The 124,624-nt window shown below is 37.1% G+C and overlaps 3 protein-coding genes, 6 long non-coding RNA genes, 69 other non-coding genes and 1 pseudogene across 86 annotated transcripts; 74 read left to right on the forward strand and 5 right to left on the reverse strand.

The window, feature by feature from the left end:
• Positions 1–12,547: 12,547 nt before the first annotated feature.
• On the forward strand, positions 12,548–13,095 carry LOC114540275 (annotated as a pseudogene).
• A 4,244-nt stretch (positions 13,096–17,339) lies between these two features.
• LOC114540269 lies at positions 17,340–19,461 on the forward strand. Its single transcript, XR_003689031.1, has 4 exons — positions 17,340–17,425; positions 18,646–18,702; positions 18,806–18,873; positions 18,997–19,461. It is a non-coding gene; the product is annotated as an uncharacterized LOC114540269 (long non-coding RNA).
• A 25,420-nt stretch (positions 19,462–44,881) lies between these two features.
• On the forward strand, positions 44,882–46,006 carry LOC114540276. Its single transcript, XM_028560548.1, has one exon. The coding sequence runs from the start codon at positions 44,882–44,884 to the stop codon at positions 46,004–46,006; it is 1,125 nt and encodes a 374-aa protein (XP_028416349.1).
• Positions 46,007–59,230: 13,224 nt separating this feature from the next.
• Positions 59,231–59,303, forward strand: Trnak-uuu. Its single transcript has one exon. It is a non-coding gene; the product is annotated as a tRNA-Lys (tRNA).
• Positions 59,304–59,606: 303 nt separating this feature from the next.
• Positions 59,607–66,483, reverse strand: LOC114540258. Of its 5 annotated transcripts, XR_003689017.1 has the most exons (10): positions 66,443–66,483; positions 65,678–65,745; positions 64,913–65,361; positions 62,679–62,746; positions 62,296–62,363; positions 61,530–61,597; positions 61,147–61,213; positions 60,748–60,854; positions 60,501–60,568; positions 59,607–59,800 (listed from the first exon to the last, which is right to left on the reverse strand). It is a non-coding gene; the product is annotated as an uncharacterized LOC114540258 (long non-coding RNA). The 5 variants fall into 5 exon arrangements; XR_003689016.1 differs by lacking the exon at positions 66,443–66,483 and having other exon boundaries at positions 65,678–65,787; XR_003689018.1 differs by lacking the exons at positions 60,748–60,854; positions 61,147–61,213; positions 66,443–66,483 and having other exon boundaries at positions 65,678–65,787.
• Trnak-uuu lies at positions 59,609–59,681 on the forward strand. The gene has a single exon. It is a non-coding gene; the product is annotated as a tRNA-Lys (tRNA).
• Trnak-uuu lies at positions 60,377–60,449 on the forward strand. The gene has a single exon. It is a non-coding gene; the product is annotated as a tRNA-Lys (tRNA).
• Trnak-uuu lies at positions 61,024–61,096 on the forward strand. The gene has a single exon. It is a non-coding gene; the product is annotated as a tRNA-Lys (tRNA).
• Positions 61,406–61,478, forward strand: Trnak-uuu. The gene has a single exon. It is a non-coding gene; the product is annotated as a tRNA-Lys (tRNA).
• Positions 61,789–61,861, forward strand: Trnak-uuu. The gene has a single exon. It is a non-coding gene; the product is annotated as a tRNA-Lys (tRNA).
• Trnak-uuu lies at positions 62,172–62,244 on the forward strand. Its single transcript has one exon. It is a non-coding gene; the product is annotated as a tRNA-Lys (tRNA).
• Trnak-uuu lies at positions 62,555–62,627 on the forward strand. Its single transcript has one exon. It is a non-coding gene; the product is annotated as a tRNA-Lys (tRNA).
• Trnak-uuu lies at positions 64,789–64,861 on the forward strand. Its single transcript has one exon. It is a non-coding gene; the product is annotated as a tRNA-Lys (tRNA).
• On the forward strand, positions 65,172–65,244 carry Trnak-uuu. Its single transcript has one exon. It is a non-coding gene; the product is annotated as a tRNA-Lys (tRNA).
• On the forward strand, positions 65,554–65,626 carry Trnak-uuu. The gene has a single exon. It is a non-coding gene; the product is annotated as a tRNA-Lys (tRNA).
• Positions 65,937–66,009, forward strand: Trnak-uuu. The gene has a single exon. It is a non-coding gene; the product is annotated as a tRNA-Lys (tRNA).
• Positions 66,319–66,391, forward strand: Trnak-uuu. Its single transcript has one exon. It is a non-coding gene; the product is annotated as a tRNA-Lys (tRNA).
• A 217-nt stretch (positions 66,484–66,700) lies between the features above and the next one.
• Positions 66,701–66,773, forward strand: Trnak-uuu. Its single transcript has one exon. It is a non-coding gene; the product is annotated as a tRNA-Lys (tRNA).
• A 243-nt stretch (positions 66,774–67,016) lies between these two features.
• LOC114540260 lies at positions 67,017–78,572 on the reverse strand. Of its 5 annotated transcripts, XR_003689023.1 has the most exons (12): positions 76,315–76,360; positions 75,558–75,625; positions 74,808–74,875; positions 74,050–74,117; positions 73,292–73,359; positions 72,873–72,977; positions 72,530–72,597; positions 71,018–71,085; positions 69,493–69,560; positions 68,728–68,795; positions 67,967–68,034; positions 67,017–67,273 (listed from the first exon to the last, which is right to left on the reverse strand). It is a non-coding gene; the product is annotated as an uncharacterized LOC114540260 (long non-coding RNA). The 5 variants fall into 5 exon arrangements; XR_003689025.1 differs by lacking the exons at positions 72,873–72,977; positions 76,315–76,360 and adding an exon at positions 78,557–78,572; XR_003689024.1 differs by lacking the exons at positions 72,873–72,977; positions 76,315–76,360 and adding an exon at positions 77,802–77,840.
• Trnak-uuu lies at positions 67,082–67,154 on the forward strand. Its single transcript has one exon. It is a non-coding gene; the product is annotated as a tRNA-Lys (tRNA).
• On the forward strand, positions 67,463–67,535 carry Trnak-uuu. The gene has a single exon. It is a non-coding gene; the product is annotated as a tRNA-Lys (tRNA).
• Trnak-uuu lies at positions 67,843–67,915 on the forward strand. The gene has a single exon. It is a non-coding gene; the product is annotated as a tRNA-Lys (tRNA).
• Positions 68,225–68,297, forward strand: Trnak-uuu. The gene has a single exon. It is a non-coding gene; the product is annotated as a tRNA-Lys (tRNA).
• Trnak-uuu lies at positions 68,605–68,676 on the forward strand. Its single transcript has one exon. It is a non-coding gene; the product is annotated as a tRNA-Lys (tRNA).
• Trnak-uuu lies at positions 68,987–69,059 on the forward strand. The gene has a single exon. It is a non-coding gene; the product is annotated as a tRNA-Lys (tRNA).
• Positions 69,369–69,441, forward strand: Trnak-uuu. The gene has a single exon. It is a non-coding gene; the product is annotated as a tRNA-Lys (tRNA).
• On the forward strand, positions 69,752–69,824 carry Trnak-uuu. Its single transcript has one exon. It is a non-coding gene; the product is annotated as a tRNA-Lys (tRNA).
• Positions 70,133–70,205, forward strand: Trnak-uuu. Its single transcript has one exon. It is a non-coding gene; the product is annotated as a tRNA-Lys (tRNA).
• On the forward strand, positions 70,513–70,585 carry Trnak-uuu. The gene has a single exon. It is a non-coding gene; the product is annotated as a tRNA-Lys (tRNA).
• Positions 70,894–70,966, forward strand: Trnak-uuu. The gene has a single exon. It is a non-coding gene; the product is annotated as a tRNA-Lys (tRNA).
• Trnak-uuu lies at positions 71,277–71,349 on the forward strand. The gene has a single exon. It is a non-coding gene; the product is annotated as a tRNA-Lys (tRNA).
• Positions 72,028–72,100, forward strand: Trnak-uuu. Its single transcript has one exon. It is a non-coding gene; the product is annotated as a tRNA-Lys (tRNA).
• On the forward strand, positions 72,406–72,478 carry Trnak-uuu. Its single transcript has one exon. It is a non-coding gene; the product is annotated as a tRNA-Lys (tRNA).
• Trnak-uuu lies at positions 72,788–72,860 on the forward strand. The gene has a single exon. It is a non-coding gene; the product is annotated as a tRNA-Lys (tRNA).
• Positions 73,168–73,240, forward strand: Trnak-uuu. The gene has a single exon. It is a non-coding gene; the product is annotated as a tRNA-Lys (tRNA).
• Trnak-uuu lies at positions 73,548–73,620 on the forward strand. The gene has a single exon. It is a non-coding gene; the product is annotated as a tRNA-Lys (tRNA).
• On the forward strand, positions 74,306–74,378 carry Trnak-uuu. Its single transcript has one exon. It is a non-coding gene; the product is annotated as a tRNA-Lys (tRNA).
• On the forward strand, positions 74,684–74,756 carry Trnak-uuu. Its single transcript has one exon. It is a non-coding gene; the product is annotated as a tRNA-Lys (tRNA).
• Trnak-uuu lies at positions 75,434–75,506 on the forward strand. The gene has a single exon. It is a non-coding gene; the product is annotated as a tRNA-Lys (tRNA).
• On the forward strand, positions 75,816–75,887 carry Trnak-uuu. The gene has a single exon. It is a non-coding gene; the product is annotated as a tRNA-Lys (tRNA).
• Trnak-uuu lies at positions 76,193–76,263 on the forward strand. Its single transcript has one exon. It is a non-coding gene; the product is annotated as a tRNA-Lys (tRNA).
• Trnak-uuu lies at positions 76,562–76,634 on the forward strand. Its single transcript has one exon. It is a non-coding gene; the product is annotated as a tRNA-Lys (tRNA).
• Positions 76,939–77,011, forward strand: Trnak-uuu. The gene has a single exon. It is a non-coding gene; the product is annotated as a tRNA-Lys (tRNA).
• Positions 77,314–77,385, forward strand: Trnak-uuu. The gene has a single exon. It is a non-coding gene; the product is annotated as a tRNA-Lys (tRNA).
• Positions 77,683–77,753, forward strand: Trnak-uuu. The gene has a single exon. It is a non-coding gene; the product is annotated as a tRNA-Lys (tRNA).
• Trnak-uuu lies at positions 78,057–78,129 on the forward strand. Its single transcript has one exon. It is a non-coding gene; the product is annotated as a tRNA-Lys (tRNA).
• Positions 78,433–78,505, forward strand: Trnak-uuu. The gene has a single exon. It is a non-coding gene; the product is annotated as a tRNA-Lys (tRNA).
• Positions 78,573–78,609: 37 nt separating the features above from the next.
• LOC114540261 lies at positions 78,610–88,622 on the reverse strand. The gene is made up of 7 exons (XR_003689026.1): positions 88,593–88,622; positions 84,896–84,963; positions 84,510–84,577; positions 83,369–83,436; positions 81,183–81,250; positions 80,797–80,864; positions 78,610–78,623 (listed from the first exon to the last, which is right to left on the reverse strand). It is a non-coding gene; the product is annotated as an uncharacterized LOC114540261 (long non-coding RNA).
• Positions 79,183–79,253, forward strand: Trnak-uuu. Its single transcript has one exon. It is a non-coding gene; the product is annotated as a tRNA-Lys (tRNA).
• Positions 79,553–79,622, forward strand: Trnak-uuu. The gene has a single exon. It is a non-coding gene; the product is annotated as a tRNA-Lys (tRNA).
• On the forward strand, positions 79,924–79,996 carry Trnak-uuu. Its single transcript has one exon. It is a non-coding gene; the product is annotated as a tRNA-Lys (tRNA).
• Trnak-uuu lies at positions 80,297–80,368 on the forward strand. The gene has a single exon. It is a non-coding gene; the product is annotated as a tRNA-Lys (tRNA).
• Trnak-uuu lies at positions 81,059–81,131 on the forward strand. The gene has a single exon. It is a non-coding gene; the product is annotated as a tRNA-Lys (tRNA).
• Positions 81,443–81,515, forward strand: Trnak-uuu. Its single transcript has one exon. It is a non-coding gene; the product is annotated as a tRNA-Lys (tRNA).
• Positions 82,110–82,182, forward strand: Trnak-uuu. Its single transcript has one exon. It is a non-coding gene; the product is annotated as a tRNA-Lys (tRNA).
• Positions 82,492–82,563, forward strand: Trnak-uuu. The gene has a single exon. It is a non-coding gene; the product is annotated as a tRNA-Lys (tRNA).
• On the forward strand, positions 82,867–82,939 carry Trnak-uuu. Its single transcript has one exon. It is a non-coding gene; the product is annotated as a tRNA-Lys (tRNA).
• Positions 83,245–83,317, forward strand: Trnak-uuu. The gene has a single exon. It is a non-coding gene; the product is annotated as a tRNA-Lys (tRNA).
• On the forward strand, positions 83,625–83,697 carry Trnak-uuu. The gene has a single exon. It is a non-coding gene; the product is annotated as a tRNA-Lys (tRNA).
• Positions 84,004–84,076, forward strand: Trnak-uuu. Its single transcript has one exon. It is a non-coding gene; the product is annotated as a tRNA-Lys (tRNA).
• Trnak-uuu lies at positions 84,386–84,458 on the forward strand. Its single transcript has one exon. It is a non-coding gene; the product is annotated as a tRNA-Lys (tRNA).
• Positions 84,772–84,844, forward strand: Trnak-uuu. Its single transcript has one exon. It is a non-coding gene; the product is annotated as a tRNA-Lys (tRNA).
• Trnak-uuu lies at positions 85,153–85,225 on the forward strand. The gene has a single exon. It is a non-coding gene; the product is annotated as a tRNA-Lys (tRNA).
• Positions 85,525–86,412, reverse strand: LOC114540262. Its single transcript, XR_003689027.1, has 3 exons — positions 86,323–86,412; positions 85,940–86,006; positions 85,525–85,628 (listed from the first exon to the last, which is right to left on the reverse strand). It is a non-coding gene; the product is annotated as an uncharacterized LOC114540262 (long non-coding RNA).
• Trnak-uuu lies at positions 85,817–85,889 on the forward strand. Its single transcript has one exon. It is a non-coding gene; the product is annotated as a tRNA-Lys (tRNA).
• Trnak-uuu lies at positions 86,199–86,271 on the forward strand. The gene has a single exon. It is a non-coding gene; the product is annotated as a tRNA-Lys (tRNA).
• Positions 86,582–86,654, forward strand: Trnak-uuu. The gene has a single exon. It is a non-coding gene; the product is annotated as a tRNA-Lys (tRNA).
• Trnak-uuu lies at positions 86,964–87,036 on the forward strand. Its single transcript has one exon. It is a non-coding gene; the product is annotated as a tRNA-Lys (tRNA).
• On the forward strand, positions 87,347–87,419 carry Trnak-uuu. The gene has a single exon. It is a non-coding gene; the product is annotated as a tRNA-Lys (tRNA).
• Positions 87,720–87,792, forward strand: Trnak-uuu. The gene has a single exon. It is a non-coding gene; the product is annotated as a tRNA-Lys (tRNA).
• Positions 88,093–88,165, forward strand: Trnak-uuu. Its single transcript has one exon. It is a non-coding gene; the product is annotated as a tRNA-Lys (tRNA).
• Trnak-uuu lies at positions 88,469–88,541 on the forward strand. Its single transcript has one exon. It is a non-coding gene; the product is annotated as a tRNA-Lys (tRNA).
• A 225-nt stretch (positions 88,623–88,847) lies between the features above and the next one.
• Positions 88,848–88,920, forward strand: Trnak-uuu. Its single transcript has one exon. It is a non-coding gene; the product is annotated as a tRNA-Lys (tRNA).
• A 307-nt stretch (positions 88,921–89,227) lies between these two features.
• Positions 89,228–89,299, forward strand: Trnak-cuu. Its single transcript has one exon. It is a non-coding gene; the product is annotated as a tRNA-Lys (tRNA).
• An 85-nt stretch (positions 89,300–89,384) lies between these two features.
• Positions 89,385–103,468, reverse strand: LOC114540263. Its single transcript, XR_003689028.1, has 3 exons — positions 103,025–103,468; positions 89,627–89,749; positions 89,385–89,418 (listed from the first exon to the last, which is right to left on the reverse strand). It is a non-coding gene; the product is annotated as an uncharacterized LOC114540263 (long non-coding RNA).
• LOC114540259 lies at positions 95,317–97,696 on the forward strand. The gene is made up of 2 exons (XM_028560540.1): positions 95,317–95,569; positions 97,103–97,696. The coding sequence occupies exons 1-2, from the start codon at positions 95,426–95,428 to the stop codon at positions 97,634–97,636; spliced, it is 678 nt and encodes a 225-aa protein (XP_028416341.1). The 5' UTR covers positions 95,317–95,425; the 3' UTR covers positions 97,637–97,696.
• Positions 103,469–103,614: 146 nt separating the features above from the next.
• Positions 103,615–113,578, forward strand: LOC114540278 (cholinesterase-like; the record flags this gene model as incomplete). Its single annotated transcript, XM_028560549.1, has 7 exons — positions 103,615–103,776; positions 106,164–106,236; positions 108,096–108,251; positions 109,264–109,397; positions 110,587–110,743; positions 111,727–112,562; positions 113,478–113,578. Coding segments are annotated over exons 1-7 (1,478 nt in total), but the record flags the coding sequence as incomplete, so codon positions are not given.
• Positions 113,579–117,130: 3,552 nt separating this feature from the next.
• Positions 117,131–117,256, forward strand: LOC114540280. Its single transcript, XR_003689034.1, has one exon. It is a non-coding gene; the product is annotated as a U5 spliceosomal RNA (small nuclear RNA).
• Positions 117,257–117,502: 246 nt separating this feature from the next.
• On the forward strand, positions 117,503–117,624 carry LOC114540279. Its single transcript, XR_003689033.1, has one exon. It is a non-coding gene; the product is annotated as a U5 spliceosomal RNA (small nuclear RNA).
• The last annotated feature ends 7,000 nt before the right edge of the window (positions 117,625–124,624 follow it).

A 124,624-nucleotide genomic window follows, 5' to 3' on the forward strand; every position in this document is an offset into this window, starting at 1 on the left:
GGGTGACCTGAATGGAGTTCATTATGAGAAAGGATTTTACATTGTCATTGGAAGTAGTAACGGTAAATTGCTTTTGGGAGAAATTGAAAATTAGACAAAAGGTACACTTACCTTGCAGGATAATTGTAATTCTCTGAGCTATACGGAACACTATGATCTTAATTATGCGTTCTTCCTGCGCATGCGCAGTTTTGCCCACGTTTCAAAGTACCATTGTTATGCAAATAAATGGTATAAAAACCACAGAGAGGACCAGGACCAGCCTCTTCTTTCTCGCGTGCAGGATACAGACGGTCAACATTTGGTATCAAGAAAACAAGGGTGCATGGGAGAATAAAAAAGTGTAACAAACTGACCCAACTGGGCGGGTAAGGTCATAGTGTTCCGTATAGCTCAGAGAATTACAATCATCCTGCAAGGTAAGTGTACCTTTTGTCTAATTTTCAATTCTCTTTCACTATACTTCACACTATGACCTTAATTATGCGAGTTCGAAGTCGCTTGATACCAAAGGATTACCAAGAAAATCTCTGTTAAATAATATGCATGTTAAATAATAACTAGAAGTCATAAACCAGTTAAGGTATTAATACACACAATTTATGAACGTGACAAGATTAAAGCTCCTACAGGAGTAGAGCCAGGTAATATAGGTTTTTTGTAAAACTTATTAAACACACTTGGACTTGTCCAGTCTGCGAGCTTCATTATATCTGAAATAGAAGCGCCTTTAAAGTTTGCTGCGGAAGTAACCGCACTACGAAAACTATGTGCCTTAAAGATTGAAGTGTCTATACATGCTTGGTTAAGTATCGTCTTTAACCATCTAGCTATAGTAGCTGAAGTCACAGCCTTATGAGGCTTATAGTAAGAAAGGAACAACTGTTTAACAGATTGTTCCCCAACGTTGCGAAGTGGCTTGGTTTTCCCAATATAACACAACAAATGAGCACGCGGACATAACTCGATGTCCTGAGGAAAGCTTGGAATCTCCACACTTAAGTGATTCTTGCCAGGACGGGAAGTCTTGAGACGATCCTTAATGATAAACACAGCTTTCTCTGCAGTAATTGTTAGATTGTCTAGGTTAAGACTGGAGAGCGATTGACATCTTTGAGCCGTTACTAACGCGAGCAAAGCAGCAAGTTTTAACGTAAGAAGCTTCAAGGACAGCGACGAACATGGTCCTAGAGTCTTGAGATAATCAGTAACCACACAGACGTCCCAGGTCACACAATACTTAGGCTGAGGAGGTCTTGCCATGAACACGCCCTTCATAAAACGAGAGACTAAACTATCTGCACCAATGGAACGTCCAGTAATTGTTTCAACGGTAACGGATACTGCCGACCGATAAGTATTAACGGTACTGTAACATTTTCCTTGATCATATATATGATGAAGAAAATCAACGAACACAGTTATAGGAGCTTGAAATAAATCAACCGTCCTTGAACCACACCAGCTGCGCCAGGCATCCCAGGCTGGTTTATATTGCTTTTCTGTGCCACAGGACCACGAATGACAGATGACTTCGGTAGACCCAGCTGAAAACCCGTTATCAATGAGTTTCTCCCTGATACAATCCAGGCGGCTAGTTGGAGCTGTTGACGTAGGGGATGTAGTTGGTCGGTGTGCGGTTGTTTCAATAGGTTTGGCCACTTTGGGAGAAGTATCGGGCGATGGACCAACATTTGTAATATTACCGGGTACCACGGTTGAGTTGGCCAGACAGGTGCGATGAGAATCAGACGTCTGACGTTGTCCTTTTCCACACGGGATAACACTCTCGGAACCAGGCTAAATGGGGGAAAAGCATAGCCATCAAATTCTCCCCAATTTAAAGAAAATGCATCGCATGCATAAGCACAGGGATCAGGGAACCAAGATACAAATTTCGGTAATTTCGCATTAATGCGAGATGCGAACAAATCAATATCCGGCGCGAATAGTGTTTGAATTAACCAACTGAATACCGTTGGGTGTAAACTCCACTCAGTTCTATCATTAAAGTTTCGTGAACTAAAATCAGCCTTATTATTGGTAAGGCCTGGAATCTGGATAACAGTAAGATGAATATCTCGGGAAATACACCATTGCCAAATCTCTCTGGCTAGGTTGTTGAGAGTAGTGGACTTTGTTCCACCCATATTATTTAAATTATATACAGCCGCGGTATTATCAATACGCATTTGAACATGAGCTGACTGGAGTTTACTTGCAAAACATTTGAGCGCGAAAAAAGCTGCCAATGTTTCTAAATAATTTATATGGAATTGAGTTTCAGTCTTTGACCAGAGACCCCCTGTATTACACGAATTACACCAGGCTCCCCAGCCCCGACTGCTAGCGTCACATTCAATTACCATGCTAGGAGCGCTGGCTGAAATAGGCACACCATTTAAATAGGTAACGTTGTTAATAATCCATTCCAAGTCTAGTCTAGCCTGTTGTGTCAAAGAAATACGTGTGTCGTATGTGACACCAGTAGAAAGGATTGAGGATTTACACATCTCAATTGAACGGTAGAATAGTTTCATGTACTTGACAGCCCTAAAGGATGATACCAATAGTCCCGAAACTTGTGCAACTTGCCGTATGGTAGGCAAGGTTTGGACTAAAAGCCATCTACATTGTGAAATAATCCTATTAACTTTCTCTGGCGGCAAGGAAATAACCATTTCCTTAGAATTTATAACAAAACCAAGAAAGGTGATTACCAGTGTAGGTACCATTTGAGATTTCTCTTTGTTGATTGTGAAACCGAGAGTGGATAATAGCTCACAACCCTCTTGCACATTACGCAAACATTCGGGATATGTTTGCCCGAAAATCAAAATATCGTCAATGTAAAACACCAGCCTAACACCCCTACTACGTAGGACAGATTGCACTGGTTTCAGGATTTTGGTAAATGTTCTCGGCGCTAAGCTGTAGCCGAATGGAAGGCAGGTGAACTCATAAAGCGCATCACCCCAAAGAAACCGTAGATATTTACGGTCTCGCGAATCGATGGGTACGCTAAAATATGCATCCTTAAGGTCAATTGTGGCCATAAAGTCACCTGGCCGTAACAAGTACTTCACAGAATCTATAGTCTCCATCTTAAAATGCATTTTATGAAGGAATTCGTTCAATGGTTTAAGATTGATAACTGGGCGAAGATCACCGGATTTCTTGGGCACTAGAAATATATTTGACAGAAACTCGTCCTCCGAATGTTCGGTTACAGAAATAGCGCCTTTGCTGAGCAGTTTGTCAACTTCCAATTGAATTAAATCACACTCGTCCTTAGTGCGAGTTTGTTGTTTTGGAAGAGAAATTTGCATAGGTTTTGTCTTGAATTCAAGACGATATGCTTGGATAGTTTGTAAAATCCAAGGATCAGTTGTGATCTTAGCCCATTCCTCAACCTTAGTCGCCAGATTTCCCACACAACTGTTATAAATACTTACATTATTCATTGTCGATTCTGCGGCAGATTTGTTGCCGATGCCTTTGTCTGGCCTCTGAATTGGAATGGGCGGGATGGTTGTCTTGTCCTGTCGTAATTGCGCCGAGACCTGCTCTGGCTGCCTTTGGATAAAAAATAATCACGAGAGATGGTGGTGGCACGACGGTTTTTAGGGTATCGACCACGGTCGTTGCCAGTTAATTTTGTAGCTATCTTGTTAGCCTTCGAGATGTCATCGACATTCTTGGACAAATCATCACCAAATAACATAGTCGTGATAGATGTAGAGTTTGCACACAACGACTGATAACCCTTACTTAACTCGGGTTTTAGTAAATAGCGTCGTTTTAACGAGGCTTGATATCCAGCATGGCCAAGGAAAGACAATGCATCTGATAGTGGCCCCAGGAGATCCTGTGGGTCTAATGTGGCTTGTTTCTTTTTCGCTTGAAGAATATCTTCTGCCAATGAAACGAGAACTTGGCCAGACTTAACGAGTGCTTTCTGTAACTCTTGCATACCCAAATCATTCGTACGAGCCTTATGAGGCAGTTCATTCCACAAAGGCGTATTCACTCTTGGGACACACATAAACTCGCAGTTCTCTGGCGTTTTATATTTTTCATACAGCGAATTAAGCTTGTCACCAATAGGCTTCGTAGTGAACGAGTCATTCACACGCTTTGCCAGTGCGTCTAGAACCTTGGGTCCTTGGGCTTCGCTAACGTCGAATACCGAAGGGGGAAGTTCGATTTCCTCTACCGTATCATCCACATCAGCAAGGGCAACATCAAGCTTTTCAGACGGGTCAAACTGGACACGTCTCCTCTTACAAGGCTGCGCCGAGTCGGCGGTAAAAGCCTGTTCAACTATCGCGGATAATTTATCCATCTTGCTAAACATAGCGTCTATGCCTAGCTTGCCCCGTAACTGTATTAAGGACTCCTCGCTGAGATCAGCATCAAGATTCATGTCGGATTGCAGACCGGTTTCATCGTCTAATAACGATGTATCATCTACTTCTGCACTTAATGAGGCGGCCTTGGTCGTCATTTCGAATATTGTGACTCAACTAGAAGAGACAATATAGAGCCACAATCATTAAAAAAAAAAAATGGAGTTCGCTCTTTGAAAAAGGATCGAGCAAATTGCATCAGAAAACGTGAGATTACCTTGACTGCAACAGCACGAAGAAAGAAGAGGCTGGTCCTGGTCCTCTCTGTGGTTTTTATACCATTTATTTGCATAACAATGGTACTTTGAAACGTGGGCAAAACTGCGCATGCGCAGGAAGAACGCATAATTAAGGTCATAGTGTGAAGTATAGTGAAAGAGAATTGCAATGCTGCTTCAGCACAATGCAACGGACGCTTGCCTTTTTGTGAAAAAAAGTGATGCTGAGTATAATGAAATGGGTTATTACAAGATGTCAAATGATGGAAACCATGATTATGAGTGGCTATGTGCAACACGTCTTTAGACATACTCCTGTTTGTCACCTTACAGATTGTCTAGTAGCTGTAATGTTGTTGTGAAGCATGCTATCTTGGATTCTTGAATGACAAGAGCATGTAACTATTTCTAAATAGCAATCTTGAATAGTACTGTCAGTGCTATGTGTTCCAGGGCCGAGTAATGTGTTGGATATTTTGTTAAAAACTATTGTATCTAAATGCATATATTAATTATGTCAAATGATTGTCCAAAGCCTTGGTCTGTGTAAAATGGAAATCATTTATTGTATATATATTTGAACATTTTTACTATGCATTATTAACAGCTTTACTGCATTCAGATTATTAAAAAGTAAACATGGATGAAATATATGTTAAGATTGAAGAAGCTCTGCCTTATTTATCCTGCGAAATGGTGGAGAAAGTGAAGGAGAGACTATCAAGCCTTGGAGTTATGGATACGGGTGATCTCAAATTGGTTACAAAAGAAGACTTGTCTGTCGTCTTAAAACCCATTCAAGTTAGGAAGCTTTTGCAGCATATATATAAAGGTTTGTAACTTCTTTAACTCATTGTTTTTAGGATGGATGTATTGTTGTGCTATTATTTTACTTGTTAAGAATCAGCAGCTTCCTCCAGGGTATACTACAGCGCTTATAGGTAAATAGGCAAATACCCAGGCCCAGAGGTTAATTATTGTCATGCAGTCACCCACAGAGAAGGACGGTTTGAGTTTTCATGCATGGCTTTACCAGCCTTAAGTCCACGTTATTCTTAATCACCTCTGTGCACAAAATCATTGCACAAAGTTCCTGGATATTTCAATCGGGTGTCCCAAATCCTCAGTGGTTACAGCATTGTTATGTTTGTACCAAAGACTTCAGTTAATTGGTTTTATTCTTGGTTGGAATATTCAGAAGTCAATTTTTCGGCTTGCCAGTGTTTCTGTCCCATTTGAAATCACTATATAATTGTTTTAACTGTTGAATAATGAGAGTTTGAGAAAGTGAGGTTTTCCTAAATAATTTTTTTTGATTGTTCAAAGATCTTGAAACCAAAATTTTAAAATTATAAGTTTCACAATCTATTGATCAAACTAAAATCACAACTTTCAATAGATGTTGTAAGAAATATATCAGCATTTTAAGAGAATAATTATTTTTAATTCCAACAAGTTATTACTTGTTTTAGTTTGAGTATGATAATTTCGTATCTGCCACAAACATAACCAAGGTGTCATTTACCTATAAGGGAATTGTATTCAAAGATCAGCATTGGTGAGTAAGCTGTGGCAACAGTTCAAAGTGTTGTCATAGCTAACTTCGTCAATGATTGATAGCAAAGTCGTGTATGATATGATATGATCTTCAAGTTACCCTGTGTAGTTCAGTGTTCGCAGTCACAAAAAGCGACTAGTAACTACAGCGACTCAGTATCTAGTGATGTAGTGTCAGAGATTGACTCATCCTCAGACTTCAAGATGCAGCACACCATTAAGTGACATGAATATACCCTCCACACAGACCAATATTACACCTTTAAGCAGTGGAAACAAATCAGATTGGTTGACAAACTTTTCCATTCCATAGAATAAATTCCCCAAACCTCTCCTTGACGCCTGTTCGAAAAAAATGAGACCTCGACCTAGTAATCGTCGTGAAATGATGCGTATCCTATGTAATCATATCCAACAACACTGCCAACGTCCTGGCAGCTAAAAGCGCTTTCGAAAATTGCCGAAATGGTGGCTGTCAAATACGACGATTCATTCTGCGATAACGTCGGGGGTACAGTTGTTGGAAGTAATTATGAATCAGAAACAGCTCGAAGAAAGACTTTACAATGTAAATAGAAAAGCCAAAGGGTCGGGCTCCCTCAACGACCAATTAAAGGCTGTCAGGAAACAGGATGGTGACACTGGTGGTGTTAAAGAAACGGGAAAAAGAACCTTAACATGTGATTCATATGGTTGCATAAATTGGCAACCGGGCTCCCTTCCTGACAAAGAATCTGAAGAAATTCAAAAACGCAAACAGGAGTAGCTAATTGAAGAGTTCCACAAAAAGAATTATGACGAAGAAGAGGTTTATAAACTTATGAACGAGACATATGCATCACAACGTTTACTAATAAACCGAAGTAAACCAAACTCGCGGTCGATAATAGAAATCAAAGAAAAATGGCCGTACCTTTTCAAAAGGGATTTGATGTTACAGTACTTCAGTCAGTTGATGGGTTTCAAACTCATGGAAGTTTTGAAACAAAGTCTTGAAACCAAAGCAAAGGTCATATACAATTTGATGAGACAGGAGCGAAGGAACAAGAAGAAGGTGAACGAGTCCCTGTTGAAAATTGATCAAGCGATGAAGTTGGAAAATAGTGAAGTGCCGATTATGAACGTGTATCTGCTCCTTCTTGCTTACTTTGGTGAACCAAAAGATATGATGGTTAGGTTCTTTGAGGTGAGCACTTTGCCGTGAGATGGACCGCTTGATCCAGATTAAAATTGTTTTCTACTTCAGCCGTTCATAGTGAAACGTGCGGTATTTCTTGTTTCAATGTCATTAGTTCTTAGCCCGACTGACCACGAAACAAAGAAATACGCTATGTTTCGGAACGAAAGGCTAAAGTAGAAAACAGACCTAGGTTGTAATAGCGTAATATTAATATTCGACTTTGTTCCATTTCAGGAAACTGCTACTGAAGAGGATGTTATATCTGCTTCTGGTATTCCAGCAACACCTTTTATTGCCACTTTTGGTATGTGAAATTTGTTTCCAACTGCATCTCATGCATGGTTAAGTGAATTTGTTCACTTTTTATTATTTCTAACCCAGAATTGGCCCAGGCCATTTACCAAATTCATCATGGTTTGGCGTGCTTCATTGAGTTATTGAGCACACGGGAGATTGGGCGAGCACGAAAAAGTTAGATAATCCCTAAGTTTGAAATGTTTTGGCAAATTTTGTAGAAATTTTTAAGGATAAAAACATCTTCAAAATTTCGCGCACTTTTTACTACGCATGCCAATTGATATTGAGCACGCACATCCACTCCTCAAAAACGTTCTTGCATACAGTTTATGTTATAATCAGGCTTAAAATATGTTTAATACACATTAACAATTGCATACTGCATCTTAAATAAATTAGAGGATGTCTTTGTTTGTGAAAGATGTGGTTTGGTGATTGATCAGGTCGTGGTGAACCCTTCTATAAACGGAATTGGCGAAGGAATTATGATGTTGTTTGCATCATAATTATTTCATCCTTAACATTGCTTACCCCAATGAAATTGGTGCGACACTGGAGTTCATTCAAAGGTAAATTAAAAAGATTACCAATGTGGAATAAACTGCATGCATGTATGCATTTTAAAGTGTCAATGGACCCTGTTGCAGGGCCCCACTTTAATATTTTACTCCTAATGCCAGACGATTTTACTTGTGAATGGGAGAGTTTGGTACGGTAATACACGCGCTCACCATAAAATACCATTTTGAATGAGTCTCTCTTTTTGGTCTTCCTAGATGTTTGGTAAATCTGAACCCAGACAAAGGGAGCAAAAAATCAAGAGTAAAGGGAAACACCAAGTTGTCAACCTAAAAGTACTTACATTGGTTAATGCATTGAAAGATTTTCAGAGTCAATAAGTATTATAATCTACCTTCGTAACGTTTTAAAATTTTAAGAACTTTTCCAAAAATTAACGTTGTTAGCGCACAGACCCGTCCTTCTTCTAATTCATATTAGAATTTATTAGGTTTAGATTTATGACACAAAGTTTTGCCCAGCTTCCTAAAAGAAGCATTGCAAAAACTTTATTTTATTGTTCTGTTGTATTCAATTTTCAATTTCATTGTCTCAGTCTAAGAATATAGACCTTTCTAAAAATTACGTCATATACGGAAAAATTATATTACAAGAAATTTGATTTGTTGAGCATTTTTGCAGAGCCAATCAAATTTCATGTAACATAACTTTTCCGCATTTGACGTCATTTTTATAAAGGTCTATAGCCAATCAGAACAATGTATAGTTGTGATATACAGGGTGTATCAAAAAAGTAGACTCTTTCAAATTCAAACCAATCACAACCCATTGTACCAATTCCGTAAACAATGCACAAGGTTTTCTACTTAAGGGGAATAAGTGAATGTACGGTATTTCAATCCGTTACTTTTAAGTTCAATAAAATCGAGTGAAAAAACGCACCGCGCACGACAGCACAAAAAGAAAATAAAGTAACCTTGACTTGCGCATGCGCGTAATTATGCAATGAGCCCACATGTAATTGAAGTGCGTTTAAAAATTTAAAGTATGTTTGAACATATTTAAAGTGCGTTTGAAAAACTTTAAGTGTGTTAGAAAATTAATTTAAAGTGTGTTGGAAAATTTAAAGTGTGTTGGAAAACTTAAAGTGCGTTTAAAAATGTTTAAAGTGTGTTTGCACTTATTTAAAGTGCGTTTGAAAACTTGTGAAGTGCCTTCCGAAATATTTAAATTGTGTTTTGAATTTTTGTGGATTGGTATTTACGTATTTATATGGGTGGCCCCTGTGAGCCACCGTATTAATGTGTGTTAAAAATTAATTTAAAGTGTGTTGGAAAATTTAAAGTGTGTTGGAAAACTTAAAGTGCGTTTAAAAATGTTTAAAGTGTGTTTGCACTTATTTAAAGTGCGTTTGAAAACATGTGAAGTGCCTTCCGAAATATTTAAATTGTGTTTTGAATTTTTGTGGATTGGTATTTACGTATTTATATGGGTGGCCCCTGTGAGCCACCGTATTAATGTGTGTTAGAAAATTAATTTAAAGTGTGTTGGAAAATTTAAAGTGTGTTGGAAAACTTAAAGTTCGTTTACAAATTTTTAAAGTGTGTTTGCACATATTTAAAGTGCGTTTGAAAACATGTGAAGTGCCTTTCGAAATATTTAAATTGTGTTTTGAATTTTTGTGGATTGGTATTTACGTATTTATATGGGTGGCCCCTGTGAGCCACCGTAAATTTGAATTGGAAAGGGTCTACTTTTTTATGACACGCCTTGCAGAGTGGTAATTGAACTGAGTGAAGTGTAATTTGGTCTTCTCTGAAACTAAACGTGTGATTGCAAAATCTTTTGATTTGTAATCACAAACTTGATTTTAGACTAAAATTGCTCAACATGATGTTTAATTTCCACTTTAATATTCATTTTGAAGTCATACTCAGCAACTTTTGTTTACTCATGTTATATAGTTTAACAATTTTCTCATATTTTGAAAGTTGTCTTCAAAAACTGCGAGTATTCAAGTTAATCCATTTTCTTGTGAAAATTTAGTAAAATTTTGGGAAAATATTTATCTGAGCCTGAAGACTCAAGTTTTCTATTATTAATTTTCCATCTGATTGGGTGTTTGAAGGAGGTGATTCCGGCACAATTTGCACTCCCTGGAGTGCGATTAGTGCTGAAATGGCACTACATATAGCCCATCATATTGCATCCCACAACACAGATTTTAAAATGAATATAATGAACTATTATATTGAGTACTTGTATACTTTTATATGTATAGTGAGCGTTTTGCTTGATCATATCCCCGACTAAAGATATATGTACAGTTGTGTTGATGTTATGAATTAAATATACTAAGTCTTCTTAATCCTTGTATATCTAATCATTCACTGCATTACAACCGTCGGCAATTTCACTTTGTTTCATCAAAATCTTAAAGATTGATTGCTTAAATTAAAAAGACATTTTTAATGTCGTTTATGTAAAAATACGTGTATTTTTCCTGTCTGTAGATTTACAGTAATTTCTCTGCCGTCCCAGCTGCCAGTACATTTTACTGTATAATTACACATTATTTTTAACAGTGTAAAACATTAAATTTTAGAGGAGAGTGTGAGCGAAACAGTTTGAACTGGGTGGCCTGTGTCGTCAAGCCCGTGCGCGGGTTTAAAAACAACGTGGGAATATGGAAACGTAGTGTAAACGTCTTAGAGAGAGAGAGCGAGAATTGTGTATTGTTTTATGGTTTTACCTTATTACATAATATCAACAATAGCTTTTTAAGAGAATATTAGTGCACCGGCACGGGTTCGGTACAACATCAACTTGAGGAAAATATCGAGAGAAGCTTTTATCTTTAGATATTAAGCGAGATGCAAAAGCATAATTCATTTGGGACGTTTTTGGAAGAAAAGTCGATTGTGTTCGTGAAAGGGGGCTGTCTGATGCAAAAGATGAGGACGGATTTTTTCTAATGATAATTTCTAATGTTCAAGTTTACACTCAAATGGCGAGGAGTTTCACTCCTGGTTTAAAGAAAAAAGGGTAAAGAGTTGAAAGTGTAATAAGTTCAGTCCGGCAACAAGCTGGTCTTGGATGTCCTCCGGGGAAATTTACGACGAATCATTCTGAAAGAACCAACCAATAGAGATGTCTGTCTTGGAAAGGGGGAGTGCAGACTTCGCGACAAATATTCCCATATTCTTATTGATCCTAAACAGTTTTAACCAAAATAGCTGTTTCAGCAGAAGAATCAATGAAGCATGGATATGTTGCTGAGTTACCAGAAAAAGGCCACGACACAGTAGCCGTCCCATCTAAATTAAAACCCACGAATCCACGCGTTGTCAACCTATTTTCAAATGGCAAAGCTGAGTGCAAAGATTGCCCAGGAAATTCCTCGATGTCAATTCGCTCGCATGTTCTCTTAGCTTGCCAAAAGAAAGGACAACTTGCCAATTATCTGAAGTGGCTCGTTACTACCAAGCGAAAAACAGGAGGTGTTAATTACAGTAAAGCAATTACTCATGGAAGGGCCGGTAGAGGGAGGACGCAATTACCGATCTTAACGTCCAGGTCTTCTTTCTAATTCACTCGACCGTGATATATGTCAGTGCCACCAGCTAGTACTATATCAGCTACCACATAGCCACTATTCTAATTAAACAAACGAGTCGCAAGAAGGGCATCTGCTACATCTTTTAATACACCACAGCAAACAAATTCAGTTGGTGTATATGACCGTACTCCACCATTTGTCAATGTCGCGACAAAGGTTTGTCTGATTATGGCCGTCACACCGCACTGATCGAGAGATTACAACATGCCACACAGAACTCCAACGAAGTCGAAACCCCAGCGACAAACGACGGCACAAGAACAGGCGAAAACGCTTGACGACAAAGAGAAATTCCAAGCGAAAAACCGCTCTTGACCGACGCGTAGTTGGCGCTAATCCAAAGCTTGATCGCCAATACTGTTCAACAGTCAGTCAACGAGATTTCCACTAACCCGGCCCAAGCAGCTGTCCAAGCGGTCACAAACACGCCTGTTTCTTCAAACATCCCCCTACCACAACCATCCTCCGACACGCTACGTCCCGATACCAGCTTTTCACTGATCGCTACACCGCCAGTTATCAAACAGACGCTGAACGATATATTCCACCAACGTAAACTCCAACCTCAAGCGCAAACAGCCTTCTATACGGACAGTCCTTTCACGACATCCGGACGACCAGACAGTCCTTTCACGACATCCGGGCAAACAGATTTTCAAGTTGTTTAAATTACTGCCAAAGAATTTGATTACGGATACGATCTTTCAAGTGTTGCTCAATGGCTTCACGACAACAAGCTCATTTGAACCTCGATAAAACAAAAGCAATGATAATAGGCAGTAATAGGAAGCTTAGTAATATTTCCTCGTTTTCATTATCTGTTTTTCATAATGATATCAATACCGTTTCTAGTTTTAAATACTTAGGAATAATGTTATCAACCAATTTTACTTGGACCGATCATGTTGAATATAATTCCTCCAAGATAAATAAAAACCTAGGTCTTTTACGCAGAATTAAACATTTGTTGCCACATGAGGCTCGTCTGCTATTTTACAATAGCTTAATTTTACCTATTTTCGACTACGGTGATCTATTTTGGGGCGACAAGGACAACATCGTTTTGATGAATGACCTTCAAAAATACTGCAGAACAAGGCTGCTAAGATAATATTAGACAGATCTTTGCATTCCTCAGCAAGTAATGCATTGTCAACATTGGGTTGGCTTAACCTAGAACAGCGTAGGATCTACCATCGTTGTATTTATACCTACAAGTGTGTTAATGGTCTTACAGAACATTCTTTGGATATTGTTACCCGTGGTCAGATTCATGGTTATTTTTTAACTCTGTAAATGAAGCAATCTGATTGGCTGAGAAGCGTTTCACAGCGGGCCGGAATTTTGCATCCGGCCCGCTGCAAAATGCATCCGGCCCGCTGTGAAAAATGCAAGAAAAACGACAAAACAAAAGCAACGTACGGCTAAAATGTGTGAAAACCTTTCGGGAAAAGGCTAAATGAATGTTAAAAATAAAAAACATACCCGAAAAACTTCTTTTTTTTGGATTTTTTACGCCTTTTTTCGCTTGTGAATACGTTGTTTTTTTAATCGATTCGCCGTGATTTAGTCGCTATGGTAACAATATTTGCCATTTCATTGGCTGTTTCCCGACTAGGATATCCTTATAAGGAGTTGTTGACGTATTAAAATTCTAAAATGGCTTGCAGAATTTAAAATTTTTATAGTTTATTCATTAATTTTTTGTGTTTTATTAAGTCAAAAAAGTCAAGGTTAAAAAATAAACACGTTATTTACCGGCAGCTTCGGTCCGGATGCAAAAAACTGTGCCCTCGGTGTCAAAAACATCCCTCGGCCTACGGCCTCGGGCCGTTTTCGAGACCTCCGGCACAGTTTTTTTGCATCCGGACCTCGCAGCCGGTAAATAACATATATATATCACACCAGAAACAAAGACACATTAAGACTACCTAAGATTAAACGTAATTGGGGGAAACAACGTACGAATTACCAAGCTGTTATTATAAGGACTGGAATGACATACACAATGATATTCGAAATGCTTCCTCATTATCAATTCTTAAGAGAAATTTATTCTCAAAACGTTTAACTTAATAACTTTAGACTTATCTATATCTGTAAGAAATATTAAAGAGACTTTTTATCCAGTACATAGTTTTATATATTCTGTATAGTGATGTATATAATGTAGGACCTTTGTGAAAATCACTTTATAGTGACAAAGTTTTCCTGATTAAAGAATATAACCCTCACATAGGGAAAGTTCCTACCGTTTCCCCGTGTTTGGTATGTTTCTGATCATTCCGCGGTTGTCGTGACTCGCCGCAGCGGCCAGTTAAGCCTGAGCCTGAGCGAAATGTTGTGTATTTTCGTGACGTCAGATATCACCGCAAAATAAGAATGGAGAAGAAACTAGAAGTACATGACTGGAGCCCGATTTACGATGCCAATATTGACGATGTCAATAAAGGAGTTGATTTGTTAAATGAAACTCTCTCTAATATGTTTAATGAGTGCTTTCCTTTGATCAAGGTTAAAATGTCGACTCGTGACCCACCGTTCATGTCTCCTCTTGTAAAGCATCTATGCAATTTACGGAATAGGGAACTCAAGAAAGGCGCGAATACTGAACTGCAGAAGAAGATAAATAAACTAATCCGAGGAAATCAAGTAAAAGCTATTCAAAATGTTAAAACTAAAGGCAAAGAAGGTTCTCGCAGATGGTCTGGAAGACGATCTAGGTCAGAAAATATCAGTAATATTACTGATCCAGAACAAATGAATTTACATTTTCAAGAAATAAATACTGAAAAAGAGTACGTGAGTCCTGTCCCATTGAGAATTCCTGAAGGAACTCGAATCCCAACTATTGATATAGAAGCTGCTAAAAATTTTATGAGGAGACAAAAACAAACGTCAGCTGGTCCGGATGGTATTCCGTATTGAGTCTTGAGAGATTTTGCCTTTTATCTTGCACCAGTTATCGCAAATGTATTGAATTCATCTTTAAAACAGCAGTGCGTACCTACTATTTCGAAATTGACATATTTAAATCCACTGCCAAAGGAGTCTCCGTTAACTTCCGTTAAATCAGCTAAGACCGATATCATTAACTAACGATCTTTCGTAGTAATGATCTTTCTGATTATATATGTATATCAGCCTTGTTGGATTTTAAACATTCCAAAATTTCATAATAATAGTAATAATAATAATAGTGGTGGTAATAATAATATAATAATAATCCAAGTTATACTGGTTGATAGATTAAATGGATTTTCTTGATGAATACATCAGTGTTAGGTTAAGCGTGTAACAGGAAGGGTCTTAATTGCTGCTTCATGGCTTAAAAAAGTACATATAATTTATATATATAGAAAATATTTTAACTTAGCCTCATTCAAGGCAAAGGAAAAGCTGCCAAATCTTCTAAGAGAAGGAGTTCTTGATTAATAGCTAGAAACTCAGATGGGATTCCCTATTTCAAAATATCCCACCACAAAGCACCCAAAGTGCTGCACCAATGTTAATGATGACACTAATCAAAGGGAGTGCTTCGGGTAGATTAATGGCATGCCAGATTGTTTAAATTTGAGATATCCAGTAGGTAACCAGATATTGTTACAGACATTAAAAATTTGATTTACACAAGGTGCAAAATTTTAAATAATTCAGTTTAGTAAACATAAACAATAGATTGATTATCTAGACTAAGAGATGTAAAAACACAACCCTGCAATTTATCAATAAAAAACTACAGTCCAGAACATTGATTTCACACTCAATATGTTAGTATTGGTTTAAAACAATATATATTTTACTTTGAGTGTATTAAAATCACCTTTAGCTTTGATTTTTATTAAAGTTTCCCATAGTCCGAACGGGCCAAATTACAAGCGAGCACAAAAGTACATACTATTAATGTAGCGAAATGTGGCAGCAAATTTTCCATCAATACTTATATTTACGCTTCTACAGTAGTTTTGTTTCAATTAATGAAATGAATGAACATATCAACGACGAGACCAGAGATTTAAAAAATACAAGTGGAAACATTCTCGGGTAGGGAAGCGTTATCCCTGACATACTTCCCCCGGTAATTCTACATACCTCCCAAACAAGCCAACCAATTAGCATCTAGAAACCTATACGAATTAAGCGCTCTTCCTGGCTTTTCATATGTGTTTTTTTTACAAATGCTCGGTTCCTTGACAACTTTTCTTCAAAAAGACAAAGTTTTTAAAGGCTTTTGATGGTTCGTGGATGTTTTTATGGAACAGAAGCTGGAAGAATGGAATCTTTCTTGTTTAAAAGCGACATTTCAAGGTGGGAACGATGTTTTAACATCACTTTTTTGTGTGTGTTTTTTTCTGGTAAAGAACATGACAGTGTAAAAAAATATATAGCTGAATTTGCTCGTGTTTTCAATGTTTATTTTATATTTTGACATAGGTAATTGGAACCATATTGTAGTTCTTATATAGTTATAAGTTAATTTGTAACAATTGTCTGAATTAGACAAACTAGAGAAAAAAATAGGACGTTATGTGTATGTGGGCTAAAGGGGAACATAATGAGTAATTTGTTGAATGGTTAATTGCGAATTGAGGGGCGTAGAAATGGAAATAAAAATAACCAGATGGGGTAGTTTGGAATTTGTTGGACAACCGCCAACCATGTGGTGTGTTTGAAATAAAAAATTTTTTAAAAAGGGGGTTTTGTTTGTTTATGATGGAGTTCTTCAAGAAACTATGTAGTTGCGTTTGTAGTAATAGGTTGTGTAGCGTTATTGGTGGTGTTTAAGTCAAGGTTATGTAAGGAGGTAGGTAGAAAAGTAAAACAGAAGACAAGAAGGCAAGCGTGCGAATCAGTATCCCCGTACGCGGCGTTTCATCCTTTTGCGGACTCGTCAGCGGGGAGCAGGGTTGGCTTTGTGTGAAGGAACAATGAAGATAAGAAGTGAGTAAAAGTGGTGTGTGTTTGTAGGAGAATCATAAAAAATCAAGGTTAAAGTTATCAAACCTGCGTGAGAGTGTATTCGTAAAAGGCAAAATGGTAAAATTAAACTGTGTGTCTTACCAAAGTTGTTGTTGACTTTAGATAAACCAACGCGGTGAGCCATCTCAGGGTTGATGTGAAATGGAGTGTAATTTTACTTAAAAATTGTTTTGAATTGCTTGACAGCAGAGCTTGTGTTCGAGCTTGTATCCGTTCAAGAGACTTGATCGAAAAGGGGTCAAGGATTGCACGTGTGTGCATAAAATGCGTTAATATGTTACGTCACTGAGGTCAGGTGTCAAAGTCTGTGTTGGGGATAGTGGGGGTTTACGTGTCAATTATGGTTGTGTGTGGACATCCGAGGTTTAAATGTGTTTTGGTTGTGAGTTGTACTTCATGTAGTATGGTTGGTTATAATTGTTGAAGTTCCGTTTTATCACCGTAGTCATGAAATAAAAATTGGGTTGAAATGTTTTGGATTTTTGGCGAGGAATTACAGAATTACAGTGCTATCGTCATCTGTGGGTAGTAAACTACCCCGGGTCTAAAAACTTCCGTGGGTCGATGTTCGGCGATGCATCAACCGTGAGGGTTTCAATCGTGAATATAATAGGGTTATCAATTTGAGGTAGTCAAGGTTTTTAAGGTTTGTATTTTGAAGTTTTATGATAAGCTTGTAAAACGTGCATATAATTGTGAGTGTAAGGTTGTAGGTATATAGGTATCATTATTTAGTAGGTGTTTAAATTATCATCGGTAATTAGAAGTCAACGTGGACGTTGTCATGCGTTTGAATTACTATAACTATATATATATATACAGCATATGGATAGCGGATTGTACATTATATTACATAAGGATTGTTCAACGTGACTACATTATCCATGACCATGTTCATGTGGTTTGATTTGAAGTGTATTTAATCCGTGTGGTTGAACATTTAGGTTTTGTTCGGGCATCTGGTCATATTTATGGCTTAATTCTGCTAAGGACAAGTATTTTTTTAAAAAAATAATTCTATACTTATGTCCGCAGGATGCCCAGGATGCCAGATTTGATGTGACTGGTTAAGTCATGTAGTTTTGTTGTTTTCACAGGAGAGTGCCACAGGGTTTGCTTGTCATGTGTTAATTGGTTCTTGCATGTTCTCACTTGTAACCCAGTGTGTCCCAGAAGTTCTTTGGTTTGTTATATCCACTCTGGTGTTTTCAAGGTGGTATTCAGACACAATGTCAATTGGGAGTGGTCAAAATTTTTTTGTATCTGTGTTTAGGATGGTGTGGAGGTTTTTGGCTGGTTTTGGTTAGGTTTGGGGTTGATGGAAGGCCTGGGGGATTTGGGTTATGGGATGTTATTATGTTTGGTTAGCGTTGTGTCTGGTATTAAGTTTTGCTGTGATAAGTGTGTCTCTCAGGTTAGTATTACGTTGGTAGGCTACAATTGGAGGTTCTTGCCATAGACTCCTCAGTGTGGGGTCATTCTCCAATATGTTCCAGTGTTTACGTAGGATGTTTGCAATATTTTGTGTTTGTGTTGTATGGAATGGAGAAAATTGGGCGGCTTGTGTTTTTTTGGCTTTGTTTCCTATTGAGTAGGTCTGTTTGGGTGTATTGTAGGGCTTTGTTGAAGTTGGTGGTGATGGTGTCGTGGTCATATCCGCGATGGATCAGTGCAATCAGGAGGTGGTTTAGTCGTTGTTGTAATTTGTTGTTGTCTGTAATTATGCGTCTGTATCGTAGAGCCTGACTGTAGATGACTGCGTTCTTGCATGTGGTGGGGTGGAATGAGCTTTTGTGTAGTAGAAGGGTTTTGTCAGTTGGTTTAATGTACAGGTCTGATTCCAGTTTGTTGTTTTTGTTTTTGTAGATAGTTGTGTCAAGGAAGTTGACAGATTTCTCAGAGAAGGAAAAGTCAAATTTGATGGTAGGATGAAAATTGTTTATGTATTTAAGGAATTTTTCCAGTTTGTCAGTGCCATGTGTCCAAATTGCAAATATGTCATCTATAAATCTTATCCATTCAATAGGTATAAGATTTTCAGGAGCTTGTTGGAGGAGCTCCTGTTCAAGTGCTGCCATGAATATGTTTGCATAGGTAGGTGCCATTGGTGATCCCATAGCAGTGCCATGAATTTGTAGGAAGTGTTCGTTGTTAAAAGCAAAGGCGTTCTTCTTAAGTACAAGGGATAGGATGTCATGAACTAGTTCTCCATTTCAGGGGTAATTGTGTTGATTTCTTTCAACATGTCTATACAGGCTTGGATGCCTTGATCATTAGGTATGTTGGTATAGAGACTTCTTACGTCAATAGTAATAAGTATGAACTTGTCTGGTAGTGTGTTATTCTGAGCAAATATCCGGCATAGAAAGTCTGCAGTGTCCTGGACATATGATGGTATGTGTTGTAGGAGTGGTTTGAGTAGATGGTCAGCATATTGAGAAAGCTTGACTGTTGGTCCACCACAACCGGAGATAATAGGTCGACCTGGAATGTTAGTTTTGTGTATTTTGGGTAAAAGGTATAGTTGTGGTGTCCTGGCTTGATTGTCAATTGTGAGATATTTAAATGTTGTGTTGTCAATGGCCTTAGATTTGTGGAGTTTGTGTGCTAGGGTTTTGGTTTCAGTTAGAATTTCAGGGGTCGGGTCATGTGTTAGTTTCTGGTAGTGTTTCTCATTATAAAGTTGTCTATATGTTTATTTTATTATATTTGTTTGTTGTATTATATTTTATATGTTTATTTTGCATAACACAAAAAAATGGCTAAAACAACACAAAAAATGGCTGAAAGTACAATAGCAGTTGTTGTAGACGAACATGGCAATAAAAAAAGGGTTAAAAGCGAACGAGTGTGGAAAGATACCGAAACAGAGAAACTGATAAGTTTGTACGAAGCAAACTATTTTGTTTGACATTGAATTTCATGCACAAGGAGCAGAGGTGTCTTTGACTGACCAGTTTGTTTATTGAGGAAAAAATCATCCAATCCCAGTACCTGCAGCAGTGACCATCAAAGCGATGACACAATTTCCAATTCTGATGAAAGTATGCAAATCATACAAGATCCTGAACCGTGTTGCAGTGAAGAAAGAAACGAAGAGATACTGATTTTTCCCCAATCCTCTCCCGAGATAACAGCAGAGTGGCCGGAGGGGAGTCAAACAACATAAATACATTTATTCAACAATCAAAGCGACCGTTGTCTAGATTTGAAACTTTAGAAAACGTTTCTATATTTGAGGGACTTAGCTACTTTAAGCGATTATACTAACGCTCGTAGTTACGTTTGTAAGGCACGACATAGCCAGCCGTCCCAGTTGTGTTTAAGTATGATTCAAGTTGCGCAAAAGATACTTGATGACGGTTTTTTGAAATTAAAAGATGCTTTTACAATGACAAGCCCTGGAATCAGTTACACTTCGTTGCATGCGCGCACGAAGTTACTTCAAATGCCGTTGGTTAGTATTGGAGTTGGAGACCGAGGAAAAGGCAATTATTGTATATATTTGGTCGAAAAACAAGCTACAGTACATTACAAAGTTTTAAGATCGCTTCTCAACAGTTTGATTCAATCTCAAAATACACATGAACCAATTAATATAAGCAGGGGAACAGTAGACAGTTTGCTAAAACTTGCGGAGTCGGATGGAGAAAAAGTGCGTCGAAAATATGCGATTGTAAAAGCTACTGGTTTATCAAGTTCAAAGGCTAAAAACGTATTTGGTTTCAATGACATGTCTTCCAAGGTTGGTCAGGTTGAAAAAGCGCTTGAATCAGCTAGTTGTATATTCGCGAGGCTATTGAGAATATAGCAAAAGTTAAAGATGAAGTTATTGCCCGTTCCCTTGGTATCAATGTTGCTACAACCGAAGTAGTAGCTCTGACAGTAGCGAAACTGACAGTAGGGAGGTTAAGATCTACTTCCACTACCAGTACCGATACGAAAATACATGACGTATTACAGTTTGGCAGCGCGGAAATTTTAAAGCGTTAAGATTGTGACTTCCGTAAGAAGTAAATAAACATGGCGGAGTATAGCGGCTGTATTCACATCAAAAACTCTAATCACAATCCTTCAGTCTCACCAAACAAAGCAGAAACATTATACAACTAAAACCTAAATAATATTATCAGAAAACTACTGCAGAAAATGACAATAATACAGTAAATATAATTCGGTACTTCGCCTACCTATCCACTTCCATTTTCAGCCCCAAAACGGTACTCGCGACTTCCAGTGTTGTCACGTTTTGGACGATTGCTACATCTGCGCATGCGCGTGACTGATTATTGGTATCGGTACTCGTAGCGGAAGCCGATCTTAACCTTCCTAGTGACTATTCCGAAGACGAATACAGAGTACCAAGTCAAACTAATCATAATGCTAAACCGTTGGGAAATATTGAAGGGTCTGTAGAAGGAAGTCAAATAGGCAATTGTTTAAATGATCAACAATTACTTACTGAGATCCTTCGCAGCTGTGACTTCAACTGGGTTGAATTTGTTCATATTGTATGTAATATTCTGCATTATGTATCACTTGGTGAAATTGAAACATTGGTCGATTGTTTTTCCCACAAGTTACCGAATATAAACATAAGTGAAGATCAACAGAATTTAGTAAATCAATCTAGACAAGCCTATTCAATACAACGAAGTCAAAAAGAAAAAGAAGATAACATAGATAATGGAATAATTCTGTCAGAATCAGATATAGAAGATCCCGATACATTGTGCCGAGTGCAAGATCCATTGGATGAAATAGGCAAAGCAGTCATTATGAAAAAGAGGGCATCCATACAACGAAAAGCTAAGAGAGAAATAAAGAAGCGTATTGCGGAAAGGCGGTTCCTACGAAGACAAAGAAGTAAAAAGATTGGAAAAATTCAAGCAGAATGCCCAGACATAGGAAATGCCATCGAGTTCGTGCGCAAGAGGGGAGTAGGCGCTGATTCGTGGCGCAGGACAGGAGTGTTAAAGTTTGATGGTAATAGGCGTGTTGGGAAGAAGGTAACATTCCGTAGCATTCCAGCTCATCTGCAAGCTAAGTACAAACGAAATTTCAGTTATGGTACGGTAGTTCAATTGTGTGTTCCACTGAACAAGCGCTGAAAGTCCGCTGCAAGATACAAGGGACTTGCTCATGTTACCCAAAGGCGTGCGAGAAAGGGTTTTACACTGAAATTTAACCCAGACGATCATTGGAGTGCTGCACTATATAATGCTCTAGACGACATCCAGTACAGGGATGGTAAACGTATAATGAACGCTGGCCGTGACGACCAAGCGGGATTTCGCTTAGATACTATGACGACAAGCAAGCAACGTGGTACCCTTTGCCTGAATGATAATCCGCCGCTTACAACCAGGACTGATTACACTAACCCTTACCCATCAGTTCTGCAAACAACATGCTACAACTTCCCTGCTACATGAACTACCGGCGAGGTATGTGCTGGTGTAGTGAAAGCAAAACCGCTGTTTAACAAAAATCCTGCGCAGCATTTCTCAGATATGCTCATGCTTCAAGAAAAAGTGGAAATAAAGCCGGTGTTTACAAATGGAGACGAAGCTCAAAAAGAACGATAAATCTTACTAGTATTCTTAAAAGGTACAAAAGAGGCGAAAGAGAAAGCGAAGTTGAAAAAACCTGATTTATACGGTGAAATCAAGAGAATATGGCAGTTGAAAAATAGACACATTGTCCAAGGATTGCCCATTCAGTACATCTTCTATTTCAAATGTTGCTATCAGCTTGGCTGTATACATCCTGTATGCAAAGCTGGGGCATACAACTCTCTCCTCCGCAGAGGCTTTTGATGTTGGGCGACAGCCGCTGACAGCCGCTGGTATAGAGCGCAGGCTTTTGGCCGCTGGTATAGAGCGCGCGGGCGGTGACGAAGAACGAGGGGGGAGGAGGAAGCCTCTGCCAGATGCCACACCCAACATGGCGCCACACCGGGGGGTGTGCTTTTACTGAAATAGGATCATGGCGGAAACAGTGAGATTAAGTGATATAGGAGGTCAGAGAGGTTATCTGATATCGTTTCGGAACAACTGTGTGTGTTGTCCTCACTGCAAAAGCACTTGTTGTTTTTCGCGAGAAGGATTACACCAGCATTATCGAACAGTGCACAAAGCTGTCAAATGGACGGAAAATATTGTAATCGAAGGTGCGTCATTATTGCGTACGCGTACTGCGATGGAAACAATGAATAATTTGTTAGCTCTTTCAGAGAAGCGAAGGGAAACGGTAAGTTGATTCTCTGCAATCAATGTTGGTGTTTTCATTGTAATTATTGTTTATATTTTTGTATGATCGTGCGACATAGTACGCTGTATATAAAAATGTAAATTTTAACCCATAATATTTTATATGCTATATAGGGGAACAACATGTACAACTTGTACGAAATCGAAAGCGAAAATGGTCAGGACAGAACCAAGTTGTATTGTACGAGTGGTAAAGAAGCAGCAAAGTTTTATGGAATGTATTTGGATCACAGTATTACATTGCCAAGAGTGGAAGAAAATGGTGAAGGTGTAAAAATACATGTGTCTAGCAAATCATCAACATCTATTTACAAATTATGGCGTGCTAGAGACAAAATTTATGCCGAATCGATCTACTTCAAGTCGGTACGTATGTAATATTTAAACACATACAGCATGCATGCAACATATACTAACTGGATATTCAACAGTTTCAACACATGTACAAGTGAGAAGGGGCAATGGTGTAAGATGCTATAACTTTGCAACAATGTGATATTTTATTTACACACCTGTCATCTTTCCTTGTATAGAAAATGCCTGTCAATTCATTTCCTACCCCTCAAGAGAATATTATGAACATAAATTGCGAAACACCAATGGATTTGCCCAAATGTCAAGAAGAGAAAGAGACATTTGTCCTAAAACACTTTTATGGCTATGATTCTTTTAGAGATGGTCAGCTTGAAGCTATACGCTCAATTGTTGGGTGTAATGATACAGTAGTTTTAATGCCTACTGGGTGTGGAAAGAGTGCTATCTATACTGTGGCTGCTGTCATTATGCAAGGACTCACTGTTGTTGTGGAGCCCTTGAAATTATAATGGAAGAGCAGGCAGAAAAACTTCGAGCAAAACAGGTTCCTGCATTTTACTACAATTCCTCATTAACAGAATTGGAAATGGATTTTGTTGTGAATACCCTCTGCAGACTAAATTTACCTTATGCCATCCTTTTTACAAGCCCCGAGTGTGCAATGTCCAGTAAGCTGCAGCATGTGTTCAAGACATGGAATGATGCTGGAAAATTAAGCTTCATTGCAGTTGATGAAGCTCACTGCATTGACAGTTGGGGTAATAGTTTCCGTCCAGATTTTTTACGACTTGGTGACCTGAATGGCTTTTCTGTTCCAATGGTTGCTCTAACTGGCACTGCCACAGAAAGAGTAAAGAGCTGTATTGAGTCTACTCTTGGTATGGACAACCCAAATAGTATTCAAGTGAATATTTCAAGGACAAATTTATTTTTACAAATAGATGCGAAGAAAGATAAGCCAGTACAACAAATTGTTGATTTCATTAAAACTAATTGTCCAGGGGAGCAAGGAATTGTGTATTGTTCCCGAAGAAAAGACACAGTAAACCTTGCCCATAACTTGGCATCAGAGAATATTGATGCAGTTTTTGTACATGGTGGTTTGCCAGATGCGGAGAGAAAGAAATATGAGCAGGCTTGGTCTTGTGGTACTGCTAAAGTTATATGTGCCACTAAGTCATTTGGAATGGGCATTGATAACAAAAATGTACGATTTGTAATACATCTATCTTTTCCAGAGAGCATAGAGGATTATGTACAGGAAGTAGGGAGAGCTGGCCGCGATGGTTCTCGTGCAATGTGTTTGCTACTTTTTGACCATAAAGATAGATCCTTCCATTTGCACAACATATTACAAATTGAAAACAAAGAACACATGGCTTACAAGTATAACCTCATGAACAAAATGGTGGAGTACTGTGTGGCACCTGGATGTCGACACAAGCAGCTTATGAATTATTTTGGAGATGACTGCCAAGTTTGTGATGAAAATTGTGATAATTGTACATCAGAGGACCCCAGTCAGCCTCAAGATTTCACATTTATTTCATGCTTACTCATCCAATGCCTGCAAAGGTTACAACAGGTCCACAAGAAAGTAAATGTTCTCATACTAACACAATTTGCAATGGGATCATCAACAGTTGTTTTGAAACAACTTGCTCTTGATAAAGCTCCAGAATTTGGCTCTCTTAAATGCTATTTCAGATCCAGAAATGGGAGAAAGTATTTACAGTCACTTATTTATCAACTGATTATTATGGGAAAGATCAGTGAACTCCCTGTTGGTAATATAGAATCACCACAAATTGAAATTAAAACTGGGAATGTAGACAGTCTTTTGAGTGGTTCTGAGAGAATTGTTTTTGCACAATCTACTGTTTAAAATCAAATAAGAATAATTGAACATGTTAAGAATCAAGTAGACAGTCTCTCCAACAAGTAGCAGTAACAGTTGTATTTTAAATTTTGCACAAAGGTAGATTACACCGAATACATATCTATACAGAATGTCAGTAACTGTATAATACTGTCAGTATATAATAATACATACATAAAGTATGTATTATTAATTGTATGTAATATATATTTATATATATATATATATATATATATATATATATATATATATATATATATATATATATATTTGTGAGTAACATTGTAGGTTTTTAGTTTTAACTGATATCTACAGTAGTATAAATGTCTGGATTTGCAAGTCCTGTGCAATAACAAAACAAAGTCAGATGTATCAAGCCATGAAAAGAAACACTACAGTCTGTTGTACTTGCTACAGATTCATATAATTACTTTCCAAGCAACAATTCATATCTCAAATCTGGGAAGCAGTCATACAGTTTTCTTGAAAAATCAGCTTTTATTTTTTAAGTCCCTTCTCATGAACATCCAAGAAACATTTTGGAACCTTTCCACTGCTGTTTCCTTGACCATCAACAGGGAAACACAATGGTGAATCTTCAGGGGATGCCATTGGAGATAACCATCCATTCCTTAAGCAGTACCAGGCACCCTTAAGTTGATCTTGAAATGGATCAGCAACTGAATGGCGGGTTGTAGAGTGTACGTCAAATGCATCTTTTGATGTGTATCCAAACCGAATCTGCTTCAGTATGTCAAGAGATCCCATTAATCGCTCGCACATTTTCACAGATGTATGACCTTCAGTTGAAAAAAAAACTTCAAGCAATTAAAATTGAATGAAATAATAAAAATTGTGATGTACAATAGTCATTAGAACTTTTTTTGCATTCAACCAGTTAAATTTGCATTACACACATACATACACCATACATAGCAAAACTGTAATACCTGAGACATATCTCTTAAGAGGTTGCACAATTTCTGTCTCTACATATGCATCCAGCTCTAATCCACATCCATTTCTTCCTGTCACATTGACACTGCAGTTTTGTCTCAAAATTTGTCTAAATGCCAAAGGCCATTTTCCAATAAAATTTACTACATGAACAAAACATTCTGTATAGTAGTTTGGGAAATTTAGCTGAGCATACGCTGGTAGTTGCTGCATAAAGCAAGTCTCTCTTGCTAGTCCCAAACAGTGGGAAGTTGAATTATCGTACAATTCTAATAATGGACCAAAATACAAAAACATTCTGCTCCTGTATTTGAATTTGGCACTTGTTGAAATTGAGTCAGCAATCCACAATTTCAACTGTTCAAGCAGTACTTTAGTGTGGCTATTGGTAGCATGGTGACATCTCAACAACATGGGTGGATCAGGATAAAATGGTGACTTCTTAAACTCCATGACTGCTGCCAGACCATAGGACCTGGCACCATCTCTTACTGCCTCACGTATACGGTCCAAATTACCTTCACCAAACTTCTTTTTCTTAAAAGCCTCCTTTGTTAACTTTGGTCTCTTTAGAACTTGTTTGACTAAATAATGAAACCCCCCAGGGCCTTGCTCTTTTAGACAAGCTTCTGCCAAATATCCTTTATTGTGCATGTCTCCAGGAATGATACCAACCCATTCATGATTGCCCGTCCTTGACATTACACCTCTATTTGTTTTGCATGTGCCCACATCACCCACAATGCCTGTTAAAAAACCAGGAGAATGCCTATTGCAGGTTTTGTCAGCTGTCTTTTCATTAGTTCTACTTATATGTGGGTGTACACCTGCTTGCAAAACAGGATCATAACAACTCAAATCAGCATCTTCTTCATCTGAAATTACAGGATCAAGGATCTGCAGGATCTCAACAAGTTCCATCTTCTTTGCGACAGCTATTGGACTGGGGACATTGACAAACAGGGCACCTCTTACAGATGCTCTTGAGCTCACAAGCAACTTGCATATTTCTTTGCTTTTCAGAATAACAGCAAGTATAAGTGGTGTACAACCACATTTTTCCTTCGCATTTGGATTACATCCAACATGTATCAAACACTCCACGACATTCAAGTTTAACTCCTCAACAGCAGCATGCAATAATGTTCTTCCCAAATGGTCATGTATTGTTCTAATGTATGGCTGTTCTGAGAGTTCCTTCACAAGTCGTTCAGTTTGGTCATTCTGAATCGCCAAGTTAACTTTGTGCTTCAGTGAATCAAAAGTGCTTTTCAACAGATTATCTTCACTTTCAAAAAGTTTCTGAAAACTGCGTACTGTGGTATCTTGTTTGCCTGCATCATCCACTGGTTCATGAGTGTCCTGTTCATCAGCATCATGATCAACTGCTTCATTTGCCTCAGAACTGGACAGTTCTTGTCTAAATGCTTCTCTTCCATGTGAATGATGGTTCATCATCATGACAAATTCTGCATGCTCCCGTGCTTGTTTTAAACAAAATGTTTTAGTGCTGTTGTCAAAAGGGAGTTTCTCATGGCTACTATCCAGAGATGATGGCAGTGAAAATTCCTGACTAAATTGGTCTAAGATGGTACATGTGCCAGCAAGAGTACTGTTGTTCTCTAACGATAGTGGTAAAATCGTGGTATTGGTTTTCCTTGATGCGTTTGTTAAGTCTATATGTGACAAATCCTCAGAGATTTCCAAATCAGACGAAATATTGAATAATTTTGATGAAAGGCAATTGTTACACTCCTTCTCAGACATTTCTTCAAAAGGCTTCTCTGTTGAGAAACCAAGTCCATCCTTAAGAAGTTTGATCAGGTACAAGTCAACATGTTTGTTCCATAGTTCAAGATGTTCTGGGTTTGTCTTTATATCCACATTTGCAGAAGTAAAATTCTTCACATCATGTTGACTTTTGCAAGCAGTCTCTTGTAATAAAAGATCACCCAGCCCTTCTAAATGGGGAACAAGAAGTCCTCGAACAGTGAAATTCCACATGTTTTGACCATATGCTTGGAATAATCGATGGTTTCTTTTGTTACCTCGATAGATGTTCACATTGTCAATAAGCAGTATCAATGGTGTTTCAATTGGTGTTAAGGTTGCCACATATTTCTCTTTTTCTTCAAGTTGTTTATCGAAGAATTTCATTAGAGTGTCCCAATGTATGGTGATACCACACTTATTTAGCATGTTTACCATACGGCACCCAGCACCATAGGAGACCAACATAATTGTAAACAATAAGCAAACATCATTTCTACAGTGTCTGTTCCGAAGACTTGCCAGCACAGAAAGTGCATGTATGGCACATTTTGATTTCCTGTCAGTCTGTTCTGTGTCAGGGAATAGACATTGAAGAATTCCATGCAACATTGGGCACTCCTTGATGAAATCAACTTTTAAATTTTTGAAAGTGTCTCCAGTAATTTTCTCTTCTGGTTTTTTTTTGCCAGTTCTAATACCAAGATCTACTAAGTTACTTAATTTGTCATACTCTGAGATAATAGTAGCCCTTTCTGTGGTAGTCAGTTCTCTCTCAGATTTTCTGTCCAACAAGATTTTTAACTCACGTTCATAAATCAAATCAATCGAATTAGCTAGTTCTGAAATACTTTTCATTTTGTCATTGTACATGTTAATTAAGGTTCTGAGATAAACATCATCCTTCACAGCCTGGTTAGACAAAATGTCATCCATTAGGGCCCCTGCTTTCTTCTTGTGTGTTGAAACATTTTGCTGAAGCTGATAGATTTCAGTGTTCCCACTTGACTGGAAATCACTATTTCCAGTTCCATCACTACTTACCACGAACGAGATAGATTTCCTAATGTTCCTGTACTCGTGTTTGTGCTTGTCGTATGTTGCACCGGGGAATGTCGATTTAACAGCTCTTGTTGTCAGACTTTTGCTACTTGTTTTGAGTAGCTCCATTACCTCAGACTGGTCTGTTTTTTTATCCGGGCTTTCAACATACGTTTCTTTGAGCTTAGACTCCAACATCTTCCTTCGTTTCTTGCAGCCATCGCCGTGTAATCTTTGGTCTTTTGGTGGAGGTTCACCTTCGCAAGGACCAATTGCTGCTTCATGCCCTGATCTTTTGAGCCTATTTGGCTTTATCGGAGTACTGTGCAGTGGTCCCTTAGAATCATGTTCTATGAAAATAGCAGTATAAAATCACTAGTATAAGTACTGAATACCGGTCCATTGCGGGCATTGGTGTTATTGGATTAGATAAATTATAAAATAAATGTTCACACACAAAACCCATAAAATGAAGGATAGGTTCTAGAATACCGGTTCACTTTACACAACGCTATAAAGGCGAAATGAAATAAAGTTTAACGTACCTTCTAACGATAAGTTGTGAATAAAGTCATTTAGTATGTCGATAGCGTCGTCCTCAGCGTCCTGGTGTCCGATATGCAAATCGCTAACATTTGCATTTTCCATGCAAATCACCAAATAAAGGCAAAATGTGAACAGGAAGTCCCTTTAATCTACATTTTAATCTAGATTTATGAAAATCTCCACATAATGTAATATAAAAAAATGTCGGATGGCGAGGATTACAATTCGGCAACTTTTCGAGCGAGTTGGCCAGAAATCGAACCAAATCTGGCAGAGGCTTCCTCCTCCCCCCTCGTTCTTCGTCACCGCCCGCGCGCTCTATACCAGCGGCCAAAAGCCTGCGCTCTATACCAGCGGCTGTCAGCGGCTGTCGCCCAACATCAAAAGCCTCTGCGGAGGAGAGAGGGCATACAAGAAGAATAATGACGTAATCGGCCTTATGGAAACAAAAGCTGTGAACAATGCACTGGCTCTTGCGCGGGCCACTACTTAAAGCCTTCCAAACTATTAAGTATTTTTGAAAGTGCATCAACGATCGCAAAAACTCCTGCAGGTTCTTTAAATGGGTTCCCGAAAAAGAAACAGATAACATGGTGCTCGGATTTCCAGACAGAAAACCAATCGGAAACAGCGCCTCTCTGTTTGCCAGCACCGCCGCAGAAAGGGGAATACACCAACAATCTTTTAAACGGCTAATAATAGATATTTTTACTTCATTTTAATATCTCTATTTAACTCATTTCGTTTAGGGGCCGTCGACAAATAGATTTCGTCCCGCATCGCGGACTTTGGCCGCGATTGTTCGAACCTCCTCCCTCCCCACCCCATCGCGGACCAGCAAAAAACGAAGGAGAAACGAAATATTTAATATGGTCCAAAATATAATTTGTCAAAAGTATTTTATAATTATACTGCAGTGGCTATTATAGGACCTATGGGCAAGAATATGTTGACCTTTAACAATACAATCAGCTTGTAATAAAAACTAATCTCCATATAGTTTGGTAGTTGAAAGAGACATAAATTTTAAATAAATACCTGATTTCTAGTCTATAAATGCAATATTTATTTCCCCGAAAGACTACGAACAGTTTCTCATAAATTTCATAATAAGAAAAAGTCAACAGTCAACTCATAATATTCGGCCGCGAATAATCATTTCATATTCCAGCGGCAACACATATGATCGGAATATAATCGGAATGGTTCGGGCATTCGTAAATTCGCGGGAAATTTTTTTACTCCTGGTACTCTGGTAATCCTGGATTTAAAAATCATTTTTATAATAAGCGATATTTTCCAAAATATGAGCAAACAGCTAACACTTTTTCGCACACGTGCCCCATGTAAAGCTCACATTATATATCGGTATTCGAAAGGCGAATACGAATGTTTCATCGAGCGTTACTGTTTACGTGTAAAAAAGAACAAGGAAAAATAAATCACCAAAAAATTCACGCCGAGGCACAAACGACTTGGAGTATTTGGCTCTAAGGAACAATGAACGTCCATTTGTAAGGTACAGTTTGTATAAGATACCTTTTTAATAATATTACACCTTGACCTAATCCTTGACCTTGTATTCCTTGTTTTACATAGCTATTGCAAATGATAGTAATATTATTCAAGAACATATTTGACTTTGCAGATTCGATCCATCTGGAAAAGCCATCATAAACGAAGGTGAGACACAGCCATCTCAAGTATTGCCATTGCCTGATTTTTTACGGCGGCAACCGCGGCGTCTGGATCAAAACTAGAACCGATTATCATAGAGGGACCAGGACCGGAAGAACCTACTTTAGCCGACAAAAAAGCAAGTCGAGAGGAACCAAGACGACGTGTCGAGACCAACCAAAGAGGGGCCAACTAGACGTCTCGGCCGGCAACCATTGTGGATAAAATTCCCGGAGATCACACAGACCGCAACAGACTTTCTCAAACAAGAATCCTTCGCAGCTCATAGCAGAAGACGCGAAAGTACCGGAACAGGCACCAGAGTGTCCCTTAAGGACTTACGTAAACATCTTTTGCATAACGTTCCTGGTCTTGTAAAGCATGGCATTTCGCTTGACACCATACACCACCTAATGGTGGCTCCGAAGAAGACCAGCAGTCGTGCGATCTGCTACAAAGGACTAATTGACACAAAAGTTGCTCCAAAGAAGAACAAATATCGAGAGAACTGTGAAAATCAGCATTTTTTGTTTGCTAGAGTTAATTGCCGCGAAAAGCTTTGTTCGAGGTTTCATGAAGAAGCACGGTTCTATTCTTCAGATGACATGAACCAGCTGCGTATGGGTCCTTCTCCAGCCGTTTCCAGATACCACCAACAGCCTCGTTTTTACATGCAAAACGACACACCAAATCTCTGGGACCACGATTTTTTTCATCCAGGCTACTTCATTACAACTTAATCAGGATACCAAATGCAGGTGAAGCAATCAGTATTTGTCAGCGAGCCTAACGAAGAAGTCGAACTGTACACGAGGATTGACCTAAATGATCAGTCGGAAGACCCCGATCCTGCCAATTTTCAAGAAAGTGCTGACAGTCTGGAAGGCAATAAAGATGGCATAGTACCAAATGACAAATTCAAAGACAAACTGAGTCGACTTCACTTTAAGAAAAACACCTATGGTCTCGCAGTGTTGGTTTTAAGAGCCGCTAAATTCACCTCATCTAGTGGACAAACTCATGCAAATGATCTTCTCCCCATTTTGGCCGCGCAAGTGAAAAAAGGGAAAACCGTAGCTTTTATCAAACGGTAGCGACTGGAATGTACGATCTGTCGTAAACTCGATCTATCTTTGCCGCTTGTGGAGGGATTCGGGCCTTGACATCCTAGGTGTTGTAAGTTACGCGGCTAAATACTCAGCTTATAACCAAATTGAACATTTATGGAGACCCATGAGTAAGAAGTTATCATCAGTTATTCTGCCATCGACACTGGAAGGAGAAGACAAAGCACCATACCAGCAAACCAATCTGGAAGAAGAAGAACGTCGCACTAAAGAAGGCGCAGTATTTGACAATGCTATGAAGCTTGTGAAAGATGTATATTGGAAGGGTGCAACTTTTAATGGAAGCGAAGTCACCACATTGGTCAAAGAGAGCTTGGTGAGGAGAGTCCATATCACGATTATAAAGATGTCCACAAGTAAGCAAAAGTTGTCTCATATTTTGATATAAATACACCCATTCGCTGCTTTACTCGTCTTGATTTGACCATTTAACAATTTGAATGTTTTATAGTCTAGACTATTTCAGGTCCAATTGGCCAATTCCGTATGAATAGACAAATGGTAACTGAAATGAGGTTTATGACTAAGCACATTGACCGAAAATCCAATGAGATCATTTTTGCAAAATGTGTTGAGCCATCCTGCCCATACTGCACTAAACATCTTGTTCGTGCATCAAAGATGTGGGATTACCTATTGCAAAGAAAGATGAAGTGGCCCAACCCAGTCCCAAGCATGTCCCACTCAGGTTATTTTATGACATATGACATTCTTGGAAATCTCTGAACTGGAGGAGAAGGCTCTTCCAACGGGCGAGGAGTTTGTCTCACTAAAGCTTGGTTTTATGAGATGTTATATCAAATTAGTTTTTTGATTTTATATTATTATATATATATATATATATAATATATAATATATATATTATATACATAATATATATATAAATATATAATTATATATATAATATATATATATATATATATATATATATATATATATATATATTTGTTGACCCAAGTTTGACGGAAAAACACACAAAAACACCAAATTTCATCACAACGAAATTTGGTTTGGTGTTTTTGCACACAAAAACACCAAACTTCATCACAACGGCACAAAAAAATATCCGGTTTTTGTTGGTCCAGTACTGATGCATCAACGAAAGGACTGGCAGGCCTAAACAAGGTTTTCCAACACTCTCATTGCGGAATGTCCAGCCCTCGAAGGAATTTTTGCGTCCGGCACGAATGGAGAGAAAGCCTTAATTAACGGTTAGCAACGTAACTTTCATTTTGCAGTGTTTTGTCATGTCAGAGGTAACATGAAACGTTAATTTGACAGTAGAGGCGTTTCGTCCGCTGCGAAGAAAAAGATCATGGATGAGATATTTGGAAAACAAGTATATGACGTAAAGTGTGAAGGATTGGTGGACTGCGACAACAGGATTAAGTTCCAAGCCAAACTGGAAGGGCGTTGAAACTCCTTGGAAGCCGAGTGTGGAAATTCCACTCGAGTTCGTACGTTCTACGAATGGTTTTGTGGGGAAAAGGTTTGTATACGGAAACTGAATTTAAAAGTTACTGGGTTTACCTTACAACCCTTTGAATAAAGTTGTAACCCTGAACACCTTCACGAAAAAAAACATGCTCGAAAACAAAATTGCACCATCATGCTTTTGAAAATGCTGTTAAATTTATTTCGTTTTCTAGGCAGACGCGATGAACGAATCTATGATTAAAGCAATTCGGATCGAAGCAGGCCTTGGCTAGTCCACCTAAAGAGTACACCAACGACGATCCTGAAGCTGCCAACTTCATGATAAAACATGCCCTAAACTTCGATCCTAAGAAACCACACCAGGTTTATCTTATTTTGGGAAGAAGAATCGTATATAAAATAGACATCATCCTGGCAACTTTCTATTGGACTTGAACATGCACGCACCCAAAAGATTGGTCTAAGTATTTTGCCAATATATATAATATTTAAAGACACTAACGTACCGGAACACATTAGTTTCCACTTTAAATCGGTAGTGGAGAAGTATAAGAGCTTTAAAGCTGAGATGCAGTAAATATTACCACTTGTGTGTGTATAGGTTTAACGTCTATGCTCATTATTGTTGCACATTTGGCATTTGAAAACAAATGTTCTGCTGCATGTATATTATACTTATGTTTTACTATAATTTTTTTATTCTATATTATGTAACACCTTATTAATATAATGTCTCTTAATTGGTTGGTAATGCGCTTATTATATCAAAATCAAGGGACTAAATTTGGACCTTGGTTATTTTTTTAATCATTAACGATTTGAACCTAAATGATAATCGATTGTATTATACGATTCAATTAGGCGCAAATAAACTAGAACAATGGGCGATGCAGAACACACTTGAGCTTAAAGTCTAAAGCCGTGGTCAAACGGCCGCAACATTTTGTTGCAACATCGTCCAACAATGTTGCAACAAAATGTTGCGGTAGTTTGACCATCCTTTTACAGAATGTTGCATGATGTTAGAACATGTTGCGTTGAGTTTGACTCCAGTCAAATTTTAACGCAACATTTTGTCACAATTTCTGGAGTTGCAATCGTGTGACCACTTGCAAACAACATTGTTGTCGTTGCGCATGCGCATCAGACGTTCTTGGCATGAAATTTGAATACAAGATAGCGGACGAACAAAATCTCGATACATTGATTTACGATGATAGCGAAGGTAACGTTCAGGGCGTTAATGATAATGCAGTTCAAAATCAACAGAGTACTGCAAAAACATCCAGAAAAAAGAAGCAAAAATCTAGGAAGTGGATAAGAAATGAAATAGACCGCTTATTAGATTTGTTCGAGGAACGTGCATGTTTATGGGACTTCCAAGATACACAAGGCAGCAAAGCAACGTCGAATTTTTAAACGCCTGTTGTCCGCCATATTGCTCACCTAGGCAACATATGCCGGGATTGGCAACATATGCAGGGATTAGCAACATGCACTGTTAATTCTAGGGAGCAATTTTGACTACATCGTACGAGTTGAAATAACTCCCTCTTGGGGAGTAAAAAAATAGAGTATATTTCACTCCAAAACCGGAGTTAAATCTACTTCATTTCAGTTCATAACAAAACTTTTACTCTACTAAGAGTAAACATTACTCCACTGCAGGGTAAAAAATACTCCAGGAAAGGAGTAGAAATATCCGAGTACTTTTTACTCCTTTATTTGTACTCCAGGAGTAAATTTAACTCCAATCTTACTACTCCGGGAGTCAATACAACTCTTATAAAGGAGTAAAATCTACTCTTGAAAAGAGATATAGACATATCGGAGTAATTACTGTATAATTACTCCATTATTTTCACTCCAAATATGCCTGAGTAAGTAGGGCATTTCTTGGAGTAACAGAACTCTCATTAGGAAGTAAAATCACTAAAATGTAACAGTAACCAATCCTTTATTCTTTGTGAAAGAAATAAAACGAATAGGACTGAATTCATGCGCAAATGAGGTTCCAAAGTGTTAAACTTTGTTGAAGAACAAGGTTGGCTAGTTGGGTATGGTCACAAGAGGCAATTTGGCCTTTGTCAAACGTTTGGGGTGCCAATTTTTTAAATGAATCCATGTATAGTCTTTCAGAGTAAAGAATAGGTTCGAAATAATTTCTAAAGGGGTTCTAAAATGTTCAGGAGGTCATCAAATGACTTGCTTCAATATATAGAAGACAAAAACAGACCATATTCACCAAAGCTGCCATTCACTTTCTTTTTTATATTATATTTGTAGGGTTCATGGGAACAAGCAATAAAACGAAGCACACCCGCAACCAGCTGCCCCGACAAAGTCAAGCCGAAGAAAATGAAAATGGGCAGTGGAAAATTACCAGAGTTAGCAGAAGGTGAGACAGAGGAAACCTGCAAAGAACATATCTCCCTGATGAAGAAAAAGATGAAAAAGTCAACAAATAGAAAAATGGCTTTGATAATGAATTTGATGGAGCTAACCTTTGCACATAGAAGGCAGTCTTTTGTTGAAACCAACAGCAATTGATGCTCTGCTCAAAGAGTACCTTGCACTTGGTCTTGCATCTGAAGTAAGTATATTTCAATCATTGATATTGGTGATTAGTATGTGCCATCAATACCATGTTATCATACCTTTATTCATTTTATTGATGAATAAAAAATAAAAAAATGAAGTGTCAATTAAATAATGCGGAAACAACATTTTTATGTTTAGCTTAAAGCTGAATTTGACCGGGTGATGGCAAAGAATGGTTGTCTTAAGGATATGGTTGATCAATTCAGGGAAAACTGGTTGGAAAAGATCCTGAATTGGCCAACGAGAAATCGTGCTGTAAAGCAACCCTAGAGCAGCTAGAAGATGACGCGAATACAGATAACAATGTCATTGAATCAGGTATAATATGAATTGAAACGGTTTTATTTGGGGATGGAAAAACTGCAGTTGTTTATATAATATATACAATTACTTTAAAAGATGTGAGAGAAACTACGGCAGTGGTAGTTTTACTAATCCTAATGAAAGAGCAAGCAGCCACCACCGAACTATTGAAAATTTGCCAGGTAAGTTCTAATATTTCTTTATTTTCAAAAAATTGTTGGCTTTTCAGTCTGCTTTCCCCAAAGAGATCTTCTGCCCAATGTTCACTTGTTGTAATATTTGATTAAACTGATTTGACTATAATTAAAATTTCAAACAAGAAGATGAATGCATTGATGACGAGATTAAGGCTTCGGTGACGCCAAGACTTGTTGGTGCGGGCCATGTTGGCAACATAAAGCCATTGTATATTGCTGGAGAGGGCAAAATCCTGATGCAATTAAATGGGTCAAGGACAATGGTAAATGCACTGGGCCTGCTTGTAAGTTGCTACTATGTCTTCAACATTTAGTACCCAGCCTCATTCAAGAACGTTTACCTATTTCTGGAAGCTGCTATGATGCAGAGGACCAGAGAAGCCAAGAAGAGGGTCGCTATCAATAAATTCTTGCAAGAACTGGAATGATATTTATTTAAAATTGAACTGAGCCTATGTCATTATGTAATTAACATTGGTAATACTGCTACCTTGACCCATTTGTACCTATGTATGATAAAATTGTTCATTAAGATTTTCTTCCTTTACAGTATTTGTTGTGTTTTACTATTTTTGCGTCCAACAATATTTCAGTAGTTTTCACCCCCCCCCCCTAAGAAATAAAATTTGCTCCACTTTTCGTACATTTTTTACTCCAAAATGAGAGTAAAATTGGCAAACTTAGAGTACTTTTCACCCTCGAAAGGAATACAATTTACTCCAGTTTTGGTATGTTTTTTACTCCTATATAAGAGTAAAATTAAACCAGAGTATTTTTAGCGCTTGTAATCGGTAAAATGTACTCCACTTTTGGGTTGATTTTTACTCCAAAATGAGAGTGAAGTTTTAAACTAGAGTGTTTTTTACTCTGGCAAAGGTAAATATTACTCCATTAATGAGGTAGAAACTACTCTAAGAATGGAGTTAAAATAATGGAGTGAAATTATACTCCCAAAACAGAGTGAACTGGTACCTTTATTTAACTTTTGCATATCATTATGAGTGTTGTAAATAGTAGTCCGAAGAGTGGTATATTAAGTGATTAAATATATCATAAAGTCCGAATGGTGGACAGTTAATAAAATCGTTTTAAGTCTTTCCAGTAAATGGATCAGCAATCCTAACATCATGAATTATTAAACATTTTGCACACGCTTGGTAATATCATCACACTGAAAATTAGGGTCAATAGGCAACATCACTTTTTCTACCGCACAAGCGATCTGAACTAAAGCTGGTTTTAGATATCCATTTACTGTAATCCCGCGTTCTTGTAGATATTTTTTTAAAGTAGCGACGTTCATGGTACAAATTTTTTTGTCCATTTTTTCAGCCATATTTACTGTACGCAGTTGAAACAAAGAGCTCCAACCATTCGCGCTTTGTTTACAAATTTAGTCACGTGATAGCTACACGTGTTTCCGAGGGTTGAAGTCGAGAATAGGAAGAAAGGGAAACTTAACCAATGCCAAAATTGACAAATTGCAAAACTACTATGGGAAGAAATTGAGGAGATTTAGCTGCAATGAAAGCCGGCGTTCACACAAGCTTATTCCACTGTGCTTCTTCGAAAAAGCAAAAGCAATCCAGATAGTTGGTGTCGCTACAAGCAAGATAAAGCAAACAATACCAAGCTATACAAACTAGATGAAGGTCTTCCTGAAAACATTATTACTGGCATTTGGAGATATCGCCACAATCGTACGAATTTGTGGTTTTGCCCAACAAGGTCGGGAAAATGGTACGTTTGGGGAAGTGGCTCCACTGCGAAATACAGAAAATCACCGCTTAATTTAGTGGCAAAGCATGTTGACTGGAAACGAAAATGCGAGCGAACATGCGAAGACACTGAAACACTGGTGCTCAAAATGTGCCTGTCATGCTGCTGAAAAAATATATGCGACCTCATCATTGGCAGAAAGATTACTACACAGTTGTAGAAGGCAAACCTGGAGGAAACAATGCTAGCTTTGTTGGCATGTTTTTACCTATTAGTCGTATTATCCTCGATTTTACTAAATTGGTTTAACCTTTTTGCAGCAAACATTTTTACGGACACGATTGTTCCCAGTGATATCAACGCCTAATTTCAGTCGGCACTAACTGACGACAAGAAATTCAGATCCAACCACTTTAACTGACCACAAAAAATTCAGGACAATGCACCCTTCCCATGCGTGTACCCGCTGGTGTTATCTCTTAATATATCTGCAAGTACATATCATGTCTGTGCATTGATGCGAATGCTGTGTATATTTTAATTTGGAAAGCATTGCTGGTGTTTTTTTGTTTGTCAAGAAAATGTTCATGCACGAATGAATGCATGTATGTTTCCATGTTAAATTCTACATTAATCATTCTATATTTACGATGAAATAAGAAAAAAAAATTTTATGATATACCAGAAGATAAAGTGCTGGATATAATTATTTAAGAAGATGATGATATACCATGCAGTAGATAAAGTGCTGGATATAATTATGATTTATTTTACTACAAGCAAACCTTGGTTGGGTGAAAGAGTTCTTCCATTCCTATGCACCCTTCCCATGCGTGTACCCGCTGGTGTTATCTCTTAATATATCTGCAAGTAAATATTATGTCTGTGCATTCATGCGAATGTTGAGTATATTTTAATTTGGAAAGCATTGCTGGTGTTTTTTTGTTTGTCAAGAAAATGTTTATGGACGAATGAGTACATGTATAAATGTTTCACATCAATCATTCTTATTTACGATGAAATAAGAAAAAAATCTTATGATATACCAGTAGATAAAGTGCTGGATATAATTATTTAAGAAGATGATGCCGCCATGAAAAATTTGTAAAGCTCTATTACATTTTTAGTTGTTTTGCACAGAAATAAGGGGAAAGATATTTATTGTTCGCTAAGAAAAATGATTAAAACGTTTTGCATATATTCATATATTGTACAGAACAGTACAATAAAACAATTCAACAATAGAAGAAGCTAATTGATCCCTATTTTTGCTCACTGTAAAACCGTAATTAATAAAACTTCTCGTTTAAATCTCGCGTTTTATATGTGCCAAAGGAAAGAGTTCAACGAAGTAATAATTAATAATTACCACTCAAATCGGGTCATTTTTGCATTCAATGAATAGGTTGACATGCATAAATGTCGAAATGGTTCACATTCATGCACTTTATAAAATCGCGGAAAAAGAATATGTGACTACACTATTCATTGTTATTCTTTTTCACACATGTAGATTCATTTCATTTTTAAAAAACTTCCCAAGGGGGATCGAAATTTACTGATGCCGGTGATGGGAATAATAAAAATAATCCAAATAATAAACTTACTCCATAATTTGTAAAAATGCGAGATCAAAAACTGACTCAAAACTCAAAAACTCTCTTTTTTAAACACATGCAAAATCCCAATATACCATTAAAATAAAAGAAGGTTCTGTGTATTTGGAAAATTTCACATTCCCATTCGAGTAGTTGGTTTAATCAGACAGATTGCACAGGACAGGAAAATGAAAGATTAGGATGATCTACAACAAAAAAGATACCAGATGCCTCATATTTGAAGCCGCTACGTCAACGAACGTAGCACTGACCTTCACGCCGAACCTTGAAGTGATAGAAAACACAAGGTTCGATTCAGAAATCGAGAGAGATAGTAAAACAATCTCTGGCGTGAAATGAGGCCAAACATTACGGAACAGAGGAAGCACTTTCCGGGATTGCCTGCATTAGGATGCGATAACTTGCTACAAATTCAAAAAATAGATATGGTATGCAAATGCTCAATATTAAATAATGTTCCAGCCGTCTACTTGACATTTTTAGATTTGGTCCCTCTTTTGGACACTGATCGAGGTGTTCAAATATGAACATCTATCATCTTGTTCTTTATCAAATACAATATAATTGTCCTCTCGAATTTTTCAGGCGCAAGTATTAAACCTTTTAAAGATTTCCGTGCCAAGTTTCATCATATAACTCCAATCTATAGAATGGAGCTGTCTTTTTTATTTTAAACCTCGATCTTTATTTCCGATCTCCCAACTATCCGATTTTTATAATCGTCCTGATCATCCAAAAAATAATTAGTTTTTGATGAAACACAGAATACATAATTATCAGTTGTACATTGCACTCGGGCAATATATATTCGTGAATGGCTATAACGCACTTCCTACTGTGAATCAACTTCACCTCAAAGGTTTAATTGTTTTCCGTCCCGTTTTTAAAATTCTGTACGAGAGGTGATTTCGCAACTCCTTTGGGCATCTCTTCAATAGCTATTGATTTTCCGTCGTTTTCCCAATTGCTTTCAGTCATCTGGAACTATTTGCCGATAGGGTTTGGTTTTTATGCCATAAACGAGCGGAGATGAGGAATGTGGTTTGGTTAATGATGAATACGTAGGCAATTTTCCAAGGGCAAGTTTTCAGTATTATTTTATAGTACAAAATTCAAGTATCTCACTTTCAAATGCTGGCGATTAGCCGGAACTTTTGATTTACTCCTTCGTACAGAGTTTCCTGTTAATGAAAAGATACGTTGGTGGGATTGCGATTGACAACGAGGATTTGCATAGCGGATTTCAAATACAGGAAGTAGGATTTCATGGGACGAGAGCATTTCTTTTCGACGAAATAAATATATTGGAATAGAACGTTTGGTAGCTGGTAGAGTTTAATAGTTCTTTTCACGTAGCATTCTTCTTAGATTTTGCAGATGGTGTTACAATAATAGGTATGTAGTCCATGCGGGAAATGAATAGGTTTTTATTAATGTTCAAAGGAAACCGTTCTGAGCGCAGGATTCCGGAATTCCCGTTGCAGGGATAAAGTGGAACACGCGTGGCGTTATTGACAGTTGCCATCAAATATATTCCTAATAGTTTGATAGTTTTCAAACTCATTGATTCATCATTCTTTTCTTGTGGGATTCCTTTTGAGTGTTTTGAAGAGGAATTGGAAGCATTTTGTGCGGGGATAAATGTTTGTATCAGTTTGTATAGCTTCACAACCATGGAGTGGAATAAGGTCTTTCATCTCTATATTGTTCAATACAAGCAAGCAGGTGACTCAACTGCTTATGATGGATATTTACTGAATCTCGGACTAGGCAACGAATACCGTACATGACACAATTTCTACTTTTTGTAGAATTCTCCGTCAAAGTATAAGCAGTAGGGCCCTAATCGCGGTACATGAAGTGTCCAATATTTTTTATATTCCAAACATGAACCAATTCTCGTTCGTAATATCTTCCGCGAAAACGTAAATATCCACAACATCCATAATCTTTATAACCGTATAAGGCATGTCCATTTGGTACAAATATGCTAATTGAGTCTTTGACCAACATTTGAAGCGTAACAAATGCAAAAGTCTGTCAAGCAGAAAGCAAAAGTCCGTCAAGCAGCTCCAAATAAAAAAAAATGCATTGCTTATGTGTGATTCTATAAGAGATATTATTCTAAACAAATAGATGCAAGGAAGTTAAGAGACGAGGTAAAGAATATGCCTTTTAATACACTAATATGAAAACTTGGGTACGGTAAACTTATTATTTCCAAACAAATGTATACATGCAGGCAAAGACCAAACACAAACCAATGAATTACGTTGTGATAATTATTTAGGAAACTTGCATGTCAATGTCTGATCAAAACAACTATGAATAGGAAATTACGACGAAAAAGCGGAAAACGACAGTGCAGGGGACCAGGTGGGAATTTTCCTTTCAATTTATAATACCAGGAATGAAAGGAATCTACATCAGTAAAATATATCACAACAACCCATCTAAAATATGGCAATATAAAATATGTATTTTCCTATAAAACTTCCATCGATGATCAATTCACAGTAAAAATGACCCGATGAATGCGAAGTTGTAAATTTTGCTGAAGAGTCGAATTCAGATTTCGATTTTATAGATCAGGTCATGATATTAAAAAATAAGCTTATTCTGGTGTTTCAAAAATCAAGGACATAACGGTTTTAGTATAATTTTTGCATTGTTGGAAAGCTAATTGCAACCAATTGAACTCTACTTCGTTGTACTGTATTTCACATTATGTTTATAAATTTACTGGTCATTCAAAACTCAATTGAATTCCCTTTTACACAGTTTTGCTGATCCAGTTCAGGAGGCCGAAATAATGAACACCACTACAGAGAAGAAAATGACTGGCTCATTGATGGCTCTTTTGTTTGAAAGAAAAACCATAGCTGAGTCATCCGTAACCGGGAAAGGAAAAGAAGGACGGCCTGCCTTGAATCAAGAGAAAGTCTAGTTGATCATTTGTAAGTTGAAACAATTTGTAGCATATATTGACTGGCAATGCAAATATTTGCTACCGAAAGCTGCAAAATTAACTGACTTGCTTTCGGTTTTTTCTTAGCCCATGTGATTAAAAGGTTTCCAGGAGCTACATGCATCAGTGAAGGCTGCCATGGCCCAAAAGTGCAAGGATGAGATAATTGCGGAGAAGAGAAGAAGGAAAGTTGCAGAGGAGAATTAATTGCTAAGTTTGATACCTTCTTGTATATATGTATATGAATATTTATTTAGTTATAGCTTGTATTTATCTTGTATATTATTTATTAGTTCTATACTGGAAATTTTTAGAACTAACCACAAAAATATATTATTTAAACCTTCCATCTGCAAAGTTATATATAAAATTTTCATTGTTGAACCAGCTTCACATAATTTCACGTGTGGATTAGGAATATATGAAATCTCACATGTGAAATTTCACAGGTCCCTTCACATAACTTCACATGTGAAATTCCACAGGTTTCAATTCCACAAGTGAAATTTCACAGGTCCCATCACATAACTTCACATGTGAAATTCCACAGGTTCTAAATCAACAAGTGAAATTTCACAGGTCCCATCACATAACTTCACATGTGAAATTCCACAGGTTTTAAATCCACATGTGAGATTTCACATATGTGAAATCATGTGGATTTTTCGTATGGGATTTGCTGCTAAATACGAGCATAGAGGCAACCGTCAGACAAATATTTTAAGGGCCATTTCATAAACTCAATTTCGATGAAAAGAAAATATTAAAAGTCGTTTGAAAAAGCAGATTTTTCATTTTTATGATAGAACATACATCTACGTTTCCACATATAATGTTTAAATTGACAGAAATAAATTTTCCTAAGAAATATGCATCCCAATGGGATACTAGGAGTCAATAATTTTGAAACAGTGTTAGATTTCACACATTGATTTAATTCAGCCGTATTTCGATTACTGCTTCCCTTTGTGGGACACTTGTGATAACGTCTTAAAGGATAAATTGCAGGTACTCTAGAACCGTGCGGTTAAAGGGATTACTGTGCAAATTACGATGTCAGTCCCAGCATGATATTGCAAAAATTAAATTTAGACACTCTTAATGTCAGACGTGCTAAATTGAAGAGTGTTTTGTTGTATAAGGTCCTCAATGGACTTTCAGCTCCGGGCCTGACTAAGAATTTTATAAAACTCCGAGATTTGGAAGGCTGCTATCATCTGCGAAATTATGACACTGATTGAAAGTTACCAAAACCAGTAACCAGTTTTTTAAAATGCAGTTTCAATTACAGTGCGTCAAGTATGTGGAATATTCTTCCGATAGCGGCAAAAAAAGCTACCTTAGTTAGGCACCGCAAGCGTTCAATCTCAAGTCTTACATTTAATCTGTAATATAGAATAATTAATTAGTCTTTCATACTTTTATCTCTTTTTTTGTAAATATTGTACTATTTTCAATTTTTTTGTATTATTACACGCCACTCCTGGAAATCAGCTCTTTTTAGAATTGAGTGGGGATAGCATGCTTTAAATAAAGTAATGATGATGATGATTATAATGTTTGCTTATATGAAGTAAATGTATATAGATCACGTGTTAACAAATAGATTAAGGAAGGAACACAATAATGGCGACGAGAATGGTAAAATAAATACGAAGTTACAAATACGCAAACATGGCCACTGCACTTCCAGTTTTTCCAGAATTTAATCTACGAGACCCAAGCAACTTAGCTGCAAGATGGGAAAAATACTTAAAGAGATTTAACAACCTAATGACCGCTATGAACATCACAGATGCGGGTCGGAAACGTGCTTTGCTTTTACATTATGTTGGCGAGGAAGTCAATGACATCTTTGACACATTAGCAGATAAAGGAGACGACAACGAGTTCAAGGAGGCCTGCGATGCGTTAACAAAATATTTTACACCGACGAAGAATGTATCATTTGAAATATTTAAGTTTCGAAATTTGAAGCATGAATCACACGAAACCGTAGACGATTTTCATACACGACTACAGATTGCAGCAAAATATTGTGAATTTGGTGATAACAAGGATAAAGAGATCAAAGCGCAGATAGAGTTGGGAACAATAAATAAGAAACTACGTCGATATTCATTCCGCACACCTGCTCTTTCATTAACAGAAATATTAAATTATGCGAGAACACTTCATGAGACAGAGAAACAAGCTAAAGGAATCGAAGGAGTTCCTCGTAACTCTCCCAAATCGTGCTGCGATAACAGTGCAGACGATGTTCACAAAGTCCAGTCGGAAAGACCAAATCGTCAAGAGATGAGTTCAAATAAAAGATTTCAACAACCTCGTAAAGGTTCCTATACGCAGGTAAAACCACCTGTAACGCTCCAATCATCGAAACGATGTTTCCGTTGTGGATATTCGTGGCCCCATAATGGAGGAAAATGCCCAGCTGAGGGACAGAGATGCAGCAACTGCTTTAAGTACAATCATTTTGCAAAAGTATGCAATTCAAGAGACAAGAAACAAAATCAAAATTCTGCTAATGCTGTGCAAAACGATGCTCAAGATTTACAAAGCACCAAGGATGAGGACAGTACTGACAGTGAAGAATACAGTTTCAGCGTATATAAAGGCAAGGGACCTTGCGAGACCAGCACAAATAAACAAAACAAGCAGTTGTTTCATACCAAATTAAAATTGGGCAAGTCAACCATTAGATTTCAAATAGATAGTGGATCATCAGCCAACATCATTGATGAACACACCTTCTCCACCATCCAAAAAGAAAACCCGTCAATTAAACTGAAAAAGTAAAAAAAACGACTTTATGCTTTCGGCAGTACAGCACCACTTCCATAACTTGGACAGTTCTATTGTGTTTTGGAATCTAAGAAACGACTTGCTAGTGCAAAAATAATAGTTGTCAAGAATGCTACTGGTTGCCTTTTGAGTGGACAAACTTCTATTGATTTAAACTTCCTCAAAATCAATGTCAATAAGATAAACAAACCTACCTTCAGTAAATTGGCAACACACACAAAGATTCCAGCTCGTTTAAAACCTACTATTACTGAATTTGATGAAGTCTTCCATGGCATTGGAAAATTAACAGATTTCCACGCTCACCTTCACATTGACGAAGATGTCAAACCTGTTGTACTACCCACAAGACGAATTCCATTTGCTTTACGAAAGAAAGTTGAACACGAATTACACCAACTCCAAGCACACGACATCATTGAACCTGCAAGAGGACCATCACTTTGGGTGAGTCCAATAGTAGCATTTCCTAAACCTAACAACCCTGATAAAATTCGATTATGTGTAGACATGCGCCAGGCAAACACAGCAATTTTACGAGAAAGACACCCTCAACCAACTGTTGAAGACCTTCTTAATGATTTGAATGGAGCTCGATACTTCAGTAAACTAGATTTAACATCAGCCTATCACCAGTTAGAACTTGATGAACAATCCAGATACATTACAACTTTTACAACACATAAAGGGCTATTTCAATATAAACGTTTAAACTTTGGAACAAACAGTGCCAGCGAGATATTCCAAAACACTATTCAAAATGTGTTTAATGGCATTTCTGGTTGTCGAAACATTAGTGACGATCTCATCATTTTCGGTAGTAGTCAAACAGAGCATGACCAAGCCCTACGAAAAGTTTTACAAATTGCCAAAGAGAGGCATTTGAGATTTGGCTTTAACAAGTGTGAATTTGCAACAATTAGAATTCTTTGGCTATGTCTTTTCTCCCAGTACAAGTAAAGCACGTGCAATAAAAGATGCACCAACGCCAAAAAATGCCTCTGAAGTACGATCATTCTTAGGGATGCTTCAGTATTGCGGACGATTCATTCCCAACTTAGCCGAAATATCAGCCCCACTTCGCTTACTAACCCACAAAGACGTTAAATGGAATTGGACTTCTCGCCAGCAGAAGGCATTTGAGATCCTTAAAGAAATGCTAACTACAGACACCGTCATGTCATATTTTGATCCCTCAAAGCAGACAGAGTTGCATGTTGATGCTTCTCCATTTGGCCTTGGAGCCATTTTGACCACGAGTTCACTTTAATCACAGATCACAAGCCGTTAGAGTTAATATATCAGAATCCCAAGTCACGCCCTTCTGCTAGATTAGAAAGATGGTGTCTACGCCTGCAAAACTACACATTTCAAGTCAAGTATCGCCCGGGTCCCACCAACCCGTCTGACTACTTATCCAGACACCCTATACCTACGTGTGACGACAGGAACGAGCCTACAAAACGTAACCTGGCTGATGAACATGTTCGTTTTGTTGCGCGGAATGCCGTTCCTGTTGCCCTTAATATAGAACAGATTCGGGAAGCTGTCAAGCAAGATTCAACGATGCAGACACTCATTACTGTCTTGCAAAATAATACGTGGAAGTCATTGAAAACCGACAATAATGATAACACTGATATTGACGTTGCTGAACTTAAAGCCTTTGAAAAGGTACAACAAGAGTTGTCATTAACACCGGAAGCGGACTTAATTCTGCGGAGAAATAGACTAATCATTCCCAAGCAATTACGTGAACATGTAATAAAACTAGCCCATGAAGGCCACCAAGGTCTTGTCAAGACAAAGAAACTACTCCGCGAAAAGGTATGGTTTCCAGGTATTGATGCTTTAGCGGAAAAAGCTGTGAAAGAATGCCTTGCATGTCAATCCGTTGGACAACCCGCGAAACCTGCTCCTTTACATACGATGGAAATCCCTCCGCAGGCATGGGACACTGTATATGCTGATTCCCTTGGACCGTTGCCGAGCAAGGACCTGCTGCTCGTAGTGATTGATGGCCGCACCCGATTTCCCGAAGTCGAAGTTGTTCATAGCACTAATGGAAAATCGACAATAAAATGCTTTGATCGCATCTTTGCCACACATGGATTGCCGAGAACAATTGTATCAGACAATGGGCCACCATTTCAAAGTGACGAAATTCGTCAATATATGAGAACAAACGGTATAAAACATCGCAAAATCACGCCCTTATGGCCTCAGGCCAACGCTGAGGCTGAGACATTCATGAAACCACTAAAGAAATGTCTTCAAACTGCAGTGATTGAAAACAAAGACTGGAAACAAGAATTACAGAAATTCCTAATGAATTATCGGGCAACACCGCATTGTACGACTAAAATACCGCCTGCTACAGCGCTCTTTGGACGGACTATTCGCACGAAGATACCCCACCAAGAAGTGAACACTGATATGAAAGAGATAAACAAACGGATAAATGAAGCTGACGCTGAAACCAAAATTAAATCCAAAGCATACGCTGACAAACGTCGTGGGGCACAACATTCTAATTTCAAGATAGGAGATCAAGTTTTGGTTCGACAAGAAAAACGAAATAAACTAGCATCAAGGTTCAATCACAAACCATATAAAATTACGGACAATAAAGGAACAATGATTACGGCACGTCGACATGACCACCAAATCACGAGAAATTGCTCCCACTTTAAGATATTTACTGGAAAGTCGTGGGAAGAGAGTTCAGATAGTGATAACGAAAGTGACGCAGTCATGCCAAGAGAAGTCGGTCAACAACCTGGTCAAGACGTTGAGGCACAAGGAAGAGAAGAAGAACCAGCTGAACATCAAGAAAGACAACGTAGATATCCACTAAGGATAAGACATAACCCTCTGTTCTATCGGGACGAGCAGAATGTATATTAAATAATAAGACAAGTAAACTATTATTGATAATTTGTAAAAGAGCACGTTATTTAGATACTTGCTGATAATTATCGTTGATGATGATGATGATGATGACATGTCACACACGCATCATTTCATATTTTTATTTCATGCTACTTGCTACCAACTTATGAAAATGAGTAACTTCGCAGAATTTTTGTTTAAATTTTTTAGGTGAGAATATTTTTTTCCCTGAGTCACACGCGTCATCACCAAGAATTCCTGAAAAAGCATTCTCAATGCTTACATGTAACCAAGTTTTGTCATGCATGATAGCTTACTTGTAGGTGTACATCATATGTAAGCATAAAATCATCACTGCCATGTGAACTTTAGAGAGAATTTAGTAGATTTTGTTCTCTGAATGTCTCTGAAGCGATCCTCGACTTGCACGGCAAAAGCTAAATTCGCTTTTGAGCAAGAGCTCATATCGATGTGGAATAATTGTGGATATACAAAACTGCGAAGTTACGTACTATATACTACACAGTTTACTCTCCATGTGGTTTTTTTCACTAACGGCTCAGTTTTGAAAATAAATTTGGTCATACGTTTATAGGTGATAAACTAGTTATTGCATTTTCGGTGCTGTCGAATTTGCTGGATACGAGGGGGGGGAAGACTAGTTATGAGCTAGTGACAATAATTGAGTTGTGATTTTGTAGATATATGTAAAATCACTTCGCATGCAAGGAAATTGATTATTATTAAAATTGCGCACCTTACACATATATTCCTGGTCAGTAGAGTAAATATTGCTATTTTTGCTGTGGTTGCATTTGGTTTGTGTCAATCTAGCTACCGGTACCGATATTTTTGTCGATATTTTTGTGGTCAAGTTTACAAAACAGATGTGTAAGAAAAATTTCCACAAACTTTTGTGTTGCTGTGGATGCATTTTCCTCGTGTAAATTTACCGATGTTTTTAGTAATATTTAGTAATATTTACACATTCAATGTGCTCTCATATTAATGCAAGTCATACTCATTCGTTTAGTTCAGAGAATACAAGCGCTTGGTACATTAGAACTTAAGTGGAGTGGAACTTGACTTCTTGGCATCAATTTGAAGTCAAGATCTATTTATGCCCATTTTGGGCTCTAAATGACAAATGACCGACTGATTACGTAACCAAGTAAAAAACAAATTACACTGTATGTACTTACTCTACCGAGGTTGATGAACAACGTTTAATCGTGCAAAAGGAGAACAGGCTTACGATCCAGCTTTTCGAAACACAGCCTTTAATTCCAGCGTCGTTTAATAATTTCCCTCCAATTCTTAGACGGTTGCCGGTAGCTGCATCTAAATACGTATGAGGAAAACGTGTAAAAGGATTTACGGATACGTGTGTCCTCGTCAAACAGAACGCTACGTGTAGCTGTTAAAAAAGACATGCCATTACAGAAACAAATACCTTTATTTGTAATATCATTTCAATTGAACCTGGATTGAAGGGTCACGGACGGGGATTTGGCACGTGACGCTTAATACAGGTCTTGTAGAAATTAACACGCGGCCTAAATATACCGTTTAATAAATAGGCTATAACTTAATTTGAAAAAATCAGAAATACATTGGATTCCACATATCAAGTAACCGATTAAAAAGTATATACATAAATCCAAAAAATGAGAAGGTCTGACACACTCCGGTAAAGTACAATGAGCTATAGAAGGCAAGAGTCTTAACAAAGATTTGGGCAATAGAAATTCCGTCTGAGTATCATTTTTATAGCAATACATTTCTGTGTCAGTGGCTGAAAGGAAAGTTGACACAGGAAAAACGTCTTCAGTAAGATAGTTCCCCTAATATTGAGATATAAAATATTGGGTACGGTATGGAATGGTCCAAAAATACATGAAAACTCCAGAGCTGTATAGCCGTAGACAGGCCTGATAGGTTTTTTATGACAATTATATATTTGCACAATAGAGTTACAAAAATTTAGCCTCCTTTCAGCACATCTAATTCTTTGAAACATTTTTTTTGGTTTTTCGATCTGCAAAGAAGTTGTGAAATTATTTAAAGATCTTTGATTCAATATGTAAATACTTCAACATATAAAATCTCAAGGGCATGGATTCTTCTAAATTTTTAACATAGACTTCAAAACAACATGAAGAAGCAAACATGGAACCAATATCCAACATATGACACAAGTGGCTGGCAATGATGTTCCCAATTGAGCATAGAGTATGGTCCAGTAACAAACATGTTAGGAAAAAGTGTTATATCATGGTTTGATCAAACATACTTTGGTAATTAGGTATTGAATATTGAATACGTGTAAAATGATATACAGTCTCAGAGTGTTTGATTGCGGACCAGTATGGTGAAAATTCAAAAATCTGATTCATTTGAAGATTTGAAACATTGTGAATGGCCATGTAGATATACTATTACTATACTATTAAACAGATGGACAATTTAGATAAAAACTACATGTTTATGGATGTAAACAACAAGATGATGGCATTCCAGGATAGCAAGTTAGAAATCATGCCGAATGACCGGAATACAAATTAAGGGGATGACCTCCCCCAAAAAAGTGGTATTTGTTCTCTATGCATAAAATTCCTATGGGGTACCTTCTTTGAATGTTTACATCTTGAAATAATATATGTGGCAAGAGTTATGCATAGGAATCTTTCATCCAAGGAGTCAATTCTTGCTATATAATGTGTGACATTGCATACCCAGTAAAGTATAAATTAATAAAAATATAAGCTCATTAAGTTCAAATATAAAACAAGTTTTAGCCAGAAATCCTTGATACAAATCTCTGATGCTGTACCAACAGGCAATCATTGGTACATGTAAGTGGCTAATATATTCATTATGTGTTCCAAACAGACTGCATATGTTCTTAAATAAAAAAGTACAATGCTCTAACTGCAAAAGATAACTAACTCAGCATATATATGCATGTTGGCACAAATCAATTTTAAAAATGTTTTGAGATTTTAGACAGATTCATAAGAATTTACTTTTTTGCTACAGTCATAGGCTACAGTCTTACAGAGTATTTTTACAAAATACATACAAAAAACAGTAACGCCAAAAAACATTTTGCATGCTCTCATTTGTTTCTTAAATTTATTTGTATCTTGGACGCAGTATAAAGCTGATCGCATAATTATCGAAAAATTGTTGTAGGCTTGTGTAGGTATACTCCAAATACTCTATGTCGTGGTTACGGATCTTATTGAGAATCGTTTGAATGCTACAATTACATCAATTTTGTCATCAATTTTGTCATCAATTTTGTCTGGCTATGTTATGTGAAGTTGTAAACCGTAAACGGAGTATACAGTTATATCCTGAGTCCTAAAAATAATCCTGCAAATTAATAACTTACCATCCGAGTCAGAAGAAGCTCAAGTCATGTAAATAACGCAAACATTAATTCTTAAACCAAAAAATAGCAAACAAGTTATGAAAGACTGGCAGAAATAGAGAATAACCTTCGGCTGGTTCGAAAGAATTTACTTCTCAGACTCAGTTCTCAGCACGTGTGACAAATCTTCTAATAACTGTGAACGGTGGTCACACTTCGGCATTCCGCATGCGCGCCCGCGATATTTTCCAGCGGTAAATGATGGTATACTTCATATAGATGCCCTCTGAAAATCTAGTTTATTTTTAACGTTCAATAAAGCCGAATAAAGCTAGCGCAGTTTACTCATATTAGTAGTAATAGAATTTTCCCTCGCAATCGCGTAAATAAACGAAACAGCTGGACCTACTACATGTATGTTTGTGCCGTGTCTCGTTTTATTTCAGAGGTTTTATTTAACAATGAGTTTGGTTTTTGGTCGAGGGTAGTAAGTCGAGGGTCGAGAGTTAGGTCGAGGGTAAAGTCGAGGGTGAAGTCGAGGGTCGATTTTTATCGCATTTTACAATCGGCAATGTCGAGGGTATATTTTCCGCCTTGTTGTCCGAAACTATTATAAGTGAATTGACAATATGCTGTATCGCATATTGCGTGGAAGAAAATATTAACAATAATAATATTAATAATATAATATTAATATTATTAACGATGTAATATTAATATAGGCAAATTGTGAATTTCTACAATTGACCCTTGACGTCACCCTCGACATTGCCGATTTAAAATGCGATTAAAATCGACCCTCGACTTTACCCTCGACTTTACCCTCGACCTCACTCTCGACCCTCGACTTACTACCCTCGGCCCTCGACCAAAACCCAAACTCAATTATCATGTCATTAACACCTAAAATAGATGAAATCCGCACATTTGTCACTAACTCTGGAGGGGAAGTTGCCGACTTCATTGAGACATGGCTCAAAGTTCTATACCAAATTCTATCGTGGATATTCCGGGATATAGAACAATTCGAAAAGATAGACTCTAGAAAGAATACATGGAGGAGTATGTGTATATGTTAAAAATGAAATGAAAGTCTCTGTTTTGCATGATTTGGAGAATCCTGAATTCAAAGTGCTTTGGGTACACTTAATACCTAGTATTAACCACGTGATCTATCTTCAATTGTCGTAGGAGCGCTGTATCATCCCCCAGGTTCAGACGATAAATCTATGCTAAAGTATCTTGCTGATAGTCTGATTAGTGTAGAACCATTGTATACTGAGAACTGTGGAAAATCCCAAATATATCGAGACAGTTTAAGTTAAAACCACTAGTAAAGTTTAATACTAGAGGACCAAGAACCCTAGATTTGATATTAACGAGCATATCTCATTTTTTTGACAGCGTTAAGAAACATCCACCGTTTGGCTTATCTGATCACCTCACAGTTTCAGTCGCTCCAAAAATCAGAGAATCCTACGGCAATAAACCGAAAATGATTAAAATACGTGACACCAGGCGTAGTAACAAGAGAGCCTTGGGGAATATTCTATCACAAGTGAATTCGTCGTGTCTCGAACGAATTGATGGATGTGAAGATAAACTGATGTGTTTTTTTAACACAATGGTATCAGGTATCCAACACCCTAAATCTAATAATGCCAGTTAAAGAGAAAATATCCATAACAACGAAGCTCCCTGGATGTCTGATAAACTTAAACAAGCAATCAAGAACCGTGAACAAGCCCTGAAAGACGGAAATATAAGGTGCTTCAATTACTATCGCAATTTAGTAAATTCCGTACGGAAAAAATGCAGTTCCTCGTATTATAACAACAAGATCGAGAATCTTATGTTAGGAATTGAGGTCTAAATCGAACATATAACCGTATTTATTCATGATTAATAACGCTATACAAAGATATACAAGACAAAAAGCTTAGCGAAGCATAAATCTATATAAGCACATGCTATGCAATCACGTGACTAATCTAACCAATGACATGCTCTAAATATGAATATATCATGTGTGATTAATTATATGTTTAACATCTTAAACATGTTAAACCTAAAGGTTGGTCGAATGAGATTAAGAAAATCAGTGCTATGATCCCTGCAAGTAAACGTGATTTCTAGTCCACCCTACAAGTAGACGAGTTAGAACACTTGACCAATACCCAAATGGCTAACAAAATTAATAACAGTTTTTTCGAGCCTCTCCAAGAATTTCAGCCTCTGAGGTGTGCGACTAAACTGTCGACGCAACCTTAAAAGTTATTACGGTCAGTGATCTTGAAGTGTACAGATGCCTAAAATCTCTTAATCCCTCCAAAGCAAGTGCTCCGATGACATTCCTCCTTGGCTGCTTAAAGAAAATGCGGTTCTTTTGGCGTTACCTGTCACAAAAATACTGAACTGCTCATTTAAGAAGAACCAACTTCCAATGATTTGGAAACTAGCTAACGTAGTCCCAATTCCAAAATCGACACCAGTTGAGCACATAAAACAACAACTCCGCCCCATCTCTCTTACGCCGATCCTCTCAAAACTGCAGGGGCGCCTTGGCCGGGGGGGCCAGAGGGGGCCATGGCCCCCCCAGGATTAAAACCTGTCGGAAATTTACGAACATTGCATGTTGTCGGAGTATATCAATCATAACAGAGACTAAGTTATTTTTGCATTTGTGGCTGTGTTATGCTGAACAACCCAAAAGTATTTGAACTATCAGAAAATAGACGCAGTTACTTCTAATATTATACGGTACAACACTACCCCAATTTTTTATTATACTGTTGTCGCGCAGGCTAAACTAGCTGTTTCTTCCGAACGTTTCCGGTTTCCGAAAAACATATTTTCTATTAATATAACATTACGCAAGGGATGTAATTTTCGAAATGTCGGAGATTGGCGCGATAAAATCATGAATGGCGATGTAACTTCGACCGCATTTATTGTTCAGTGAGTTTATACAGTTTATTGCATTATATGGTGACCGTCTAAAGAACACCAGCATGTTCCGTATCAGAATGCTGGAGCTACAGCAAATCCTTTTCAAGTTAGTACTTTTAGTCAAACGCTTCCTGAAGTTTATACAAAGATATAAGGTACCACGATAGTACAGCGGAAGAACTAAACTGATGAGAGGATTGAAGCAATTGCGAATATGTTTATATTTTGGTTATAAACAAATGTTGCGTATATAGAATACGCTGTATGCTCATCCACTAAGATTACAAAGCTGTAATAGAGTATCCTGAAATAACCTATCGCGTTATTTGTTAATGCACGTGGATTAGAAATCTCTGTAATACAGTTTTCCCACAAACAGTTAGCTGTATCAAAAATTATTCAACTACTCAATTGAAAAGCGTATGTAAAACGTGAATATTTATCTGTCATATTCATTGTGCATAAAGCGTCAATTTAAATTAGTAGACGTAGCTCGTGATCTTTGTCATAGCAACTGCATGCGCGTCCTTGCCCAAAACCCCCTGTCAGTTTTATCAATATTCGTTACTTTTTTCTTATAAAGATGTCGGAAAAAAACGTGCTGGTCGGAATAATGTTGCCTTTGGCCACCCCTACATTAGCACACCCACGGCGCCCCTGCGGAAACGGTTTCCTGACCAACAGACAACAACGATTTAAACTTGGAGAAGACTTTGAGCTTTTCAGAATGGGGGAATGAATGTTCCTGTTGATGTTCCGCAGGGAACAAAACTTGGTCCCTGCATGGCTTTTTGTTCTAATTATCAATGACCTAAGTACCACCAGTGTTGATGATCAATTCAAATTTGTAGACGATTTTACAATATCAGGATCCGTGCAGAAATTCGCACCAAGTAAAATCAACAATGCAGTCACGGATATTCAAAATTGGTGTGAGGCAATCAAATTTAGCTGTGCCGTGGTAAGAAATTGGGTCCAAGAAACCCGCTAACCGCAGTCTACCATATAAATGATATACAGAGTGCATGTAACTTGATTTGCAACTTTTACAAGGGAATAAACTGATTTCAGCTAGTTGAAGGTAAAATTTTGAAAGGTTTCTTCTTACTAAAACTTTCAAATTAACAACAGCATGACAGAAAACGTTGTCAAATCGCCTAAAAAGAAACTGAATGTCTAAATGAACAATTGTAAACGATTGAGTTGGCATTGTTTTTAATAGACATTTCCCCTTTTTAGCTTTCAAGCGCGCAATGCGTGACGGTAGTTGATTATCAAGCAACTTTGAGTAGCGATATCACTCTGCTTAGCAGCGATTTTTTTGTAAGAAAACGTTGGCGGTTCTTTTTGCTTCTTTTCGGCGACAAAACAACGCTCCTGATCATGGCGAAATCACAACTCAAATTGACATTGAGAATGAACTACCGTCGGCATCGCGCGTTTGAAAGCTAAAAGGGGAAAGGTCTATTGGTGTCGTTCCTAACTAATTTCACCACAGCCGTGCCGTGCTGGACCAATAATCATTGATCTAGTGTAATGAAAACCGGGCTTTGAATTGCAAAATAATTTCTTAAATAAAAGTATATTGCTAAACTCGGGTTACTTCTAATAATTTCACTTCGAATAATTTTAATATAGTTTTCTCGTATATTTTAATTAAATTGAAAGTGAATATGATCAGCCTGGTACAAACCCAGGCGCTTTTTAGGAAAACAAAGGTTATAAAGATCTCTACATAGCTGAATGCAAACTATATGAACTACCTTCGTTTTTGATAAATGCGCATGGGTGCGAGACTGGAATATGATCGCATTCGTAGTCCTAAACAATATCGTTGTATTGGTGTCGAAAAACACAAGTTCTCTTCCTAGTCTGAGCACGGACCTACGTTTCGCCCATTCCTTGCGTCTACCCACAAATTTTAGGAAAGGTCCGCGCGCTTTGTTTTTTAACGCCCGTGACGATCCCATGAGCAGAATTTCAAAGGCCGAAACGCCCGCACGGGTAAAGCGAACGGTAATGGAGAATAACCTTTTCGAACCTATATTCAAAGTTATATAACGTAAATTCACTAAACGCAATTCGTAAAACTAGGCTCAGGTTTGCGCGGCCCTCCTCCAGCTATTGTGGCAAGTAACTAGCTATATAGTCCTCTTAGAAAAATAAGTGAAAACAAGTTTTGGGTTTTTACATTTCAGTTGCAATATATGATATTATTAAATTCTTGACATACCCCTAAAGCGAGGGAAACCCGTGGCTGTGGCTTCGCTGGTGTCCTTCCGCGAGACACAAACACAATTATATTAAAACAAAAACATGCGCCGGAGACAGAGCTGCATCTGGGACCGGTTGTAAAAATTTTGGGTATGGCTACAAAATTGCCCGTTGTCCGCTGTAATTTTGATTACACCTTAGTATTCCTATCAATTTGGGATTGTCTTTCATAATTTTAGGTCCCAAGCTGTAGTTTTATAATTTATTGTTTTTCAGAGTTTTTCTTCACAGTGAAAAATCACATTCCGAAAGATTATACAATCAACATGTTATTATATTCGGGCAAAAAATCATGCATAAAAAAGCGCGCGTGCCAAAAAAAACGTGCATCGATGTAGTCGTGGCCGAATGGTTAAGGCGACAGATTAGAGATCTGGAGCCGGTGTCAAGCGAAATTCATGACCATTACGAAATACATGACCACGCGAGACGAGTCACGAATTTAGCGGCTTACTCGAGCGAAAAACATGACGATTGCGAAATCTATGATTCAGCGGCCGAGTGCGACAAACGGTTTTGGCTAATTTTGATCAAAACTTCAGTAAGTTTCGGTAGTTAATCGAGAATAAGTGTAAAGCAAAGATTTACTAGGACAGATAAAACATCATTGAAGGCTATTTAAATAGCTAAAATACTATTGATTATCGACCCAAGCCATTCTTCACCATCATCTTTCTTGCAAATTATCAGATTCACTATTGAATGTGTACATAAAGGGTAAATATATATATAAACTAAATGAATATTAAGAGCTATAAAAGCAAAATGAATAATAAGAGCTATAAAAGCCAAATGAATAATAAGAGCTGTAAAACAAATAACAATAATAAAATTTATAAGATCATATCACATATTATTATGATGCGATGCCTCAATGCGAAGTTATTAAACGGCTAGACATACCTTCATATTTAAAGTTTCTCGAGAATTGAGACAGCGTGTGGATATTTTTTCCTTGCGACTTTGTCAAGAGTGGCAACATGAGTAGGCTCCTGGCATCCTGATTTTAGGAAGTGCAGCACTTCTTCCACTTAAAAACTTCGAAAAATCTTCCTTTGAGACAAGTCAGAGAATACGTGTTGAACAGTAAATAACTTGCGAAATTTATGAACAGAATGTAACTTATGCGCGCATTAGCGCATGCCCAGAACTGCGACACTCATATAATTCGCAAGTCATAAATTTCGGGTGACACCTGTCGCATCAAGCCCGTTTAGATTAAAACGGTGCATGGTTAAGTTTAAGAATAGGTGAGGGTAAATCCATTTTAGCACTTCACTGGATGTAGGTAAATTCTAGAGGTCTAAAGGGTCTTAATTTCGAGTGAAATTATACACAATTCAACTTCAAGCCATGCAGGAACAGTTGCAATACAAAAATGAGTCAACAAACGGACCACTGGCAGGAATCAAACCTACGCTTTTGCGATTCGGCTGCCGTGCTATTCCCATTCAGTCATTGTATATAGTGTCCCAGAAAAAGCTCAGTTGGAAGAGCATCAGACTCTTAATCTGCGGACCATCGGTCTGAGCCCCATATCGGGCTGGTTTCGATTACCTGTTTGATTAAACGGGAAATTCAGTAAAAAAATGCGTGTCTTAAAATATTTTTTGCTAAATCTCCTAAAGAGAAAGTTACTTTTGACCAGCTTGCATTTTCGTTGAATGAAAAATTATTTTTACGATAAACATTACTGGTTGGTTAATTTCCCAACGAAAGCACTAGCTGCCCGGTTAGCTCAGTTGGTAGAGCATCAGACTTTTATTCTGAGTGCCATGGGTTCGAGTCCCATATCGCGCTGATTTTGATTACCTGTTAAATGAAACGGGAAATTCAGTAAAGAATACTTATTTCAATAATTGAACGGTGAGCAGAAATAAACACTTTCACAAATATATAAGACTCTACAGCTTGGCGCTAAAAGAGAAATTATTTTTAGGAGATTAGAAGGAATGTGCAATTTTCAAAAAAACGTAGCTAAAAATTTTTTTTTAAATCTCCTAACGAGAAAGTTACTTTCGACCTGCTTCCATTGTCGTTGAATCAAAATTTATTTTTAGGATAAAAAATATTGATTGGTTAATTTCCTAACAAAAGTACTAGCTGCCCGGTTAGCTCAGTTGGTAGAGCATCAGACTTTTAATCTGAGGGCCATGGGTTCGAGTCCCATATCGGGCTTGTTTTGATTACCTGTTTGATTAAACGGGAAATTTAGTAAAGAATACTTACTTCAATAATTGAATGGGTGAGCAGAAATAAACACTTTGAAAAATATATCGGACTTGACAGCTTTGTCGCTGAAAGAGAAATTATTTTTATGAGATAAGAAGGCATGTGAAATTTTCAAAAAAATGCCTTGCGAAAAATATTTTTTTGCTAAATCTCCTAACGAGAAAGTTACTTTCGACCTCCTTGCATTTTCGTTGAATCAAAATTTATTTTTAGGATAAAAAACATTGATTGGTTAATTTCCAAACAAAAGCACTAGCTGCCCGGTTAGATCAGTTGGTAGAGCGTCAAACTTTTAATCACAGGGCCATGGGTTCGACTCCCATGTCGCGCTGATTTTGATTACCTGTTTAATGAAACGGGAAATTCAGTAAAGAATGCTTATTTCAATAATTGAATGGTGAGCAGAAAGAAACACTTTGACAAATATATAAGACTCTACAGCTTTGTCGCTAAAAGAAAAATTATTTTTAGGAGATTAGAAGGCATGTGCAATTTTCAAAAAAATACGTTGCTAAAAATATTTTTTGCTAAATCTCCTAACGGGAAAGTTACTTTCGACCTGCTTCCATTGTCGTTGAATCAAAAATTATTTTTAGGATAAAAAATGTTGATTGGTTAATTTCCCAAAAAAAGCACTAGCTGCCCGGTTAGCTCAGTTGGTAGAGCATCAGGCTTTTACTCTGAGGGCCATGGGTTCGAGTCCCATCTAGGGCTTGTTTTGATTACCTGTTTGATTAAACGGGAAATTAAGTAAAAAATACTTACTTCAATAATTGAATGGTTGAGCAGAAAGAAACACCTTGAAAAATATAACGGATTTGACAGCTTTGTCGCTGAAAGATAAATTATTTTTAGGAGATTAGAAGGCATGTGAAATTTTCAAAAAAATACGTTGCTAAAAATATTTTTTGCTAAATCTCCTAACGAGAAACTTACTTTTGACCTGCTTCCATTGTCGTTGAATCAAAAATTATTTTTAGGATAAAAAACATTCAGGGCTGATTTTGATTACCTGTTTAATGAAACGGAAAATTCAGTAAAGATAATTTGTTTTAACAATTTAATGATTGAAGAGAAATAATCGCCTCGACAAATATATCGGACTTGACTGCTTTTTCGCTAAAAGAGAAATTATTCTTAAAAGATTAGAAGGCATGTGAAATTTTCAAAATAATGCGTGGGTAAAAATATTTTTTGCTAAATCTCCTAACAAGAAGGTTACTTTTGACCTACTTGCATTGTTGTTGAATGAAAAATTATTTTAAAGATAAAAAACATTTGCATAGGTGCCCGGTTAGCTCAGTTGGTAGAGCATCAGGCCTTTAATCTGAGGGCCATGGGTTCGAGTCCTATATCGGGCTGGTTTTGTTTACTTGTATATTAAACTGGAAATTCAGTAAAGCATGCTTACTTGAATAATTGAATGGTGAGCAGAAATAAACACCTTGACAAATATACAAGACTTGACAGCTTTGTCGCTGAAAGAGAAATTATTTTTAGGAGATTAGAAGGCATGTGAAATTTTCAAAAAAATACGTTGCTAAAAATATTTTTTGCTAAATCTCCTAACGAGAAAGTTACTTTCGACCTGCTTGCATTGTCGTTGAATCAAAATTTATTTCTAGGATAAAAAATTTTGATTGGTTAATTTCCTAACAAAAGTACTAGCTGCCCGGTTAGCTCAGTTGGTAGAGCATCAGACTTTTAATCTGAGGGCCATGGGTTCGAGTCCCATATCGGGCTTGTTTTGATTACCTGTTTGATTAAACGGGAAATTCAGTAAAGAATACTTACTTCAATAATTGAATGCGTGAGCAGAAATAAACACTTTGAAAAATATATCGGACTTGACAGCTTTGTCGCTGAAAGATAAATTATTTTTAAGAGATTAGAAGGCATGTGAAATTTTCAAAAAAAATACGTTCGTAAAAATATTTTTAATCAATCTCCTAACGAGAAGGTTACTTTCGACCTGCTTCCATTGTCGTTGAATCAAAATTTATTCATAGGATAAAAAACATTGATTCGTTAATTTCACAACACTTGCATAGGTGCCCGGTTAGCTCAGTTGGTAGAGCATCAGACTTTTAATCTGAGGGCCATGGGTTCGAGTCCCATATCGGGCTGGTTTTGATTACCTGTATATTAAACTGGAAATTCAGTAAAGAGTGCTTATTTGAATACTTGAATAGTGATCATAAATAAACACTTTGACAAATATATAAGACTTGACAGTTTTGTCACTGAAAGAGAAATTATTTTTAGGAGATTAGAAGGCATGTACAATTTTCAATAAAAAAAAGTTGCTAAAAATTTTTTTTTCTGAATCTCCTAACGAGAAAGTTACTTTCGACCTGCTTCCATTGTCGTTGAATCAAAAATTATTTTTAGCATAAAAAATATTGATTGGTTAATTTCCCAACGAAAGCACTAGCTGCCCGGTTAGCTCAGTTTGTAGAGCATCAGACTTTTAATCTGAGGGCCATGGGTTCGAGTCCCATATCGGGCTAGTTTTGGTTACCTGTTTGATTAAACGGGAAATTCAGTAAAGAATACTTACTTCAATAATTGAATGCGTGAGCAGAAATAAACACTTTGAAAAATATATCGGACTTGACAGCTTTGTCGCTGAAAGATAAATTATTTTTAAGAGATTAGAAGGCATGTGAAATTTTCAAAAAAATACGTTCGTAAAAATATTTTTTAATCAATCTCCTAACGAGAAGGTTACTTTCGACCTGTTTCCATTGTCGTTGAATCAAAAATTATTCATAGGATAAAAAACATTGATTCATTAATTTCACAACACTTGCATAGGTGCCCGGTTAGCTCAGTTGGTAGAGCATCAGACTTTTAATCTGAGGGCCATGGGTTCGAGTCCCATATCGGGCTTCTTTTGGTTACCTGTTTGATTAAACGGGAAATTCAGTAAAGAATACTTACTTCAATAATTGAATGCGTGAGCAGAAATAAACACTTTGAAAAACATATCGGACTTGACAGCTTTGTCGCTGAAAGATAAATTATTTTTAAGAGATTAGAAGGCATGTGAAATTTTCAAAAAAATACGTTCGTAAAAATATTTTTTAATCAATCTCCTAACGAGAAGGTTACTTTCGACCTGCTTCCATTGTCGTTGAATCAAAAATTATTCATAGGATAAAAAACATTGATTCATTAATTTCACAACACTTGCATAGGTGCCCGGTTAGCTCAGTTGGTAGAGCATCAGACTTTTAATTTAATTTAATAACTTTGCCAATGTAATAACAATAAATTGACACGGGAGCCGCAACAGCTAGTTGCCAATTACCGCGGACCGAATAATTACTTAACATAACAACAAAGCACAACATAACAAACATATAACAAAGAAACAAAGTTAATACAACATCAGACCAAGAGTGGATAAGATCGAGTAAATATGAAAACTAATCACCTCGATCAGTCAATTTATAAAACTGAATGAAATAGAAATTCACGTCGAATATATATATATATATATATATAGGTTAATAGACCTTATCAACTCTCATTCTCGTATTATCTAACAACAGCAGGATATTGGACACGCAAGACTACGCGCCAAGTTACATTTTAGGCATATCGTTTTGAATGTTCGAGGATTTTCAGAGTCATAATTCACTGCTAAAGATTTATAATAATATCTTAGCAAGACTGTTTTGAAATAACTATAACTGTTCGTATCAAAATCCAACTCATCCACGAGTGCGTTCCATATGCGGCATGATCTGATAAGAAATGACTGTTGGTAGGTTGTGGTCTTACATCTAGGAACATCATATTTAGTGTTGTTACTTGATGAGGATCTTGTTTTTCTACGTGAGTTTTGGATGACAGGGGAAACAGTCGTTTCGATCATGCCATGAGTAATTTTGAAGAAGAAGGTTAGGTCAAGGTATTCATGCCAGTAGGATATAGGAAGAAGGTGTAGGGTTTGCAATCTTGTGTTGTACGTTTCATCTGTCGAAAATGGAAGGTTGAGGATATATTTCGTTGCACGTCTCTGTGTTCTTTCTAATAAGTTAATGAGTTCAATGGTTTGTGGTGCCCAAATCTGCGAACAGTAGCCGTAGTGAGAACGAACTAATGCGAGATATAATGTCCGTCTTGGTGCTGAACTCGAGATAAACATTGTGTTTCTTCTAATGTAGCCTAGCAACTTGTTAGCTTTAGATGCCTGTTGATGAACTTGTGCATTCCACGTAAGGTTGGACGATACGCATACTCCAAGATCCTTCTCAATTTTAGTTCGATGTAATTGGTGGTCGATTAAATTGTATTCAGATGATATTGGTTTAATCTTTCTGGTTATACGTTGCTGCTTACATTTCTCTTTATTAAAAGTCAGACCAGATGTAGATGACCAGTGTTCCAGCTTTTTGAGATCTTTCTGAAGTAACGTAGAATCCTCCTGGCATTTAATGTTAGAGAACAATTTCGTATCGTCAGCGAACATTGCTACTTGGGACGTATTGACTGATTCAAAAAGATCATTAACATATAACAGAAACAAAACTGGTCCAAGAATTGATCCTTGTGGAACACCTGATGATACAGGAAGAGTGTTTGAGGTGGCACCAAGTACTGTTACACGCTGGCGACGGCCTGATAAATACGATTGGAACCATTTCAGCAGACTACCTCCAAAACCGTAATTTCGGAGGTAGTCTGCTGAAATGGTTCCAATCTGAGGGCCATGGGTTCGAGTCCCATATCGGGCTGGTTTTGATTACCTGTATATTAAACTGGAAATTCAGTAAAGAATGCTTATTTGAAAACTTGAATAGTGATCATAAATAAACACTTTGACAAATATATAAGACTTGACAGTTTTGTCACTGAAAGAGAAATTATTTTTAGGAGATTAGAAGGCATGTGCAATTTTCAATAAAAAAAAGTTGGTAAAAATTTTTTTGCTGAATCTCCTAACGAGAAAGTTACTTTCGACCTGCTTCCATTGTCGTTGAATCAAAAATTATTTTCAGGATAAAAATATTGATTGGTTAATTTCCCAACGAAAGCACTAGCTGCCCGGTTAGCTCAGTTGGTAGAGCATCAGACTTTTAATCTGAGGGCCATGGGTTCGAGTCCCATATCGGGCTTGTTTTGGTTACCTGTTTGATTAAACGGGAAATTCAGTAAAGAATACTTACTTCAATAATTGAATGCGTGAGCAGAAATAAACACTTTGAAAAACATATCGGATTTGACAGCTTTGTCGCTGAAAGATAAATTATTTTTAAGAGATTAGAAGGCATGTGAAATTTTCAAAAAAATACGTTCGTAAAAATATTTTTTAATCCATCTCCTAACGAGAAGGTTACTTTCGACCTGCTTCCATTGTCGTTGAATCAAAAATTATTCATAGGATAAAAAACATTGATTCGTTAATTTCACAACACTTGCATAGGTGCCCGGTTAGCTCAGTTGGTAGAGCATCAGACTTTTAATCTGAGGGCCATGGGTTCGAGTCCTATATCGGGCTGGTTTTGATTACCTGAATATTAAACTGGAAATTCAGTAAAGAATGCTTATTTGAATACTTGAATAGTGATCATAAATAAACACTTTGACAAATATATAAGACTTGACAGTTTTGTCACTGAAAGAGAAATTATTTTTAGGAGATTAGAAGGCATGTGCAATTTTCAAAAAAATACGTTGCTAAAAATTTTTTTTGCTGAATCTCCTAACGAGAGAGTTACTTTCGACCTGCTTCCATTTTCGTTGAATCAAAAATTATTTTTAGGACAAAAAATATTGATTGGTTAATTTCCCAACGAAAGCATTAGCTGCCCGGTTAGCTCAGTTGGTAGAGCATCAGACTTTTAATCTGAGGGCCATGGGTTCGAGTCCCATATCGGGCTTGTTTTGATTACCTGTTTGATTAAACGGGAAATTCAGTAAAGAATACTTACTTCAATAATTGAATGCGTGAGCAGAAATAAACACTTTGAAAAATATATCGGACTTGACAGCTTTGTCGCTGAAAGATAAATTATTTTTAAGAGATTAGAAGGCATGTGAAATTTTCAAAAAAATACGGTCGTAAAAATATTTTTTAATCAATCTCCTAACGAGAAGGTTACTTTCGACCTGCTTCCATTGTCGTTGAATCAAAAATTATTCATAGGATAAAAAACATTGATTCGTTAATTTCACAACACTTGCATAGGTGCCCGGTTAGCTCAGTTGGTAGAGCATCAGACTTTTAATCTGAGGGCCATGGGTTCGAGTCCTATATCGGGCTGGTTTTGATTACCTGAATATTAAACTGGAAATTCAGTAAAGAATGCTTATTTGAATACTTGAATAGTGATCATAAATAAACACTTTGACAAATATATAAGACTTGACAGTTTTGTCACTGAAAGAGAAATTATTTTTAGGAGATTAGAAGGCATGTGCAATTTTCAAAAAAATACGTTGCTAAAAATTTTTTTTGCTGAATCTCCTAACGAGAGAGTTACTTTCGACCTGCTTCCATTTTCGTTGAATCAAAAATTATTTTTAGGATAAAAAATATTGATTGGTTAATTTCCCAACGAAAGCATTAGCTGCCCGGTTAGCTCAGTTGGTAGAGCATCAGACTTTTAATCTGAGGGCCATGGGTTCGAGTCCCATATCGGGCTTGTTTTGATTACCTGTTTGATTAAACGGGAAATTCAGTAAAGAATACTTACTTCAATAATTGAATGCGTGAGCAGAAATAAACACTTTGAAAATATATCGGACTTGACAGCTTTGTCGCTGAAAGATAAATTATTTTTAAGAGATTAGAAGGCATGTGAAATTTTCAAAAAAATACGGTCGTAAAAATATTTTTTAATCAATCTCCTAACGAGAAGGTTACTTTCGACCTGCTTCCATTGTCGTTGAATCAAAAATTATTCATAGGATAAAAAACATTGATTCGTTAATTTCACAACACTTGCATAGGTGCCCGGTTAGCTCAGTTGGTAGAGCATCAGACTTTTAATCTGAGGGCCATGGGTTCGAGTCCCATATCGGGCTGGTTTTGATTACCTGTATATTAAACTGGAAATTCAGTAAAGAATGCTTATTTGAATAATTGAATAGTGATCATAAATAAACACTTTGACAAATATGTAAGACTTGACAGTTTTGTCACTGAAAGAGAAATTATTTTTAGGAGATTAGAAGGCATGTGCAATTTTCAATAAAAAAAAGTTGCTAAAAATTTTTTGCTGAATCTCCTAACGAGAAAGTTACTTTCGACCTGCTTCCATTGTCGTTGAATCAAAAATTATTTTTAGGATAAAAAATATTGATTGGTTAATTTCCCAACGAAAGCATTAGCTGCCCGGTTAGCTCAGTTGGTAGAGCATCAGACTTTTAATCTGAGGGCCATGGGTTCGAGTCCCATATCGGGCTTGTTTTGATTACCTGTTTGATTAAACGGGAAATTCAGTAAAGAATACTTACTTCAATAATTGAATGCGTGAGCAGAAATAAACACTTTGAAAAATATATCGGACTTGACAGCTTTGTCGCTGAAAGATAAATTATTTTTAAGAGATTAGAAGGCATGTGAAATTTTCAAAAAAATACGTCGTAAAAATATTTTTAATCAATCTCCTAACGAGAAGGTTACTTTCGACCTGCTTCCATTGTCGTTGAATCAAAAATTATTCATAGGATAAAAAACATTGATTCGTTAATTTCACAACACTTGCATAGGTGCCCGGTTAGCTCAGTTGGTAGAGCATCAGACTTTTAATCTGAGGGCCATGGGTTCGAGTCCCATATCGGGCTGGTTTTGATTACCTGTATACTAAACTGGAAATTCAGTAAAGAATGCTTATTTGAAAACTTGAATAGTGATCATAAATAAACACTTTGACAAATATATAAGACTTGACAGTTTTGTCACGGAAAGAGAAATTATTTTTAGGAGATTAGAAGGCATGTGCAATTTTCAATAAAAAAAGTTGCTAAAAATTTTTTTGCTGAATCTCCTAACGAGAAAGTTACTTTCGACCTGCTTCCATTGTCGTTGAATCAAAAATTATTTTTAGGATAAAAAATATTGATTGGTTAATTCCCAACGAAAGCACTAGCTGCCCGGTTAGCTCAGTTGGTAGAGCATCAGACTTTTAATCTGAGGGCCTTGGGTTCGAGTCCAATATCGGGCTTGTTTTGGTTACCTGTTTGACTAAACGGGAAATTCAGTAAAGAATACTTACTTCAATAATTGAATGCGTGAGCAGAAATAAACACTTTGAAAAACATATCGGACTTGACAGCTTTGTCGCTGAAAGATAAATTATTTTTAAGAGATTAGAAGGCATGTGAAATTTTCAAAAAAATACGTTCGTAAAAATATTTTTAATCAATCTCCTAACGAGAAGGTTACTTTCGACCTGCTTCCATTGTCGTTGAATCAAAAATTATTCATAGGATAAAAAACATTGTTTGGTTAATTTCACAACACTTGCATAGGTGCCCGGTTAGCTCAGTTGGTAGAGCATCAGACTTTTAATCTGAGGGCCATGGGTTCGAGTCCCATATCGGGCTGGTTTTGATTACCTGTATATTAAACTGGAAATTCAGTAAAAAATGCTTATTTGAAAACTTGAATAGTGATCATAAATAAACACTTTGACAAATATATAAGACTTGACAGTTTTGTCACTGAAAGAGAAATTATTTTTAGGAGATTAGAAGGCATGTGCAATTTTCAATAAAAAAAGTTGCTAAAAATTTTTTTGCTGAATCTCCTAACGAGAAAGTTACTTTCGACCTGCTTCCATTGTCGTTGAATCAAAAATTATTTTTAGGATAAAAAATATTGATTGGTTAATTTCCAACGAAAGCACTAGCTGCCCGGTTAGCTCAGTTGGTAGAGCATCAGACTTTTAATCTGAGGGCCATGGGTTCGAGTCCCAATCGGGCTTGTTTTGGTTACCTGTTTGATTAAACGGGAAATTCAGTAAAGAATACTTACTTCAATAATTGAATGCGTGAGCAGAAATAAACACTTTGAAAAACATATCGGACTTGACAGCTTTGTCGCTGAAAGATAAATTATTTTTAAGAGATTAGAAGGCATGTGAAATTTTCAAAAAAATACGTTCGTAAAAATATTTTTTAATCAATCTCCTAACGAGAAGGTTACTTTCGACCTGCTTCCATTGTCGTTGAATCAAAAATTATTCATAGGATAAAAAACATTGATTCGTTAATTTCACAACACTTGCATAGGTGCCCGGTTAGCTCAATTGGTAGAGCATCAGACTTTTAATCTGAGGGCCATGGGTTCGAGTCCCATATCGGGCTGGTTTTGATTACCTGTATATTAAACTGGAAATTCAGTAAAGAATGCTTATTTGAATACTTGAATAGTGATCATAAATAAACACTTTGACAAATATATAAGACTTGAAAGTTTTGTCACTGAAAGAGAAATTATTTTTAGGAGATTAGAAGGCATGTGCAATTTTTAAAAAAATACGTTGCTAAAAATTTTTTTTTCTGAATCTCCTAACGAGAAAGTTACTTTCGACCTGCTTCCATTGTCGTTGAATCAAAAATTATTTTTAGGATAAAAAATATTGATTGGTTATTTTCCCAACGAAAGCATTAGCTGCCCGGTTAGCTCAGTTGGTAGAGCATCAGACTTTTAATCTGAGGGCCATGGGTTCGAGTCCCATATAGGGCTTGTTTTGATTACCTGTTTGATTAAACGGGAAATTCAGTAAAGAATACTTACTTCAATAATTGAATGCGTGAGCAGAAATAAACACTTTGAAAAACATATCGGACTTGACAGCTTTGTCGCTGAAAGATAAATTATTTTTAAGAGATTAGAAGGCATGTGAAATTTTCAAAAAAATACGTTCGTAAAAATATTTTTTAATCAATCTCCTAACGAGAAGGTTACTTTCGACCTGCTTCCATTGTCGTTGAATCAAAAATTATTCATAGGATAAAAAACATTGATTCGTTAATTTCACAACACTTGCATAGGTGCCCGGTTAGCTCAGTTGGTAGAGCATCAGACTTTTAATCTGAGGGCCATGGGTTCGAGTCCTATATCGGGCTGGTTTTGATTACCGTAATATTAAACTGGAAATTCAGTAAAGAATGCTTATTTGAATACTTGAATAGTGATCATAAATAAACACTTTGACAAATATATAAGACTTGACAGTTTTGTCACTGAAAGAGAAATTATTTTTAGGAGATTAGAAGGCATGTGCAATTTTCAAAAAAAACGTTGCTAAAAATTTTTTTGCTGAATCTCCTAACGAGAAAGTTACTTTCGACCTGCTTCCATTTCGTTGAATCAAAAATTATTTTTAGGATAAAAAATATATTGATTGGTTAATTTCCCAACGAAAGCATTAGCTGCCCGGTTAGCTCAGTTGGTAGAGCATCAGACTTTTAATCTGAGGGCCATGGGTTCGAGTCCCATATCGGGCTTGTTTTGATTACCTGTTTGATTAAACGGGAAATTCAGTAAAGAATACTTACTTCAATAATTGAATGCGTGAGCAGAAATAAACACTTTGAAAATATCGGACTTGACAGCTTTGTCGCTGAAAGATAAATTATTTTTAAGAGATTAGAAGGCATGTGAAATTTTCAAAAAAATACGTTCGTAAAAATATTTTTTAATCAATCTCCTAACGAGAAGGTTACTTTCGACCTGCTTCCATTGTCGTTGAATCAAAAATTATTCATAGGATAAAAAACATTGATTCGTTAATTTCACAACACTTGCATAGGTGCCCGGTTAGCTCAGTTGGTAGAGCATCAGACTTTTAATCTGAGGGCCATGGGTTCGAGTCCCATATCGGGCTGGTTTGATTACCTGTATATTAAACTGGAAATTCAGTAAAGAATGCTTATTTGAATACTTGAATAGTGATCATAAATAAACACTTTGACAAATATATAAGACTTGACAGTTTTGTCACTGAAAGAGAAATTATTTTTAGGAGATTAGAAGGCATGTGCAATTTTCAATAAAAAAAAGTTGCTAAAAATTTTTTGCTGAATCTCCTAACGAGAGAAGTTACTTTCGACCTGCTTCCATTGTCGTTGAATCAAAAATTATTTTTAGGATAAAAAATATTGATTGGTTAATTTCCAACGAAAGCACTTAGCTGCCCGGTTAGCTCAGTTGGTAGAGCATCAGACTTTTAATCTGAGGGCCATGGGTTCGAGTCCCATATCGGGCTTGTTTTGGTTACCTGTTTGATTAAACGGGAAATTCAGTAAAGAATACTTACTTCAATAATTGAATGCGTGAGCAGAAATAAACACTTTGAAAAATATATCGGACTTGACAGCTTTGTCGCTGAAAGATAAATTATTTTTAAGAGATTAGAAGGCATGTGAAATTTTCAAAAAAATACGTTCGTAAAAATATTTTTTAATCAATCTCCTAACGAGAAGGTTACTTTCGACCTGCTTCCATTGTCGTTGAATCAAAAATTATTCATAGGATAAAAAACATTGATTCGTTAATTTCACAACACTTGCATAGGTGCCCGGTTAGCTCAGTTGGTAGAGCATCAGACTTTTAATCTGAGGGCCATGGGTTCGAGTCCCATATCGGGCTGGTTTTGATTACCTGTATATTAAACTGGAAATTCAGTAAAGAATGCTTATTTGAAACTTGAATAGTGATCATAAATAAACACTTTGACAAATATATAAGACTTGACAGTTTTGTCACTGAAAGAGAAATTATTTTTAAGGAGATTAGAAGGCATGTGCAATTTTCAAAAAAAAAGTTGCTAAAAATTTTTTTGCTGAATCTCCTAACGAGAAAGTTACTTTCGACCTGCTTCCATTGTCGTTGAATCAAAAATTATTTTTAGGATAAAAAATATTGATTGGTTAATTTCCAACGAAAGCATAGCTGCCCGGTTAGCTCAGTTGGTAGAGCATCAGACTTTTAATCTGAGGGCCATGGGTTCGAGTCCAATGGCTTGTTTTGGTACCTGTTTGATTAAACGGGAATTCAGTAAAGAATACTTACTTCAATAATTGAATGCGTGAGCAGAAATAACACTTTGAAAAACATATCGGACTTGACAGCTTTGTCGCTGAAAGATAAATTATTTTTAAGAGATTAGAAGGCATGTGAAATTTTCAAAAAAATACGTTCGTAAAATATTTTTAATCAATCTCCTAACGAGAAGGTTACTTTCGACCTGCTTCCATTCGTTGAATCAAAAATTATTCATAGGATAAAAAACATTGATTCGGTTAATTTCACAACACTTGCATAGGTGCCCGGTTAGCTCAGTTGGTAGAGCATCAGACTTTTAATCTGAGGGCCATGGGTTCGAGTCCCATATCGGGCTGGTTTTGATTACCTGTATATTAAACTGGAAATTCAGTAAAAATGCTTATTTGAATACTTGAATAGTGATCATAAATAAACACTTTGACAAATTATAAGACTTGACAGTTTTGTCACTGAAAGAGAAATTATTTTTAGGAGATTAGAAGGCATGTGCAATTTTCAATAAAAAAAAGTTGCTAAAAATTTTTTTGCTGAATCTCCTAACGAGAAAGTTACTTTCGACCTGCTTCCATTGTCGTTGAATCAAAAATTATTTTAGGATAAAAATATTGATTGGTTAATTTCCCAACGAAAGCACTAGCTGCCCGGTTAGCTCAGTTGGTAGAGCATCAGACTTTTAATCTGAGGGCCATGGGTTCGAGTCCCATATCGGGCTTGTTTTGGTTACCTGTTTGATTAAACGGGAAATTCAGTAAAGAATACTTACTTCAATAATTGAATGCGTGAGCAGAAATAAACACTTTGAAAAACATATCGGACTTGACAGCTTTGTCGCTGAAAGATAAATTATTTTTAAGAGATTAGAAGGCATGTGAAATTTTCAAAAAAATACGTTCGTAAAAATATTTTTAATCAATCTCCTAACGAGAAGGTTACTTTCGACCTGCTTCCATTGTCGTTGAATCAAAAATTATTCATAGGATAAAAAACATTGATTCGTTAATTTCACAACACTTGCATAGGTGCCCGGTTAGCTCAGTTGGTAGAGCATCAGACTTTTAATCTGAGGGCCATGGGTTCGAGTCCCATATCGGGCTGGTTTTGATTACCTGTATATTAAACTGGAAATTCAGTAAAGAATGCTTATTTGAATACTTGAATAGTGATCATAAATAAACACTTTGACAAATATATAAGACTTGACAGTTTTGTCACTGAAAGAGAAATTATTTTTAGGAGATTAGAAGGCATGTGCAATTTTCAAAAAAAACGTTGCTAAAAATTTTTTTGCTGAATCTCCTAACGAGAAAGTTACTTTCGACCTGCTTCCATTGTCGTTGAATCAAAAATTATTTTTAGGATAAAAAATATTGATTGGTTAATTTCCCAACGAAAGCATTAGCTGCCCGGTTAGCTCAGTTGGTAGAGCATCAGACTTTTAATCTGAGGGCCATGGGTTCGAGTCCCATATCGGGCTTGTTTTGATTACCTGTTTGATTAAACGGGAAATTCAGTAAAGAATACTTACTTCAATAATTGAATGCGTGAGCAGAAATAAACACTTTGAAAAACATATCGGACTTGACAGCTTTGTCGCTGAAAGATAAATTATTTTTAAGAGATTAGAAGGCATGTGAAATTTTCAAAAAAATACGTTCGTAAAAATATTTTTAATCAATCTCCTAACGAGAAGGTTACTTTCGACCTGCTTCCATTGTCGTTGAATCAAAAATTATTCATAGGATAAAAAATTGATTCGTTAATTTCACAACACTTGCATAGGTGCCCGGTTAGCTCAGTTGGTAGAGCATCAGACTTTTAATCTGAGGGCCATGGGTTCGAGTCCCATATCGGGCTGGTTTTGATTACCTGTATATTAAACTGGAAATTCAGTAAAGAATGCTTATTTGAATACTTGAATAGTGATCATAAATAAACACTTTGACAAATATATAAGACTTGACAGTTTTGTCACTGAAAGAGAAATTATTTTTAGGAGATTAGAAGGCATGTGCAATTTTCAAAAAAAACGTTGCTAAAAATTTTTTTGCTGAATCTCCTAACGAGAAAGTTACTTTCGACCTGCTTCCATTGTCGTTGAATCAAAAATTATTTTAGGATAAAAAATATTGATTGGTTAATTTCCCAACGAAAGCATTAGCTGCCCGGTTAGCTCAGTTGGTAGAGCATCAGACTTTAATCTGAGGGCCATGGGTTCGAGTCCCATATCGGGCTTGTTTTGATTACCTGTTTGATTAAACGGGAAATTCAGTAAAGAATACTTACTTCAATAATTGAATGCGTGAGCAGAAATAAACACTTTGAAAAACATATCGGACTTGACAGCTTTGTCGCTGAAAGATAAATTATTTTTAAGAGATTAGAAGGCATGTGAAATTTTCAAAAAAATACGTTCGTAAAATATTTTTTAATCAATCTCCTAACGAGAAGGTTACTTTCGACCTGCTTCCATTGTCGTTGAATCAAAAATTATTCATAGGATAAAAAATTGATTCGTTAATTTCACAACACTTGCATAGGTGCCCGGGTTAGCTCAGTTGGTAGAGCACAGACTTTTAATCTGAGGGCCATGGGTTCGAGTCCCATATCGGGCTGGTTTTGATTACCTGTATATTAAACTGGAAATTCAGTAAAGAATGCTTATTTGAATACTTGAATAGTGATCATAAATAAACACTTTGACAAATATATAAGACTTGACAGTTTTGTCACTGAAAGAGAAATTATTTTTAGGAGATTAGAAGGCATGTGCAATTTTCAATAAAAAAGTTGCTAAAAATTTTTTTGCTGAATCTCCTAACGAGAAAGTTACTTTCGACCTGCTTCCATTGTCGTTGAATCAAAAATTATTTTTAGGATAAAAAATATTGATTGGTTAATTTCCAACGAAAGCATAGCTGCCCGGTTAGCTCAGTTGGTAGAGCATCAGACTTTTAATCTGAGGGCCATGGGTTCGAGTCCCATATCGGGCTTGTTTTGATTACCTGTTTGATTAAACGGGAAATTCAGTAAAGAATACTTACTTCAATAATTGAATGCGTGAGCAGAAATAAACACTTTGAAAAACATATCGGACTTGACAGCTTTGTCGCTGAAAGATAAATTATTTTAAGAGATTAGAAGGCATGTGAAATTTTCAAAAAAATACGTTCGTAAAAATTTTTTTAATTAATCTCCTAACGAGAAGGTTACTTTCGACCTGCTTCCATTGTCGTTGAATCAAAAATTATTCATAGGATAAAAAACATTGATTCGTTAATTTCACAACACTTGCATAGGTGCCCGGTTAGCTCAGTTGGTAGAACAGACTTTTAATCTGAGGGCCATGGGTTCGAGTCCCATATCGGGCTGGTTTTGATTACCTGTATATTAAACTGGAAATTCAGTAAAGAATGCTTATTTGAATACTTGAATATGATCATAAATAAACACTTTGACAAATATATAAGACTTGACAGTTTTGTCACTGAAAGAGAAATTATTTTAGGATTAGAAGGCATGTGCAATTTTCAAAAAACGTTGCTAAAAATTTTTTTGCTGAATCTCCTAACGAGAAAGTTACTTTCGACCTGCTTCCATTGTCGTTGAATCAAAAATTATTTTTAGGATAAAAAATATTGATTGGTTAATTTCCAACGAAAGCATAGCTGCCCGGTTAGCTCAGTTGGTAGAGCATCAGACTTTTAATCTGAGGGCCATGGGTTCGAGTCCCATATCGGGCTTGTTTTGATTACCTGTTTGATTAAACGGGAAATTCAGTAAAGAATACTTACTTCAATAATTGAATGCGTGAGCAGAAATAAACACTTTGAAAAACATATCGGACTTGACAGCTTTGTCGCTGAAAGATAAATTATTTTTAAGAGATTAGAAGGCATGTGAAATTTTCAAAAAAATACGTTCGTAAAAATATTTTTTAATCATCTCCTAACGAGAAGGTTACTTTCGACCTGCTTCCATTGTCGTTGAATCAAAAATTATTCATAGGATAAAAAACATTGATTCGTTAATTTCACAACACTTGCATAGGTGCCGGTTAGCTCAGTTGGTAGAGCATCAGACTTTTAATCTGAGGGCCATGGGTTCGAGTCCCATATCGGGCTGGTTTTGATTACCTGTTATTAAACTGGAAATTCAGTAAAGAATGCTTATTTGAATACTTGAATAGTGATCATAAATAAACACTTTGACAAATATATAAGACTTGACAGTTTTGTCACTGAAAGAGAAATTATTTTTAGGAGATTAGAAGGCATGTGCAATTTTCAATAAAAAAAAGTTGCTAAAAATTTTTTTGCTGAATCTCCTAACGAGAAAGTTACTTTCGACCTGCTTCCATTGTCGTTGAATCAAAAATTATTTTTAGGATAAAAAATTGATTGGTTAATTTCCAACGAAAGCACTAGCTGCCCGGTTAGCTCAGTTGGTAGAGCATCAGACTTTTAATCTGAGGGCCATGGGTTCGAGTCCCATCGGGCTTGTTTTGATTACCTGTTTGATTAAACGGGAAATTCAGTAAAGAATACTTACTTCAATAATTGAATGCGTGAGCAGAAATAAACACTTTGAAAAATATCGGACTTGACAGCTTTGTCGCTGAAAGATAAATTATTTTTAAGAGATTAGAAGGCATGTGAAATTTTCAAAAAAAACGTTGTAAAAATTTTTTTTAATCTCCTAAGAAAGAGTTACTTTCGACCTGCTTCCATTGTCGTTGAATCAAAAATTATTTAGGAATAAAAAATATTGATTCGTTAATTTCCAACGAAGCATAGGTGCCCGGTTAGCTCAGTTGGTAGAGCATCAGACTTTTAATCTGAGGGCCATGGGTTCGAGTCCCATATCGGGCTGGTTTTGATTACCTGTGTATTAAACTGCAAATTCAGTAAAGAATGCTTATTTGAATACTTGAATAGTGATCATAAATAAACACTTTGACAAATATATAAGACTTGACAGTTTGTCACTGAAAGAGAAATTATTTTTAGGAGATTAGAAGGCATGTGCAATTTTCAATAAAAAAAGTTGCTAAAATTTTTTTGCTGAATCTCCTAACGAGAAAGTTACTTTCGACCTGCTTCCATTGTCGTTGAATCAAAAATTATTTTTAGGATAAAAATATTGATTGGTTAATTTCCAACGAAAGCACTAGCTGCCCGGTTAGCTCAGTTGGTAGAGCATCAGACTTTTAATCTGAGGGCCATGGGTTCGAGTCCCATATCGGGCTTTTTTTGGTTACCTGTTTGATTATACGGGAAATTCAGTAAAGAATACTTACTAATAATTGAATGCGTGAGCAGAAATAAACTTTGAAAAACATATCGGACTTGACAGCTTTGTCGCTGAAAGATAAATTATTTTTAAGAGATTAGAAGGCATGTGAAATTTTCAAAAAAATACGTTGTAAAAATATTTTTTAATCAATCTCTAACGAGAAGGTTACTTTCGACCTGCTTCCATTGTCGTTGAATCAAAAATTATTCATAGGATAAAAAACATATTCGTTAATTTCACAACACTTGCATAGGTGCCCGGTTAGCTCAGTTGGTAGAGCATCAGACTTTTAATCTGAGGGCCATGGGTTCGAGTGCCATATCGGCGGTTTTGATTACCTGTATAAAACTGGAAATTCAGTAAAGAAGCTTATTTGAATACTTGAATAGTGATCATAAATAAACACTTTGACAAATATATAGACTTGACAGTTTTGTCACTGAAGAGAAATTATTTTTAGGAGATTAGAAGGCATGTGCAATTTTCAAAAAAAAGTTGCTAAAAATTTTTTTGCTGAATCTCCTAACGAGAAAGTTACTTTCGACCTGCTTCCATTGTCGTTGAATCAAAATTATTTTTAGGATAAAAAATATTGATTGGTTAATTTCCAACGAAAGCATAGCTGCCCGGTTAGCTCAGTTGGTAGAGCATCAGACTTTTAATCTGAGGGCCTGGTTCGAGTCCCATATCGGGCTTGTTTTGATTACCTGTTTGATAAACGGGAAATTCAGTAAAGAACTTACTTCAATAATTGAATGCGTGAGCAGAAATAAACACTTTGAAAAATATCGGACTTGACAGCTTTGTCGCTGAAAGATAAATTATTTTTAAGAGATTAGAAGGCATGTGAAATTTTCAAAAAAATACGTTCGTAAAAATATTTTTTAATCAATCTCCTAACGAGAAGGTTACTTTCGACCTGCTTCCATTGTCGTTGAATCAAAATTATTCATAGGATAAAAAAATTGATTCGTTAATTTCACAACACTTGCATAGGTGCCCGGTTAGCTCAGTTGGTAGAGCATCAGACTTTTAATCTGAGGGCCATGGGTTCGAGTCCCATATCGGGCTGGTTTTGATTACCTGTATATTAAACTGGAAATTCAGTAAAGAATGCTTATTTGAAACTTGAATAGTGATCATAAATAACACTTTGACATATATAGAGACTTGACAGTTTGTCACTGAAAGAGAAATTATTTTTAGGAGATTAGAAGGCATGTGCAATTTTCAATAAAAAAAGTTGCTAAAAATTTTTTTTGCTGAATCTCCTAACGAGAAAGTTACTTTCGACCTGCTTCCATTGTCGTTGAATCAAAAATTATTTTTAGGATAAAAAATATTGATTGGTTAATTTCCAACGAAAGCATAGCTGCCGGTTAGCTCAGTTGGGTAGAGCATCAGACTTTTAATCTGAGGGCCATGGGTTCGAGTCCCATATCGGGCTTGTTTTGATTACCTGTTTGATTAAACGGGAAATTCAGTAAAGAATACTTACTTCAATAATTGAATGCGTGAGCAGAAATAAACACTTTGAAAAAATATCGGACTTGACAGCTTTGTCGCTGAAAGAAAATTATTTTAAGAGATTAGAAGGCATGTGAAATTTTAAAAAATACGTTCGTAAAAATATTTTTTAATCAATCTCCTAACGAGAAGGTTACTTTCGACCTGCTTCCATTGTCGTTGAATCAAAAATTATTCATAGGATAAAAAACATTGATTCGTTAATTTCACAACATTGCATAGGTGCCGGTTAGCTCAGTTGGAAGAGCATCAGACTTTTAATCTGAGGGCCATGGGTTCGAGTCCATATCGGGCTTTTTTTGGTTACCTGTTTGATTAAACGGAAATTCAGTAAAGAATATTACTTCAATAATTGAATGCGTGAGCAAAATAAACACTTTGAAAAAATATGACTTGAACAGTTTGTCGCTGAAAGATAAATTATTTTTAGAGATTAGAAGGCATGTGAAATTTTCAAAAAAATACGTTCGTAAAAATATTTTTTAATCAATCTCCTAACGAGAAAGGTTACTTTCGACCTGCTTCCATTGTCGTTGAATCAAAAATTATTCATAGGATAAAAAACATTGATTGTTAATTTCCAACGCTTGCATAGGTGCCCGGTTAGCTCAGTTGGTAGAGCATCAGACTTTTAATCTGAGGGCCATGGTTCGAGTCCATATCGGGAGGTTTTGATTACCTGTATATTAAACTGGAATTCAGTAAAGAATGCTTATTTGAATACTTGAATAGTGATCATAAATAAACACTTTGAAAATATAAGACTTGACAGTTTGTCACTGAAAGAGAAATTATTTTAAGAGATTAGAAGGCATGTGCAATTTTCAATAAAAAAAAGTTGCTAAAAAATTTTTTTTGCTGAATCTCCTAACGAGAAGTTACTTTCGACCTGCTTCCATTGTCGTTGAATAAAAAATTATTTTAGGATAAAAAATATTGATTGGTTAATTTCCAACGAAGCATAGCTGCCCGGTTAGCTCAGTTGGTAGAGCATCAGACTTTTAATCTGAGGGCCTGGTTCGAGTCCATATCGGGCTTGTTTTGGTTACCTGTTTTGAAACGGGAAATTCAGTAAAGAATACTTACTTCAATAATTGAATGCGTGAGCAGAAATAAACACTTTGAAAAAATATCGGACTTGACCTTTGTCGCTGAAAAGATAAATTATTTTTAAGAGATTAGAAGGCATGTGAATTTTCAAAAAAATACGTTCGTAAAAATATTTAATCATCTCCTAACGGAAAGGTTACTTTCGACCTGCTTCCATTGTCGTTGAATCAAAAATTATTCATTAGGATAAAAAAATTGATTCGTTAATTTCACAACACTTGCATAGGTGCCCGGTTAGCTCAGTTGGTAGAGCATCAGACTTTTAATTTGAGGGCCATGGGTTCGAGTCCCATATCGGCTGGTTTTGATTACCTGTATATTAAACGGAAATCAGTAAAGAATGCTTATTTGAATACTTGAATAGTGATCATAAATAAACACTTTGACAAATAATAAGACTTGACAGTTTTGTCACTGAAAGAAATTATTTTTAGGAGATTAGAAGGCATGTGCAATTTTTTAAAAAATACGTTTGCTAAAAATTTTTTTTGCTGAATCTCCTAACGAGAAGTTACTTTCGACCTGCTTCCATTGTCGTTGAATCAAAAATTATTTTTAGGATAAAAAAATTGATTGTTAATTTCCAACGAAAGCATTAGCTGCCCGGTTAGCTCAGTTGGTAGAGCATCAGACTTTTAATCGGAGGCCATGGGTTCGAGTCCCATATCGGGCTGGTTTGATTACCTGTATATTAAACTGGAAATTCAGTAAGAATGCTTATTTCAATACTTGAATAGTGATCATAAATAAACACTTTGACAAATATATAAGACTTGACAGTTTTGTCACTGAAAGAGAAATTATTTTTAGGAGATTAGAAGGCATGTGCAATTTTCAATAAAAAAAGTTGCTAAAAATTTTTTTGCTGAATCTCCTAACGAGAAAGTTCTTTCGACCTGCTTCCATTGTCGTTGAATCAAAAATTATTTTAGGATAAAAATGTTGATTGGTTAATTTCCCAAAAAAAGCACTAGCTGCCGGTTAGCTCAGTTGGTAGAGCATCATAGGCTTTTACTCTGAGGGCCATGGGTTCGAGTCCCATCTAGGGCTTGTTTTGATTACCTGTTTGATTAAACGGGAAATTAAGTAAAGAATACTTACTTCAATAATTGAATGGTTGAGCAGAAAGAAACACCTTGAAAAATATAACGGATTTGACAGCTTTGTCGCTGAAAGAGAAATTATTTTTAAGAGACTAGAAGGCATGTGAAATTTTCAAAAAAAAAGCGTTGCTAAAAATATTTTTTTTATAAATCTCCTAAGGAGAAAGTTACTTTCGACCTGCTTCCATTGTCGTTGAATCAAAAATTATTTTTAGGATAAAAAATATTGATTGGTTAATTTCCCAACGAAAGCACTAGCTGCCCGGTTAGCTCAGTTGGTAGAGCATCAGACTTTTAATCTGAGGGCCATGGGTTCGAGTCCCATATCGGGCTTGTTTTGGTTACCTGTTTGATTAAACGGGAAATTCAGTAAAGAATACTTACTTCAATAATTGAATGCGTGAGCAGAAATAAACACTTTGAAAAATATATCGGACTTGACAGCTTTGTCGCTGAAAGATAAATTATTTTTAAGAGATTAGAAGGCATGTGAAATTTTCAAAAAAAATACGTTCGTAAAAATTTTTTTTAATCAATCTCCTAACGAGAAGGTTACTTTCGACCTGCTTCCATTGTCGTTGAATCAAAGATTATTCATAGGATAAAAAATATTGATTGGTTAATTTCACAACACTTGCATAGGTGCCCGGTTAGCTCAGTTGGCAGAGCATCAGACTTTTATTCTGAGGGCCATGGGTTCGTGTCCCATATCGGGCTGGTTTTCTTTACCTGTATATTAAACTGGAAATTGAGTAAAGAATTCTTATTTGAGCAATTGAATGTTGAGCAGAAATAAACACTTTGACAAATATATAAGACTTGACAGCTTTGTCGCTGAAAGAGAAATTATTTTTAGGAGATTAGAAGGCATGTGAAATTTTCAAAAAAATACGTTGCTAAAAATATTTTTTGCTAAATCTCCTAACGAGAAAGTTACTTTTGACCTGCTTCCATTGTCGTTTAATCAAAAATTATTTTTAGGATAAAAAACATTCAGGGCTGATTTTGATTACCTGTTTAATGAAACCTAAAATTCAGTAAAGATAATTTGTTTTAACAATTTAATGATTGAAGAGAAATAATCGCCTCGACAAATATATCGGACTTGACTGCTTTTTCGCTAAAAGAGAAATTATTCTTAAAAGATTAGAAGGCATGTGAAATTTTCAAAAAAATGCGTGGGTAAAAATATTTTTTGCTAAATCTCCTAACAAGAAGGTTACTTTTAACCTACTTGCATTGTTGTTGAATGAAAAATTATTTTTAAGATAAAAAACATTGATTGGCTAATTTCCCAACTTTTGCATAGGTGCCCGGTTAGCTCAGTTGGTAGAGCATCAGGCCTTTAATCTGAGGGCCATGGGTTCGAGTCCTATATCGGGCTGGTTTTGTTTACTTGTATATTAAACTGGAAATTCAGTAAAGAATGCTTACTTGAATAATTGAATGGTGAGCAGAAATAAACACTTTGACAAATATAGAAGACTTGACAGCTTTGTCGCTGAAAGAGAAATTATTTTTAGGAGATTAGAAGGCAAGTGAAATTTTCAAAAAAATACGTTGCTAAAAATATTTTTTGCTAAATCTCCTAACGAGAAAGTTACTTTCGACCTGCTTGCATTGTCGTTGAATCAAAATTTATTTCTAGGATAAAAAATTTTGATTGGTTAATTTCCTAACAAAAGTACTAGCTGCCCGGTTGCTCAGTTGGTAGAGCATCAGACTTTTAATCTGAGGGCCATGGGTTCGAGTCCCATATCGGGCTTGTTTTGATTACCTGTTTGATTAAACGGCAAATTTACTAAAGAATACTTACTTCAATAATTGAATGGGTAAGCAGAAATAAACACTTTGAAAATATATAAGACTTGATAGCTTAGTCGCTGAAAGAAATTATTTTTAAGAGAATAGAAGGCATGTGAAATTTAAAAAAATACGTTCGTAAAATATTTTTAATCAATCTCCTAACGAGAAGGTTACTTTCGACCTGCTTCCACTGTCGTTGAATCAAAAATTATTCATACGATAAAAAACATTGATTGGTTAATTTCACAACATTTGCATAGGTGCCCGGTTAGCTCAGTTGGTAGAGCATCAGACTTTTAATCTGAGGGCCATGGGTTCGAGTCCCATATCGGGCTGGTTTTGATTACCTGTATATTAAACTGGAAATTCAGTAAAGAATGCTTATTGAATAATTGAATAGTGATCATAAATAAACACTTTGACATATATAAGACTTGAAGTTTTGTCACTGAAGAGAAAATTATTTTTAGGAGATTAGAAGGCATGTGCAATTTTTAAAAAAATACGTTGCTAAAAATTTTTTTTGCTGAATCTCCTAACGAGAAAGTTACTTTCGACCTGCTTCCATAGTCGTGGAATCAAAAATTATTTTTAGGATAAAAAATATTGATTGGTTAATTTCCCAACGAAAGCATTAGCTGCCCGGTTAGCTCAGTTGGTAGAGCATCAGACTTTTAATCTGAGGGCCATGGGTTCGAGTCCCATATCGGGCTTGTTTTGATTACCTGTTTGATTAAACGGCAAATTCAGTAAAGAATACTTACTTCAATAATTGAATGCGTGAGCAGAAATAAACACTTTTAAAAACATATCGGACTTGACAGCTTTGTCGCTGAAAGATAATTATTTTTAAGAGATTAGAAGGCATGTGAAATTTTCAAAAATACGTTCGTAAAAATATTTTTTAATCAATCTCCTAACGAGAAGGTTACTTTCGACCTGCTTCCATTGTCGTTTAATCAAAAATTATTCATAGGATAAAAAACATTGATTCGTTAATTTCACAACACTTGCATAGGTGCCGGGTTAGCTCAGTTGGTAGAGCATCAGACTTTTAATCTGAGGGCCATGGGTTCGAGTCCCATATCGGGCTGGTTTTGATTACCTGTATATTAAACTGGAAATTCAGTAAAGAATGCTTATTTGAATACTTGAATAGTGATCATAAATAAACACTTTGACAAATATATAAGACTTGACAGTTTTGTCACTGAAAGAGAAATTATTTTTAGGAGATTAGAAGGCATGTGCAATTTTTAAAAAAATACGTTGCTAAAAATTTTTTTTGCTGAATCTCCTAACGAGAAAGTTACTTTCGACCTGCTTCCATTGTCGTTGAATCAAAAATTATTTTTAGGATAAAAATATGATTGGTTAATTCCCAACGAAAGCATTAGCTGCCCGGTTAGCTCAGTTGGTAGAGCATCAGACTTTTAATCTGAGGGCCATGGGTTCGAGTCCCATATCGGGCTGGTTTTGATTACCTGTATATTAAACTGGAAATTCAGTAAAGAATGCTTATTTCAATACTTGAATAGTGATCAAAAATAAACACTTTGACAAATATATAAGACTTCACAGTTTTGTCACTGAAAGAGAAATTATTTTTAGGAGATTAGAAGGCATGTGCAATTTTCAATAAAAAAAAGTTGCTAAAAATTTTTTTGCTGAATCTCCTAACGAGAAAGTTACTTTCGACCTGCTTCCATTGTCGTTGAATCAAAAATTATTTTTAGGATAAAAAATGTTGATTGGTTAATTTCCCAAAAAAAGCACTAGCTGCCCGGTTAGCTCAGTTGGTAGAGCATCAGGCTTTTACTCTGAGGGCCATGGGTTCGAGTCCCATCTAGGGCTTGTTTTGATTACCTGTTTGATTAAACGGGAAATTAAGTAAAGAATACTTACTTCAATAATTGAATGGTTGAGCAGAAAGAAACACCTTGAAAAATATAACGGATTTGACAGCTTTGTCGCTGAAAGAGAAATTATTTTTAAGAGACTAGAAGGCATGTGAAATTTTCAAAAAAAAAGCGTTGCTAAAAATATTTTTTTTATAAATCTCCTAAGGAGAAAGTTACTTTCGACCTGCTTCCATTGTCGTTGAATCAAAAATTATTTTTAGGATAAAAAATATTGATTGGTTAATTTCCCAACGAAAGCACTAGCTGCCCGGTTAGCTCAGTTGGTAGAGCATCAGACTTTTAATCTGAGGGCCATGGGTTCGAGTCCCATATCGGGCTTGTTTTGGTTACCTGTTTGATTAAACGGGAAATTCAGTAAAGAATACTTACTTCAATAATTGAATGCGTGAGCAGAAATAAACACTTTGAAAAATATATCGGACTTGACAGCTTTGTCGCTGAAAGATAATTTTTTTAAGAGATTAGAAGGCATGTGAAATTTTCAAAAAAATACGTTCGTAAAAATATTTTTTAATCAATCTCCTAACGAGAAGGTTACTTTCGACCTGCTTCCATTGTCGTTGAATCAAAGATTATTCATAGGATAAAAAATATTGATTGGTTAATTTCACAACACTTGCATAGGTGCCCGGTTAGCTCAGTTGGCAGAGCATCAGACTTTTATTCTGAGGGCCATGGGTTCGTGTCCCATATCGGGCTGGTTTTCTTTACCTGTATATTAAACTGGAAATTGAGTAAAGAATTCTTATTTGAGCAATTGAATGTTGAGCAGAAATAAACACTTTGACAAATATATAAGACTTGACAGCTTTGTCGCTGAAAGAGAAATTATTTTTAGGAGATTAGAAGGCATGTGAAATTTTCAAAAAAATACGTTGCTAAAAATATTTTTTGCTAAATCTCCTAACGAGAAAGTTACTTTTGACCTGCTTCCATTGTCGTTTAATCAAAAATTATTTTTAGGATAAAAAACATTCAGGGCTGATTTTGATTACCTGTTTAATGAAACCTAAAATTCAGTAAAGATAATTTGTTTTAACAATTTAATGATTGAAGAGAAATAATCGCCTCGACAAATATATCGGACTTGACTGCTTTTTCGCTAAAAGAGAAATTATTCTTAAAAGATTAGAAGGCATGTGAATTTTCAAAAAAAGCGTGGGTAAAATATTTTTTGCTAAATCTCCTAACAAGAAGGTTACTTTTAACCTACTTGCATTGTTGTTGAATGAAAAATTATTTTTAAGATAAAAAACATTGATTGGCTAATTTCCCAACTTTTGCATAGGTGCCCGGTTAGCTCAGTTGGTAGAGCATCAGGCCTTTAATCTGAGGGCCATGGGTTCGAGTCCTATATCGGGCTGGTTTTGTTTACTTGTATATTAAACTGGAAATTCAGTAAAGAATGCTTACTTGAATAATTGAATGGTGAGCAGAAATAAACACTTTGACAAATATAGAAGACTTGACAGCTTTGTCGCTGAAAGAGAAATTATTTTTAGGAGATTAGAAGGCAAGTGAAATTTTCAAAAAAATACGTTGCTAAAAATATTTTTTGCTAAATCTCCTAACGAGAAAGTTACTTTCGACCTGCTTGCATTGTCGTTGAATCAAAATTTATTTCTAGGATAAAAAATTTTGATTGGTTAATTTCCTAACAAAAGTACTAGCTGCCCGGTTAGCTCAGTTGGTAGAGCATCAGACTTTTAATCTGAGGGCCATGGGTTCGAGTCCCATATCGGGCTTGTTTTGATTACCTGTTTGATTAAACGGCAAATTTACTAAAGAATACTTACTTCAATAATTGAATGGGTAAGCAGAAATAAACACTTTGAAAAATATATAAGACTTGATAGCTTAGTCGCTGAAAGAGAAATTATTTTTAAGAGAATAGAAGGCATGTGAAATTTTAAAAAAAATACGTTCGTAAAAATATTTTTTAATCAATCTCCTAACGAGAAGGTTACTTTCGACCTGCTTCCACTGTCGTTGAATCAAAAATTATTCATACGATAAAAAACATTGATTGGTTAATTTCACAACATTTGCATAGGTGCCCGGTTAGCTCAGTTGGTAGAGCATCAGACTTTTAATCTGAGGGCCATGGGTTCGAGTCCCATATCGGGCTGGTTTTGATTACCTGTATATTAAACTGGAAATTCAGTAAAGAATGCTTATTTGAATAATTGAATAGTGATCATAAATAAACACTTTGACAAATATGTAAGACTTGACAGTTTTGTCACTGAAAGAGAAATTATTTTTAGGAGATTAGAAGGCATGTGCAATTTTCAATAAAAAAAAGTTGCTAAAAATTTTTTCGCCGAATCTCCTAACGAGAAAGTTACTTTCGACCTGCTTCCATTGTCGTTGAATCAAAAATTATTTTTAGGATAAAAAATATTGATTGGTTAATTTCCCAACGAAAGCATTAGCTGCCCGGTTAGCTCAGTTGGTAGAGCATCAGACTTTTAATCTGAGGGCCATGGGTTCGAGTCCCATATCGGGCTTGTTTTGATTACCTGTTTGATTAAACGGCAAATTTACTAAAGAATACTTACTTCAATAATTGAATGGGTAAGCAGAAATAAAAACTTTGAAAAATATATAAGACTTGATAGCTTAGTCGCTGAAAGAGAAATTATTTTTAAGAGAATAGAAGGCATGTGAAATTTTAAAAAAAATACGTTCGTAAAAATATTTTTTAATCAATCTCCTAACGAGAAGGTTACTTTCGACCTGCTTCCACTGTCGTTGAATCAAAAATTATTCATACGATAAAAAACATTGATTGGTTAATTTCACAACATTTGCATAGGTGCCCGGTTAGCTCAGTTGGTAGAGCATCAGACTTTTAATCTGAGGGCCATGGGTTCGAGTCCCATATCGGGCTGGTTTTGATTACCAGTATATTAAACTGGAAATTCAGTAAAGAATGCTTATTTGAATAATTGAATAGTGATCATAAATAAACACTTGACAAATAGTAAGACTTGACAGTTTGTCACTGAAAGAGAAATTATTTTTAGGAGATTAGAAGGCATGTGCAATTTCAATAAAAAAAAGTTGCTAAAATTTTTTCGCTGAATCTCCTAACGAGAAAGTTACTTTCGACCTGCTTCCATTGTCGTTGAATCAAAATTATATTTTAGGATAAAATATTGATTGGTAATTCCCAACGAAAGCATTAGCTGCCCGGTTAGCTCAGTTGGTAGAGCATCAGACTTTTAATCTGAGGGCCATGGGTTCGAGTCCCATATCGGGCTTGTTTTGGTTACCTGTTTGATTAAACGGGAAATTCAGTAAAGAATACTTACTTCATATTGAATGCGTGAGCAGAAATAACACTTTGAAAAACATATCGGACTTGACAGCTTGTCGCTGAAAGATAAATTATTTTAAGAGATTAGAAGGCATGTGAAATTTTCAAAAAATACGCTCGTAAAAATATTTTTTATCCATCTCCTACGAGAAGGTTACTTTCGACCTGCTTCCATTGTCGTTGAATCAAAAATTATTCATAGGATAAAAACATTGATTCGTTAATTTCACACACTTGCATAGGTGCCCGGTTAGCTCAGTTGGTAGAGCATCAGACTTTTAATCTGAGGGCCATGGGTTCGAGTCCCATATCGGGCTGGTTTTGATTACCTGTATATTAAACTGGAAATTCAGTAAAGAATGCTTATTTGAATACTTGAATAGTGATCATAAATAAACACTTTGACAAATATATAAGACTTGACAGTTTTGTCACTGAAAGAGAATTATTTAGGAGATTAGAAGGCATGTGCAATTTTCAATAAAAAAAAGTTGCTAAAAATTTTTTTCCTGAATCTCCTAACGAGAAAGTTACTTTCGACCTGCTTCCATTGTCGTTGAATCAAAAATTATTTTAGGATAAAAAATATGATTGGTTAATTTCCAACGAAAGCACTAGCTGCCCGGTTAGCTCAGTTGGTAGAGCATCAGACTTTTAATCTGAGGGCCATGGGTTCGAGTCCCATATCGGGCTTGTTTTGGTTACCTGTTTGATTAAACGGGAAATTCAGTAAAGAATACTTACTTCAATAATTGAATGCGTGAGCAGAAATAACACTTGAAAAACATATCGACTTGACAGCTTTGTCGCTGAAAGATAAATTATTTTTAAGAGATTAGAAGGCATGTGAAATTTTCAAAAAAAATACGTTCGTAAAAATATTTTTAATCAATCTCCTAACGAGAAGGTTACTTTCGACCTGCTTCCATTGTCGTTGAATCAAAAATTATTCATAGGATAAAAAACATTGATTCGTTAATTTCACAATCTTGCATAGGTGCCCGGTTAGCTCAGTTGGTAGAGCATCAGACTTTTAATCTGAGGGCCATGGGTTCGAGTCCCATATCGGGCTGGTTTTGATTACCTGTATATTAAACTGGAAATTCAGTAAAGAATGCTTATTTGAATACTTGAATAGTGATCATAAATAAAGACTTTGACAAATATATAAGACTTGACAGTTTTGTCACTGAAAGAGAAATTATTTTTAGGAGATTAGAAGGCATGTGCAATTTTCAATAAAAAAAAGTTGCTAAAAATTTTTTCGCTGAATCTCCTAACGAGAAAGTTACTTTCGACCTGCTTCCATTGTCGTTGAATCAAAAATTATTTTTAGGATAAAAAATATTGATTGGTTAATTCCCAAAAAAGCACTAGCTGCCCGGTTAGCTCAGTGTTAGAGCATCAGACTCTTAATCTGATGGCCATTGGTTCGAGTCCCATATCGGGCTGGTTTTGATTACTTGTTTGATTAAACAGGAAATTCAGTAAAGAATGCTTATTTCAATAATCGAATGGTTGAGTAGAAATAAACACCTTGACGAATATTTCGGGCTTGACTGCTTTGTCGCTGAAAGAGAAATTATTTTTACTTGATTCGACGGCATGTGAACTTTTCAAAAAAATACGTTGTTAAAAATTTTTCTTGCTAAATCTCCTAGCGAGAAAGTTACTTTTGACCTGGTTGCATTGTCGTTGAATGACAAATTATTTTTAGGATAAAAAATGTTTTTGATTACCTGTTTGACTAAACGGGAAATTCAGTAAAGAATGCTTACTTTAATAATTGAATGCTTGAGGGGAAATAAACATCTTCAAGACGACGACGTGGCTGAAAGAGGTTTGTCGCTGGGTAAGTTTCTTTTAGTCTTTTGTTTAGCTCTCCTATTCACAGACACACTCTAAAAATTTTAGACGAAAGCATGAAGTATTGGCGTTGTAAAAATGTCCCGAAGTTGAAGTCGCGTATCTGAGAAAAACAACGTTAAATTTTTGCATCATTATAATGACTTATTTAATTAGAAAATACAATACAACAAATGCAATTGAAAGGAAGAACAATACTCAATAGAACCAACGATTCGCAAAGCCATGGTTTTACCCAGAGACATGGAAAACATACGAAAGATGCTTTGTTGAAGGCATATTTTTGTGTTTGAAAGTGCAGGCATGTTATTAAGGACACCATAAAATTATGTAACTTATATCGTTTTACAGAAAATGAAAAGTAGCGCAAAATTTTGCCCTAAACCACCTTAGTAGTTTGTTACCTGCAGATTACATGCAGGTTATATTTCAAAAGTTTCATAATAATGAACTATGTCGTAAACCTTTTTTTCTCCCAACCAGAATAGTTTCATGGTGTCTTTTCTTCATGTATCTATTAACAAAGTAAACCATGAATGCCCCATGGCTTTGGATGTGTATTTTAGAGATAGAACGACAGAGAATGATCTATTATAGGTATCCATTAACCTTGTTTGTGACACCCGTCGTAATATAATAACGACAATTATTCAAAAAATTATTTTTTTGTACTAGACCACCTTAACAGTGTTTATATAATTGTTGAAGGTATATCAAAGTTATGAAATAATACTACGCTAGCTACAGAGTATTAACTTGCATACAGAGAGGTAATTTCCCGAAAAAACCGTAAGGTGTTTTTGTCAGCCGCCATGTTCTTAGCTAGTACCTGCACATGCGCAGTCTATGTAAATAATCTATGCTTTCAAAATGGAAAATAAACGATTTTTTCTTCTCTTTCTGAAAGTTTATTGCAACCACCATATTTTTGAAAGTTGAAAGTTCGAGTTTAAAGAAGAGTCTGACAAGTCTTTCACGGAGTGTAGTTATTACTCTGTGATACGTCTACAGACGTCTATATTCTTTATCTAGAGAATATTCTCGGAAAATTTCATCGACACCGTGATATTCAACAGTTTTTGAGATACAATCAATGCTAGAAGTTACATAACCTTGCGAAAATTTACTTGGGGAAAATACTGTAAAAGTTTTAGCATAAATTAGAATAATACCAAAAGAACAAAGCCATTAAAATGGAGAATGGTAAGATAAACCAATTGCGTGCAACAACTGTCTACATTTTTTCTCATTTTTTTTTCAGTTTTTAACCCTTTACTCTGGGAAGTTAAATGTAGACATTGGGGGCGAAAATTTCGGCACTTAGAAAATCTATACGTCTTTTGCCCCATAATTAAGCAACGACTTAATACTTCAACGAAGCTTAACCCTACTGTGCAAAATGTTTGGTTTTATATACATTCTACCTTTGTTATTAAGACCATAAAAACTTGGAACATCGAAAATGGAGAAGTTTTTCAATACTTTTAAAGTAACCAATATGTAGCTTTAGGTGCTCGGTAAAATTTACTTACAGGAAAATGGTAATAAAAATTTCTCTTTTAATTCTCATTTAAAAGAATTTTATCAATAGTTCCAAAATTCTGTTACAGATTTTCACTAACTTTCTAATTTTCTGAGTAATTTGCGAACAAAAACACAAAGTAATATTGATTCGCCATTGGGATGGACTAGTGCAGCCTATTGAGGCAGGAAAAAAGTAGTTGGATGATATCTCTGGGTTAGAACCTGTTGCGCTTCTGGCAAAAGGTGATAGGTATTGTTTAACATTAAATTTTTGGTTAAGTGTGGTCAATTTAGGCATTTTTCGAAACGTTGAATTCGCTTTATTTACTCTCTATATGTGCGCCTAATAACACAACCTTACTGCAGAGCAACGAAATACTGGGTAGAAATACCAAATTACTGGGTAATATACTGGAAATTGAAACTACAGAGGTCCAAAAACAACTATTGCATATTCCAATATGTCCAATTACTGTTTCGTCACAAACGGAAATAGATTTTCACGAAAACCAGCAGTTATCTCTTAGAGGCAGATTACATGGAACAGGCTAGCCTGCTTTCCTGGGCTAGCCTTGCTGAGAGAAATAATTTCTAAAATTCAAGTATATGAGGCACATGATATCCCGAGGGTAAACCGGTCTGGCAAAAAGTTACTAATTTTCCCAATTGGTTTTCGCAACATAATCTCATTCACGCGTTCACCATCTTACTATTTAATATATCGAAATAATTTATCCATTTCCTTTACCACTCGATGCATTTGCAGCTTATTGATCAGTTTCTTTGTCAAATCGCTTATCAAAACGCACAAAATGGCTTTGCAGGAACAAGGGATTCCTAAATTTTTAAGCGCATGGCCCAGACCTCACGCGCATCATGCTTCTAAAGGCGGATTTCCACTTACAGCGAAATCGTTCGCTAGCGAAATATTTGCATATTTTCTTTTGAATTCGGAACAGTCAAGTCGAACTAATTGATTTATGCTGTTAAAATTCAAAAGAAAATATGCAAATATTTCGCTAGCGAACGATTTCGCTGTAAGTGGAAATCCGCCTTAAGAGGATCGCACATACATACAAATTACCAGCGGTAATGTGCGATCCAGGGGGCGCCAAATTACCAGCTATAGTAACTGCGCCAGCATGCATGAAATCAGCCCTTGCCCCTTAGGGTCTGTCTACATGAGACGGTGAGTTAGTCACGCCCGAAAATGATTCCTTCGCTCTATTCCTTCAGACTGTTTAAACTAAGGCCAATGCAATTTGTTTAAAACAAAAATATTGCAATTAAGTTGCAATTACATGTCAGAAGGGTGCAACTCGGTTGCGCAAACTGAAATTATTTTATTCGTCCGCAAAAGTTCATCCTGTTCGCAAGCTAGTCTGTAGTGTTAAACTGCTTTTGCCTAATTTTTCAACTATTACGAGACTAGTTGCAGTTGGGGGTGTCAGACGCTACAGTTAACTTTCATACAATTTGCAATGCAACTATTAATTGGATCGAAAGTTGCAAACTAGGGGTGACCGTGTTCGACAACACAATCTGTTTTGGAACTTGCAACGCAAGCCATTAAGGAATTTAATATTATATTCTTGTGATATTAAGGGTGTATATTCATAAATTCACATTCCGATACTTTAAAAACAATCGCTTTCAAAAAAAATCAGTCGGGCACAAGATGAATATATTTTAAAATTGCTCCCCAAATTATTTAGCACCTAGTTAGGGGTCTGATTCTTATGTATGTATGTACCGATTCGTATACTGAGATACAGTAAAACTGTTATAAAATAGTATTATTGTGGTAGATCAAAATATTATTTTTATACTGTATATGTAAATAGATCTGAATAAATTTATGCATGATGACAGTTAAGGTCGTTAAGGGTAATTGCCATTTAGTGCAAATGACTGGCGCGATCGATTATTTGCTTTCTTTTGAAATACAGGGTGTATCAAAAAAATTCGAATCGAAATTTTGCGTGTAATAATGCAAAATATATATGACAAATTTGGTTGATTTTTACCCCTTTGTTAAGTTCATTTATTTCTCTTTCAAATGACACGTTGTACGTGTAATTTAGTTGAAAAATGAAGAAGTACTGGTTCGACAAAAAAAGTTCATGAAAATCACAATTTTTCCGCCGATGGGAACTGGACGTTTGTTTTATTGAAAATTAGTCCCAAAGCGGTTTAAAATCTAATCATTACTGTAAACTAAAACGCAAATTTATCGCAAAAATTTTGCTTATTCAATGTTCAACGATAGAAGTTTGAAGAACACAATGCCTTCATTAATTAAATTTGCATTTTCTTTTGTCTGGAGGTCTTATTTCGAATTCCCATCGGCGGAAAAATTTGATTTCGAGCAACAATTTTTAAAAGACGATAACTCGGCCAGTTTTGGTCGTGTCGATATAAGAACGGGCTAATCTTTGTTGCCATAAGCCATATAAAAATTATATCGTTTTCTTTAGTATTTTATACACAGCAGGTTGTCAAAATTTGGATTCGAATTTTTTTATACACACAGTACAGTCTGTACACTAAATTACACGTACAACGTGTCATTTGAAAGAGAAATGAATGAACTTAACAATAGCGTAAAAATCAACCAAATTTGCGTCAAATATATTTTGCATTATTACACGCAAAACTTCGATTCGAATTTTTTTTTATACACCCTGTATAGTTGATCGACCTCTGTACAGTGATATATATCAAATATAGATTTTACTTTTGACATGACTTAGTTACGCTATGAAAAACTATATTTCATGAAAAAGAATCAATAACTGATCTTTTGAGTTTTGGTTATGCTGTTTTTTCAATAGAACTCTTATGGGATTTGAAAATGTCATGCACTGGAGCTTTCACTGATATTTAATGCCAATTCAGAGTATTTTCAGTCAAACAATTACGATGAATCAATATTCAATCCTCCCAGTGAATCTATACTAGTCTCTCTATTGATCCTTTCTAGTCTATTTTAGATTAATTTAAAACATTAAACATGATGACTGACATGACTGTGTGAGTGCTGATACAAAATATTTTACTGTTAGATTTCAACAGTGGTTGTTAAAAGTCTAGTATGTTATCTTGTTTGCCTTGTCAAATGCAAAGTCAATAATCATAGATTAATAGACTTCTTGGCATCTTGCACCTTGTTGATCAAGCTACATTCTACAAGCTTGATTCAAGCTTGTTAATTTGCAATGGTTTTCACTCCCCTCTGGCTGACTGGCTCTGTCCTCTGGGTGTATTGAGTACAGTTAAACTTGGTCTGATCTCTCTTTTTTAGGATAATAAAGATGCTATTAAATTTAGGGATGGCTTTTTTTGCAAATTACTGGAGCATTCCTCTGAATATTGACAATATTGCTCATTTTTAGACTTTGTTCTTTGTGTTTTGTTTGCGTTTTTCCTGATCGGAAGCAAAATGTCTGGGACATTTTATACACTTTCTCATACTGTATTTTACTTCCGTAAATGAGTTTGCGGTATGCATTTCATTTAGGACAGATTATCTCAACTGTTTTAGGGTAAAATGACCATGGCGGTCAAGTACATGGCATATGTGCCAAAATCTGAATCCAGGATGAAAGTCCTGAAAATGACCACACCCAGAAATGGCATATTCGACATAGCCACAAATCCTGAATTATATTTAAGCTACAGTCTTTCTGAATTGTTTATATGGTTCAGAATGATTGCTTTTAGGGGTGGTCACTGGAGGGTGAAATTAGCCTAAGTTTCATATTTAACAAGAAAATGAATGTTTACCATTCCAGGTCAACTGCTAATTATGCATAAAATTAAAGATTCACCTAGGAAAAGTCTAATTACTCTGGCGTCAGCGACGGAGTTGAAAATTCGCCTCGGTTTTGTTTTTTTCAGTATTTTTTTTTGTTACTTTTCGTCGTCGCAAGTCTGTAATGGCGCAAAATATACTAGTATTCACAACACGTATAATGATATGCAAAGTTAAAATTTACCATAACAATGCCCTGCTTGTGATTGGAAGGAAATAGCCACGTGTGTTAGACATGCGGAACATAAAAGAAGGGCGTGTAACACAGATTACGCCATTCATGCTCAGTTTATACGCGGAGTGCTTGACGGAGAAACGAGACGAGTGTATGACCCACGAAAATTTTGTTACCAAGCTCTAACAGGATAGCACTATGGCCGATGAACCAGAAGTTCAATACCCTATTGCTGATGATCAACAAGCAGCCCCACAGCCTCCAATTAATGAACCTGTACAGCCACCGGCCGCTGTTGAAGCTGGCGCCGCACAAGGCGATCCTAATGGACCAGACCTTGAGGTTGGTATTAAATCTTGTCTCGTCAAAATTCCGTATTTATCGTAATTTTATTAGTTCTATAATTTACGGTACCAGTGTGATGCTTGTCGACATATTATTTTGTCGTCCGTTCTATCAACGTACTGTCTGTGATATACATATCTAGATAGGACCGATCATAGTCCTTGTTGGGTCCTTAGGCATTGCGATAATCGATTTCGCGCGACTCTTTTATATTGTTATTTGTCACTTGAGATGTTTGAGCGGACCTACTTATGTGTGTGTAATTGTAATACAAATTACACTAGTATCTGTGACCCTTTGAGCTACTGTCTTGAAATTTACATATCAAATAGAGTTTTTTCATTAGCTTCAAGCGGGAATAAAACACAAGCTATTGTTATAGTTGTTTACGCGATGGATTTCGCGGGATTTGCTTGGTTTGTAATTTCTTGACTGTGATGGTCAAGGGTGGTTGCAAATGGAACAAGCAGGAATAAAATACAAGCTATTGTTATAGTTGTTTACGCGATGGATTTCGCGGGATTTGCTTGGTTTGTAATTTCTTGACTGTGATGGTCAAGGGTGGTTGCAAATGGAACAAGCAGGAATAAAATACAAGCTATTGTTATAGTTGTTTACGCGATGGATCTCGTGGGATTTGCTTGGTTTGTAATTTCTTGACTTTGATGGTCAAGGGTGGTTGCAAATGAATAAACGACAATAAAAACACAAGCTATTGTTTTAGCTGTTTACGCGATGGATTTCGCGCGATTTGCTTGGTTTGTAATTTCTTGACGGTGAAGGTCAAGGGTGGTTGCAAATGGAACAAGCAGGAATAAAATACAAGCTATTGTTTTAGCTGTTTACGTGATGGATTTCACGGGATTTGCTTGGGTTTGTAATTTCTTGACTGTATGGTCAAGGGTGAATTGCAAATGAATAAACGACAATAAAATATAAGCTATTGTTATAGCTCTTTACGCGATGGGTCTCGCGGGATTTGTTTGGTTGTAGTTTCTTGACTGCAATAGTCGGGGCTCAGCGTAGATTGTCAGTCCACTAAAGAGCATTTACACGATCAATTTCGCGGGGTATCGATTCGTTTGCTTTGTATAAATTTCCTCCACTGTGCCGTGGTGGCTGAAGTTAGACTGTAAATGAACAAGCTTAAATTTGGATATAAGCAGATACATATTATAATAGATATTGTCACTGTTTACGTGATGCAGTTCATACAAATACAACAAATCAAACAACTCTTGGTGTAGTTGTTGTACAAGGAAGTTACGCTGTAGTAAAGTATGTTGTAATCAACTATCGTTTCAGTTGATAATGTATCGCAGAAATGAGCTCTGAATATAATGGTTATGCTGAAATTGTACGAGATTGATTTTCATGCTCTAATCTTCTGGGTGTAAGTTAGTGATTATACGACAGATACTTAGCATGGAATTATTCTCATAGAGCACCAGTGGCTGAACATATGCCTATCATCACGGCGCACGTGTTAATGGTTATAATCTTAGTGACAGTGTTCCCTCTTTCCTTTAGCAACTACGCGAAGAATTACGTCAATTACGCCAGTCAGTAGATGAGGTATCCCAGGCTTCTGTGGAGAGTTTAAGGAGACGAATGTTGCTGTATACAGCTCGTCCACTCACAGATTTCAATAACTATGAAGCTTTGGAGATGTTGGATTCTCTTCAAAGCACGGCCAAGGATAAAGCACACGAGAAAAGAGATTATTATAGAGTGGCATACCAGACAGCTAGAGAGAAGGTTAACCTGCCAGCACCTCAATTTCAAATGCTAATCCGTCGATTATTGGGTGACAAAGACCATGACAAAGTACTCGACATTGTTGCAAAAGTGGAAAAGACTCTCCGTAAAGAACAGTCACGTCGTCCAACGCCAACATGGTTCTCTTATCGCGAACGCGGTCGGTCGACACGAGCATCACCAGCTCCGCGCTGTTATTTTTGCCATAAACCGGGGCATTTCAAGGCTGACTGTAATGAGTTCCGTCGGTCGACCCAGGCTCGCCAAGCCAAGAACCCTTCTGGTGAAACGCGAAAGGCTCAATAACTTATAGTCTGTCTAATAACTCTCCTTTATATGTGGACTTCAGTGTAAAGAATTGTGAACATGTTTTGGTTATAAACCGCAATAAAATAAGCAGTTAAAAAAAAAAAAAAAAAAAAAAATGAAACAATAAATGAATGAATGAAAATAACAAACAAGCACGTCCGTGGTTTGTATGTCTATATCTGAGTCATTGGGAATATAGCAGTTTCGAAAAAGGGTACCTAAATCAACCCCCCGATTTTCGGGTCAAAGCTGTTGTCTTCCTGTTGACTTGGCGGGGTCTCCTATGGTTTTCCTTGTTCCCCTTTTAGGCTAATTGGCACTGGGAAAAGGATTCTGACTTTGATTTTCATCTACAACAAATCGATACACCTTTTACGGACCAACAATGGGTAAACTTTCGGGGACGCCCCGTCAAGGTCAGTGGGGAGACAGCGGCAAATCAGCAACTTTTCAATCGTGTTCATCAAGTCCAGGCGGGCGATATCATTGGTCATGTTGAGGAAGTATATTTCCGTGATCCAAATCATTTTAAAGCAGGCGAACTCCATAACCATTACTCCGCTTGGCAGGACATTTCCCATGTCCTCCCTCCTGATAAACAATCTGAAATATTGGGTTGGGTAAAAAATAAGGTTTCGGTTGAACCATATTTTCAACCATACCAAGGAAGGTTCAAAGCAGAGGAGTACAATTCCGATCGACCACCCCACCGGATTTTTCCGAATAATCAATCTTGTCGTCCTTTCGCATCATTTGTGCGTAAAACCCTTCTGGAGCGTTTACAAACGGGAGCTATTTTAATGCTTGGCAAAGTCGGTACTGTACAACCACCACATCTCGTGTTACCACTTACGGTAGAGCCGACAAAACCCCGTTTATGCCACGATGCAAGATACCTTAATCTATGGATGCGAGATATGCCGTTCTCTCTAGATCGGCTTACCGATTTGCCCCGTTACGTCGACGCCGGCCACTACCAAACAGTGTTAGACGATAAGTCAGGTTACGACCACATTCTCCTAACTGAAGAAAGTCGTACGTATTTTGGCATCCAGTTTGGCGGTTGGTATTTCGTTTACAATACATTACCATTTGGTTGGAAAATATCCCCCTATATCTACCACACAACTGGCCTTTTACCAACAACATTCTTTCGTTCGATTGGGATACCATGTCTGCTTTACATCGACGACAGGCATAATGGCCAGTTGCAAGTGTCTTTACAAAAGGGACAGTATGCTACCCTGGCTACAAAGGATGATAAATACCTCGCGGCGCGAACTCAGCGATCTTCCTTGCCACATATTATCTGGTGCTCCTTGGATATTTCTTGGGTCTGAAAAAGTCTATTCTTCAACCCCGCAAAGTTGTGCCCTATTTGGGCTTTCTTGCTGATTCGGAGAGGCAGGTCTTTCATTTAATGCCAGAAAAAAAGGACAAATTCCTTACGTTACTCCATGAGATTCTTGGCATGTCCCATATACCACTTAAGGTTTTGCAACGCCTTGCTGGAAAGTGTGTCGCCTTTTCCTGGCTGTTCCAGCAGCTCGGTTGTACACACGTGAAATGAATCTAGCTATCTCCTCTTCCATCTTACATAACAACAAGCCTATTTTTCTTTCTGAGCGGCTAAAACAAGAGATCAGCCATTGGTTATTTCTGGAAAACTTCGATAACCCCCTACCTTGGCGTGATGAACGCCATGTGCGCATCTCTATTGCCACGGATGCATCTAATTCTGGTTGGGGAGGAAAGCTACTTTCCGCGACCCCGCAGGAAGCTTCTGATTACTGGACTGCCGACGAAAACAACTGGGACATCGCAACAAAGGAAGCAGTTGCAATTGTTAAGGTCTTGACTTCCTTTCGCCGATCCATTGAAAATGCACATGTTGATCTGCTTGTCGACAATCAAGCAGTCATTCATGCCTGGAATAATCAAGGCTCTCGAAGCCCATCACTTAATGATGCTCTCAAAACCTTGTTCCATACCACTGTCCAATTTAATCTATCACTCCACCTTATGTATATCCCGACCCATTCCAACCCGGCAGATAGACCTTCCCGGAGAACGTCATTGATGGATAGTTCTTTAACTGCTAAGCTCTGGCATCTCGTGCAAACCGAGTTTGGAGGTACCCATGGACATTCAGTGGACCTCATGGCACTAGATTCTAATGCACAGCCGGACATATTCGGGAACGCATTACCCCATTTTACACCTGCGCCATCTCCAGCGTCGGCAGGGATAAACTTATTTGCGCAAGATCTACTACAACATCAGAGCCTAATGCGTCGACCTTATGTCTTTCCCCCATCCGTTCTAGTTGGGCCAGTCTTTAGTTTCCTTCGTTCGTACCAACAGAACTGTACGTTCCTCGTGCTTGATGTTTTTCCCCGCAAATATTGGTGGCCACTCTTACAGGCGTCATCTGGCAAAGTGTTGAAGCTGGCAGCGCGCGGGGATACCACTGCCCTTCGTGTACCTACAACAAGAGGTTGGAGCCCGCATCCAGGCCTCCCCGGCGACCTTTGGGCATTGGCCATTACCTTCTAGTCTTTAGTTACTCGATTATTTATTTATTTATTTTACGACGTTGTTGTTTTTGTCCTACAGGAACTGCCAATTGTTGCTAAACTGTTCATCCAGTCAGTCCAATGTCCTGTGTGTGCTCACGCTAACGACTGGGACTTTCGTTTTTGCCAGAAATGCGGATATTCTCGCAAGTCATTAACACCCGTCTCTAATTCTAATCGTGTTTTCGATTTACATGCTATCGACGCTCGCCTTACCCAGTTATTTGACTACGGCAAAATGACAAGTTACTCTAAGCAGAAGGATGCTCTCAAAAAAGAACTAGAAAGCTTTTTCAACTCCTTGCCAGGACATGTTTCCTTAATCTCTGCCACACCTCGCGATCTCTGCCGCTTTCTAGCATACAAGGATCGCTTTGGTAAAACGCAAATACACCTTCATAGTTGTAATTTCCTTGGGCAACGAGGAACGCATCCGTGTGGTTGTCCTGTACGCCTAGCGTATAATACAGTGGATTCTTATATAGGAAAAATGCGCGCTATCTTTCAATCTATTGGACGGGACGGAGAATGGGACAAGCGCCTGGGACTTGGCAATCCCGCTGCTGCGCAGTTAGTCAAGCATTATCTTAAGTTGGTTACTGCAGAACAGTTACAGGCTCGCGTCACACCTAAACAAGCCACACCGTTTTTTGTCACCAAACTTACACAACTGGCAGACCATTTACAAACATCACTGGCGGCAGCGACTTCCAATCTTGAACGTTTTATCCTGGCACGAGATCACGCTTATTTTATGACCACCTTCTTTAGTGGCGATCGCCCAGCGGACCTGGGTCAGATTAAAGTTGCCGGTATCCTGCGTTTTCCAAATGACGATGGACTGCTACTGAATCATGTCTGGGGAAAAACCCTGAGAGATGGTGACCAAAATGTCTTTGGTATTCGCCGTAACCCCCACACAGTCATTTGTCCGGTCCGCGCTATCGAGAAATACATCGAAATTGCTAGACAAATCGGCGTTGATCTCACTCAAGGTTACCTGTTTCGACCGACAACTTCTAAAAAGGGCATCCAGGATTCACCCTTCACCTCGTCTGCGGCTGAAGCCCGTTTGAAAGTTTACCTACAACAGATGAATGCCGATGATGGGGAAACTTTACACGGTTTCCGATCGGGTTGTGCGATCACGTTGGCTCTAACCGGAGCCACCCTTTCAGAGATTATGGATCATGTAGGGTGGACACGTCGTCATACTGCTATTTATTATCTACAACTCGCCAAGGTTCTCAATCCCGACGGAGCTTCCGCAAAGCTGTCATCACCGACTGCTAGCACGGTCGACCAACCCTGGCAAGATATTAACCAGTTAAAACGCTTTGTGTGTGCCTTCCCACCACCTCTGCCTAACCAAAAGCGACAACGTCCGACGTAAGTTGCATTTGTCGTATTGTCAAGTGTAAAGGAGCGAACTAAACATGGAAGCAATAGAGCAATAAACATGGAACAATAAACATGGAGCGAACTGTATCGCACATATTGGTGGCGTATTATTGACGTCCAAACGAAGTGTACTTATTCCGGAGACAGGGGCAGGGAGTGTGGGAATGTGGGAATACATGTATAAGGGCTAGGGATTCACCTTCAGCGAATATATTACCTATTTATTAAAGAATATTATACACACTGGGTCCGTAGTTCAAACAATTTGTAACCATTTGGGGTATTCATAACTGCAGGGATTAGTAAGAATTGGGGTTATACTGGAGGTAAACGAGGTTGTAAGATGTGGGGATAAGAGATGGGAAATGAGTGTAGAAGAGGGGGAGTGTAGGGGAGAGTATGTATATCACAGGAAAGAATGTGGAAGAGAGCGAATGATAGGCAGGTACCTATCGAAAATTATTCCCAATCTTAAATTTAACTGAGCTTGAGTGATGCGTGTTATGAAATAGATTACTATTCACAACACGTATAATGATATGCAAAGTTAAAATTTACCATAACAATGCCCTGCTTGTGATTGGAAGGAAATAGCCACGTGTGTTAGACATGCGGAACATAAAAGAAGGGCGTGTAACACAGATTACGCCATTCATGCTCAGTTTATACGCGGAGTGCTTGACGGAGAAACGACCCACCCACCCACCCCAAAATTTGCGTGGGTCATACCCGCCTAGCACCCACTAGCCAAGCTCCATCGGCTTGGCTAGTGCCGCACCTATCGAAAATTATTCCCAATCTTAAATTTAACTGAGCTTGAGTGATGCGTGTTATGAAATAGATTACTATTTGAAATGTGTATGTGATGGGATTTATCTGTCCCAGTCTTGTCTCCCAAGAGTTGTGGTGCACAGCTTTGGCTAATTTTCCGATGCGCAATTCGATTTCGTTCGCATGATACGGCAATTTGCACAACGCAGTTTGCACAGGATTGAAAATTTATTAATATAACTATATAAGCACGAATTCCAAAGGCAAAGTGTAAGACAAAGTGAATGTATCTGGCGGTTTATTTACATTTTTGAGCAATTGAACTTCTATACTTTTTAAAGAACGATGTGCTTCTGAATTTCGCGATCGAACAACATTTAGGTTCGCAAGGCATCTAAATGAATATGAACTGTATTGTTTATGTTTAGAAGCTTTATATTGAAGACTGGCACGTGCGCGCCACGCCGGAGTTAACGCCAGAACAGCCTGAACAGCCAGAACAGGCGTCTTGTTTTCCCTATTTTCTAAAAATTTTTGCCATATGATGAAAAAACATGCTTATTTTAATATATTTATTATAAATTTCCTACGAAATAACAATGTTTTGTTGCGATACGACATATTTCATTTCACTTACCCGCCCCGCCAGAACACGATTTCAGGCTTCAGCATATTTCGCAAATTTGATCGCCGTTTTTCACCGTTCGTCGCAAGCACCATCCAAATACTGTACTTTAGCACGATTCTAATGGACTAAAGAATTATTCAACCAAGTTTCGATGGGTTTTGAAGTAGTGCCATGTAATATTTTTTCATTTTTGTGTCCCTTGACATTTCATCAATCGTCGTCTTTCTACACGATATAAAATGCCACTTCTTGATCCCCAGCTGTATTTTTTCACAGCATCGATAAATAATTGATAGTACAATAGCAGCCATATAGCTATCCAAAATTTAAAAGCATTTGTCCCACTTTTGAAGTAAAAAACCTCCCTTTAACGGGAATGAAATTCAAGTGCGAAAGGTTCAAAGTAATTTGAAAGTCTCGCGCAAAGACTAGAAGCCTTAGTGCCCTACAAGAACAAGCCTACAAGCCTTACAAGCCTAAGCCTTACAACCTTATTAGTTTCTATTACCACACGGAAGGCCGCTGGATAAACGCGCGCGGTTCCCAATTTTCATGCAGATATCCGCTGTACAAGGCAGGCGCATGTCCCTGCAGTCCCTCATTTGTGGCAATGCCCAAGGCGACCATAATTTACAGCCGACGTATAGAAGTTTACTGCAGTAAATTACTGACTTATAGTGCTGATTATTCTACAGCGAGGTTGCTGGTGTAACTAAACAGCTGATTTTTTCAGAAAAGAGATGAATGCTAAGAGTAAAATGGTAAGTTTCAAGATATAATGGCCGTTCATTTGTTCGAACGAAGCCCACATTGTTTGTCTATTAAATTTATTCGCGTCATCGCGTGCACTTAATTTCGCAAAGTTTTCGTTCCAATCCAAACCTTACTTTTACCATTTTAATAGGAAAAATAGATTGAAACATATTTCTCTTCAGAAGATTAGCTTAAAGACTAATAAAGTATATATATAAGAATGCTGAAAATTACTGAACAACGGCACAATGAGTTCTTCGACTGCCTAAAATAGACAAGAAAAATCTCGAGGTTCGATCTATAAGGGACTATTGCTATTCGTACTGCATTCGAAATGTTTCTTTCAAATGTCGCAATAATAAAGGTTTTTATCGACTCTTGTTATCGTACCTTTATAAAGGGACAGTAAGCGATTGCAACAAACGTTATTTTCGTATCGGAAATCGATGTTTGAATCCACGGCATACCGTACGGCGTACGGCGAATGAGATTGATTAGATTTGTAAAATTTCATATTTTTGTTTTTATTGGTGTGGTCACACGCGGCGCGCGAGCGGGCGCGGCCACGCGCGGGAGGACCACGTGCATGAACAGGCGCCCGTACGCGTGAATTAGGCCTTCGATAATTGTTTTCGCGTTTTATTCTGGGTTCCTTCTGCTGATTTTTTCAATTTTAATTTCTTTCGTATGAACTTTATTATAATGTTAGCCATAATCTCATCTCTGGCTAAAGTTTTCACTGTTGTTAAATCAGCACCCTACATTTGTTTAAATGAATGAGTCATTTTAGCATCAGTAAATTGGTGCTTAAGAAATGTAAATTCTTAGCTTGGTTGGTGGATCTGGGTATATGAGGCAAAGCAGAGGAAAATAAAACTAAGCTTTGGCAAGCAGTTGGCGAAGCATATGATGTGCTAAAGTACAGCAAACCGACAAAACAGAATTTGATCAAATATTCGCGATGCCATACTTGCAATTGATGACCGTATACTCTAGGCAGAAAGGAACTACTTTAGCAAATTGCTTAGAATATTTCTTAGACTATATCTTTTGTATTTGTGAAATGAAATACTCCATGTAGGAATAGTCAAGTTTTTTAAAAAAAATCATACCATATAAAATTATAAAATACCTGTTGGCTGGTAGGTCTCCGTGAACGAGCAGAAGAAATTTGTGAATTAAAATATTCAGTGTAAAAGTAAAAAAATTGTTGTATTGTTTAAATTTTATAACATATTTAAATACTTGTAAGTGATCTCATTTACACTCTAAATGCATCTTACTGTACACATGTTCAATGATCCCAATGCACTTGATGAAAATCTCCATCCCACATGATCTATGATCCCTGTTCACTATGCCTCATGGTCATTGTCCAGTGAATCATGACTTCTTTGTTCACATGATAAATGACTCATGCCTCACGGCACCCTTTCATGTCTATTTGGGGGGGGTTATCTTCTAACATCCAATCTTTACAGCACCGTAGGATTTTAAGAACGAAAATTGCAAAAGTTTTCCTGCTATTCATGATGTTATAGAGCAAAACACATTCTCCGACAGGATTTTATTATTTTTGTTCACTAGGTTACATGCAAATAAAATACCTTCTGCTATTGGTATAAACACTTGATATAACTGACTACAAAGGGGGTTTACAGTGTAATCCAAGTACAATTTTCATCAGGTTCATACCGAACACATCATGGTTGGGAGTGGCGGGAAGCAGATAAAAAATGAAAAATTTCCGAATCGGGATCCTATTGAATATATATAAAACTCCTCAAAATAATACAATACGCCATAGACCTCTAGCTAACTTGAATGAATTCAGGATATTGGGCTGAAAATTGTACCCAAGGCGCAAGAAATTTTGAAATATTGGGTTCTGGAAATAATTATTTCCTGCATTATGGTTCAGAATATTATATATATCAGAATATTATAAGGGTCGTAATATACACGAATAAGAGTGGGAATTTCAGCATTTTGCTTTTTGTAAGTATTGACAGCGTTGGATTAATATTTTCTTCTTTGATGATTTTCAATTTTATATTGCATATGCTTTGGAACGACGTAAACTAGTATAATAGCTTTACAATATAAAGGGTGTTCAAATAAAAAGTCAATGCAGTTTTTCTGCATATTATAATTCTTGTTCGGAAAATTAAGTTCGTATACGTACGTATTTTTACTAATGTTAGAATGATTCTGACAGCGAAAGATTCTGACTATTATAAATTCAGAATTTTGCAACCATTGTCCCCAATACCACTCTCCTTCGCTACGGCCCTGATTTTCACACAGCGGAAAAATGAACGCTTTTCTAAAGGATTCAATCTTGGAAAGGTTCTTGTATTTTGACTGTAATTTGAGCAATTTAATTTCATTTTAGCACGGTATTGCATTGGCGCAAGTTATTGTCGTGGTGCTGTTAGAATGTGTTGCTGCAGTAGAAGATGAGTCAGGTGTGGTTATATTAAATATATGTTTAATATTTATTACCAGGAACTTGCCTAAGAAAATTCAGTATTTCACTATAGATATATATTTTATTCATACTATATGCATGGTTACACATATTTTTAGCGTATATAATTAAGACGCTCTCACTGACAACCTGACACAAAGTATAGGAAAAATCTATACAATACCCTGTATTTTAGAAGAAGCCTGCATCATGTGTGACCACATTTACCCCACAAAACATATACAACCCTCAATACATACATAGCCCGCAATAAACACAGACCGCAATACATACAAAGACCTCAACACATACACATTTCGCAGTAATTACCCAGCCCCCAATACATACACAGTCCGCAATACATGCACAGTTCGCACTATATACAGAGCTCAATACATACAGTGGCCTCAATACTGAACACTCAATACATGCGTAGCTCGCAATTCAGAGACCACTATACATACACAGCCCTCATAGATTAACAGCTCGCAATCATACACGGCCCGTAAACATACACAGCCGTCAATACCAACAGAACTCTCAATACATACACAACCCACAATATCATACACAGCTCATACCCTTACAGATATGCAATAGTCGCAGAGAGTAATGGAGGTCCCAGCCAACATTTTTAATTTCTTGTAGCATCTATAATTTCGACGGCATATCTCTATCAAAAGTAATTTTATGACAGTATTTTCGTGAGGGTGACTTTTGGTTCACACTGTATAGTGATACTGACAAACCCGAAATTGACTTGAAACAATTTTACTTCCTTCATTCTTCGACACGATTAACGCTGTCGTTACATGTCAAAGCTAACAAGGGAATTAGAAAAAAGGTTCATGCTTACTGTAAACCGCGATTTCAACGCCATCTTTGTAAATACAACCGTCAAGCATTGAAACTTTGTAGTTTACCCATGCATATAGTTCATTGAAAATTCTAACAAAAACCACCGTTAGAAAGTCGATTTAGGGACCAGTCATGAAGTATTTACTATGGGGTGTGGAGAATATTAGGGGGGGGAGAGCTGAAAAAACCCCAAGAATCTCTAGGGGGTACCAAAATTATAGTGGTCATTTCTTACAAAGTATTCAGCACCTGAGGAGCTTTCAATAAAGCGAAAACGTTTGTGCAAAATGATTAAATTTAGTGTTGTTTGATATCCTTTGTCTGATCTTCATTGCTTCCAAGACGAACTGAACTAAACGCAAGACAATTTTAAAACAGAAGTAATGGGAGAAAGGGAGGGGGGGTTTGAAAAATTTACCTTACATGAAAGGGGGTAACGAAAATTTTGTCCATGCATGAGTTTTTGGGAGAGTATGAAAACATGTACTTGAAATTTCGTTTATCCTCCACCCTCCTCTAGTAAATACTTTATGACCCGTCCCTTGAAATGAGTAATCAACATTAACCTTTTACTCCCATAATATTCCATTATTTTCATTTAAAGCAAGGATTCCTTTTGTTTGTCACTCTGTATGAAAGAATTTGTAACTTGAGCTCAACAACTGCACTTTGTAGCTGAGTTGTTAATTGAAAGGCTGCATCGCAGTGCAGCAGGTTTGATTCCTGCAGAAAGACTTATGGCTGCGTTTCTTGAACCTGCTCATGGCTCGGATATTCCACATCGGGAAAATTTTAACAATAGATTTTTCTCCATTCGCTCTCTGATAACCCCACAGCATAGGTAAAAACACGCCAGAATGATGGCGGACGAAATAATACCGCGGCGTGAGGACACCAACTAAACAAACTTGTTCTACTGTTTATTACCTATGCTAGCTGTAGAACATCTTGAACATGCAGAGTTTTCCTTAAAGTGCTCTATACATAATTTATGTTTAGTCGTTGTTGAGATTCTGGCTGGAAAAGTTGGCGGGAAGATTGAAGAAACAAGATTGGATGGTCTGTATGTCCAAAAATTCCTCAATATCTATTACGCAGAAGCTCCAGTAGGGAAGTTAAGATTCGTGAAGCCTCAACCTAAAAAGCCATGGAACGGTACGGAGGAGTTTTAATCTACTTACATTATTTTTCTAGTTCTTATTGATCGGGTATCGTTTTTGTGTTCGAGCACTCTTTTTAAGCAAATGATTCATTGACAGAGCTCTCACATTCTAAGGAAACCTCCTTAAGAAAGTCTGGCTATACCAGGGGATGGAGGAATGTTTATAATGTTCCTAGCTTTTCTAAATGATCCTCCCCCCTCTGTAAAAGCATGCATATTACAATTGTGAGAACACAGTTCATTGAAGAACTTATACTTGAATAACGTTTGTTTATACATAACGAAAAAGATGGCGGATGTACATCTTACCAGAACGCATTGCGTCAGAAATCGCTCAAAGATGCGAATTGAGGTTTCTTCCAGGACAGGCATGAGAAATGAGGCTGTGTTAAAGTTTCATGCCATTCGGTGTTTGTCTTCTCATTCTTTTTAGTCATTTATGTTTGATATTTGCAATGCATTGTGGTAAACTGTACATTCTTCCACCTTTACGTTATCATCAATTTACTATTTCGGACAACTCGCGCGCATGTTTAGTTACTTTCGTTTCTCTGCACAAAGGCATATCATACGAAAAATGTAACCGAAGCATCAGAATTATATGTATGAGCGAATAACTCTATTTCATAATTCTGCTACTTATAGATACTTTTGTGCTATTCTACGCTAACATTAACAACAAGATTCTTTTCAAACGTCGAACTTTTCATGCGCCAAATAAATTTAAAAAGATAGATAAGAAGGCATTTCAGTTTATTATCTATTTTGTTAATGTATATTCGGCACGTTTAAAGTTCATCGGACAAATGAGACGCACAACTCATTACTCATTGTTCGTAATGCGTATGTCACATGAGTGTCAAAGTCTGAAACCGGTCCTTTGCATGAAAATGTTTTTCAGAACAACAGAGAATGATATATTTCAATTGTATCCAAGCTACCGTTATTGAATACCCCAAACGGTGAATAGAGCATCTTGTTTTACGCAACTTGCTATTTTTACAGGACTGTTGGAAAAGCCCGAGGATAAGCCGATATCGTGCCCGCAAGGTGTTAAAGTTCCTTACATAATGTCTGAAGATTGCCTCGTTCTGAATGTCTGGACACCACACCCAAGACCAAAATCTGCTACGGTTATGGTAGGATGCTATATTGTATAAAATATTCATAAAAAGCCGATTGGTACATTTGTCCAATATTTATCTGAGCGGAACCACATGGTAAAACCTTAAAATAAATGGTGACAAAGGCCGGAGTCGAATCCCCGAATTGTGGTTTGCTATATATGGAGCTCTATACCAACTAATCCTCGTCGGAAGTTTATAGCACATCGCAGGTTTATAGCGGTATTTTAATAACTGGATCCGAAATCATGTTTTTAAGAAGACTGGACCTTGTAGCTCAGTAGGTAGAAAATTGCGCCAGAAAACCACGTGGTCAACACTCCTTTGATCGCAATTACTGCGTCTTCGATCTGCACGATCCGCGACATCTGCACGATCTGCACGATATGCACAATCCGCACCACCTGCACGATCTGCAGCACCTCCACGATCTGCACCACCTCCATCATCTGCACGATCTCCACCATCTGTATCATCTGCACGATCTAGACGATCTGCACCATTTACACCATATGCACCTTCCGCACGATCTGCACCATCCGCACGATCTGCACCATTCGCGCGATATGTACGATCTTCACCATCCGCACGATCTGCACCATTCGCACGATCTGCCCTATTCGCACGAGATGCACCAATCTGCACGATCTGCACCATTCGCACGATCTGCACCATTCCACGATCTGCACCATTCGCACGATCTGCACCATTCGCACGATCTGCACCATTCGCACGATCTGCACCATTCGCACGATCTGCACCATTCGCACGATCTGCACCATTCGCACGATCTACACCATTCGCACGATCTGCACCATTCGCACGATCTGCACCATTCGCATGATCTGCACCATCCGCACGATCTGCACCATTCGCACGATCTGCACCATTCGCACGATATGCACCATCCGCACGATCTGCACCATTCGCACGATCTGCACCATTCGCACGGATCTGCACCATGCGCACGATCTGCATCATCTGACGATCTCCACGAACTGAACGTCCGCACCATCTGCGCTATCCGCACCATGTGCGACACCTGCAAACAACTGCAACATCTGCATCATCTGCACCTTCCGTACCTTCTGCACCACAATGCCACACATTTCATGACAACCATCTGAAAGCACCTGAAACCATCTGAAAGCATCTGTTAACCGATCACTACACTGGACATACCTCATTTATTTTACACTTTCAGATATATGTTCATGGAGGTGGATATACGCGAGGTACATCAGGAAGCTTTCATGGACATTCATTTGTCGCAGCTGCGGGTGGTGACGTCATTCTTGTTACAATAAATTATCGATTATTTGATCTTGGATTCTTGGTGACTCGTGATGAGAGTGTCAGAGGTAATATCTCGGAAAGAATACACTTAGCTCCTGTGTATATGGGTCGTGGAGATAATAAACTGTAAATAAACCGGAACGATAATTTGGTCGTAATCTTCAAGGCCAAATAGAAAATCGTAAAGCTATGCACGCGCGGAGTCGAAAATTATAACACTTGGAAACATCAAGTTTAATAATTTTTCACATTCTACGGCAATTACAAGTAACGAATAAAACCTAAAAATAGACTGTATAACTTGAATTGTGCTCTGAAGAGTTTTTGAAACCGTTGATTGTTATAAAGTAACTTTTTTCTCAAGTTAAAAAGCGCAGTTTGTTCGGGACATCCATATTTTTTCCGTATACAAAACTGCTACCTCTTGAATTTTTACTGATAATACAGTGAAGACTACCCGGCGAATATGGACTGGTTTTTCTTAATTAATTGATCCTTTCCGATAAAAAAAGGAGCCCTCCCCCATTTTTTCACCAAGCAAGCTTTTAATTGAATTTCGCATACGCCGATACTTTCCCTAGTTTTTGTCAGAGGTCGCGCTGTAAAAGTGCTTGTCTTATCATCTGAGTAAAAGCCAACTTTCGAAATTTGAAGCTTTCCTATAGACTTGCTACAAGTCGACTCTTAAACCCACACGCGAGCTTGAGCGACCTCGCTACGCTCGGTCACGAAAGCGAGGAAAGGGAAGGGAACGAGGGAAGCGAGGGAAGGGAACGCGCGGAAGACAAGTCTAGCTTTTCTACAAAGCTTCTTGCTGTACAATCGCTTATATTTTACAAAGATTTGACCGCTCCGTCGCACATCCCTTTATTTCCAGCTGTTCATAGCTAGCGCGTACCAGGCGTATCTTCAGGACAAATTTTAAACGTAAATCTTTATTTTTAAAATACGATCCAAGCCTGTAGGCTGTACTTTGATAATTGTCCTCAATAATCAAAACGTTTGATCCAAATGCAGTGTCAAATCAATTATCTTCGTGTGTTGACAGGGAATTTTGCATTGTTTGATCAGAGGTTGGCTTTTAAATGGGTTCATGAGAACATTGAGCGATTTGGTGGTGATCCTGATAAGGTGACGATATTCGGAGAAAGCGCGGGAGCTGGATCCACTTCCTCTCATTTCTTTTCCGAAGATAGTTGGCCATACTTCCAACGAAGTATTTTACAAAGTGGAAGCATCACTTTTCCCATGGGAGTAGTCGATATGAATTACGCGAAGAACATGTCAGAAGAATTTCTTGGCCAAGTAGGATGTAAGAACGATGAAAAGGTTTTGGAATGTCTTCAGAATCTTAGCACTGAGGAAATTATGGAACATTATCGCACTACAGAATACTCCATGACTAAAGATTTCATGTTGCCTGTCCTTGATGGTGATTTCTTTAAAAAACTGCCGGCCAAAATGCTTGAAGAAGGACAGCACAAACATGTAGACTTGATGATTGGCGTATGTGAACACGAAGCATTCCTTTGGCATTTTAGTAATCTCCAAAATAACCAAACAACCGAGTTTTACATTAACTATTTTAAACAAAATCTTCAATTTGAATTAAAAGATTTCTCTGGTGATGTACACAAGAAGGCTTTAGAGCTCTACGAACCAAAATGCTATCCAAATTACGTTGAAGCACTCAGGCCAACGATTGACTTTCAAACAGACAAGTACTGGAGTTGCGAGACAACCAAACTTGCAAAAACGTGGTCCGATCAGTCGATTGGTAAAAATGTTTATGTTTTCCGATTTTCCTATGCACCACCTCTGGATATATTGGTGTACTATCCTCAAGGCACTTTTGGTTTTGCTGCACATGCTTCAGATCTCATGGTGAGTGTAAAAACCTGCAGAAATTCCGGGGGCTCGATCAAAACATAGTTTATAGACGGCAGGCTATGCCAATGGCATTAAGCACTAATTAAAGTGAAAAATAATCACTTAATAATAGGAATTTTTCATATAGGCGAAATTTCTATAAACTCGTTCCGATAGTTCCTAATTCGATAAATGCTTCATTGTGCAGAATGTATGAACTCCTAGTGGTTTAGCGTCGCAAAATTTAGGTCTACCCGTGGGTAGTAGTAGATTCACAATAATGAATCTCTAGCAAAATCGCTCCAAACTATAGATTATTGTAATATTGAAGTAATTGCACACAGTTTTCACTATATGTTGAATGTAAGGGAAACCGTTAAAGGAGTCAGTGTCGTTAATTTGGGAAAATGCCGAAGGCCTATATTATAGAACGATGAGTTTTTCGCAAGGTATTACCCTTTTAACTAAGAGAAAACAGCAAGAAGCACATGCCGCCAATAAACGAAAATTATTGAGAAACAACGCCTTTAGTCGATCATAATGTGCTTGTCGAATGTGATGTGTGTTTGATCACAGTTCATTAGAATATACATGGTTTGGAGACTAGGTGGAAGTACAAAACAGCTTATTAAGTGTGTTATTGTCCAGGTTTATGCAAAAAATGGTTCCTATCTCGACACGTGTCTATTGTATTTTTGCTCAACTAAGCAATAGCATTGTTTTGGCTTAGCTCCTCAACCGTGATTTGAACAAAATTTTAATTCAAACATTACAGTCCTACCGCTCAAAATACAATAGACACGTGACGAGATAAGAGTGATTTTTAGCATAAACGTACCCCTCAGACTTAATAGTCAGCCAATTGAATGGATAGTTTTTCCATGGACGTTCAAAAATATTAAATCCAATGTTTCTTTGAAATTGCTTCAGGGGACGTTTGGTATGCCTATTAACCATCGACTTTTCCCAGAAGAAGACAGGGTTATGTCATCGCGAATGGTTACCTATTGGACAAACTTTGCCAAAAATGGGTGAGTATACAGGCCTTCGAGTGTTTAATATGATGTCATTTTCTACTAGAGTAATAGAAAGATCAATTCATTATAAATTTTTGCCATTTATTGCTTTTCAGTGATCCAAAATGTTGGGATAACAAATATCACTTATAACGCAAAAGAGTTCCAGAAATTACCCAATTGGCCCAAGTTTACTGATTCTAGCCAAAAATATTTGCAGTTCAATGGGCTACACGATGTGATGAATGGTGAAAATTTACGCCAAATGTACTGTGATTTTTGGGATGATCCTGAAAGTTTCACCTTAAAAAATCCAGTTGCTCCTGGTCCATGGAATATTTGGCTAGTTATTTGTATTACTGCTGTCGTTGTAATCATCCTTGACGCATTTCTGAGGCATCTCTTTGAGAAATGAACAGGAAAATGGCTTTTTTACTCGTACTGAACTTTTCATTCTTATAATTTAAAGTGTTTGCATGCTTGTCAGGGTTTGCACCAATCCAGGGAAATTGTTGAAATGTTTTGCTTCTTTCTCAATCTTGTTTCCGTTAGTTTTAAATGGCAAAATAAATCGGCAGTTGAAGTTTTGAAGTAAATTTTTAGCAATTCTTAATCTCAAAACTCTTGTGATGCTGGGAAAAGACGATTATTTTTACCCTAATCGCATGCTAGTCCCCAAGCATGAGCGGCGACGGGCGATTACTAATCCCGTCTATTTACTCGCGGTTAAGGTGGTTCATGCTGTTTTTTGGCAACAGGGAAAATTTATAATTTAGGGTGGAAATTTTGAACACTTGTGACTTGTTAAAAAGAAAGTGGTATCACGTTGTAAAGTTTACTATCTAAAGATTATAAAATTTTACTAGAAATGCATACATACAGAAGCCTATCGCCTCAGTTGAGCAAAATTAGCTGTGCAAAGGATCGTTATCGACTGGGATTTCTGGAATGGAAACAAAATTTCGGGCTTGAAAACAAAAGTGGGTTTCTAGAAATTTATATTGGAAAGAAGGGATGAACATATTATTTCAGGAGTTGGAAACACTGTAGTCATAAGCATTTCACGGAATATTGATGATATACCAGAATCTCACTTCTTGAAATTTACGTTCGCCATCAAAGGTAAGCCAAAACGCAAGCACTACGGTTAATTGCCCACAAACAATTCTCTTTCACGCCACGCACGGAGCTTTGTACCCCATCAAAAAGTTCCGTACACACCCCAGGATGATGTAGAAAAGCGTTCTTCAATGACGTGCGCTTCGCAAAATTTTGGACACGAAAACTTAGGAGAAATGACTAGAGGTTACTATTGCAAGGTGAAGTGCTACCTCAGACATGTTACCTATAAGGCAACACGTAGTTTTGAGGCAGCGCAATATTTCCTGGCAATGGGAACATTTTTATGTGTGGCATTTTCTTGCAATAAACTGTTCCGAGTTAAAAAAAAATAGTCAATCAGAAACCAGAACCTCGACAAAATCAAGTTGTCATTTCCTTCATTTCTTATAACTTCTGTACCTGAAAGTTTTCAATAATTCTATTATTTTCATACGAAAAGGTTTTATTTTTCAGCCAATTATATATTGGAAATTGACATAAGAATAAATCCAATGATAATTCCACGCCCTATCAGCTGAGAAAACAACGGATAAATCCGATGAGAGGGAGCGACGTTAATCATCGAAATTTAAACGTTAGTTTGTTTTTGTTAAATAGACAGTACCAATAAAATCGATATACAGCGTTTGAACCTTTCAAATTAACTGTAACGTTTTGTAGTAATGTTGCAGCACTATAAATTCCTCGTCGAATAAGATGCGAAAATTAAAACACAACTTACAAGAAACAATTGTTATTAGAGCTGTCAAATTACTACGATACGTCAGTGCCACATTAACCACAGGGCCAGCAATTTGGAGGCCCAAAATTTTGAGTTTGGTAATGAGAACAAACTAAAAGTCAAAACACAGCTTTCCAATGCCAACACAATTGCTATACAGTCTTTTCTTCCTGATTATACAGACTACTTTATGTTTCTTAATCTGTATTTATTTGTAGGGGGGGGGGGGTACATACATACATAAACTTTATTTTCACTCGAATTTACCGAGTAGCTCTAACAAAGAGCTAATATCTTCGAGCAGATGGAGTGGGCACAATGGAGGTTAAATCTGTGGGGGCGGCTCACTTGTCGTGCGACAAAGTTTGTAAATCAAATTGAAAATTAATCGCCATCGCTTATAATCTATATTGATGACTTTCCATCAAGTACATCAATTTTATTAAAACAAGCCGCTTATTATTTTTCGAATGAAGACTCAACTGAAGCTGGATGCGCTGCCTCCACACTACCCTGCGAAAAATCAGATGACCATGCAGGCCTGACATAGAGGCCAGAAGGGCTCCATGCGGCACAGCAATACGTTTGTTGAAAGGTTCAGTTTTCTTGAACACACTGTACAGGGTGTACTAAAAAAACACAAATTATTGAAATCGCCTATTGTTAGAGTTTCAATAATCTAACGCTGAGCTAAACGCCAATATGCATCAAATAGTGAAATAATTACCTGCAATAAGATTTTATTTTCAATGCTGTGTTTGCACATCCATGGGTACTTTTATGCGCTTGTGGATTCAGCAGAATGTCGAGGCATCAAATTCTGATAGTAGATTATTTTCAATAGTTTGCATCTTTTTGGTACATCCGGTATGACAGAGAATTTCATGCCGATTCGAACATGAATGGTTTTGTGTATGATCCACAGGCCCGTTAAGAGGGTGGTTGGGGGCCGGTATTCTCCACGGGGCCCCTCCTAAAGGGCCCTCAAAACGACAGTAAGAACCCCAAACGAAGCTTTTTCTTCGGAACCCACTCAACCTCTCGGCTTCCCTGCACATGCATCAAGAGATATAACACTTTTACTCGAGCTTTACTAATCGACCATTCTTGGTTTCAATCAATCAACTTTATTTAACGAGGGTAAACACTGAACAGTATATCAACTGACTAACAAGTGGCCCTCTAAAAATTGTTCCTCGTCAAATAAGATGCGAGAATCGCCGAACAAAGTATTCAGAAGTCATCAATTTGCCATTGAAAAAATTAATGAAATAACTCGAAACTATAAAACAACGCTTTGCGTTCAGCTTTCTAGGCCCTCGTGACATTTCACTTGCCGAGTCAAATAGAATGCCAATATGCCATACCCCATTTTGATGCTCGAGACGTCGTCGGACAAAAAAATTGCTTCCGTTGTACTCAGTCGTTTAACCTGGAGTATCTAATTTCAACGACAGTCAAGAATCTCGCCCGAGTTGAGAATATGATAGTTACCTCGATCATAGTTAATAGAGGAGAGGGTTTGGAAGCTGGGGGTGTGGCCAAAATATGTTATTGTTCTATGTCACATGACAGTACGAGTGCAATTTTTTCACAAAAAAATCTCTCGCCTTTTGCTAAAGATTTCCGTGGAGAACAACACAATGGGCCTCAGGGTATTTTTGTCGCCCGCTGGATTTTCCAGTCGGGTGTTTATCAAAAGTGTACGAGATCAACAGCTAGAGTAATCCGGATTCCCAATCATTTACACGAAAAAGTCTCTCGCCTTTTACTAAAGATTTCCGTGGAGGAGAACAACACAATGGGCCTAAGGGTATTTTTTGTCGCCCGCCGGATTTTCCAGTCGGGTGTTTATCAAAAGTGTACGAGATCAACAGCTAGAGTAATCCGGATTCCCAAAGCTCCTCTTCCTGGCAGAAGGCTATGGGTCATGCCAAGATATCCATCGACATCCCGAAATCGATTAAGCACTTGCTGATTAAAAAAGCAATTATATTCGTCACAATTGATAACATTGCGCGCGCACTTCCGTGACTACGGTGTTCCAAAAGTGAAACTATTTCGTTTATACAGCCCTGACAAGCACCGAAGTTTCCAAGCCTTTGTTTTCCTTCATTTTCACGAAAAAGTCTTTCGCCTTTTACTAAAGATTTCCGTGGAGGAGAACAAAACAATGGGCCTAAGGATATTTTTTTCGCCTGTCGGATTTTCTAGGCGGGTGTTTGTCAAAAGTTTACCGAGATCAACAGCTGGCGTAATCCGGATTCCCAATAATACTCTTCTGGCAGAAGGCTATGGGTCACGCCAAAAAAAGTCAAACGACATCCGGCAATCGATTGAGCTCTTGTTGATTAGCAAAACAATTAATATGTTCGTCACAGTTGATAGAATTGCGCCTGCACTTAAGTTTTCCAAATTTTGCTAAGCAAGGGATTGTAAGAGCAAGCACACTTGTCATAAAAGTGGAGGTCAACATCATATTTCAAAATTATGTGATACGAAACTAGTAAAAAAACATGCAGGTGTATGTAGGTGGCAACAGGTGAATCTACAGTAATTTATTGGTTGATGGTAAGCACTACTAGACTCAGGCTCAGGGAGCTCATATGCGTCATACACAAGGAACCTACTCATACTGAGCTAAGCAAATTGAGATGATGGTCTGTTCAACCACCCAAAAGGTCAACAGCTACGAGGTGAACGAATCGAGTGTCAATGCCGGACAAATTTGGAATGTCAACAATGCTGAATGAACTAGATAAAAGTGTACTTCTGACAGCTTCTGAAACGATACAACCATTTGGAGGGAGTGGTGATGGATGACAACCATCAGAAGAGTGAATTGCCTGTTCAAGTATTACTAGGGGCCAGTGATTATTGGAGAGGAATGGAAACGAAACCAAGAATTGAAACGAAAGAATTAAAATGGAAACGAAACCAAGAATTAGTCAACCACTGGAACCAATAGCCGAGTTGACAACGTTAGGAGGGACGGTGAAGTCTTCTGGCAGTGAGTCTAATTTGTCAAATGTTTATGCAACCAGAACATCATCTGCCAATTACCAAGAGTTATGTAGCTTGGATGTGTTGGGTATGGAAGACCGACAAGAAGGAAATCAACAAGTCATTTATGAGAGTTCACAGCTGACCCAAAATAAGGACGGTCGTTACGAGACAAGTATGCTATAGAAATCCGGACATGTCCTCTTGCCAACAAATGAACATGGAAGCCTAAAACGGTTGGAAAACTTGGTAAGGAAACTAGGAAGTGATCCAATCCAGTTAGACAAGTATGACGCCATCATTCAGGAGCAATTAGCGGAAGGTATTAGGGAGAGAGCTGTCAATGAACCGCAAGGAAGGGAATTTAATATTCCCCGTAAGCCGATGATCAGGGAAACAGCTGAAACAGCCAAAATGAATTATGAATTATGTTTGATGCATCTGCGAGTGAAAGTGAGAAAAGCCCATCTCTGAATGATTGCCTGGAGACAGGCCCATCTCTACAAAACCTCCTATGGAATGTCTTGGTCCGGAACCGACTAAAGCTCGCTTTCTCTACCGATCTGAAAAAAGCATTCCTGTAGGTGCTTAAAGAGTGGAGGACAGAGACGCCTTACGCTTCCACTGGATCAAGAACAAGGACCCCAGGGACATTGAAATTTTAAGATTTACGCGAGCATATTGGGGTTAGTCCAATCCCCTTTCGTTTTGGCTGCAACACTAAAGCAACATTTGAATCAGAAAAGAGAGAGAGATATCCAAAAGAATTCAAAGAGATAAAGAGATTCTTGTACGTCGATGACATTATCACTGGTGTATCCACGGAAGAAGAAGCCCTGAGTTTGAAGGGAACTGCCATATTTGTGTTCGAGGAAGCTGCTTTTGAACCTTATTGGGGAAGACATATTTCGTGAGGTTTCCGACCAACACCTTCTACAGGATGAAAAACTGTCTGACAATCTTGGACAGCAGTGGCTGAAGTTCCTGCGATGCCTTCCAGAGAAAGTTTATTTGACCCCTTGTGTAGAGTGTAGAGGTCGCATACAAGGGAGTTACCCCGTATATTTACCGCCTAAGGTCGTCCTGTCGAAAAAGATGGTGCGGATGCTCATGAATTAACTCTGCACGGGGAGTTAGCCTTACCATGGCACTCGTTCGCCGCGATTACTGGATATCACGCCTGCGACAGCTTGCACGAAGTGTCAACACTCGCTGTTATCGATGCAAGAAATTTCATGCGTCAGCTTTCCACAGCCATCCCCCGGAAACCTACCGATCGAACGTACCGAAGGCTCAAGTCATTCGCGTGGATTACTCGGGTCCGATAGTCTACAAGTATTCCAAGAAGAGAGAAGCATTCTTTAGTATCTGTTCAACTTCCGCTTCGGTTAAAACCACTTGCTGCAGGAGGTCACTCTTTTTCGGAACTTTAATTACGCTCGTCATAACCCAAATAACATGTTTGCATGGAATTGAGGTTCTGCGTACGGAACGTTGATCGAAGATAGGGCCACTACAAGTGGGCTAGCTTGCTACAAATAGTTACAGTGTATTGTATACTGTTCCAGCCCTTCCCCTCAACACAAATTTCGTAACCTTTGGGAAGGTCGAAATGACCTCTAAAAGTGCAAAATGCTTTCCATCCTCTTCAGCTTTCTTAAAAGATTTTAAAAAAGCCATGCTCCTGACTTTCACGAGAAAATTAGCCGTTAGAGAGTGAAAGTTCATTTGACATTTTTCTGCCATTTTCACATGAAATTTTGGCTGCGAGGTTTGTATGAATGTACTTTACGTCTCGCCTGCTGAGAATAGTGAATACTAACAGCAAGAAGAGTCAAGACGATCATTCTTCGAATTTTCTAATGAATCCATACACTTACTTGTAAATCCTTTCTAATTGCTTTCTGTCCAGTTTTTTCCAGTCTTGGCCAGAAAGCCGACACACCTCTGATATTGGGCGTAAGCGTCTAACGCTTGTTGCACACATTTCGTCTACACACAGTAGAAACGTCATAGTTTCCCCGAGAAACGTGTACATTTCCAGCGTGAAACAAACGCGCTCGGAATACAGTGTAAAACAAAGATATACTAGGATAGATAAAACACTGTTAAAGCTATTCATATTTACATCGTTGAAATACTATAGATTCTTATTATCGATGTTGAATAAGAACTTGACATGTTTTTAGCAAAATCTCAGTTACACAAGATCCTGCTATACTAGAGTGGTTGGACACTACAGTTGGGTAGGTAATAGTAGTTAGGTAATAGTGTTCCCAGCTCGGACTTTTTTTTAAGGGTGGATACAGCTCAATGCAGGAGAATGTAAAACATTCAGTATTTGAAAGTATTTGAATAAAACTATCGAAGAAATTTAACAGTTTGAAAGGTTTGTAACTGTAGGCATTCTACAGAAACAAAATATGCTTAAAGTTTAACAAACATGTATTGCAAACGAAAATGTCAACAGTTATCATTTGGTATAATATTCATATTTATCCAGATATCAATATACACCAAGTCACCAATGAAATGAAATACCAGCATGAGCTGTGACTTTAAGCAGTGTTTACACCACAAGGCTAGGCCTGCTCTATATTTAGCTTTTAACTTGATTTTTGTAGTCAAAATGCATTTTAATTGGTGAAGTCTTGCTTAGGAAATCTGCAACCAAAATAGGAGGTGATTCAGACTTCCTGATCCAGGAGAGGCTGAAATGTTCTTTATTAAAATTACAAAAACCTAGTCCAAAGGTACACCTAGTGTTGTAGTGTAAACACTGCTTTAGTCATATAACCATAACATTTTCAGTTATTTAACCAAATATTTACATAACCACCAATGAAACAAAATATTAACATTAGTTACGATTTTAGTGCAATAAGTATCCAAATATTATCATACACAAGTTATGTAAGTTATGTAAGTCCTATAGTTAAGCCCTTGGCTCCAAGTTGGAGCATGGGCTATCAACAAAAAGCTTCCAAAGACGTCTCTTTTCTGCCAACTGCTGCAGCTCCTTCCAGTTCTTCCCGTGTACCTCCATCTCTTCTTCCCTATCCCTCCTCCAGGTATTCTTGGCGGCCCCTCTTTCACTTCCCCTGCGGATTCCAATGTAGAGCTTGCCTTGTAATACTGCATGTTTGAAGGTCTTCTCAACGTGTGGCCTACCGACGTCCATTTTCTCTTCCTCACTTGCTTGACCATTGGTATTTGACCTGTCCGGTCCCAGAGCTCTTCATTTGTGATCTTGTCCATTGTGACCAGGTTTTCTGAAGGGCAATTACCAAATTAGGTGATATAAATTACTATACCAGGCAAAAAATTACTACGCATGCAAACATTTATCCCGCATTATCATTGGTAGTTCCAAATCTTCCAAAATATCCCTACTTTACCCTAACAGAAACGTATAAATAATTATTGTTTTGCTGTGGAAATGACCTAGGACACGACAAACAGGGGCTGCTTATGGGAAACGGGATAGGGCCTATCGACATGATAGGGATTTTTTCAACCTTGTAAGAATGCTTGAAAAGTAATAAAGCTTTCTGTAATTTTAAGAAAAATTACTGTAGTAATCATTAAACATTTCCATTTACTACAATCATCCGAAAAATTACTAAAAATTACCAAAAGTAATTAAAATTACTAATTCTGGTCACACTGATCTTGTCTGTCCACCGTATCTTCAGGATTCGACGCAAACAATGATTAACATCTGATTGTAACTTTCTTGTCGTTTTGACTGTCATCCTCCACGTCTCTACCCCATATAACAGCACAGATTTTACATTAGAGTTGAAAATTTTGTTTGAAATGTTAGTCCTATAACTATAACCAATTTTTATAGTTATTTATCCAAATTTTAATACCCCAATGGACGCTTTATGAATTAATTCCTTTTTTGCACTATCCCTTAATCCCCACATTGTCCCACAGGGTTAAGGCCTTTTGACTGTGCAGTCCAATCCATTTTTATCACTCCCTCTTCCTGAAACTATTGTTTGACTATATCTTGGAAGTGTGGCAGGTTGAATTACATTATTGAAATATTGCTTGGAATAAGAGAATTATCCAAAATGCCTATGAAGCTCTGTCCCAAATTCGCTTCTTTTTTATGAATTTGTATCTGAACAGTTCTTTTTGACCGCTAGTGTACAATAAAAGATTGATTGTTACGATTCCTGTTACATACGATAATAGCAACATTTGAGCAGTTCTTTTTGACGTACCGCCAGTGTACAACAATTCTAAAACTGAAACTGACATTTCCTGCCGTGTTTCAACACTATCCACGGATTCCAATTGTGACCTAAGGCTATATTCACTACATTCTTTTCGAGCAACACTGGTAATTTAACTCCTGCCCATTATTGAAGCGATATGAACATGACCCTAACTGTGTAACGTTGTATTGACATTATATTCTGTCTCATTTCATTAATACTTTTCACCTGTCATATAATGTGGACTACAAAGGATAATCCTATCAGCAATGGTATTCAGGGTGTGGACAGTAGCGTAGCCAGCCTGACGATTTTGTCCCGCTATGTAAATTTCGAGTTATTATATGTACAGGGTGTCCCCAAAAAACGAAAACTATTGAAATCACTCATTGTTAAAATTTGAATGCCGTGTTCACGAATTACAGCCCGTAGGGATTTAATGCAACTTATAAATTGCTAAATGCTTTGTGTTGCTAGAGAAAGGGGACTTGTCGAAGGTCATGGTCCTTGAGATGCACATTTAAATAATGTTATCCATAATTGTAAATTGTAAATATTGTTAATAAATATCATTTTGCGAACAAGCAAATTTTATTGCATCATATATGCATGCATAAAAATGAGTACCGTAATTACTCGAATAAACGCCTCCCTCGAATAAACGCCGCCCTCGAATTAACGCCGCAGGTACAAGCAAAAATATCATTAAACGCCGCCCTCAAATAAACGCCGCAACCTTTTCGTCATTGCGGCGTTTATTCGAAGTATTTATTTATAACCACGGTTCAATTTTCATATATAATGATATAAATAGAAAAGACACATAACTTTTATACTTAGTTTTTTTGGGGACTAATTGTATTGGTTGAATTGACGTTTGAATTACACAATAAATTCAGAGTTGTTACGAGTTTGCAATAAACGCCTCCCTTGAATAAACGCCGCCCTCGAATAAACGCCGCATGTTATTTGCTAAAAATTTAATAAACGCCGCGGCGTTTATTCGAATAATTACGGTATACATGGCAAACATTTATACACCTATGGGTCCCAACAGAGTGCTTAGGCATTCAAACTCTAACAATTGCATTGTTATGGGTGATTTCAATAGTTTTCGGTTTTTTTGGACACCCTGTACAGGGTGTATAAAAAAAACGCAACCACTTAATATTCATGAATATCCTCTTTGTTCTACAACACAAAAGACGTTTGGCCCCTGGAATGCGAGAAAGCTTGTAATCATATTTTAGCGGCACAATCGTCGGTAACAAAGTCGGGTGCGTAAACCAACGAGCTGAATTGAAAGTATTTAACGAGTAAAATTTTATTTATAATTTATATTACAAAGTCGACAGTTAGCATTCAAGTTATCATGCACGACGTTGTTCGGTTGTTAGCTGCACCATTATTAGTTTAGCTTATTCGACGATTAGCAGTTGAACTGTACGATTAGAAGCCATTTTAAAATCCCAGGGGCATAAAATCTATTGAGCTTATGAACAATATGAATTTTAGAATATTAAGTGGTTGCGTTTTTTTTGATACACTCTGTATACTGTACAGGGTGTCCCAAAAAAACGCAACCACTTAAATATGCAAGAATATTAATATTGTTCGGGTTTGCACCATAGTTCAGCTAAAATGACTTTTAGCATTGTAAATGAAGGATTAAGAGCCATTTTCAATTCCCAGAGGTGCTTATCTATTGCGCTTTAGAGCTGTATTAATGTTCTGCATATTTAAGTGGTTGCTTTTTTTTTGGGACACCCTGTATATTCATGTCTTTAGAAATCTATGTTTTCACAGTCAGTGAACACTAAAATATTAGCATAGCGGGACAAATCGACAGGCTGGCTACGCTACTGGGTGTGGATCCAGCCACCAGTGCACTATTTGCATGACACAAGAAAACTGCTAAAAATAACCACTTTGCTTTGTAAATTGGTGCACTACAGGGTGTATCAAAAAAAAGGAGACCTTTAGAAA

Source organism: Dendronephthya gigantea, unplaced genomic scaffold (genome assembly GCF_004324835.1).
Source record: "Dendronephthya gigantea isolate DGI-Jeju-01 unplaced genomic scaffold, DenGig_1.0 000228F, whole genome shotgun sequence".
NCBI lineage: Eukaryota > Metazoa > Cnidaria > Anthozoa > Malacalcyonacea > Nephtheidae > Dendronephthya > Dendronephthya gigantea.

Coding starts and splice junctions, on each gene's coding strand:
- LOC114540259 (XM_028560540.1), top strand. CDS start 95,426: ATGGCCGATGAACCAGAAGTTCAATACCCTATTGCTGATGATCAACAA. Junction 95,570..97,102: donor CTAATGGACCAGACCTTGAG/GTTGGTATTAAA, acceptor TCTTTCCTTTAG/CAACTACGCGAAGAATTACG.
- LOC114540276 (XM_028560548.1), top strand. CDS start 44,882: ATGGCCACTGCACTTCCAGTTTTTCCAGAATTTAATCTACGAGACCCA.